The sequence below is a fragment of the Blennius ocellaris genome (genome assembly GCF_963422515.1).
Source record: "Blennius ocellaris genome assembly, chromosome: 13".
NCBI lineage: Eukaryota > Metazoa > Chordata > Actinopteri > Blenniiformes > Blenniidae > Blennius > Blennius ocellaris.
Genome location: NC_137662.1, coordinates 10450829 through 10595007, shown reverse-complemented (window position 1 = coordinate 10595007; position 144179 = coordinate 10450829). Strand labels below are relative to the sequence as shown.

The following is a 144179-nucleotide window of genomic DNA, read 5'->3' as shown; positions in this document are numbered from 1 at the left end:
TCTGATTACTGTGGGCTGTTGCTGCCTCGCGTAATGTTTGTAACAAACGAATGAGGGAATCTGTAATGAATAGCTCATTGTGTGATGGCCCCATGCTAAGTCAACAATGAGACACTGTGATCTCAGATATTGGTTTAGCATCTTGAGAAAATTACAGCAACTGCGCCTCGTTCACATCTTTACATTTTTGTCCTCTTTGTTCATGCACAAATGAGCAAAAAGCTTAAATAAACATTACATTTGCTGTTTAGTGGAACATCACACAAACTGTGAACTGACTTTAGCGATCTTAAAAATCCACTATATTGAAGTTAGATTTAAATATGGTGAGATTGGCTACACCAACACAATACTGTTGCACTGTTGTGATCGTAGGAGAACGATAATATGATGTGTAAACAAGGCTTCAGCTAACATAGCTCTACAAGACTGACCTCTTTTTTTCCCCATCTCCATTACATTCTGTTGACTTGTTTTGTTGTGGCGTCCGTGTTGCGCTGATCATTGTGTCATATTCCAAGGCATTTCAATCGGCTGGTGAGGAGCTCAGGCTGGCAGCTGTGCGGCGTAGAGAGTCGGGAATCGCAGCATTTTTGGCACTGTCAGAAAATTATTGCAGGTTGCATGACAACGGCTATTTACGAATCTCAATAAGATGAAAGATGAGCAATCACGAATACACTGCACCTTACGAACGCTGACCCTACGTGGTACAGTGAGTCTTGACCACACAGTCAGCCTGTGAGAATCTATTCTGTCTTTCCAACACTGTTTTCGTGTGACTGCTTCTATGCAAAAAATGCAAAATGCAAAACAATCGCAACACAACCAATGATTTACAGATTTCCATAGAAGTGAAATGGCGGACCATATCCACATTCTCAATTAAATTTGCTGCTGGGCTTTATTCATTGTGCGTCATTGGTGCAAAAACAAAGTCTTGCTATAGCGAACTTAATTAATTTATCTCCTGAAGGCACATGTGTTGTTTGTAGATTATGTATGTTTTTAGTCATGTTCATTCATTTGGCTGATAGCAGTTACCACCTCTGGATCAGTGGAAGGAGACGTTGTGTGGTCAGATTTACTGTCATCATACTTATTTGATAACAGTTAATCCAACTTGGTGGATCCCAGCTGCTAATGGCTGAAGGCAAGATACACACTGAACAGGAAGCAGTGGCAGCCGAGAGGTTAGAGAAGTGAACTTGGGATTGGAAGCTTGCAGATTTGAATCCCAAATCTAAATCACAGGGATCAGAGAGACTAACAGTCACAAGCTCACATTTATTAATCAGCAATTAATTCAAAATATATGTGTTTGGGCAATGAGTGGAAACCACGACACCCAAAACTTGAACTAAGATTGTGTCCCTTCACCACCAACACATCTGTAACAGCTTTGCCAGATATAGTCTTGCCGTCTCCTTCCATCCATCAGCGATGTGGTTCACTGCCTCGCTATAAGCAATTACCGTTCCAATTGGGCTTAATGACGCTGAGGGGGAAGCTGATCTGCAGCACAGGGAGCAGCTATGTGCTATTTATAAATCTTTTGAACAGACACCTGACGCTGCACCATAAAAGATGCAGAACTGCAATGAGAGCACCACAGTGCTGTTTGCCAGCCAGCGATTAGCTCAGGTGTTTCTCTTCCACACCGTGACCCACTTCTGTAGTTGGTGGACTCGGGCACACGTGCTGACAACAAACATGAAAACATCGTGTCTGGCTTTGTCTTCATCATCAAAGCTCCTTTTAGTCATGATTATTTTTGCCATGCGAGAGTATCCGACACTTCCAACATTTTCAATCCCTCCATTTTACAGTCCTGCTTGAATGGCACTCACCTAATTATTCTCCCGTTGAAGGATATTCCTTGTGTCAGGATGTGTCATCCATCTTCGTCTGTCACCGCTGACTCCAGCATGGTGGCACATGACAGCTTCAGCATGAGTATCCACACACTGATTGATATCTCCATTGGCACTACCATTCACGGGTAATGAAAATGAATGACGGCACGTGCTGAGCGTCCCTCAGACTCTCTACGCCACATTAACTGCAACCAGCAAGGTTTTTTTTTTTGCCAGAAGCACAACTGCACTCTCTCTTCACGCGTCTGTCCAACTGAATGCAGTTTGTCAGCAACAGTACTTTTAACATGACCACACTTGACATGACCATTGAAATACAAAAAAACAAAAAAACAAAAAAACAACCCAACACTGGCATACATACTTCAGCAAATAGATTTTATGGTGGGTGCTTGAATGAATGCTGGTTTTAAACAATGTTCTTGTCTTGACTGCTTAAAGGGTAAAACTGGAGAGTGAGAGGCGACGACTTCAACTCTCAGGTTTTTGTTTAGGTTCAACGTCATTTCATGGAATAAGATTAAAGTTGCTGTGGTCAATATTTCCAACATTCACTGTCTCTGAAATTCCTGTGTGCATGTGGACAGATGACATCATGGTGGTAAGCCTCTATGATTTTAGCTTTGTTTGGAACAGTCATCTGTTTTTGGTAAAACTGTCTCTTTGGCTTCACTGGTAGAAGAAGTGAATTCTTTAAATGAGCAGAAATGAAATTAAAAAAGTTTTTACCTCCCAAAAAACCTTGCATCTGAGTTGACGGTGCAACGTTACTTGTTACTTGGTTGGATTACTCCTCGTTAATAGTGGAGAAACTGCACTCTATCTGCAATGTTGCACAGAGTCCTTTCGGCTGTAATTTCCACTGAAAAGCAACAAGGTGAGCTTGTCAATGCTGAGGTGACAACAAATCACTCGCAATTTTTGGAGTGTCCACAGATAATATATTGGGGAACAATAATTTGTTCATCTAAGTATGGGGCGGGACACCTCATGGCCACCAAGTAATTTCAAACTTTGAAGGTAAGTGGCTTAAATCTTCACAGGGTGACTTGTCTCTCTCGCTCTCTCTCTCTCTCTCTCTCTCTCTCTCTCTCTGTGTGTGTGTGTGTGTGTGTGTGTGTGTGTGTGTGTGTGTGTGTGTGTGTGTGTGTGTGTGTGTGTGTGTGTGTGTGTGTGTGTGTGTGTGTGTGTGTGTGTGTGTGTGTGTGTGTGTGTGTTAAAATGCCTGGTACAAAAGAAAGAAATATTTAGACAAGTCAGGGTCACATTGTAGCATACATCTCTTTGAATTTCAGGAGTAAGTTGGGTTGTTCTGATAAAACCTATACATACTCAGTGAGAACATGCAAACCTGACTGAGATTTGAAATATCTGGCTGTGAGGAAACAGTGCTGGCTACTGTGTGGATAATTATATATCTGTCATTGATTAAAAAAATAATAATGAATGCAATAATAATAAGCACAAGAAAGAATTAGATGATCCAGAATTATGTGGTAATGATAAGGGATAAAGGGGATGAAGCTCAAATGTGAGTCGCAAATAAAGGCCTAGGATATTGGATAAACTGAGATTCTTACTTGACCATTTAAACTGAGACAGACCGCAGATTGGCTGATTTTCCAATATGTTCAGGGGACTGTTGCTTGTCTTTCACACTAGCAGTTCACAGGCTGCAGTTCTCCCTGCCAATTACTCATCGCATTTCACCCACCCACTTTATTTGGAATCAAATAGAAACCGGTTACCCTGCTGGGTTATTATTAGGCCAGTGTGTTTCAATCCAAATCCAGTCACATTGAGAAAGAGTGGCATGAGTTGCACGATTTGGAGGACCTATTCTGTGTGATACCACAGCGAAGACACCGTGGCATTTAGCCAGAGCGATGAGTGCCGCTCTGGAAGGCTTCTTACGGTGCGACTTGCTGGCTCACGCCCCAGCCATCAGCAGAGCGGGATCTGTATCTGATTGGTCGAAAAGACATTGAATGAATGGAAAAAGGAAGCAAGTGAATGTTTACAAATGCCACGCTGGTCCTGCCGTACTTGTAAAAGACAATATTACGGCGCTCTGGGAACATCTAGCCACCACGACTGAAAGATAATGGAAGATGACTTTTACAAATGTGAAGATGTGGCCTTTTCGGATTGAATTTCATCAAGTGGAGCCAGGGCAATGCTGATTGTCCATGTCACCAGGGCATGCCAAATGTATTTATTTTTCTATGTAGAGGCCAAATAGATGTGTGTGTAATCAAACCAAATATCTATAAGAGTGCTATTTAGAACAGGATGATTGAGCCTAAAGTAAAGCTCAAAGGTCTTTGTGGACGAACTGGAATGTGACCGTTTTATTAATGACCTCACTGCATTTGTTCTGACTACATAGAATAAAATTGTAGTATCTTAAATAATATATAAAAAAAACATGAACTTTTAAAATGTGAATACATGTAATCTATATAGCTCTGGTAATAAACCATTTGATTGGATTGTTTGAAGTAGAAGTTGTCAGTGGTGAGATAAGCCTGGTCGAATCAGTGCACATCACACTGTGGACTCCACTGTGAGACACCACAGTGAGATATCGCACCAAGGGCCAATTTGGAGTTCAGACATCCATGGACAGCCCACGGTGACATTCAGACAGTTTCAGAAATCGAATTAATGAGTTAGTTATTGGCTTTGTTCTGCTCAGCAGCTGATTTAAAGGGAGCCATCGACTAGGAACGGAAACCATTGTCAGTATGAAAATTCAAACATCGGATCTGATCATTAGATTTCTGTGTTTGCCAAACTTGGTGCTGGAAAATCACTGTGTTGCATGTTTGACATGTTGTCTTGCTCCAACACAACGGAGAGAAACTTTGAAGATGAACATTTTTTTAATTGAGTTCAGACGAGGACGTTTTGTTTCCGGAGTCCTTTACTCCACATCACACGGGACAAAACATGAGAAAGCAGTGTTTTTTTTTTTTAAACTGAGCAACAGACTTACTAATGCGTATGAAATAAACGTATTATTGTTAACTGATGTCAGGATCAATAAACACCAAATTCAAAATAGGTTGTTCTACATTTTACAAAGTATAGTAAGTCTTAATATACAGCCTGCAACAGCCACAGCTGGTACAATTATATACTTTAGATAATATAAAGTTGTCTTCATCACAACTGTTTCCCCCCCCCCCAATTTTTTTTTTTTAAATAAACGGTTTTATTTTACAAATTCTGCTTTCTCATTATGATATCTTTGATGAAAAATTACAGGTAGAACTTATCTTCATTTATTCATTTAAAAACATAAATAGTTCATAAGTAATTATTGATGTTTCTCATGAGCTGAGCTGTAACTTCACACTTTTTGCATTATTTCATTTCATTAAATCATAGTAATACAATCTGTGTGAAATTTCTATTTGAAAATGGGTTTCTAAAGCTGCTCCCCCATCCAGTCGTATGCATGTGTTGCATCCTGTGATGATAACAGCAACTAATGCACTGACCCCTTAACCTGTGTTATTGCTCACTATTGTGAGCAGCAAGACAAGCCAATGCCTCCGGACAGAGCAGCAGGAACCAACCTCCATGCAGCACAAGGGGAAAAAAAAAAAGTGTGTTCTTTCAGTGGAAGGACATGGCTGCACATTCGAGGGTTTTCTTTCTTTCTTTCTTCTTTTTTTTTTTTTTTTATTTAGCTGAGTGACTCACTTTCCATCTCATCTGGGGGATGGTCAGTCCGTTGAGTGTGATCAGAGGCTACTGCACCACAGTGAAATTAGTGTCAACATAAACAGGGACTTGATGCAGGAGAACGTGCTAAAATCTCTCTAAAGGCGATGAAACGTCGAGTCATTTAACTGACACAGAGGCTTGGTACGGTCTTTCCGCCTCCTCTTGTCAAGCTATTTAGCTTCCACAGATTGGTCTCGAGGCAAAAGCCTTGCTCCCCGTGACCTGTTAACACTACGGTCGGTTAATTTACCACTGGTGGCAATGGCAGTGCTTATAAATTGTTGGAGAGGTAGGCATGAAGAAAGCAGCCAATGTGATCTATGAGGTATCCCATTTCTGCTGGCAAGTCTGTGTTATAGTACAATCTTATCTGTATGTGACCCGTAAGGTAACGGGTTGAGTATTTATTGGAACAGTGACACAGATAAATGAATACAAACAATATATCACATCTCTTTGATATTAAGGACATTGTTTATATACATACATGAATGCACATTTGTCCACCACAACCATCATAAAAAGAAAATGAAAAAGTTCAAGTAAAGAAATTAAATTGGGACCTTAAAATGTAATTTTTCTACACAAACATCTGTACTTCGTATTGATTTTTTTTTCCACATTTGCAATAATCAGTTCAAATTCAGGTTCTCATTCTGAAAAATACATTGTAGTTACTGCTAATAGAGGATGATTCAACACAAAATGATTCAACACAAAAAGGGGGAATCCTGAGGACAAATGTCCAATGGCTTTTAAAAAAATGTGAACATGTTCACGTTTAAATGAATATGTGTGCTTAGAACTGTTTACAATATCCAATCAATCAGATGAAGTCCAGAAAAGAAAACCAGTGTGCCAGCTAAAAGTTGGCAGTATGAACAATCATATGTGTAAAAGCAATGACAATTACAAGCCTGTCTTTAAGAAACTACCAACCTCATTTCTTTTTTTCTTTTTAAAGAAAAGTATTTATTGTTTTTCATTTGCACACAAACATAGACAATTTAACAAATATAAACCCCTCCACTCCCACCCCAAGGCCAGAGGAAGAGAAAAAGAATAAAGACGAAAACATAAAGAAAAACAAAGGTAAGCTTCTTTCACTTAAATCTGTTTGATGTACTCAAATAGACTTATTGAGTACATCAATACATCAGTACATCACCTTGTACATTACAATGTACAAGGTGAAGAAAAATGTATGGTTTCATACAAAGCACAAGGCATAACACTTATAATCAGCCCACTAAATCCAGCTGGTCTTCCATATGATGTTATTGTATTATTAGTGAGGTACATTCTCAATAAATTCTACAATGGGCATCCAGGTTTGAATGAATTTAAGATCTTGTTTGCTACTGCTATATCTCGGATCGTAAAAAGCATCTCCTTGGTCTGGCGTTTAAACAAGGGAGGTCTCGTCGACTTCCACTACAGAAGGATTAGTCTCTGTTCCATCAATGTTAAAAAAATGACATTTGATTGTGAAGTTACAAATTATTTTTCTGGGGGCATTGATCCAAAAATGCCAATAACCAGATCAGGATGTACTGTGACCTCTTGTATACAGTATAGGATTTGGCGTATTATGGCTTACATAATTAAGTGATGAGTAGTTAAATTATCATCACATGCCGATGGGCAATCATATTTATTTTGGCCAATAACAACATTTGATTTGAATGTTGGTATTTACTCATGCATAAATATCAGCATCCTGTGAGTTCTGAACAAAAACGGTCAGAAACAACAGCTAACCATGAAGACACAATGGAGAAATAAACAGATGCTCCAGAGCAACGTCATAGTAGTTTTGAATTTCAAGAGTTTTTGCTTTAATCACACCACTACACGGACATGTCAGCTCACAAAGACAGCAACTAAAGACATTTTCTTTAAAAGTTTACCGGTAGTTAATTTTCTTAAGTTTTATAAGCACTCTATTACACTTTCAGTTAGTTATCTATAAGTTTAGTTTTTATTTTTATTTCATAATTTCTTATCATCTCTAGTTTTTGTTATTTTGTTAGCTGTCTGCGAACGCTTATAACCTTCCTTCAGAGGTGACAACAGCAGCTCCGAATGTGACACGAGCACCAGCACCAGCTCACCAGCTCTAGAGGTGAGACCAGTAACAGCATCCAGAGGTGAGACCAGTACCAGCTCCAGAGGCGGGACCAGTACCAGCTCCAGAGGTGAGACCAGTGACACAGTCAGGGGAGGCAGGTGAGGCACTGCCTTACCTGCCATCATGAAAAAAGAGACTCTAAATCCACAATAAGACACTTTCACTTTTAACTAGATGAAGATGTTTTGTTTTTTTTACATTCAGTGAAGGTGATTAAGCATTTCACAGAGTAAAAGTCTCACAATATGCACATTACTAATATGGGATCGATCAAAGTACATTTTCAACTCATAAACTAAATATAAAAGCATCCTTCAAAACCGCCATAAAATATATAATGCATCCTTAATAGTGTGTGTTAACATGGTCAAGACAAATTAAAGTGCTTCTTCCTCGGTTCTCCAACCTCTGAAACAAGATTTCAAATCAATATATTATCAACTAAATCATTTCTTTATTTTGAGTGCAAAACAATAGCTTTTTTTTTTCATACCTTTTCCCCTTGATTTTCATTTTCACCGGAAAACAAACTGCCTCGTCGGTGAAATAGTGGAATAAAGCTAACTCAATGTGTTTCGCACACTACTTCTGGTTCCACATAAAATAAACTTTTGGTTTGTTCCTAAATATAACTCACAATACATTTAAGCTTAAGATAAATAATGATCAGAAATTAATTAAAAAAATTGTTATTTAACTCCTATTTAGGTGGGTTACAAAACCTAACTGAGCAATCAAATAGAGAGCGAATCCCAACTGAATTAAGGTCTGTGGCCTCCCGGGGGAACAGCATGGACAAATCAGTCGACACTCATCTGGATACGAGGTCAATCAAGGTGCCCACGACACTCACAAAGCTGCCATAGAAAAAAACTGTACGGCTCTTGCAGCTGAAAATTGATGACTTGGTCAACTTTTTGGAAAAGCTTGGTCAACAAAAAACCTGAAAATAATCAACTTGCCGGAAAAGCGGAGAGTAACGCCCCCTTTAACGAATTTCTCTCAACGTTATTGACTTTGGTCGGCCTCCCTGCCAACTTCCCCACACTGGAGATTGAATGCACTCACTGAGCCCTGGCTTCAAGCAAGCCCCCGAGAAGCGTCTTGGTACGATTTCTACGTTTTTCCTCACAGAGAGTCGATGCTCAGAGCAGCCCCGAAGAATCCTCCTTATCCTCCATGGTGGCTCCCAACTTTGGTTCTCTCCTGACCTGCCAGCGGAGATCCTCCCAAGGCGACGTGAGTTTAAACACGTGAGGATGGAGATGGCTCGCCTTAACAAGTTCAGTGGATTTGCATACCTTAATGGATTTGCATACACGGCCTGCCTGTGGTGTCTTCCCAATGGACAGATTAGCCTTTTAGACATCCACAGGATAGGGGAGGGTAAATGCTGTGGTCCAGACTTTATATGGATTATTTTCATTTCGTCAATAGACAGGAGCTCAGGCTTAATTTTCCATATAACTGCTACCATCATGATTGATTTTCTCCCACTCTTTATCTGTCATTTACTCATTTTTCCGACTCTGCAGCTTTCATGTCTAGTTAAACTCATTACCTGGAATGTCCAGGAGTTAGTCCATGTGATTAAAATAATTTTTTTTTTAACTTATTTGAAAAAAACAATACTCTGATTGACTATGAGACTCTCTGGTAGGCAGAGACCATCTGGAGCTCCGGAGGGACTTTGCAGGCCAAGTTTCTTTCTCCTCTCATTCGCAGAATAAAAAAGGCACATCAATCCTCATAAATAATAATCTTCCTATCAGCATGAAAGAGCATGACGATATTTTTGCCTGTAATAATGACTTACCTCAATCTGCCTCCATGCCCAGAAATTATTACACTAAACAGAACTATTATGAAGTAGACCGGCTGTCCGCTGCTGTTTCTACGACGTTCCGGCAACTCCTGCGACACTTTTTTATATTCAGTGTGTGCATAAACCCACCAGGGCATCAGGACATAAATGTACGGCTTCACATTCATCAGTGAAAACAGCAAATCTGTAGGAAAAGTCAGTTAGGTGCTAATTTTATCCAGTCAAGAAACAGACTTTCACCACTTCCACAGCAAGATTTTTCTTCCTTTCGGGAGACATCAAAATCCTGCATCTAAAATATGAGACTGTTTGTATTTTAAATGATGAAATGTAACTCAGTTAGAAGGTGTTGTAATAACTGCAGGAATTATTTATAGTTATACAAAAGACCAAGACTCAAACAACAGAAAATTTGTGTAGTGTCATAAATTAACACATTTTCTGCATCACTAGCTGCCCGACTTCCTCATGTCATTGCAGAAAAGTACAAAAGTTCAATGTAATTAAATACATCTACTGAAATGCTTTCCTGGAGTACAAGCTCACGGTAGATGAATTTCGCTTGATGTTGGATGTTTTTCTGCCTGAAAGCTACTTCGCAGACTTCGAAGAAGAAAACCTGCCGTTACAGATTAAACAATCCAACCGGATGCATGATGAGATCTTTAATTTGTATTTCATGCACAAGTGTAAGATAATTCACAGCGGTCATATTGCTCATTCCTTGTTAATTGTGTTATCATTCAAGCGGTGTGGAGGTGTCAGTCTCTGCTCTACATAATTAAGATGGGCATTTCTCCCTACTTTCACAAATTTTACCACCCAGACTATTTATCAGATTAATTAGGGAAATAGCTGCCAGATTAATGAATTAGTAGCAGATTTTATTAGTTAGACCTTGGATTCATGTGAATATAACAATCAATTTCAGCGTGACATGAAACCTGTTCCAAAGAATTTTATTCTCGACAAGCCACTGTCCACACACGTGACTTCGCACTGTATAAAGTGATGGTGGAGTCTCACATTGTTGGGCTTGAAAGGCAACCATATTTGTCAGATGCAGACACCATTTGACAACCCAACATGCACTTCAGTTGAAGCATATTGATGCTCTGAGACTGTCACCATGAGGAGCAGGTATAGTGAGCTTTGCATTTTACGTTCAGGCCCATCTGTGTGTTTTCCGCTCTGCCAGCCGCAAGACAACAGCTCACAGCTGGTTCAGCCAAACAGCTTCATGTTTTCCTGCTGTGGATCTCGCTGAAGAGAACAGCAACGAGAGAAATGAACCGGAAAATATGTTATTTAAGAGATTTATAATACCACTATCTTGCTGGTGACAGTATGTTTACACCCGCAGTGGGCCTAAATATGTTTGCGTCTGCAATATGGCCCATTATGCTACAAGACCCCCATGTCTCAGTTCCGCTAGAAAGTGATGAAAAGAGTAGAAATGGAGAAGGGAAGTGTTGCCTGAGAGAGCCTGAAAGGAAGCAGGTGCAGGTGAGGAAAATGAAGCAGAGAGTGGTCGAGGGCAATTAAGAGGAAAAAAAATGGCTGACAGAGTTTATTTAGTTTCTTGGTGCCTCGTCAGTGTTTTTCTTGCTACTAGAGGTGCCCGGTCTTTTCAGTTTTTTGGGGGAGTTTTTTGCACGTGGGGGGGGGTTGATCGGACAACGATGGAGAAAGCAGATGGAGGATTAAAGCTGGCCTAATTGCCTCTGCCCGGATAACACACCCCCATCTGCTGAAAGGGAATCCTTGAGGCTTTCTTCTTCTCTGCACAAGCCGGAGCTCTGAAGCTTCTACTGTTGTCTAGAAATGACTGATAGGCCCAACTCTGACCTGTTCCTCTTTCAAATAATTTCAACCTCAGATTTGTTATCAGGGGCAGATTAATTAATAAAGGAGCACAAGACATACAAACTCAATAGAAATCTTTTAATATTTAATATTCATTTTACTGCCATGCAATGACTCAAGTTTGCTTTCGACCCAAGACATATGGGTGGAGCTGTTTCTTTTTTTTTTTTTGCAGAGGTAGCCTATAGGAAATCATATTCATATTATTCTGCATTTGTACTGTGTTGTTTTACCTACGTAATTAGAATTTCCAGATATCTGTATTGGACTTTATTTTTAGTGAGGAGTGCTTACTTTATCTGACTTAGTTTATCAACGCAGATGGACCAAATAATAAAACCTGGATTTTTTGCACTTCAGTGAAGAATCAGTTTCCAAAGTAATATTTTAAGTGCCTGTACTTTTACTAAAGTAAACAATGTGAGTGCTTTTTCCGAACAGTTTTTCTATGAAAAAGGCTTGTTTACCTGCAGCCTTGAAAACATGCTGAGACGTCAGAGTGGCAACAGATCCATTTTGTCACACCACATCAACGTATTAATTCACTGCTGCTTCAGCGACAGCCTCATTTCTTGACAGTGAGAAAAGATTGATCTCTTCTTTTCGGGACATTTGTAATGAGGCTCCTGTTCAATTTGGTCGAACAGCTCGCCTTTTCTTTTCTTTAAAAAAAAATAATAATCCTCTTCGCCTTATGTATTTACCATTGTGTCTGCAACATCGAGGCTTTCAATCTCTCTCTCAATTTCTCCAACGGTGCATAGATGTAAGTGTCTCGTATTAGAGAAATGTATTATCAAAAAACCCTTTGAGAAACATATGGTGCTCCAATTTTGTTACGGGTACCTCCTGCTCATGCTCCCGTATGGCGAGCTGCCTCAGGGTTTAAAAGAGGCGACGCTATTGTCCTGTGAAATTGCTGAAGGCGTAAAATTTAGAGGTGATTAGTGCTACAGAAGGAAAGGAGGGGATCGCGTGGTGTTTTGCCCTGTGGATATACAGGTTTCATGGGAAAACAGTCCCCAGGGAGGATTTGAAGCCACTTTTCATTCAGTTTGAAATAAAGGCAACTGTGGCAACAGGCAAGGCTGACAATTTGGTTGCCCTAAAGCAACCCGAGGAGCTAAATCAAAACACAAAGGCAGTTTTGTAAGATTTATTGAATCAAATTTAAAGGCCATTGATAACTTTACTATACCTTCAGTTTGGACAGTAGATTTTCTATAGAAGACAAGTTGTGAGCTCATAAACTGATGCACAATGGACCTTTTCACAAAAGGCCAAACCATAAAGAAGCACTTGGTTGTGGACGATGGCAGACGGCAGAGGAGGAGAGCATTGGAGCTGAAAGTGTTCCTCTGCAACTCACGTGTAGCCCTAGAGTCCTCCTGCTGCTGCATTTACCAGTGAGGCAGCACTTTGACAAAACTGCACAAAAAGCAAGCAGACACAAACTGACCCACATACAAGAAACGTTATTAACTGAGCAAACACGGCTATTCTCCATGAGGATGGATTTTAATCAAGTCGTGTCAAACTAATGAGCCTGGGTCCCTGCCACACTGATTGCATTTAAGTGCTGGGAATGACAGAAGTGAAAGCCCATTGGTGGAACATTTGAATAAAATGGATAACGTCCATTTATACGCCAATATAAAGTTAGTGGGAGGCGTCTTCAGTAAGAAGCTGCAAATTCAAGTTGTACTATTGTAATACATTTAACTACTTATCATTTATGCATGCTGATAAGACGTATATATATATATATATATATATATATATATATATATATATATATATATATATATTATCAGTGACATATCTTTATCGAGATCTGTTTTATTAATCTGAATTTATTTATAATTTATAATTATTGTGATTTCAATTCTAAAAGCAACATGATGGGTAAGACATCAGTGGAAATGTGGGTGACATCTTTGTTTTATATACTGCATCTGCTTAACTTCTACATCTGGTTGGTGACATGTCAGCATGCTGATGCTCGTTTATTAGTCTTATAATAAGTCAAACATGATGTATCTGATGATAAAACCTTTGCAACTACTCATCTCTGCGTGACATCGAGATGATGTGTTACAACCTATTACATTTGTTGGTTGTTCAGCCTCCGTGTTATAACTAAGAGCACCTGGCTCTCACATTTCACCAGCTATACTGGCCAATAATTGAACCATGACCATGTCCTTTGGACAAATATGGCCCCCAAGAGGCTTTTTTTGTTGGTTACTACACAGGCTGAACATGAACTGCCACAGGCTACTGTGTCATTCCCCTGCTAACTCCACCTCGTGACATTTGGATAACAAATTAGGCCCCCATCTGGTTTGCCAGCATGCCAGGGGACGGTGGTTCTCTCTTCAATGACGATCTATTGTTTATGGGATACGTGCAGTCCTATCAGCTCACGGCACTATTTTGAATAGCGAACAATGAACATTTGAACTTCTTGTCGTGGTAAATTTGCTCACTCAGTCGATGGTGTGAGATAAAAACTAGACTCATTATTACTGATAGCTCAGCTTAATGCCCTGAATCAGCACCGAGAAGAGGCTTGGTCAGACTCAGTGATTTTGGATTTTGATCTGCTTTGACAAAATGACACTAGCATCAGAGGGGTGGTGGGGTGGTATGGATGGAAGGGGGAGAAGGTGTGTGTGTGTGTGTGTGTGTGTGTGTGTGTGTGTGTGTGTGTGTGTGTGTGTGTGTGTGTGTGTGTGTGTGTGTGTGTGTGTGTGTGTGTGTGTGTGTGGGGTGTCTGGATGCCCAAGGTTATTCCTCACTGAGCTATGCGTGACATGGGCTAAATCTACAGTTTAGCTCAGGTGTTCTCCATGATAACACGCTGTGTTGGAAAAGTAAGTTCAAATGGGTTTGTCAATCTGGACTGTCACCACTATCCCCCGAGGATAAAACTTCACACAGCTAACAGAACACATCAGATATCAACTTCAGTTCAGACACACAAAATGCTTTATCCCACATAGAGCTGGGTGGGGGGGGGGGGGGGGGGGGTGGTGGTGCCTCTATGTTGGTAAGACTGGGTGTGTCCACCAGTGTCTGGCTTCACTGGAAGAGATTGTGGAGGGGGTCTGCTGGGGGGTTTCATAATAGTGGGGTTTCAAAGAAATTATGTTGAAAACCATTATTCCCAACTGTAATGAAATTTGCCGACGAATATGAATAAAAATTGTATAATATAATTATACAACTTCGCCAACTCAAATTCAATTAATGCATGAAGCTCAACAGCACAGTGTGACAGTTTTAAATCAATTGTAATGTTTGAAATCTTGAGAGGTTTATGCTGGCTAAACAATAGGTGATGCTCTAATTATAACCCACACAATACAGTTGCTTATATAGTTCTGTAATATATACCTAAGAAACTCATTAAAATCGAGTTTGCAAACCCATTCAAACATAAGCACTGAACTAACTGCATTGCACCGCAGGTTATTGCTCCTTAATATATATATCCTTGAAATAATTCATATTTCTGCATATTATATTTTATCATTTCGTGATCTGGGGACTGAGATGGAATATTACCGCTATCAACAAACCACAGAGTAGGACTGGTGGGCACACAGTCCACACACTGGAGCTCACTGCTGGGTATCAGACCAGAAGGGGTCACTCTGTCACCATCACTTTACTGTTACTGGCCTCTTTGTGTGGCCTCATTTGTCAACTGTCTACAAACAGTATGTTAAAAAAAAAAGAAGAAAAGGTGTTTAGGAGGGGGAGTGGCAAATATTTTGCATCCAGTTTTTAATTTCAGTTGCTGTCTGCGAAACAAGTTTCCTACCAATCTGTCAGGAAGTCACATGTGAATAAGTTTTGACTCAAAGACAGATGGAGAGCCAGAAATTCAAACATCTGTCCAGTTGTTTCACAAGACAAAAAGAAGCAGTGTGGTTTTATATTAATACAGGTGTCAAAAGCAAAACGGGACCACTGCCCCCCCCCCCGCCCCCACCCCCAAATCTATCTGTGATATCTCGCTGGCTCACACTAGCACACATGCATACATTGTCTGACAAGGACAATAGCACTCACTCACTCAGTGATATTCCAATCATTCCTCCTTCAATTGGTCTGCACGTGGCTGCACCTGCTCCAGCGTCCTCTCTTCTTTATCCTACCTGGGGGGAAGGTGAGCAGAGGGCTCTGATTTGTATTAATTTGCAGCCGATCCCTAGGGAGAGTAAAAGGGGGGTAAAAAATGAGAACGAGAAAGAGGAAAGGAGAGAAGGAAGTAGTGAACCATGTGCCTTTCTCCTCTCTCCTCACTCCTCACCCCTCACACCCTTCCCCCCTTCGACCATCACATCCTTTGCAGCTATAGAGAAACAGGAACCATCCAATCAATCCAGCTCCCCCCAAAGGCTTGTCCAATCAACCCAGGGTCTGACACAGAAATTAATCACTTGACCATCTCTAACAATTGATGGCACCAAGCCGTGCATGGACCTTTGGGAGGAAAAGCATGCGGAAAGACGCAAGTATGAGAGAGAAATCCCTCCCCCATAAAATCTACCCCAAAACACTGTCCTTTTTATTAAAAAAATGTCCACAGAATAGCAAACATGACAAGATAAATTCTGGTTTCATCACAAGCTAAGTCTCATTTTAAAAACTTTAATCCATATTTTACTAAGCTTGATGAAAATTACTGTTGCCAAATTGATATGCTGAGATCTGAAAAGGCAGCAACATTGTTTAACAAAGGGAGGAACAAAGAACATCAGAGACGTTTTAATCGTCAATGGTTTAGTCAGTTATTTGCAGGCAAAACAGAATATGAGAACAAATGTTGTTATTAGGAACCAGTGATAACTGAGCATACATGAGAAGTAATATCAAAGGGCCTGCAGGGGGCTTTGTCTCAACTCAAGCGAAGCTTCATAAGTGATGGCCAAATCCAAAACGGCACATTACACCCGAACTGGGAATAAACAAGATTTCTATTTTTAAGACTAGAAGCATCTGCTGTCATCCTGCTGATATTAGACAAAATATGGCTTTGTGTATCAAGACTAATAAAGCTCCCAGAAAGAGAAGACACTGAGCCCAGTGCATGCAGGCTCGTCGAACACAGTGCAGTTCTGTAAAAACACGTTGTTTCTTCTTCTTTGCATGATTGTTCATTGAGCATTGGCTTGGATTTGTCTGCTGTTCACTCTGTGTGTGCGAGGGGCTGTTGTAAAAACACTAATCAGGACATTGGAGCAGAAAACAGGTTCAATCAATAATCTACTTGTAGCACTCAGATCAAATGGTTTTTATATTGTGGTAAATAACATATCTTCCACACTCATTCATTTCTGTGAGGCAGCACAGGGAAATACCAACAAAAAAAGCATTTGAGTAAAGCAAAAAAAACAAAAAACAAAAAATCACATTGGTCATGTATCACGTGTGAGAAAAATATTATGAGAGTTAACAGAGGTTGAGCTAAGGAAGCCTCCAACAAGTTTATCTCACTAGGTAACCTACTAACCATAAACCATTTTGAAAAAACTGCCACAGAACTAACGGATGCATTCAAACCAATTTTAACAATAACCAAAATGCTGGGATATTACAAACCAAAAAAACTATAAGCAAAACTCCCCAATGTTTATTTTTGAACTAAATATCAAAGTCACAGTCTGCATGGTGGTGTAGTGATCAGCGCTCTCTCACAGTGAGAATATCTCCGCATGGTATAATTTCTCCCCTTGGATGGGTTCCTCGAACAGCCCAAAAAAACCAGGTGCTTGACGTTAATAGGTGACTCTAAAATTGTGAATGTGAGAGCTTTATCCGTATCTCTGGGTTTGCCTTGTGATGGACTGCCGACCTCTCTGGGAAGTACTCTGCTCGTTGCCACTGATGAGCTGGGATCATCTCCCCTCTCAGGACCCTGAATTGGATGAAGCACTAAAGCAGATGGATGGACATCAGTGTCACAGTAATCACCTTGATCATTCTTTTTTTGATACATAGCTTTGGTATTATCTTTAAGCTGAATGGTAACAATATCATGCTATTATAAAATATATTTTTATTATGATTGAGCTTTTACACTAGTTTGAGTAGGCCATTATCTACACCATCTACAACAGACATTGACATTTGATCATTATGAGGAAGGCTGTATTAATATCTTCACAATATGAACAAACCAAATTGTGACTTTGCACTGCTACCACAGGGATATATACAGTATATGCATGTATGTTTGTGTGAGTGTCATTAACACAGTAATTACAGAGTAATTTCAGTTTAGAACAAATGTTAAAACAACCTCCTGCTTCCCATCACCGGAAACCAGAGCAATCAACAATCTACTAATGTTAAGAATTGGTTCACGGTAACATAAAAAGTGGTTAGGGACTGTCAGTTTCCCATGTCTGGTCTAGACTTTTCTGTAGACTACAAATGTGTTTTTGTGAATTATTTCTGTATGAAGCTGAGTGCTTTGTTGTTTTTACAGGAATAGTGGCTTTTGGACAAATGTGTGTAAGCCCTCCTGAGAGGAACCATCCACTGGGGAGTTTGCCGAGAACTGGAAACCTTCAAGGGGTTTTAACTGTTTCAATTCAGAGGCTAAAGAAACGTCAATCAGCCACTGGCACAGTGAAGAGGCATCACTATTTGTACAGCCTAAAACAAATAGATTATAGAGATATTGTGATAGTCCAAGCACGATGGGGTTCTTCACCAAACTCAACCCAATTTTCAAGATATACCAAAAATATTTTTATTGAATGCCTGCAAAGGAAATAGATTCAGGTTAAGGGAATAGAATGCATCCTTTGGCCTTTACTTTTCAGGATTAAATATATAGATTGACCCAAGATCATGTACACAAACAGCACATGGTTGGTTTCTAGTAGTGTCTTTCTATTTTTTGCTAATATTCACTGAAAGACTTCACACTGTTTTTCAAATATAACTGAGTTGCCATTTTACCTCCATAAGATCTTCAAAGTGCCTTTGATCACAGTCTGCTCTTTCAAACTGGGAGACAGGGTGAAGGGTAGTGTTACTAACACAACACGGCCCTCCCCAACAAACACTGTCACACAAACACACAAGTCATCAATGACCATTCCATACATTATTGCAAAACCATGTGTTGCTCTGCTAAGGGGCGAGGGTAATTGTGCTTGGGGACAGTTTAAAGGGTAATTGCGCGCTGTGTGCGGGGTGTCTGCCGACAGCCCCCCAGGCACCACGGGGGGGGGGGGGGGGGGTTTAAGGGATTTGAGGCGGGGATGACTGATCAGAGCTTTGAGGCTCCTTCTGATCTCTTCCTCATCATCGACACACCCTGCTGGCATTTGACAGTGTGTGAGCCAGGATGTTGACCTGCTCCTAAATCTTCTCCGATGCTCTTTGTTGCATGGCAAGGAGAGGAACCTCCCGCGAGATCGTTTATCTAACAGCTGTCTTTCTCCTGTAACCGCAGCATCAGTTCAGCACAGGTGTGAAGCTGTTTGCTCTTCACATAACTCAGTTAGTGAGGACAGCGTGCTCAATGACATCGGCACCGGACTCAGATGAAGGCTGGATGGGACACGGCAGCTAAATCTGTCCTTGTGAGGGATTAGCCTTCCGACAGGGGGACTCAGTTACACCTTCTCAGCATCAACATGGAGGAAGATCCGGGTGGAGGTGTCCCTCGCCGTAATCCGGTGGCGTGCTGATGTTGTCCTGACCTACATGCATGCATAAGTCTGTGTCCTGCATTGGTTTCACTCTGACTGTGAAATGCATTTGCCCTTGGTCCTTCCTGACTGACAGTCTGATTATACCTGCCATCTTTGTGTGGGTGGACAGCAGTTATTTCGATGTGAGCGCATGTGAAATGACTGCCTTTCTCTCTGCTTTCTATGCCCCGCGTGGAACAAATTGGATTTGGGAAAAGTACATTTGCAAACATCTTTAAAGGTGGAGCAGGTGGGGATCATATTGAGGGAAGCTATTTATTCTTTTTTTAGTTTTGTTTGAAAAGATTGAACCATCATCACTTTGCCCAAACACAAACAGATAAAGCTTTGCACAAGCTTTTGGATATACAAATTGGGAGATTTTCAGCAGGGAGAGCTGCAATAGCCGTCATTTTTTTCCATTTATTTTTGGGGGTATTCAATTAGAATAGGTAAATATACTGCAGAGCACTTTATGATGAATAGGGAAGGTTGTCAGACACTGGTGATCCTTTCACCAGCTTTCAGCTCTCTGCAAAGGATAACAAAGATTTTCATCAGTCATCTCAACATTTTGAAGAGATGCGTAATGTTATTTCTTGCTTCTTTTCATTCAGGGTAACTAGTGGTGTACAAGTTACTAAAAAGGACAACACTTATTAGTCACTTATGGCAGGTAGTGGAGTAACTTTTCAAGTATTCTTAAATACATGCACTGGACTCCATCTCAGACAGACCCAATGATAACAGCTCTTCAACCTTTTCATCCAACATCTTCATGGAACCTTCAGATATGGCTACAACAGTATTACTTGTTTTAATAGTAGGCTACTCAGTTACTTGCCAAATGCCATGAGAGCAACATATTATTTCAAAATGAGTTGTTCTCAATGAAGGGGAGATTCCGCAGGGCAACGACTTAATGTCCACTGTCCATTTTTGGCACAAACTTTAAAGCATAAACCAACATTGAAAGCACCTGTTTGGAAGTGTTAACGAGGACGGGCCAGGTGCTAATTCTCTGACGTCTGACTTGACATGTTGGATTGCAGCTGACTCAGCAGCAGACCCTTCTGGACAGACACCCCCCATCATGAAGATAGAGAGGTAGATCTCATTATTGGACAATCTGTATTATTATTCTAATTGTGCTACCATGCAGTGTCTACACAATGATCTGGTGACTACTATGAAAATCATAAAAATTATGAAAATCTGTGGCATTAAGCAATGGATTCATCATTGTAACTTCATATAATGTGAACCATCTTGGATGTTGGTCATGAATTAGATTAAATCAGAGAACAATGTTGTGATTTTTGGATTCATGAATTTATATTGCAGAATCTTTTTTTTGTCATCACTACTTTGGGAGGTGAGAATGATAAAGGCCCAGGAATGCATTGTTAAATGGTTTAGTCCATATGGTCATAAGTGCATCCTTACTTTTTACTTTACTTTTTTTTTATTAATTTTTTTTAAATCAAACTTTGGTTAAACAACAAAAGCTGAATAAGTTTTTAATTGTATAGGTCTTGTTGCTCTAGTAGCCTGCTGGACACACACACACACACACACACACACACACACACACACACACACACACACACACACACACACACACACACACACACACACACACACACACACACACACACACACACACACACACACACACATAGATATATATATATAATCTTTAAATAATTGAACTTGATTTTTAAGGGGCATCTGTGCTTCAGGTGGAAGAGATAATTGACCAATCCCCCTTCAGATCCCCCGTCTTGGATACCGTGACGGATGTGTTTAATGATTGTGCCATCAAGTTTACCGTTTTGTGACTTAGTTTTGGAATATTCTATTTCTGTCCCATTATGTGTGCATCTTTATTCTTGTTCTCATCTTGTTGTTGTTCAATAACCAGTGGACATTCAAAGTGAAACAATGTTGCGGTTAATTTTACAAAACTTGAAGCCATGCAGCTGTTGTGCGAGGCTGCATTCGGGGGGCTGCAGGGCTTTGAGCTAAATGCTGACACCAGTATGCCAACATGCATACCAACCTCACAGTGCAAGATAAAGGAAAGGAATTGTTTGAGAGGTGAACATAGTATACTCAAGTCCAAAAATTACTTCTTGGAGCCTCATGGTGAGCAAGAAGAAAAGGTCACTCAATCCCTACATTCTGTAGGCTGTATCCTATGAAGGTCTGACACACAATTCTGGGACAATTCATTTTCCAGATGGACTACAGCATATACTGACTGACCGCTATTGCCATCCAATGAGCCACACCACTACAGTACCTAAAAATAAGTCATGCAAATGCTCTAAAGTGTTTTCTATTTCTGGTCCACGTGTAGACTTGGTTCTGCATCATTCTATGTCCATCTGGCCGTCGTTAGTTGCATCGAAACACGCACACGCACACAGAATCACTAGCCCCAAGCTTATTATGCAACCACTGACCCACTGTCCACTCCCAAACAAGCCTAGGAAGCAAATGTGCTTTTTGGTGCCACTGCTTGCAAAAAGCATCCGCATTCTGTCAGCCAGCATCTAAATCTGCTTGTGAGAAGGGACGCTCTCAATGTCGTTAAAACCTTTGGTGAAGAGACCGTGAGGAATTGTGATACACTTCACCACTACCTAACGTGACCCTGCACATACACAGATGAGATGAGATGAGATGAGATGTCTTGTAACCCCTGGTTATGGAGCAGATGTTACCCATGGGTAAAAACAGATACAACCTCAGTTGCAGGAATAATGCACTCCATCTGTTTTATCAAATAAATGTGAATGATACTAATGGAAGGTAGAGTGGTAACGAGAAACCCTGAGAGATGAGCTAACAATGTCAGTACTCTGTGACTTTGTTTGTTTGGAGTCACTGACATCTACCTGACATATTTCATGGCCATGTCTAACATGTAAAGAGCAACAAGCCGGCGAACAAATTTGATCTGTTTTCATTTTCTGTTTTAGGATGAAAGCTCTTTGTCAGCAGGCAAAAATACACACAGGTGGATGAATCAGGAGATGTCTGTCTGTTCAGGGCTTGCGACCTGCTTTGCCAATACACATGAACCTTTCTGACCTAAATACGAACTGACACAAAGGTGAGTGCACAGTACCTCTCGGTCTTCTTTGCCATTTGTGTCATCAGAAGTGACAAAGCAGAAACACAACAGACAAAAGTTTTTTGTTTTATTTTCCAAAAGTACATTCCTATGACTTTTGATCCACCAATTCCTGTGGTCCTTATTGATGTAAATATTCAAAGATGGATAAATTGGTATGTGCAGGCACAGTGGGACCTTGAGTCATTAGGGGGTTTTGGCAAAAATGATTGCCATCTGGAAATATATCATTACAGACAGATTATACAACCCAGAGTTCTTCACGCAGCTAATCCTGTTTTCACTATCCATTGTTCTTGCCTCTGCTGCTTTGTCTTTCTTTGCTGCTTTAAGAACACACAAGACCTCAGGTCGTTGTGTTTGTGCAGACCTCAGCTGATTTTCTGCTTCGCCTCAGGCATATTGAAGAACCAGGAGTGCAGGAGAAAGACACAAAGAAAGGGAGGGGAGGAAAGCAAAGTCATCCACCTAAAACTCTGGAGCTGGCTGAGAGCATGAATGTTTTCTTGTATCTGGTGTCCTTGAGTGGATGCTCGCTCCCACCCTTTTCTTCTCTGCCGTCTCTCCTGGGCTCTTTGTGTGGTTTTGGCTGTAGCGCAGCACTGTCTGTGATGCCTGATCACAACATGACAACGCAAAGCATCGACTGCTTTTTCCTACTGTCTTCATGAGTTACCCTCTCTGTTCTGGCCTCATTTAACTGGTCTTGTGCTGTGAGTGGGTGTGCACACTCTGCAGAAGTGGGTAGACTTGTTTACTGACCTATACTGCCTGTCATATCGAACCCTGAAATGGCTTAATTACTATCAGATTATGTCAAATGATTGTGCCCTAACCATGAAGAAGTTTTCTCTTTTCTGGGAGTGACATAAATCTTTTCAGCCTAGCCCACTAGAGATAATGATGCAGTCCTTTATAAGAAATCTTAAAATGACAGAGATGACATGTATTCACTGTTTTTCTCCATTACTTTGGCTCTATTCTCCAATGAAAACCTCAAAAACCTTTTGGTGAGCAGGTGACTTTGGCCCATGCTCTGATTGGCTGCAGATTTTGTACTCTCCCATTTTGGTTGTAAGCCACTCCATTTGGTTATAATTATCTTTTGTGTTCTGTAGTTGGATATCAAATTATTTTCTGACATTCTTACGACCATAAATACAGATCTGTAACTGTCACATGGCCTTCCCCTCTTTCTTCTCCTTGATGACATCTACTGTCACGATGGCATCTTCACGCAATTGCAGTTATCAGAGAAAATTCTATTATTTCTCTGTAAAGATATCCTCTCTCTAGACTACGGAAGAGTGTTAAAGCCACTGAAGACCCACCCGAAAAAAAAGTTTCAGACTCGTTAAATGCTGCATTACACGCACTCAAAATCATGGGTGTGGTCCACAACATTCAGAACAGCTTTTAACATGGCATCTTATCAAAAAGATATAAACATCTTGTACATCATTTATGTACACGGCTGTTGTCTTCCAAATATAAATAAACTATGGTAATATAAAATGGATCTGTTCTAGTTGCATTCACATGAGGTTTATTGTTCACCCTAAAATCATCAGAAATTTTGAATGTGAGTGTATGAGACTGTTTATTGCTCTGTTTGCCCTGTGATAGACTGACGACCTGTGCATCAATCCATTTTTACCTCGAATAAAAAGTTAAATGCTGAATTCAATTATAAAACAATGATTACTTCCAGGTTAGTAGTATCAGCATGTGATCTCAAGCAAAACAAGTCTAAAAATATCACCAAGTCATTTTTAATTAGTCATCAACTATAACTAAATAACACAAAGTGTCATTCGAGTCAATGAAAAATCCATAGTAAATATGCCTGTGTTGTGTGTGCATTTAAGTTTGGTCCCTAAAAACAACCTTGTGATTGCAATGTGTGCAGTGATGTAAGTTTCAGTAAAAAGCCACAATACCTGCAGGGTCTGGCAACTTTTCAAATTTCCCACAGTCAAGACTTGTCCAGCAGACTCTTACACATGAAAGTTGTCATGCGGACAACATTTCACAAGCCATCACATTGTGTCAAATCACATTATGATGTGCAGCAAAGTTGTTATTTTCAAACAAAAGGAACCACACAAGACCAGGCAAACCAATTAGCTAATGTTTGTCATCATTGCATGTAATTACATGAGTCAGTTTCAGTCCATAGCAAACATATTTCTCGCTCCTGGTGAACATTTTTTTCTAACCATTTCCCACTGTTTCCTTCCCATAAAATTACAATAGAATACTGCAAATTGCATTGCAATTGCCAGGGAAATTCTTCCTCTCAGTGCCAGTGACTCATCTCTCAGTCTTATAATTCCATGTATTTATTTGTCAATTATTCCTTCAAAATGACAAAAACTGCCTCCTGAAGATTTTATGCGTCATAATCTAATTTATTGTTCAAATTTGGTCAAATGTGGAACTATTCACTTTTTATCTTTAGCGGAATGCTTTTTTGTAGGGCCTTTCTACTTTGTCTTTTCTTTGTTTTGTTTTGTTGTTTTGTTTATTAAATATTTACACAAACGGTTAATTGATAATATTAACATTATTCTCTTTTAGCCTCCTCTCGCATCTTTAAAGGACCTTGCATTTTACCAGGTCATCAATCCAGTGAGATTTTGTTCTTAAAATTTCCCAGGAACTAATTATATCCATCTTTATTCCACCACTAGGTTTAAGCTAAATACACCCAAAAAAATGAGAGCGGAGAGAGAGAGAGAGAGAGAGAGAGAGAGAGAGAGAGAGAGAGAGAGAGAGAGAGAGAGAGAGAGAGAGAGAGGAGTTATCCAGTTAAAATGAGATCAGTTACACTGTAATGCAGCCTAATTCTCTTACCTTCACCATGCTTCAAATGTAACAAAGCCCCCATGAGAAACCTCAAGCAAACAGATAGGTAGAGATACTCTAATGTTAATCAGCCCAACAAAATTAAATCAGGATTAGCCAAAGCTGCAGAGCTTATACAGTAACATTTTTACTGAAGTATTTGGAGAAATGCCCAAATATGAGCAATCACATCGACACCCACCGCTCAGAAGTGACATTAAGCCCGCAGAAGAATTTGCTAATAGGTCTGCGTGGAAGGGCTCAGACTCAGTTGAAAAGCATCTGGCAAAGACCAAGAAGTCAAGACAACTCATGTAACCATGACCACAATTAATCAGCAGCAGGCTCCTACACAAAGACAATAAGCAGTTCATTAGAGTCACTGCTGAGCTGGTGGTTTGAAAAGGAAAACAGTCACACACCCAGTCGACGACAAGAGGCTTCTGTTTGTTCATGCAGCCCTACCAGCGATGGATAGATAGATTGTTAGAGAGACGATACATGCAGCAACAAAACATATCTAAGAGCTCAGGATTTATGAGCTCGCATTGTGAATGGCTGTGTTACGTCTTTTGATGCTGGTAGCAGGTGACCCTTCACCTTCCCGTCTCCACTTTGGAAAGACTTTCAGAAGCCCGAGGAGCTCCGCAGGCTGAGCTGTGGCTTCTGGAATTCACAGTATCGATTTCTGTGCCTCTGCTATCCAGATGTGCCTCTCCAAACATACAGAAAGACAAAAGGAACGAGACTGAGCAGCCACTCTTACTGTACAGTCTGGATGCTCGGCACAATTCACACCTCCGTCGCCGTGGAAACCCAGGATTGGCTGAGCCTGGAGGTGAGAACAAGCTTTACCAGCAGTGGAGAGCATACGTTTGCACTGTGGTGGAGAGCCAGGTAGACAAAAAGAGATCTTTTCTGTTTTGTCATGACAAAAAAACCCTCCCCAGCTGACAGCTCTCTCACACATGGGTGCAGTGTGAAAGTCCAACTAAAACAAGCATGAATAGTGTGGATCAGAAGATTATTTGCCTCTCAGCATGTTTGCTTTTAATGAGAGATGCCATTCACACCTTTCAATTGCTATTCATTTCTGCTATCGCTCACATCTCCTCCACACAATGCGCCGCCTTTGTGTGCTGAATTAGACCTATTGTACGCGCAAACTTTCAGCCGCCCATATCGTGATCTCTCATCACTTTGCCTTTATGCACACCGAGAAATTCATTTCAGCTCTTTTATTAAAGCACAAGCACACATTGCCATTACCTGCCCTTTATATAAAGCTGAGCAGAATAAATGAGTATTTAGGAGCACCATAAATATGTTAACACAATGCTGACACGTGGACAAACACAAGCTCTTCATTAGAAGCAGTCCAGCTTTGGAGCCACCAATTAATACTGATGTCATAATCAATACTGAAGACAAATACCTTGATACTAATTCCTGTATGATGACACACTAATAATATCTTTCTTTTTTCCCCCACATGAACTGGATTAAAATTTTGAAAGCCGAGCCCACACTACTAATGTGCATTTGTATTTTGGAAGCTTCTGGAACTTTGTGCGATGCCCGTGCAGGGAAGGCACCCAGGTCTGCTGTAGCGCCAGATGGTGGTTCATTAGATCTTGCGTGTTGTGTGTTTGGTGTGAAGCGTAGGAGGAGCAGGGCGGATGTTTGTTCCCATCAACAGCCAGACTCAAAGTCTGGCTTCATCCCTTTATAATGCCCCCATTCCTCGGAGTGCCAGAGCGTCTGGCGAGCAAAGTGATACTAGAGGGAAGTGTGATGGGAGGAGACGCTGCCTTTTGTTTTGTGCTTTCTTCAAGTCATTTTATGAGGAATTTATGTGCCTCTTTTAGCACCTCCTGTGTTTCAATCTCTGTCAGAGAGTGGGAGAAACACACACATGATAGCATTATAAATTACTAGTACAAGTAGGTGTGGAGATTCTATTATTGTGCTGCACTAGTGATTGTCATGGTGAATGAAATTATACACATAAGTCAAAAGCATAACTGCTCATTCCATCTGGACAACTCGTCCTCAAAACTGCAACCCCGGATAACTCGTCCATTTGATTCCCGACAACTCATCCACAACTATTTTCTTTCAGCATTACTGATTTGAAGGATTGGATGTCAAAGTACATTTGACACATTCGGAAGGATTATTAAGTATATGTGACACAAAAACAGATTCTACTGTCCGTGGATGAGTTGTCCTACAATCTTCCATCTTCAACCTTTTCCTATGAATTCAGGGTTCTAATTCACATTTCCAAAGCACCTGGTAATGCATTTATTTGAGGATTAGTCCACATGTGTATTAAACAGTGATGCCGGTAACGCGTTAATTAGTAAAGCCTTATTCTCATATGACCCATCTCATATGTTTTTACAGTAACGAGTAATCTATTTTCGTTACTATTTCCAAACCAGTAATCACAGGCCAACTCGCTCTAACGGTGTGTTCAGATAACACAAAATAATTGGAACCAACCAGTGCCATCAAAAAACCATAACATTGCAATAAGCTCCTCTTTTTAAATCAATCAATCAATCAATCAATCAATGAATCAATCAATCAATCAATCAATCAGTGAAAGACTTTCCAGGAGGGGGGCAAATGAAGTCACAAAGAGCAGGCAGTGCAAATAAATAAATAAATAAATAGTGCAACAACAGACTACAACTACCTCTCTGGGTATAAATACCAGTAATAGTCAAAATCGAGTTGCCCGTGGACGAGTTGTCTGAGCACCGTATTAAACAGAGGAAAACAAGCAACAGTGAATGTATTTAGTGGCAACTGTGGAGCAGTCTCACTGACAATGGAGAACTAATAACATTTTCAGATCAAGAAAGGAGTGGATCTTGGTTTTACATACAAACAGAAACAGAGATGACTATGATCCTCTGACAGCTGGAGAATCACGGCAAACAAATCTTAACTCATTTAAGTAGTTTTCCAATATGAGCATGGAAATGATGGACTGGCAAGCATTTGAAAAGTTCAAATCTTGGAATAAATTGAGGTGAGAAAATGTTCATTGTGGTTCACCACAGCGGTCGACGTGGGAGAGTGGCAGGGGTAGGAAATGGCAAACATAATTAAATGGAAAATCCTTCGCATTGAATCACTGAAAGGACCCATGAGATGGAATGCTGTTGACTCATTGCCTGTGTTTACAATTCAGCAGAGCTGACAGGAAGATGGTTGATTACAAATATTAAGATGAGTTATACGCACACGAACCGGCTGCAGGTAAATGACTTCACAAAATCAGCAAAACAATGTGTGTGGAAACAAAGATGATCTGAAAGTTTGGGAAACATAGTTAAGAAAAGACATTACAGTTTGGAGTGGGTTAGGATGCAGATCAACCCCAAAATGAAGTTGTCTTTCTGGTTTTAGAAATACTTGACTGTCAGTGTCTGACATTGTGGGTGGTGTGACAGAAACCTGACCTCACTCCTTGCAGATACTGCTGTGGTTTGAGCTCCTCCAGCTGCTCTTAGACACACTGGCCGCCACAAGATATGCACTTAACGTGGCTCTTTCTCCCCTCTTCGGTCCATTTACACTATCACATGGTACGCACATAGTGCATGATGATTAGAGACTGCATGAGAAAGGGCACAATTACAGCAACCACAAGCTGGAGAAAAGCAGGTGCGACCAGAAGGGGAAAGAAACACTTCTTTTCTATCTGAAAGTTCATGATACTCTGGTGCTTGATATTCAGCCATAATGCTTTTTTTTTTTTTTTTTTTCTTTCCCACAGAGAAATGAGGTAGAAGGGAGGCAGATGGGTACCTGGTATTGTTAATAATAAGCTGAGCATTAGGAGAATGAGAATAACAGAAATCCTGTCTCAGTTCCTGAGCCCCGAAGTCCTCTCTGTCCCATTCTTCTCTAATCCTCACATTCCCTCAAAAGCTCCAAGAACATCAAAGGATTGGCTTTGTGATTTTGGTTTTGTTCTAAAACAAATAATATTTTATATTACACCAGCTATCATGACGATAGAATTACGAACATAGAACATTTTTCGGAAATCTATTTAGTGTAGATTGAAATAGAACTTCAGGTGTTCTCTAATCTGCTTAAAGTGATAGTGCTAACATGTTTTTATTTAGTCAATCACATATTTTAGCTTGAATATATGCAGACATCTGATATTATCTGTGTGTACATGCAGCTGGAAATTAAGATGTTTCCAGTTGGGGTGCTCCATTTCCCAGTTTACAGTGTTCACATGATAACAACAAACAGGTTTTTATCACTGCTGTCAACGTGTTGAGTATTGGGAATTAATGCCCCAGATATACAAGTGAAATTAAGATGAACATAATTCTTGTCAGAAACCTTGTAACTGTCTCTTATAGCTCCCCCTCCTTTTCAGTAAGGAACTGCCAGCTTGTCACAATCAAATGCATCTTCCTACAGAGAAATGGGACTTTTTTTCCCTTTCCTTCTCACTCATGAATCACTATTGAAGTCACACCATATTGACATTGTGATGTGAAAATCACAAGTATGAACCATTTTCTTAAAATGATACACAAACAGTCCACACCGATGATTTTGGTCTGTTTGAATTATTCTGCCTTTATTAAAATTGTAAATTTTCAACAGCAAGCTTTCCAATGCATGCACTCCTGCGAAGAGGATGCAGTTTTTGGCATGCAGGTCATGCAGAGGTCTGATCTTGAAAGAAGCAGACTTTTAAACTCATATCACATAAATAGATTAGTTGATGTTAGCAATGTGTTGCAGGTATAACTTTGCACACGAGCAAGAAACCGGTGCCCCATTTGTAAAACCAATGGTCTGCGGCTGAGCATCCCTCACTGAGAAGACGGTCCGACGTTTGCATCCATTCAAAAGTCAGGAGCTCACCAAGAGTGTCAGGATTGTTTAGAAACCATAAATCTTTGCCCACAGTTTCTCTTTAACCTGTTCAGTCGTTACCAGGATATTTTAGTATCAATGTGTGGAATTTATTGCAAGCTGTTTACGAGTGTGTGTCACTTTTTCCTTAAAGCATCGTCTGCATGAGAGGAAGTAAAGTGGGATATGAATGAGATTCACTTAGCACTGTGTGACACTGAGGACATGAAGGTGGGTGGCATGGTAAAAGAAAGAACTATAGGAGGAAAAGACTGATAGAGAAGCGAGAATCTGTGGGACCACAGGGACCTGACACAATGAAAGCTGACTCACTCATCTTTGACGTATTGATCACCAGAGCTTTGTACTTTTGTTATTACACACATAAATTGCACAGGCAGCCCGGTGAGCACTTTGTCAAAGTGTTATGTCGCACTGGGGAACAAAGATAAATACATTGTAAGTGAGTAAGTAAGTAAATAACACTCAACAGCACATCTGAGGATTAGATCTCAGTGTTTGTTTTGGGACGATTAAAGGTCATTCATCACAAGATTGCTGCTTAATGCAAATGCATTCAGCTGCAATATGTTGTATATTATTGACTATATAAGCAATCAATACAACATAATGGCCAGAGTTCAGAGGGCAATGTTAATGTTCTCCACTCCTGTGTATAAAGCCAGACAATTCCTCACTCGTCATCTTGTTTTGCTGATGAAGTGTATATTACATGTTCACATAATTATGTTGTTCATAAGGGAAGGTGAATGTGTCGATACGATTAAAGCTCAATATTAACATGGTCCTGTGATGGACTGGTGACCTGTCCTCTGTGTGTCCTTGCTCAGCCGGGATGCAGTTAAAAATGATCGCATTGAACATCTTTTGTTGCCTCAAGGAGCCTGGATAGATATTATTGTAAAGGGAAGCTTTGCCAAGTAACCCAAGTCTAACAGATCACTCAGTAGAATGAAGTGTGGTAGAGAAGCTTTGTTTCCACATCACAAGCTAAGCTGTCAGTGCGCGAGGAAGAAGTCCATTTTTATTTGTACTCATTGAACCAATTAATGGACTGTTGGATAGCAATAATCAGTGTCTGCTTCATAGCCTTTATAGTCAACATTAAGTCATCCTTATAAACAGACTAATTAAAAAACCAGAATATCTTTTTTCATGCTTTATTAGCTGAGCATTTATTACTTCTGTTAAAATGCTGAATAAAAATGTATAAACGCCACCATCTGGCATGCGAAGCTGGAGACTAATACATCAGGTCCACAATAAAAGGAGATAATTGGAAGGATATAACTAATTCAGGTCAGATATTTTATGGGTAAGTGATCATAAGGTCAGCGTTGGTCATCCCAAGTAAATTTTTGTGGCTGTGAATCTTGACACTTCATTGGTCCAAATCTATTGAGTGAATGGGTGTGTTTAATTCATGTTTGTTCTGATGAAAATGAAACCCATCTGCAGTCACTGTATACTGCCTAGACCTATACAAATATATTTATGATACACATGTACAAACTTAATAAGTAGAGTTTACATATGGAACTGTGAATCTTGAAAATCAAAACAAAAATTCCACCTGTGTGGCATTTCAATCAGCACATATTGATGATATAGAAATTATGTATTGAAATCATCAGAATCTGTGCCCTGAATTATTGTCCATACTTTTTGTTGGTAAATATTAAAAATGAAAACGTGCAAACCGTTTTTTCGCTTCAGGTTTTGTCTGATCAAACTGATGGCATAGTGGCATAATGGTTAGCACTGTCATTTCACAACAAGAATATTCCTGATTGGAACCTGTTGACCCACAGAGCTCTTGTAGTTTGTGGAGTTTACATGCAAAGGTTGTCTCCTGATATGTTGGCTTCATTCCATATTTCAAAGAAATGTGGGGGACTGAATGAAAGTGTGCCTGTATATTTATGAAACTGTACTTGACAGACACACGTGCCCACATAGATCTGAGTGTGGTCAGTCTGCTATCCTCACCTAAACTGGGAACACACAGAACATCCATCTTCTGTGTATATTCCAACTTTGAATCCACTTTGAACGTTGCCTCAAAACCATCTCACAGTGGACTGACATTCATGGTCCATCCATCCATGCATCATCCCCACCACTTTGTCCTGTTCAGGTTTATGTGGTGCTGAAACCGTTTCACCCCTTTTGACAGGGTAAAATGTCCAGACTGGATCATAGACGGGTCACACCAGTCCATTAAAAGGCTAATACACAGGGATGGAAAGCTAAATACTCACATTCAAGTTTGATAGCCATTAAGTATATCTGGAGGAAATGTATGAGTGAATAAATTGGACACTTTGCAGACCAACTTTCAGGATCCTGAGAGGATAAAACCAAAAATAAATCACGTCCTCCATTTTCCTACCAAATATTTCCAGATCATGTACATTTAAATGAAAGTACTACATCATCCGTTGTCTTGTTTGTTCTCACATAATTATTGAATGTATAGAAAGAGATGGAAAAGAGCTTCATGTACCAGAAAGAAATGGCCTTCTACTATGACATTTATTATGCTCTTCACATCTGTTTCACTGTTTAAAATATAGACATCTGTTTTTTCAGAGAGAGATAACAACACTACATGAGGAGAGATGGAAAAAACAGAGTTGTATGAAACAGCCAGGAAGGCTGAAGGACAAGAAGTGAATGGTCTCATATGCTTGACCCAGTTTAAATAAAATGTATTCATAAGGCCTGGTATTGTTGCGTACGTATTGATTTCAAGTGATGAAAGTTTTTACCCAAAGAGGAGAGAAGCAGATTTTCAGCTTGCAAAGAAAAGATTAGGTCTGCTCCCAAAAATGGACGCACTGTGCATTTTACAGTGTGATGCAAGTCTGCCAGGTTGACGGTTAATGTGCTCTGGCATCACTCCTCCCTGCGCCAACCGTGCCAGGAAGAAGAGCTCAAACACATTTTGACCTTCAGCATCTCTGTATCTCTTTCTCTCCAACATTGATCTCCTTTCCAGTTAAGCTTTTATTGCTGATGATGGGTCAATGGGGGTTGTTTGTTATTCGGTACAATACGCCCCCACCCCCCCCCCCCACTTACCAATCACCCTCCAGACGTCAATATTCCCATGACCCTTCGGATCAGCCACCTAGACCCAGACAGACTAATGCAACTTTACATAATCAATGTTTGAAAAAAAAAAAAAAAAGTCAGTGAAGAGATGTGTGCTCTGATCTCCTCCTTACCACCACCCACTCACCGCCTTGCCCCATGCCATGAACCCCTCCTCCTCCAGGCCGGGGATGTTTGCACTTGGAAGCAGCCGATTGAGAATCAATAGCAGAGTTTGGCGTTGCTCGAAGGCTGAAAAGGACAACAGACAAGGACATCTTGGCAAATAAAGATAATTTGGCAGCCCCAGCTTATCTGTTTGTTCCTGTCTCTTTATCTAATTGGGCAATGGAACGAGGCGAGTAGAGAGCACAAGACATGAGCCCTGCTTTAACCCTCACACCTACACCACACAAGGTTTGTCCAGGTTTTCTTCTCAGCTGGATATGTGATGTGAGATTTTGAGCTATTCTTGCCAGGAATGACCTTTCAACGGAATGATTTCTCCCTCTCTCCCTCTTTCTCTCTCCCTCTCTCTCTCTCTCTCTCTCTCTCTCTCTCTCTCTCTCTCTCTCTCTCTCTCTCTCTCTCTCTCTCTCTCTCCTCTACCCTTTTGATTTCTACTGAGGATAGGCGGGCAGGACGGCAGGCAGGCAAGCAGCTTATAAGATGTCGTCCTTCACTGGGTTCAGCTAAGAGGGTGGTCACCTGTGACTTGACTGACAGATAGCGACGGCCCGGGGGACCCGGGAGGCAGATGGGAAGAGAGATGACTGTCTGCTGGTTTGGAGGATCTTCTGTTTTTTCCCCTCTTCTCCTCTCTTCTCTCTTTCCTTTTCTTTTGTGTTGTATGTGAGATGCGGCTCCCCAGTGAGTGAGAGGGGGGATTTCAAAGCGCCTGCAGAGGAGAGATGAGCTATCCAGATAAGCAGTCCAGGTGAGAGAGAGAGAGAGAGAGAGAGAGAGAGAGAGAGAGAGAGAGAGAGAGAGAGAGAGAGAAGGGAGAGAGCGAGCTAATCCTGCCGTTATACCTCACAGGCACACAACACAATTTAGTTTTGGCACGCCTGTTGAGGTTTTTATTTCTTTTCCACCATTCTAAGCTTAATCTTTGATCTGTGATCATTATAATCTTATGTAACTTTATGCCAAAAGTTGACAACATCATGGAAAGACATTCAACCAAGGATCAATCTGCTATTATGAATAATGCTTGGCCAGAATTTCAGATATTTATGAATAATTCTTTGCAATCCTACATCTGATTTTGAGCACAATAATCCACCAGCAACTACAAAAAAAAATAAAAAATCAATATATTGTTTCTGAGGAAATTGATAGCTGAAGCTGACACTGATACTTGATATGAGGCTGTGTGTATAGGCTGACCTACAAGACGCTGTCGATAAAGCCCCCTCCTCCCGCCAGCTGTGCTTTGGGCACACTGAACCCTTCTCTGGGTAACATGATCACTACCAGGGTGGCACTCACAGCAGGGGAGCATCTGCTGTGGGACTGTGGGGGCAGGACAACTGCGTCCCAGTCACATACTATTATGTGTGATGAGCAACAAATCCGTGAGACAGCAGATGACCGTCACTCCTGAATGGAGGAGAAACGCCAGCATTTATTGCTTAAATTGCTGACACGGACAGATATTAGAAATCAATGTGGTTTATGTAGCTGGAAGCTCTTACCATCTGTTAGGATGAGCTTGTCAACCTATTGAATTGGGTCTAACTTTACTGCTTGTCAGCATATTTTGCAAACCTAATGAAATTCCAACATGTATTATTGGATCGGCCCTCATCTATTGCCGACAGCTCCTCCTTCATTTCTCCCTCTGTTGTCATCCCAAGCTCTGCGGATATTTCTCCAGATTTCCCTGATGCCAAAGTCATTTGGCACCTCTCCCTCGTCGGTGGTCAAAGTCCACAGCACAGCCCAAACTCCTCCACCATCTGAAACAGGCTACACTTTTGCATTGTGCCAGCGTGAGCTTCCATCTGCTGTCCTGGCATTGCGGGCACACATGTAGATTAACTACCTTATCTCGCTGAATGCTGCACTCTGCCAAACCCGGAGCTCATCCTCTCACACCCACTCAAAGTGCACAGACACAACCAGTCTGAGCAGCTCTGGGGCTGAGGGACCTGATGGGGAGGTCAGGCCGAGATCAAGAGCCTCCCAGGAGAGTCAGGACACAATAACCTCCGGGTTCATTCATGAAGTGTTTATAAATGGATGGAGCCAGGTTCTTTTTCTAAAAAAAAAAAAAAAAAAAAAAATTAAAATCTCTCTGTAGCCTCAACCTTTGCTGAAGCAGAGGTGGAGCACAAATGGAAATAAATAAACATAAACAACACTTCAAATGTGGAAAAAGCAGCTGGCTCCATTGCAGGTAAAACCCAGAGGGGAAAGAATGCGAGCAAGCCAGAACAGCTCTACCCACAATCCAGTGCAGCTGCATAACCACCGGTCGCAGGAGAACAAGATGGATTGGACCACACTCCAGCAGCTGGGCTGGAGGTTTATGCAGGATGTAGCAAACAAACTTAATTGTTTTTTTTTTCCTCTCTGCACCCAAAAAAGGTTTATGATTAATTATTCAGCGAGTCTTTTGCCGTCCCAGCAGTGAAAGCAACATCTGTCATTTATTTAAAGCGCAGCAGCTCGCTGGGAATCAAGTCACAAACACATAATGGTTTCATGTTTCCACTCAAAAGTCTGAGCACACTTGCTGTTTACAAAATACGGGATGAAAAATCTGACAGAAAAGGTGGTTATTCTGATTTTCTTCTGCAACAGCACAGACATGCACCTTCCAAAATTTGCTTTTTGTCTCATATCTAAGCCTTGAGAGCAGGTATCAGGCACTGCTGAGCACTCTTTATACTCCGCTCCCACATCACAACACAAGTCACCTCAAGAAGCACCAATTCAGAGCCATACAGCTGAAAAGTTATTTTCAAAATTACTTTATTTTACCAAACGTGTACTGCTCTGTTTGTAAGTCACATCTCTGGCTTTGAAGAAATTTGAGAATTTATTGCAAAAATAACTGCCAAGGGATCTATCTTTTATACCAGTTCACACATTTTCGGGGCTTGGATGGATGGATGGGTGGTTGTGGTGGTGGTGGTGATGATTTTAACTGTGAGAGGAAACCAAAGACAACCATACATGCACAGGGAGGACATACAAACTTCATGCAGAAAGGTCCCAAGGCACAGTGTCATATATCTCAATGGTCAACTTCAGCATTATTTGTCCATGAAACAGAAGGTCGACTCTAAAATAAGCAAACATTTTCAAAAGGAACTACTATACAACAAGATATATGTTTGAGTAGACACAATTTCACACATTCTGGGTAAATAGGGTATATCATTAAGCAATTATGATTTAAAAAAAAAAACATAAACTCAGTTCCTCAGACATAAACCTAATTCAAAACAAGATGTTCTGAATAATCTCGTACCACATGGAACTTTTAATGTGATAGTTTACATAGGGTAGTCTCTACACTGTTCTCTTATCGACTTCGCTTTCTCTGAAAAAATAGTCAAATATTTTGACAAAAGCATATCAAGTGCCCTTGGACAGATGAGGACAAATCTAAAACCACTAAAGTCTTCAGCAAGCATGAATGTTGTGGTTGTGAGTGTTGTTTACCTCCACTGTTGACAAAACTGAGTGCAGATGGTCTCAGGCTGGCCAGAACACAGTGAAATGCATTTTTCTTCAGAAAAAGGTCTATCAGAACTCAATAACTCATACTGTATGTGAGTTAAGCTACAGCTGTCTATTAAGACATGCAAGATATTCCTGCATTAAATGAACTGTCTGGCATTTTGGAAATTGGCTCAGCAACTTTTCTGAACTTTAAGACAAGAAAACCTTTGAAGCCTCTCATGCCTGCACAAGAAACTTAAAGCTCGGCAGAAGATTGACATGTAGGCTGAAAACAGGGAAATCCTTTGCGACGGAAGGGTTAAGAACCCCAAAAAAAAACATCTGCCGACCAGCACATCCTGATGCCCTTCATACTCACATCTGACTGAAGGTAAACGTCGACAAACTGTAAGCCCTATCATGTTGAGCCCACTCTGCATGAATGGAAAATACAACAGGTTGGAATAAGAATGTAATGATGTGACGTTTTGATGTTTCACACAATGTAAAGCTTTTCTTTAGAGGCAAATCCCAGAAAATGTAAAGCCGTTCTATCATACGACTGAGCACTGGCGTACCCAGAGATGAAAGGAATACACAAAAGTTAGCACTACTGCTTAACTCTACTCAATTACAAATCTGTAATTACAAAATACTCTCAAAAACTACTCACAATATGAATTCCTTTTAAACTATTGGCTGACATTTGATCCAATTTACCTGTAAAAGATAAGTACGTTTCAAGCTCATATCTCAGACAGGCAATACAGTTTAATGAAATAACACGACATGTGGTTTGAAGAGTCATTCAAATTTTAGACACAATCAGTTTTGCATTTGAATTGATGCAATTAAAAATAGCAAAGCAGATTACATGATGTACATTTTACATGATAAGTAACCAAAATTACATTGTAACATTACATGCCTCAAAAATATACTACTCTATTCTCTTTTTCAATAATTATCATAACTAGATATTTTCGCCAGCAGACCAGAGAAAAGACATGAGTGTTTTCACAAGGTTGTATTTAAGTCAAACTAGTTGAGTTCTTTATTTTTTTTTGTCTGATTGCAGTGTGAAAGCAAAATTACAGTACGGAGCACAGAAAGCAGCTGTTCTGAGGACGGCTTGAAGAAGTGGTTTCAGAGCGGCTGCTGTCGGACTCTGGTGCAGCTTGAATATGTTGTGAAAGCAAAAGCAGCAATAGCACAAGTTTGAGCTGAAAAGGTGACTGCACCGATAACTGGAGACGACTCAGACACTCAGAATAGTGATGCGTGTGACGTGTTCAGTAAAAGCTTCATTTATTTTTCACCTCCCGTTTTCAAGCATTGGTGTATCAAATTCGGGGACACCAGAAACACCAGAGAACACAATTACTTATTTTTACAACCACATTTATTTGAAAAAACAAAAACAAAAAGCGACCAACGTCCCACCGGGAATGAGACTGCTTATGGAGAGAGACATTTTTAAAAGCATACAAACCAGCAAACTGTTAATCTAGCAGCATCCAAATGTTGGAATCTCCAAAGTTGTCATTTATATATTTAAATATATAGTGTTTTGCCCTGGCAAGCTACACACTTTACAACATACACAGAGCTTTATCTCTCCTTAGTGCAGAAAAAAATACCCTTAATAAAATAAACAACTTTAGGTTAAATAAGCTTAAATAATAGTGTTAAATACAAGACACTTCTGTGGCAGATATGTACAGAAATAAACACATTTGGCATTGTAAGTGTGGTTCACTGGCGCTAATGCTCTAGAAACCACTGCATAAGAACTCGTTTTGCTGTGATAAACTATACAGACGCGCAGACACACACACACGCACTCCCTCACTCATTCACACATGATTTTATATCAGTGAGCCACAGACAAGGCATGTGTTTATAAAAGAAAACTAAAAGCAAAAAGAAACAATCCATTTACAACCAAGAGTTTTAGGCACAGTCTCTTCCTGTTTTATAAATACATGTCAAATACCACTGCGTCTCCACAGGAACTCTTCACGTTTGTGCTAACTTCTTTTCACTTTTTTTTTTTTTTCCATTTTTCTTTTTTTAATTTTTAAAAACACAGTTTTGTTACTACCACTTTGTTATTGCTAAAACATGGGGACAGTGAATGGAAACTACCGACAAATGTGTGTAAGGAAAAGCACCTTTCAGACATCAAAGTTTACTGTCATGTGACCCGAACAATGTGATGCAGAAAAGAAAAAAACAGAAAATGTGTATTTAATTCAAAAGAAACGTAACAAAAAAAATTAAATAAAAAAATCACTTTTGTGACTTTGGAAACCAGAACTTTAGAGGACATTTAAAAGAAAACTGCAAAAAGGGGGTCTCAGTTGAGCTACATTCATTTCACCCCCAACCCCTCCTGCCGTGAGTTTCAAGACCGCCACATGTGGATTCCTCTTGGTGCAAGCAGACAGTAAGTACCACTTCATTATGCCCAGTACATTCCTCCCCTCCTCCCCACTCCCTCCCTCGTCCCGCCCCCCCTGCTCTCCCGTGTCCGTGAAGGCCGGTGCAGAAACAGCTGTGTGACAGTGTGTGCAGTATGATACAGTACAGCTGAGTATACAGTACAGTAGACTGACGCGACAAACGTAGGTAGATTATATGTTGACTACAGTAAATGAGCTTTACATTCCACTACTGTAAGAAGATCTCAGGGAGACAGGCGGAGCCGTCTCCCCCCCACCCCAGTCCAGAGTAACGGGAGGGGGGGGGGTGGCTGCCTTTCTTAATTCCTCTTCAGCGCCAGAGATGAGGTTTCCCAAAAGTCTCATTTGCCAACACAGAGCAACCTTTAACGTCAGAACCAGGCCTGCACTTCAGAGGACGACCCCCAAACTTCCAGATTCAGATCGGGGTTTCAAGTCGCTCACACAGGGCAGGACAGTCTCCTAAGCATTCAGCTAAAAAAAAAAAAAAAAAAAAAAAAAAAAGAATTATCTGTAGAAGTGTTGATTACTCTTGGGGTCCGGTAATGGTTTGTTTTATAGCCTGCGAATCATCTGGGAGTCTTAAGTAGGAGTTGAGTGTGTGCCCAGGAGGAGTGAAGGCCTTCTTGCTCTCTCTATGTGGGTCTCTCTCTTCCTCTTCCTCCCTCTCTCAGGGTTTCTTGTCGATAGTGTGAAAGAACCACTCTGTGAACTTCCTGAGCTGAGCTGCCGCCGTCTGGCTCTCCTCCTGCAGTCGCATGTTGTCCTGTCTCAGGTGTTGCACCTCCTCTTGCAACATCGCCTTATCCTCTTTCTCCTGAGAACACACACACACACACACACACACACACACACACACACACACACACACACACACACACACACACACACACACACACACACACACACACACACACACACACACACACACACACACACACACACACACACACACACACACACACACACACACACACACACACACACACACACACACACACACACACACACAAAATCAACGCTGGGGGAAAAAAATAAATGGATACAAAAGAAGCTGATAAAAGCACCCCTCCCTCCCATTACAAGAACATCCGTCTTTTCGTCAGCGAGGTTTAAATAGGAGGTATTAACGTGGCAAAGCAGGCTTTCCTCTTGTGCGGATAAAACTGCATTTCCTCCCTCCATTTTAGGCACATTAGTAGAGGTGGGGAAAATGCTGGGCCGGGACACAATAAGGAAAGGAAGCAGGATATTGAATTAAGTGGACGAGTTTGTATTACACAGACCTCTGGGCAATCATTACTCAATGGCTGTTCTTCTGAGCAGTGTGACACGGACACACACACACACACACACACACTGTTTGTATAATGTGCAGACGTGACAGAAAGCTTGTTTGAGACGCTGGCAGTTTATGTTCGCTGTGCTCACCTTTCTGAGGTCCTGCTGCAGCTGCCTGAGGATCACTTCCAACTGGTTGACCTTCCCGGTCAGGGTGGACGGGGCGCTGCTGTTGAGGTTACACGAGGGACAAAAAGTGTTGATTATGCTGAAGGAAAATAAAATCTAAGGCACTTAAGCCTTCAATTTAAAGACATGTTCTTCGGTCATCTCACAAAGTTGTACTGGGTGTTTGTGGGCTCCTTGTTAGCTATTGAATAATGTGCAAATGTAGTTGTGTGCGTCCAAATTCTATCTTTAGTGTTAAGTAGCAAATAGAAATAAATAGAATGTCATCTTCTCATCTTCTTTAAAATCCATGTACACTGACACCTTGATGTTTTACTGGTGCAAGGGTTGAAGAGGGGAATCTTTGCTGGAAAAAGGAACTCATCAACTTTGATTTATCATTATGGAGATCAGTACTGCGATTTCTAACTGTGGCCCAAATCAACACCAACTGTGTGACAGCTCACTCGTTTGAAGTGAAAACAAGTGAAAAACGTCATCTGCCGTTAGCTAAACTCACGTCAACATAATTTATTAGTCACAATGACGCAATGTGTGCAAATGTAAAATGGCCCGCTTTGGAGATACACGAGCAGACTCTACTGTTGTCGGATGTTAATAAATTTAATGCTAATGTATTTAATAAACAAAGAGCAAAAGAAAAAAAAGAAAAATTCTGATTAAAAAGCTAAAAATTACAAACACAATTTCAACTTCTTTGTTTTGTCAAGACTCTTGACTCCAACAAGCAGAGAACATGAACAATCCAAATCAGTAATGTGAAGTACGCACACTTAAAATAATGGGAACCCCCCCCCCCCCCCCCCCCCCCCCAGCCCCCCAAAAAACGAACAACAATGTACCATTGATTTAAAGGGGTCACTGGCACAAATGCTTTTTTGCCCCATTATCACAATGTGCCACTAATGCACCTGGCAGAAACTCATACAGAAACAATGTGGTCTAATCCAGGTCATGGGGGCATTGCCCTGCATGTTTCACATGTCTCTCAACACCATCTCACCTGAATGCAATAAGTGGCCCATTATCAGGCTTTTTCATGAGCTTAACAACGACACAGACATTGAAAACATCCAGGACATTGGCCTTCGGGAGTTTTGGAGAGCCCTTTTTCAAGCCTGCCACGCTTTTACATGGAAAGATAGGAGCCTAAAAATCACAGTTACACTGGTCTGACCCCACTAAAGTATTTTGCATTGCGCTTGGTGTGGCTTTGCAACGGGTGTAAAATGGAGCCAAGATGTTACTTGATGCAATCCTTTAATCACTAACCATCAAAATAAACTATACAGCACTACAGGCGGAGAAAAGGAGTGTAAACTTTCTAAAACCACATGAAGAGCATGTCAGGGCTTCTGATGTCATTCTGTACGTAACACTTTGATTCTGACTCAATGGATATTCTAGTCCTGCGAAGGGATTTTCTAAACATTATCTACAAGATTAGAAAAGACTGAAAATGACTATGTTCAAATCATTGATCACAATCTGTGTTAAATTCTAGCCCCACCATCAGTCATCTTCTGGAGATAGAGATTATCGATTTTATTAGACTTTCACGCAAACCCCTTCATCATGTGGAGGAATCCAAAGATTGACAGGTCCGCTGTGCCTAGAAACCGTTGCTAGGCTGGACAATCAGTGGGGCAGATTTAGAACACGGTCAATATTCGCTTGCGACTGGAGCATTGGTGCTTGTGAATTTGTTGGTAAAGCCTACTCTGCTCCCAGCGCCGCTCCTTCCGCCTCCGCCACTCGTCTGGTCAACTCTCTTGAGATCTGCAGAGCCTCGGCACGCTGCATGTCTGTCATGGTACAGAAAGACGCCACGCGCTGGTCTGGAGACAAAAGAAGTGACGTAACAAGTCATGATCTGCCTCTCATCGCAACAGAAAATGCCTGTCTCTGTACTAAGTTTACATGCAACAGAAATAATACATAAAAACACACTGACATGCATGCACACAGGTGAATTCATTCATGGTTTGTATGAATGAATGGCTGAAGTATAAATACTGCTGCAAAGGCACCAATGGTGGCTCTGACATCATGAGAGATCTATAACCAGACAATGAGGAACATTTCTAGTAAATGACAGATAAAGTCAGTCCTGTTGGTGATGCACCAGTTCCCTCACCCCTCAGAGCTGTGACAGCTGTTTGGCTCATAATGGAGTGCATCGCAGGGAGGTGTAAGACACCAGTCACGCTTGTTTTACCATATGAGGCCCTTAAGCCTCATCAAAGCCCCATGGAAAACCAAAACTTGGCATGTTATGCTTAGGGAGTGCTCCGTTTTAAAGCGCGGTGCTCTTTTCTCTACAAACTACTTTTGCTCAAACCCTTGGTCTGAGCCTGAAGATAGTAGAATCTGCATATTCATAGGAAAGATTAAGGAAACCCTTCCATTAATTTAGCCCAAAATGAAAGCTAATCCACTCCAAGACAAAAGCTGGTCATGCCCGGAGTCGGTTATTCAGACGAGGCAGGAAAGGGAGACCAGGCCATAATTTACATATGAATGAACATTCCCCTCATATTCGATGGCTGCATCAGAAAGATTAAAGACTTTGAGGAAAAAACAGAAAAGAGCACAGAAGAGCAGCATGTCACTTTCCCGTGACCTTGTGTCCAGATTTAGTGGACAAACAGCAGAAAAATCAAAGGAAAAACAGCTTACAGTGAGGACAGATCACAGCAGTCGCTCTGAGTGTACATGTTCGCTCCCTGTTTATTTAGAACCAAAGAAAAAATAAATCAACCCATTGGTGGCAAAGAGAACATTCAGTGATTGCACCAGAAGCCTTTTGTTGATGAAATTTACCAAAGATAGCTTTTAATTCCATCTGCTTCTACTTCTGAAAGTCAAGAGAGCACAGTCTCATTTTAATGTTTGTGTTTGTGTGGGTGTATGTGTGTGTGTGTGTGTGTGTGTGTGTGTGTGTGTGTGTGTGTGTGTGTGTGTGTGTGTGTGTGTGTGTGTGTGTGTGTGTGTGTGTGTGTGCGCGCACTTCAAGCTAATCCAAACCGTCCGTTTGCATCATGAAAATGAGCAGTCTCTGAGGATCCACAGGGCTAAGGGTATGAATGCTATAAATGCTTTACATCTCAGCCAGCCTCTTTCTACCCCTCCCCGTGGCTTTAAACAGAGCTGGTTAAACATACATGACGCTACGGCAGCCTGGAGTCACTTTCTGCTCGGCAACAGGGCACAAGTTTACCCAGCGTTTTCTGGGCCAGGAGGGCTGCCGTGACAACTGCCTTGCTGCTGCCAGTCAGACTCTGCATCATCTGCAGTGATTCCACTATGGTTAAACGATATGCTGCAGGCTATGTGGCAGGGAAATGTATCAAAGAAGAAACTCTGCGGTGAATACATTAATTATGACAAATGAATGGTCACATGCTACATTGCCTGCTCACTGGTCCGGGGTCACATGGAGTTCAATTTGGGGAAAAGAATTGCATGTTTTTGCATCCCTACGATAGATGGGAAACACGCTGGCATGACAGTGGTTGAAAAAGCACTTAAATCAGAAAAAGAATGAATAAATGATAATGTCGACCATGATATGGTTGAGATATGTTGATGCTAATCACCCAAAAAGCAGAGTGAAATAAAAACTTTCAGTTTTGACTGATGGGGTCCTCAGAAATCTATGTGAAAGCTTAAGTCTATCCCGATTGAACACCATAATCCATAAAATACTCTCTCTCAGGAAAAAAACAGGCCAAGAGAAGAATCTAAACCACCCCAAACCAAAAACCTGGCAACCCAATCGCACGAGGGACCACGGTGAAACATTCTTCCTTGGTGGCTTTATGGTGTGAAAATTGGCTCAATGTCTGTGCTGAGAAAGGAGTCCTTTTCTTCCATGTAATAGTACTTGATGGGAATCACAATAGAGGCCCAGAGCACAGGTGTCAAAAAAGAAGAATTCCCCAAAGCCACCTTCCTCCAACACTTTAGGATAGACCAGAAGAAATACACACACACAGCTCACACAAACCTACACATGCAAGTCAGCCAGCACTTGCAAGATCTACTGACGTACAACCACACACGCGGTAAGCAGTCGGGAGAGGCACAGGTAGTAAGGAGGGAGGGAAGGTGGGTTACACGAGGTGCCAGCAGCTTCAGCCAGGCTGGTTACCTTCGAATTCTCGTGCTGCATCGACCAGGTGAGACCAGTCCAGGCCCGAGGCAGTGTCTGGGAGGGGCATGAGGCCCGGGTCGCTGAACTTGGACCTGTCCGCCAAGGAACCGTCAGAGAACCAAAACTCATCTGCAGAGACAGGCACGCACTCCGATCAGTGTCTGGGCCTGGCCGCAGTCGAGGGGCAATGTTTGAGTCACCCATCAGTTTGAATCGAACAAAAGGGGGCTGGAGAAGAAATACAGTGGCGTCGAGGGGTGAAGGAACTGCTTTCATCATAATTACTGGCAAAGTTATTTGTCTAATTAAAACTCTAATAAATGCAACATTCAAATACACCTCTAGTTGTCTTCTTTCATGACTTATGAAGTCTTTTTTTCTGATTTCAAATCACAGCTGATCGTCTCAAGCTGAGAATTTGCAGCGCAATAAATCATCAATCACATTTTCGCTTCCCAACGCCATGCTTTGGCATATAGGACCTTGGAAAGTCTCGAGACAAATAATTCACTGAATTTTCAATTTATTGTTCACATAGGCTTGTTGAGAAATTATTTAAAGCAAGACAACTTGATAGTTTATAGCATCGACTGTACAAAAATATTTATAATGATCATGCGTACTCCGTAAAACTGAAACCCTGGAGGAACACGAGCCAGTGAAACAGATCAATAGTTTTCCTGAAGGTCGTTGCTTTTGTGGCGGGGTAGATTTGATCTATAATCATCATTGATAAAATGTTCACTACTCTGGTAAGTTACATGGTTTTATACATGATTCAATATGGTGGTTAAAAACATCTATTTTGTGTTTGTGCCTTTACTAGTGACTGGTAGATAAAGGGACGGGTTCAACGCAAGTTTAACGCAAACAATATCCCCATTGCGAGATGCCGTGATTTAAACGCAATAGATTTGGCTTCTTTTATATTGTGGGATGGAGGAAAGTGAAATGTCCCTCTTTCTATACAGTCTTAGGTCTATTAGCTGTCAAGCAACTCCAAATCGTCTTGAGATGCCTCTATCTGACAAATCCTCCTGCAGGTTGCAAACAATCACACTCTGCAAAGAAAAGTTTTGTATCTATGTGACAGCAGGATAAGCTCCAGTCACATTAAACCGCATTTTGTGCGTAGCACTCGCAAGGCGCTCGTCTCAGAGGCGATAAATGACTTGTCTAAGTGAATGTCTTCATGTTTCAATCAATATCTTCTTTCCCTCCCCTCTGTGCTTGCCACCCCTCCTCCCCCTCAGCCCTTGAAAGACAGCGAACGCAATAAACAAGCTCCCATTCTGCAGAGAGCCATTTAGAAAAGCATGAGAGGAGAAGTAGAGAAGAGACAAGAAAGAGAGCTTGAGGTGATGCTGACACTCTCCTTTCAATTTACCCAGCATCTTGGAGCTTGAGTGATTCACTGTTTACCAAATTGGGCTTTTTCAGTGAGGAAAAGAGAGAGCCAGTGTTCTCAACTATCCTTCAAAACAATCAGGAATCCATCAGGTTGACAGCCAGAGGAGGCTAAAGAGAAAAAAACATCTTTCCAAAAGCCATTTTCTATCTAATGACAGCAGCAGGAGACAGGTGAGGAACCGTATGGAAATGAGACTGGAAGGACAGAGAATTGGTGGCAGGCAAAAACTGATGAGTGAATGAAACATTATGTATGACAGACAATGTGGCACTTCTGATGGAAAAACAGGCATGTTAATGTCAAAGATCTTAAAGACCTGCAGCAGTGTTTTGCAGGACACATTTCACCTCTCATCGCTAATGCGTATTCAGTGGACGGTGGGAAGACGGTGGAGTGGGGAATACTAGCCAACAGTGACAGGTGTCTGCTTAATGCAGACGGAGAAGCAGGTCCCTCGCATGAGACACGCAGCCTCACCCGTTTCCAATTAGTTGGCTATATTAAGTAGCGTTGCTCGGGTGTGTACCAGTTGCGCTAATGATATTGGTAAGACAGGAGTGGCTCTTCAAACAAGTGTCTTATCCTGGCTCTTGTACGGTGCCAGAGAAGCGGAATGATAATCCAGAAGCAACACGCAGAGAAAGTATGCATTCTCATTCTGTCTCAACTCGGCATTTTGAAGTTCTGTTTGTTTCCTCTAAAAGCAGCTGAGGATTTTGCGTCTGTACTTACTCCGTAGGTTGGACGCGCCCTGATTGTGGACCATGCGAGGAGGCAGCGTGCTGTGGTAAGGTGGAGTGGTGCTGAACAGGATGTCATTAGGCATGGCTTGGTCCAGCATGGAGCTGTGCGAGCTTGCGTACGACGAACCTTTACGGTTACTACACACACTCTCGTCGGACAGGGTTCGATAGAGGGAGCGTCTCGGTGACAGACTGCCCACCACTGACACCTGAAAGAAGGAAAAACAATTTGTTAGCAGACAGGCACAACGATGAGACCGTCGGGAGATACGTGATCTCCGGGTTCCTGCCTAAGCCCCCTGGATGCACCTTTGCTGCGCTTTGCCTTTTCTCTGCACAGCAGCTTTACGCGAGCGGGCTGTTGGGTGGGTGAGCGAGAGACATCAGAGAGCGGTGTCGGGAATCAATTACAGTCTGCGCTCGCAGGAAAATGCAGATAGATTGAGCACAGCTGGAGAGTGTCTGGCAGAGTGAGGGAATAAGAGGGAACAAGGCTCATGAAGGTGGTGACAGAGGCCACTGTGCTGTGGCAGCACGTAGTCACTGAGCCTGATGTGAGGAACAGGACAAAGCAGAGCAGGCCAAGTGTGAGAGATGTGAAACTATATACCAGTGGGAGACACTCTTTTATCCCACCAAAGACAGAAAGTCAAGCAAAACAAAGATAGTACATGAAGCAAGTTATGCTCTTGATTCTGATCGTGAAAGGATGAACACAGGGGGGATCTCTGTGGGACGGCCAACATGGCTAAATGTTTGACACCGTGGACAACTTAGCCACACTAAGTTGTTTGTTCCCATATGAGGCAGATTTTATTTCAAATCCAACCCTTAAGACGAGCAATAACAGGGTATTATGTGATTATATACTGTAGATGATAATGAATCTTTTCTCTGTGATGCTCAACTACATTTAATAAAACCAGAAGCATCAGGTAAACTACAATAATAGACATGTAATTGTACGCCTCCACCAACCACCAAAGATCAAAGATAACATTCATTTCACCCCAGTGTCATATAATAACAGTGGCAAAGATGACCAATCCACAATAGGTATGTTTTCTTTTGAACAAATGGATTAAAAGATTATTACTAATTTCTAATAAGGAATGTATTTGTTTTATTTTGTTAAGATTGATCACCTTTTGAGATTTATTACTTTATTAAATACATTAATTACACAATTTTCTTTCTGACCTCAACATTGCCCATCTTGATGTGTGGCCACAATATATACATACTGTTTGTTTTACACAAAATTAAAACAAGTCTCCTATATTTTGAAATGAATATATGCGTGCCTACTCTTATAATATCCAAAAAGCAGATCCAATGATAAAATACTTTTGTATTTTATCATTGAAAAAATGTACACAGCAAATAAAAAAATTCAACTATAACTTTGGTTGTTGTAAACATGTCATGTTCATGATTTGATTCATTTGATTTTGTGAAACATTGTACAGTTGGGGGCTAAATATCACTTTTGGCTACATTTCATGTTTTAAGTCTTGCTCGTCTAAGTATTACTTCTTCATGTTGCACGAGTGTTTCCTGAAAAGTTCTTCCCAATATTAGGTCATAGTGACTTTACCAACCACCAAATACTATCAAATCATTCCTGTGTAAGAACAAATGTGGATGCTAAATTTGAACAATCAATAAGGTGACCTTTACATGACAAAATCTGCAACTATAAGGAAAGTGAATCGATTTTTCAAATTTAAAGAAAACATTTGATAGATATTGATTCAATTTGAAAATGGATGAAAACTAAAAAGAATAATGTCTTGGAGGCAAGAATCAATCAATTAAATTTAAATCATAAGAACCGTTTTCTGTCACATTATCATATAGATGCAAAAAAGAATGAATAGGATTCAGCAAGCATATAAAAAAGAGGGATGATGAGTAGTCATGCCTGCTGGTGAATTCATTTAATAAAGCATCTAAAGATTTGAACAAGCCGCTTCAAATGAAAGTGGTTGAAAAGCAGTTCGAGGTCAGGATGAATCATCACAAAAAGCTTGAAGGGCCTTGAAGAGCAGCCCGATCCTGAGGGGGGTGTCCTCTGTGCACAGTGAGACATTACACAGAATATCATTGCAGAGACACCAGTGTTTCATTACTGTGGGTAAAATTTTGACAGAAGATTTCTAGTTTAAACACAAAAAACCACAATAACCAACCCCATCCATCATTGTCCCATTTAGCTTACATAAATACAGCAGGAGTGACACAAAATGATATGCGGGGGCAGTTGGCCAGATGAGTAGAAGTCTGCCGTTGGCTTCGCAGCTGTAACCAACCCACTATAGTGGTATACCCGCAGGCCAACACCCAGCCATCTCCATTTCAAAGACAGATCCTCCACAGATCCCAGAGTGAGAATTTAACAAACATATAGTGTCTTTAAAGTGGAGATATATAGTCGAATTCAAAGCAACAAGCATACAGCCTTCACAGAACATCTCAAAGGCTTTGCCTTAACAAGGTTGTCTCTCATTGCAAGCTTTCCCACCCAACTTTACAAGATTAGACCCCATAAGATTTTCGCTCATCAAAACAAATTTGAACGGGATTTGCTACTCTCTTATATAAAGCAGAAATAGCACGGATTCAAAGCTCCAATAAATTGAGTCACGGCAAATGAAACCATCTCCAAAACTGGGTTTTATGTTTTTCAGAGAGCCATCTATTTATTCCATCTGCAGCATCAAACCAGCCTCTCTGCACACATCCTGGCACTGGTTAACTGAACCTGCTGTGCACATTACACGGAAAATAAGGTATTATTAAAAACCTGCAAGATTATCTGTGTTTCTAGCGTGCCTAAATCCACCTCAGCTGGCAGCAGTCACTGTCGAGTTGTGCTGTGAGGTCTTTGAATTCTTTTGTACAGTAGTGCGGCTGAGGCGGCGGTGACACATCCACCCCCATTTTTCCTGATTCTCTTTGCTTTTTTTTTTTTTTTTTTCCCTCTCACTGCCCATGTTTGAACAAAGCCAACAAGCAGCGTTGGAACCCGTTGAAGTGCCACTTGGGAGGATGTGTTGGACAACCACCTATTCAAAATGCTTTTTTTCTTTCCCACAGGAGGTTCAAAATGAGGAACATTGTGGGAGAATAAGCTGTGAACTGCCTTTCCTTTACGTCAACCACACAATGGCACGTCTTTCTGTGGAAGGGCGTCCTGGCTGACGCCGGCGGGGAAAATCTTTCTGCACCTGCTTAGTGACATGCGAAGAATGGCATCGGGTGACTACCGGAAGTGACACGCGTAAACCTGTACTGTACACGCTGTTCAATCACTGAGACGATCAACAAGTCAGACCATACCATACGAGTTAAGAATAAAGTGACGGTGGTTTCAGCACTGCCATGAATGCAATTTGATTCTATTGTGTGCCAGCTGATGATTGAAAACATGCAGTCCAAGCAAAGCTGCTCCCAGAAAAGTGCAGCATTTGTTTATCAGGATCATATGCGTATTGCTGGAGTGTCTGGCTCTTTGCCCTCAGTGAGACGTCCCCCTCCCAGACCTGCTTTTCAATGCACTATATCATCTCCTTCGATGAGAGAGGCAAGAGAGATTGCAACAACCAGCACTGTTTCCCCATCATTCTTTGTGAGAGAAAAACAGCAGTGGAATGATGGTGTATCAGTGCAAGGTGAGGCAGTTGCTTACAGTTATAGACACGCAAGAGGAAAGTGCAACGTTCTGGATTATTACAGCAATACATATAGAGGATATTGTGTAAAGACTGCAAAGACAAATGGGCTTTTGTAAATGCATTTCATTTCGTGTTTATAATTATGAGCCAAGTAATTGATTTTGCCATGTGTGTTTTTGCGTAGCAGGTTATTCCTTAACTGAAGCTACTATCTCACCTGGCAAGACAAACTCATGACTTGTAGTGAAAACACACATCAAGATGAATGTTGTATAAAACCAAAGCAAATCTGAAGGAGTTCATGTTAATCTTGCTCATCACTCAATCAAGTGTCACATGATGTTCATGTAATAAAATTACAAATTTGGTATTGTCTTGCAAAAGATGCAAATACATTCAGATGCCAAGCAAAAGAGAAGTGGAAGAAAAGGAATTGGGAATCTTCCAAGATGTCCAAAATTCCGCTTAACACACGTTTAAGGCCGTGTGACTGGCAAAGAAATTTACAAGAAAAAAACAAAAAAACAAAAACAAACACAATTTGGAAACTATTCAGCAAATTGTGTTTGTAATTTGATTTTAATTTGAGTCATTGGAGAGAGACTCCAACAAACTGCTGAAAACTGACCAAAAATAAGCTACTCTTAATGTCAAGTCAAAATGCAGATTGCATTATTTGTCATTGAGAATACATCTAAGATGCTGTAGACTCATAGTGCCCACAAATTTAAGTTGCATGATTATCAATTATGTATTACATTTACTTTTAAGATATCAAAATGAGAAACACAAAATGGTAAATTAAATGTGTTACAGAACAAATTGTTATTTTGCCACTACATGGAGTAAAGTGTGAATAAGTAAAGGGGAGACCCTCCCTTTATAACAATACACAAGCTTTATTCACATGCTCCACACACAACTCTGACAGTCAATAATCAAACCACCACATTTCAAAACTGTCATTTAATCGAACCACCTGCCACATTTTGATCACAAGTGCTTGCACAAACTTTAAAAGCACACGTGTTTTGAGCCAAAGAATAACAAATAGGGTCAGTTTTAAAAGGTTAACTATATTTTGACATTGGTCAGCCACCTTCATTTTTGGCAACTTTGCTGATATTTAGCCCCCCCCCCTTCCAAAAAAAAAAGAAAAGAAACAAAAACCTCTCAATACTGCAGTGACGTCACCTAACTGTACTCTATCAGATGATTTATACAAAACCCTCTGACCTTTCTCATCAAGTAGACTACATCACAGGCTCTGGCTGCCCTGGGCTTTTCATCAGAGGGACGAGGCATGCCTACGCCAGAGGACATGCCGGCCTTCTCTAGGGAAGTGGAGTGCATTTGTATTAGAACTGAGCAGCATCCAAATATAGCCCATTTGTCCATTTCTCCAGGGTCTCTTCCTGGTAGATAATGGATGGGGGGTGGTGCGGGAAACTCAAGATGCAATTAATAGAGTCTCCGGGACTCAGGAACATCAAACATCAATGTGCGCGCTGCGACTTCCTGCCTCTAATCCATGACATCCTGACTGAGCAAACTCAGACCCCTTCGTAAATTAAATTAACCAAACACTATGCCAGTCGACGTGGACTGAAAGAGTCTCGAGGAGTCGTATCAGCTGTGGTGAACGGCAGCAGTGCCAGCTGATAGACAGCAGATGTTTGTCTTGCTTTCCCAGCAAGTGGTTGTCTGCTCTGGTTCTTCCCCAGCAGGAGAAAATCACAAGCAAAAAGCCTCAGAATTTGCAGTCGATTCTCAGGATGCCATTCACTAATAGTTTTGGTCATTTACTTACAGTTTTAATGAGTTTTGATTTTCCTGTGTGGCATAAACACAACATCATAATCTCAGGCTCCCTCTGAATGTATGATGGCTTGTCATCAGATGATCAATGCAATGAGCACAGCTTGAATAACAGGACTGCAATGATTGATCAAAATGGATAAAACTGCATAATGTGGAATATTGCTGGGTTTTACCACAGTGTCTGAGCTGAATAAAAAGAAGTATGAATCCTATATCAATTTGTAGCATTGTGTAGTAAAATGTATTCCAAATACCAGTTTAAGAATACTTCTTATGGAAACATAACAGAAATAATAAGAATGTTTATTGTGTAAAATTAGATAAAACTACAAAATAGAATACAAATTTCTGACTATCAGCCTTAACAGACTTGCTTGTGGGATCATTGAATTCTCTGACAAATATTGCTTAGCTAAATTCCGGAAATTAATCAGTTAGCCATACAAAAAGGCCTCACCTTCCGATTTCTGTCCTCTCCCGGTGGGCTGTCAGGCAGCATCATTTTAACATATTCTTCTTTGGAAAGTCTCTGCAGTGATTTCCCGTCCCGCTCAGCAGCCTGAAGCCTGCAGGCAGCCTCGTGTGCGTACAGCTGCCTGTAGACAATACAGAGGGCACAGAGAAGCACAGTTCATACACAAGGGTCAAACGAACCGTTGGGCGAGCGAGGCCATCAGAGCGTTTGGGTTCAGAGGTAGCCCTGGCTACTTGGGAGTAACGTGGCAGCATCACAAAAAGGGTTTAGGTGGAGGATTTGTCTTCACGTTCTAACATCAGGTACCTCCACACTTCATGCGAGTCAGGTGAACGTGGGGTAACAGGGATGGAGAAGGAGCGAGGAAGAGGAAATATTTTCAGTGCCATCCTGTCCCACATCACTGTGCCAGCACAGCGATTGAAGGGATTGCACAGGATGCAGCCAAGCACCGTGAGAGGTAGAAAGGAAAAAAGAAACAAGGGTTTTTGGAGAGAAACAACATCGAGACACGAGTGTTAAAAACAGACGCAAGAGGAGTGTTCACACACAACAGTAGGAGACACGAGAGCTGTTAGATGGGCCTGGAGAAGGACTCACAAGAGGTTACATGTTTTGGCGGAGGTTGTCAGAGGTGGTTTGTCTGAGCACATTTAAATGATTTTGAGGGTGGCGAGTCTTTCAGTCGGTAAGGCACGGGCGCTGAGGATGTGACTGACCTGGCTGGTGAAGTCATGTGCCCACGAGACCTCTGCTTGAAGTGAGCAGCCCAAGCATGACACACTGAGTGCTGTTGGCAGGGTGTTAGACGGCCATGGGGAGATTTGCTAGATGATTAGATGATGGGACAGCATGGCTGTGATGGTTACCTTAGAGACACTATGGCTGAGAGTTGGAGTGTTTTAAGCTTCAGGCACCATAGTAACCAAGCCCCAAATACACAGACAGATACTGAAAATGTGTGATTGCCAGATGCCATTCTGACTAATTTAAGACATCTTCAAATTACAGGCAGTTGCTCCATTTTCAATAGAAAATCAGAGCATTTCACCAGGCTCTGATTGCTGAAGGCTTCATTATAAAACTGTAGGGAAATAGCGTTTCTGTCTCGACTTAGTGCTTGTCCAATTTGCTCTTACATGATCGATTCATAATTGCAGGAAGATTGGAACAACACTAATGCACTGACCTTTTCAGGTAAAGTTTGCTATATTGTGCAGCAGTGCCTATATTGTGTGTCATTTTTTTCTATTAAAGTGTGTCCTTGTGCAGCAGATCTCAAGTATAAGTGTGAAGAAAGAAGGCATGTTTTCATCTACCCGTTTTTAATATCAGACTTGCCAAAAGATTGAGGTGGAAAATGTAATGTTTTTTCAACTTGGCTGAGGTAGGAAGCTTTGCAACGTCCAAAAGGGGAAACAATAAAAAATTGATGGAAATGGATTTTCTCCTTTGATGCGCCGCAATGTAGCAATACCTTCCGCTTCTTCTACTGGAAACCCACAATAGATGCAATAGTGCATATAACCACAGCAGTAATGGTTTGGCGCCACGCATGTTTCTCCACTCTGCCACTATAAGTAACGACGAAAACACCACAGGGTACATGTTGCAGAAGATCTTGGGCAGAATGAATCGGGATCCGTGTGAAAGTGAAAGTCGCTAACGGATGTTCATTCATGAGGAGTCTTGACTTGAACAGCCAGCATTAATCAAATGATAGGGGGAAAAAAAACTATTTGCTATTTTCGCAACCATTTTTTGTCCTTTTTGTCATAACAGTCATATGCATTTATCATGAAACTACTTTTGCTCCAGTGTGACACCTGAATGTTTTCCTTTTCTTAAAGCACCGGCCCCTGTGTTGATGTTTTATAGTATTATTTCACTGCATGATGTCTCCAGTCACCTCAGCCCTATACTTGCAAATCAGCTTAAAATAGGCTCCCTGTCAGTTTAAGTCATTTTCATCAATCTAAGTTCTCTGCAAGAACTAATTTCTGTGATTATACAAGAGGTTTCAAAGAAGCATGGCTTTCATAACCGATATTTATATAATAGTGCGCAGGTTAATGTATAGTGCTGGACTTGTGTTTTCATGTCTCCAGTTTTTGGTTAAAGATCTCAACTGATGTGATCATAAATCTCAGCTACTGGTGCACAACGATCTGCCCTCCACTTACAGCATGTACCACATGGCAGCATGAGCAATAGACTTGCCATGAGAGAGGAGCGGGGTAAAGGTCTGGGGCAAAGGGGGGTGAGGGGTGGGGGTGAGGGGTGGGGGTGTGGGGGGGTTGTGGTGTGTGGAGGGAAGCAGGCTGGGTCAGATCAGGCTTGGCTTCAACTGTATACCTTGAACGCTCAGAGAGGATTTTGAGAAGAAAGGCTAACAAGCTCTCCGCTCCGCTGGAACACGAAGCAGAAGCCAGAGACAAAGAAAAAGAAAAAAGCTGAGGGTTAGAGGCATTGTTCCACATCTTGCATTACATACAGTGTGAGCAAATGAGAAAACTTTGGGGAAAGGGGGGAAAAGAAACTTCATTATGTTAGAACAATATCTGTGAGTATTATTAGGCCATTCATCATGAGGCACCGTTATGTAAGATGAAATAAAACGGCAGGAATATATAAACAAACAATAGGGAGGGTAAGTGAATTACGGAGCTTTTTCATAAGTCGGCAGAAGATGACTTCAGTGCATGCGATCAATCACACAGCTGTAAGTAGCAAAATTCCCAGCCTGAATGAAATTACTTGAGAGACAGGGTGGGGAGCGTCTTCCAGGGCAAATCTCATGTTTACTCCTCCAAAAACATACCCAAAGCTCGAGACAAGAAGCTCACCACACTCACACGATCACGTCTGTTTGACTTTCACTGTCAGAATCTTCTATTTTCCTCCAACACGGAATCTAATCATCAGATGGGTACAGTAGGTCATTGATGCTCATATAAAATGTAGAGAGATTACAAGCTCTCGACGTGGCTGAACGGCAGTGTGCATTCCTCATCTATAATTCTATAGACGAACGTGTGGCTGTTGTCCTTGGGCTGCATGTGTGACAGCAGTGTGCGGATCATTGCTTGGCTCCCAGCAGAGATGCTGATCTGGTGGAGTCTCAGCCTGCAAGTCCACAGGGACCCTGCTTCACAACAACGATCAATAACCACAAGTGACATGTGCCAAGTGTATTATGTCCGCGGCTTCATTGAGCTTATTTATTTTGTGGCTGTCGGCTTCAATCAAGGCCAGTTTATGCACTCTGGGTGGGCTGATTGGTAGGACAACAATGGGTCTTGGAGAAAAGAGCTCTGCAGCAAGAGGAATAGTGCTGACAGGAGCATGATTAAAAAGTGTGTCATCGAGCGAGTGTTGAATCAACAGTGAACCATGTGAATGGGAAGGAAACTCGAAACTTTTTCCGTTTTTCTGTGGTGTTGGGGACTTTTGTTGATGTCTCATATGTGGTCTGTCGACTTTTTTTTCTCTCACACACACTCACCCACACTCTGAAATGTTGGGAGGTCCCTCAGTGCTTTGGGCATCATCATCTTCATCATCATCATCATCTTCAGCTGCAGTCTTGGTGCCCATTGGGAGACTGCAACTGGACTGTGTGCGTGTTTGTCCGCAGGCCTCTGAGCTGGGCCCGGGCCCGGGTCCCGGCTGTGGACCCGGTCCCGAGCTGCTGGTCTGAGGGATGGTGTACACCTTGGACGAGTCAGCTGACATACAGTATCTGGCACCGCGGGCCAGGGGACTGCCAGAGTGATGTGAGCCACTAATCAAACAGCAAAAAATAAAGCATAATGTAACTCAAAAGTGAACACAAAATGGATGAATTAAAAAAAAAACTGACAAACACAAACGGGTAAAATCATAAAAGAAGTAAAATCAAGCATTTTTAAAACAATGAAAGAAATGACAACAGAGATGGCAGCAAAGGTTGTAGAAAGAAATATGTTATTTACAATGAAAATCTGTTTGAATCTGTATTTGCTTTAATGGAATGACTTGCTGTGTACTCCTGCTGGCTCACTTCAGGAGATGACTCAATTCCAGTCTATCATGTGACTTATGCTGCTGAACCTTGACCTTTCAATATTTAGTCAAATATCAACTGACAAACCACATTAAAGGGTCAGTGCCTTCAAATTGCAGAGAGGCGCTTTTTTCCAGACTTGGAGCTACACTGTATAAAAAAAAGAAAAAAAAGCGCGACACAATGAAATTATGCCCTGCATCATTTTTGCACTGTCGCTGTTTTGCAGAAAGACACAGGTTCCAGAACATTTTGGATTCAGAGCAATTTTGTCTAAAGTTTGTTCGTTGTACCAGTGTGGGTTTACCTCTGTTTCTCCGGCTTCACCCCTCAATCTAAATGCAATCTAATGCTTGGTAGACTAATTAGTCTGTTGTTTTGGCTTGGGTAAAGCACAGAAGATGAATAGATAACAGGGATTAAAATCATTTGTAACCTTGCCCTTAAACTGCATTAAGCAAGCTAATGATCTTACTTTAATGGTTCAGATTAATTTGAGCTGCTTAGATGAAAATAGTAAGAAGAACTTTGCAATAGGTGTATAATGACCAAACTTTTTAAGTGATCCCAAAATAATTCAAAGATGTCTGAGCTGAACACCTACTAAAACATGAATGAAAGCTAAGTTACATAAACATCATATAAAGTTGTTATTGTTGAGTTTTTAAAAATCTATTTTTGTTAAGGAAATGTTTTTAGGACTATTTCCCAATATTATTTGAACACAACTGACCTAGATATTTGAAGTGGACGCGCTTTAGCTTTATAACTGATTCAAGGAAAAATGAGCTCATGGAGGTCAAACCTTAAATCTTTTTTTTTTTTTTACAGTGCATGCACAGGCTCTAGATATCCATCGCGTGGACCTCTGCTGATTTATGGCGCTCCATGCATAAAACTGAAGTAAGTGCATGCCACAAGACATAAGGGGAACTGTTTCTAATTTTGTTATCTGGCTGAACTGACCATTAAAGTTGTAATCAAGCGATCAAAGGGATGCCTGAAGTAGGGTAAAGGAGATGTATATTTTCACAATTATTTTTGACAGTTTGTTAAAAAAAAAACAACCCCCACCAAAAGCTCTTTGAGTGCATTAAAGAACTCTGCCTGATTTAAAATGGTTTTCCAATATTTGCTCATGTGTGATATTTATTTCCGCTTGGTGAAAATGCTTAAGATTATTCAGTTCAAATACTGAGCAAGATGAATGAATCATTTGACTGTGATGTGAATGCATCACATGAATACTCCTGCCTGTTTCTTCTAACATTTTCCTTTGCAGTCTGCAGAGGAAGCCTGAAAATTCACATCTGCTGTAGCTTCTCATCATTTATCACTTCAGTATGAGTGGATAGTTTAAGTTTCATGTGTTCTTTGTGGTGAGCATCCATTTGTTAGCTCATCTGAATGGATTTCTGATTTGGGCAAACTGCACAGGCTCATAAAAGATGTCCGATTCAGGCCCAGGTGTCTTCTTGTTTGCTGGATAACTTTCACTAAATGTAAAATGTTCTCCTAAAACCTCCTGGGACATCAGATTTGGCTCTGGCTGAAGGTGCTACACAATCTTGTTTCCATATTCATGACCATCTGGGCCACACCCTGCAAAACGTGCTCCTGCTGCTTCACTGTTTGTTCAGATGACACTCCGGTGTCAAAGACCATTACACGAAAGGTGGGAAACGTCAGACTAGTCAAGGTGACGACATGGGCTCGTCTCCTCCTTTGTGACTGATATCCTGAAGTGGACAGTTGTGCCCCCCCCCCCCCCCCCCCCTCTCCCCCAACAGGTCAATGATCTGAACAGATTGCGGTAACATAATCCCGCACGACGTAAACAAATAGATACTCATTTTATTTCATAAAGACAGACTGTGAGTGGCTGCAGGGCCAATTCTCTTTGACACCCTTTTTCTCTCCCAGATGGGCCCCAGTCTGGTGAGGAAGACTTGGACGACAGTGTGATGAAGCCCCCCGTGTCGCTCCAGTCTGACAGCAGCCCCACCCCCCGGCTCCAGCACAGCTGGATAGGCCGGGCTGCAGGTCAGCAGTGAGGAAAGGCGACCGGGTGAAAAGGTCAGCGAGCAGCCAGCGACTTTTCTTTGTGCATGTTTGTTTATTTGTCAAATGGGATAGAGTGCAGGCTGAAGAGTTTGCCAATGATTGCGTGCGACTGTACATCCTCATCTGTGAATACAATGGATTTTGCTGTGAGCTATAAAAATGGGTGTGAATTACCTCAGCGGGCAAATCGTTGACCACGATAGAACAAAGCCTGGACTGGAAAAAGCAATTGCCAATAGACAAGAAAAATCACCAGTCGTTATGGTCCCAGAATAAAACCACATTAAAATCAGTTAGCAAATTCTCCAGCCTCCAGAACAGTTTCAGTGCACCTCGAAATGGATTATTCAAGTCTTTGAAACTTCACTGCAAAGATAAATACTATTTAAACAAAAGAAGCTCTCTTATTTTGATGGTAGATGTGATGAGATGGGAAGTAAACTTATAATCTATTCATCCAAAACCCTAAAAATCATAATTTTGCTTGAGATGTGATGATTTTGAAAGCGACAACCTATGATTTGTGTGCTCGTAGCAACAAATCTAAGTAACTTCAGCCCTTTTTCCTCCAATAGGTCGCAGATTATATCTTCACACAAGGCAACGTTTTTGTTTTCCCCACAAACAACAAAGAAGACACGAGTTTAGAAAGTGCCATTAAGAATAAAATCATAAAATCAAGTGTCGTTTGTACTGTACCTCGAATGTGACGAGATCTCACTCAGGTCTCCGATGCTGCCCTCTGTGGCATGACTGGACATAATGGCAGAAGCATATCCTTGTGGTATGTACAATTTCCCATGATCCTCCTCTGATGCACCATCCTCATGGTGCTCCGACACCCACGGGTGTCCCTGCTCCCCCGCCCGGCCCTGCAGGAGCACCCGGGCCCCTGGAGCCACGCAGGGATTAGTGTCTATGCCGCTGTCTGTGGACGCCCCTTTGATGTATGTGAGGCCCAGCATCTCGGGGTCCATCAAGTCTCCAGAGCCAAAGTGCTTATCGTCGCTGTTGCTGGAGGCGTTGCTTGAAAGAGTGTTGCTACTTGAGTGGCTTGAGTTTTTATCACCCGTCTGGCACGGAGCGAGAGAGGGAGAGGGAGAGAGAGAGAGAGAGAGAGAGAGAGAGAGAGAAGGGGGGGTGAAGGATAAGGAAATACCCGGTAAATCAAACGAGGTCAAACAGCAGCTGCAAATAATTCTTACGGTTGTTTTAACATGCTTGGCGTACCAGACGGGAAGGGGTTTACCCATCAAGCTACATCACATGTTCATGTGTCCCTGACTGAGGCGACAGCTTGTTTTCCCGAGGCCCATTATTCTGTCAGCTCGTCGACAGTAATACGGACAAGAAAATACACAAAGAATACGCCACACATGACGTATTTGGCTACTAATGTGAGAATCCAACACAATATGACTTCTTGTTGAGTTCAACGGGAATGAGTGACATTTTCATCACCTATTTTACCCCAGCTTGAATGAAACAGTCAGAGATGCTTGTAACTGAGCGAAGGAAAAAGTCAAGGTCAGGTCAAATTGACCTCAGTGTATCTACTGTGTGCATGAGCAGCACTAAAAATCAATTTATTGAATAGAAAAAACATTGCTCCGGTGAAGAGTGTCAACAGTATGCGTGATTTGAGAATATCAATTATAAATTAAAAAGGGCTGACCTGCCATACTTTCTTCAATAAAGTATGCTTAATGTTGCTAAATAATGCGTCTAAAATAACATTACAACAAATACAAACTGTGTATTCGGAACATATGGTGCCGGGAGAATGGTTTAAGTTTTTATCTACTGGTCGGAGTTCGTGGTGAAAGCACTGAAAGAAGTTTGTAGGCGTATCTGCAGGCCTCCAGCTTCAAAAAGGGAATGAAAAAAAGAGAGTGTTTTGGGGGCTTAAAAAAAGCTAAATGAGAGAGATTGAGGGAGAAAATGGAGAAATGAGAGGCTACAGCTCCTAATATATTCAACCTTCTAGGAAAATGTGTCCTAGAAAAGAGTGAGACAACCAGAAACGGAGATGAGATGAGACGCTGGTTAGCATGCTGATGAAGGAAAAGTGATAACTGCAAAGCGTGTCTGGAGGGGAAACATGAACGTCCCAGCTGAACAGCCCAATTCAACGGCTGATTGCAGCAAAGTCCAAAACAAGGGCAATTTGACCCCAGCGCCATTTGAAATGCCAATATGGGGTAAAGCAGGTCTGACAGTACAGGGCTGGATACAACAAAAACACTTTACTACACACAGCCTGTGTCAAACTTTATATATTCAGCAAGTTATTTGCTTCTATTGCATTTGAAGTAAAATGAGAGGAGCTGATGCATTTACCCTGGACAGCTTGTTAGGAGAGTCTTTTCCTCCTTCACGTTGCTTCAGGGGGTTCAGGATCTTGGTGGAGGGGATGTGCCATTTGGCCTCTGTGGAGCCATAAAGAAAGGTGGAGTGTAAAGAAGCAGCAGCGGCCGCAGCAGCAGCAGAGTAAACAGCTTGTTTCGTCACGTGCCTGTTCAGACATTGCCGTCTTGGGGCTAGTGACTTCCCGCATACTACCAGAGGGCCAAATTGTGACAAAGCACCACGACCACAGAATAATTGCTTGTCTCAAAATTGAAATCCACATGCATTAATTTAACATTTTTACACTTCAATGTAGTAATTACAGTATCTATAATTAAAACTGATATCTGGTTTAAATGTGGTTAAAATGACCCTCCATCAACGTTACCTGCAAAAATAATAATGAATTCATAGTAATTGCCTCATGGGATGCAAAGAATGTGGAGCTGACAGTAGTCTATGAACAAGTTGCCCTTATCTGTACAAGGCAATATAAACTCATGAGTCATGAGAAGATCAGACTCACCAGCAGACCTGGTCCTCTCCAGCGTGGGCTCTCTCTCCCTGTGGATCTCTCCATCTCCTCCCTGCATGTCCCCCACCCGCTCATGGAGAATAGGGGAGGGACACCTGGAGGATGAAAAGCGGAGCAAAAAGGGCCTGTCAATGATTGTCTGTCTATAGAACTTGGTCTGTGTCCCAGTCAGTGAAAAGGCTTCAATAGATTCTCCACAGATGTACAGCAATTAGCTCAAGATCATTAAAGGTCAAATCACTTGAGCTTATAATGGAATAAAGGAGCTGCCAGCCAACGCTGACAAGAGGCCTCCTTTTATTTGGTCCGGCACGCCATGCACTCTTTGCTCTCGAAAAAGGAGACAGAGCAGCAAATTGTTTTCAATGCAGGTCTTAATTAAGCCTTAAAGAGCGGGATAAAGGTTTGCAGCAGATGAGCAGAAGCCACAGTGGTGCGCGATCTTTAACAAAGGCTAACTGAAGATCCGACACCGTGTCTGCTGAACTGCAGCGATGCAGCTCCAACGGGGCTCGGCGCTCCTTCAAGAGTTCACTGCACTTTTGAGGCTTCTGACAGAAAGGCAGGGGTGGGAAGCTAAGCCTCTTGTCACGGCCTGTAACCACTTACAGACAGGACGTCGGGTTTCTAAAGCATTCTGCTCATGTATGAGATGCATGTTACTCCTGCACTGTCTGCAGGCTATGCAAACACCTGAAACTACAATGAAGACCAGTATCCTACAATGGGTTGTAAAGATTAAAAAAAAAGATAAAAATGGGGGGAAGAAATCCAAATCTGTGTCATCAACCTCATCTGATCATTCTTTAACAAAATGTTCTTTCCAGAATGGCAGCTTGTTTCAGTCAGCTTCATTCAGATTCATGATATAATAACTTCCTTTTATAGTTAAGTGCACATCTATTTATAATTCTTATGAACATGACTATAAAGGCATGCAACAAAAAGAAATACTGTAACCAACTTGGGATTTGTAACAGCTATAAAATATAAGTGCCCATTTAGGCACTTTTTGTTCTTCTGAAACAATTCTGGAAACCAAAGCTCTGCAATGAATGAATGAATGGAAACTAAACATGTTTTAAAAAATCACATATACGAAATGCATCATTCACCATCTTCCACTTTTTATGCTTTGGATGTAGTTATAGCAAGATCACTTGCTGCACAGAAAATAAAACACACACAAAAAATAAAACGTGACGCTGGGGCAAAAAGGGCTCTGATGATTTGGTCACATCACGCCGAAAAATTGCTGTCATTTCATAAAATTGCAACTTCTCAGAAATAGTGCCGGGACTGATTTTTTGCTGCCTTCATTACTGCAAAACCACACAATCCTGGAGGAACTACTCAGAGGCTATTTGAAAAAAACAAAAGGTAACAGTGCTGTGGACACGTACCCATCGTATCCAGGCTGCTGGGACCAGGTGCCGCTGCCGCAGGGCCCGGGATCGCTGGAGGAGGACTGGTTACTGGGAGAGCTGCGGTAGTGCTGGTCTCCCTTGTTACATGAGCTGACCTGGGGATTCTCCATATCCTGCATCATCCTGCAGAAATAAAGCACCACAATTTACAGTATTGCTCAGCACAATGCCACCAATGAACCGATTAAAAGCGTAAATGGCTAGTATGTCTTCAGGGTGACTTTAAAATGTGATGCTATTACTGGCTGTTGGGATTCATGTGGAAAAATCCCCCGTAAATTGGAAGTCTGTAACTGCTGCACGTGTAACATTATTTTCCGATGTCGATTACTTTATTCTTTGTTAATTTGTCCTGGTATATATGTACATTTGAAAAATACTCAATACTTTCTATTTAATCATGTTATGTTTTTTTTGTGTAAAAAGTGACATACCTTGTGTGTATCACATCTTCAATTGCTTGTTTTCTTTATCTGATAGTTAATAAGTAGACCCTTTCAGTTGACAGTGAATTGAAGCACAGTATCTTTACATTTTTGAAGCTTATTAAATATATTCATGTTCAGAGTTTTGGAAAAGATACATCTATTTGTAGATGGCTGTTACAAATTATTCATGGACCCTGCATAAAAAAACAAAACAAACAATATTCGTCTTGGTATTTCAAAGACCGAAACTCCCACAACTTGAAAAACGTTTCCCACCCCTGCCATTAATGACATGATCATTGGGTGTCGTGATGCATGTGAGCAGCATGGACCACAACCTCAATGGAAACTGTCAGTGAGTGAGAAAGTGTCTTGTTCAGCAAAGACAAACGACTGAAAAAAAGAGATTATTTATGGTAATAAGATGCAGTCAGTTATCCAGATGGTGAAGTCTTGTGTGTGTGTCGAGGTTCAAGGAGCTCCAATATGTGAGAGGAAGCTTGAGATTTCTGCTCTTGAAATTGTTTTTGCACATGTGGCTTTTAAATAAACTCTGTAGATTTACCTAATTTGACCATCATCTTAGCTCAGACTCTCCAAAATCTCTTCCCTGCCCTGACTTTATATCTTGAGAAACGAGATTTCTTTGCTTACTTTTGTCTGGCCAGGAAAAACTGGTGGACGACAGTCTGGAGTGAAAAATAAACACTTCATGCAAGTGACGTCTGCTGCCTGGAGGCTTTTCCTTTGTCCAGCACACCAGAGTAGGTTTAGATGACCGGTAGGAAATAAGACTGCAATAACACAGGCAGTATGGCTTTCACATTAAGTCCTTCGCCCTGTCTGGTTGGATAATTCATACATTGCATATCTGCTTAGTCTTTTTTGCTTACATGTTTGTTTCGCTAATGAATTCGGATTGAATCTAAGTTGATTTCCCAGCTGATAAAAGTATTGATTATTCGACGTTTAATTCCAAGTACAATAAGTCACATGCAAAAGCATGCAGAGATTGTGACAATGTGCGGACAAATCAAATATAAATAATCTCATACAGGGTGGCAAGTTCAGAACTTAAAGCAGGAACTTTCACTGAGGAGGCGAGAAATTTTGCGTCTGTCACCGGCTTTCTTTTTCTTGATCTCTAAGGGAAACTAAGTTGTCAGTAACTCAATCGTAGCACACATCCTCAAACGTACTGGCCACATCCCTACACTTCCTCCTTGGCTGAAGGATAAGTCTCCTCAGCAGAGTGCAGCCACTTTAATGTGAAACAGCAGCAGATGCTTTTCTTCTTCTCTCAACATATAAAGTTCTGAGGACATACCAAAAGCACTTTTTCTCAGCTCCAACTGCATGTTGTAGGTAGAGAGATTAGGGGGTCCGTCTCATTTGACTTCATGAAAAGTATCACATTCATGGTTTGAAATGTGGATTCAGCTACATGTGTGGATGAGATGGAGCCTTAGGTGCTTTATGTACCCTGTAAACCTCCATATTAAAAAAAAAAAAAGGGAAGATGAAGTACTTCATGACAACACCTGTCAGGCTCTTGTTAATTTGAATTTATAGTGGATATTTGAAGACACCATTAATACTACTACAATCTTTAGAGATTTAAGTGTATTTTTCCCCCCCGTTCTTTTCATGGTTCAGGTTCTTTACTCTCACACTGTTTAAGTGTCACAGCAAATTCAATGTGTGGAAATAAATGATCTAATTACCTATTTTTGTAAATTAGTCGAGCTACTCAAACAAATGACCAAATAATTTATGCTGATTTATTCCTGTAGGATGTGTGAGTGTATAATACTCTCCTTCTGTCTCCCTCTCTGCCTCTTAAATCTATGATTCCTTCATCCCCGTCCTCCTCTCTTGCTCCCTCTGGGGTGCTACATATCGTGGTCGAGGGAAGAGCTCTCTCTTTGTTTCTCCAGTAATTGGATGAGATGAGCCGAGCTGTGTCAGTGTCCCTATCACCTCCTCCTCGGCAAAGCCCAGGAAGAGAGAGAGGGGGGAGCGGCATTAGGAGGAGGACAGAGTAAGGAGGGTTCCTACTGCCAGGGACTCTGATTAGGCAGAGAGGGCAGCCATTATCCCAGTGTAGTCAGTACAGGCTATGCCACAGGAGGTGGGGGGGGGGGGGTAGTTGGTGTGGCACACTGGAAAGGTTATCATGACTGTAGGGGTTTCATTAGAATGAACAAATCACTGCTTTACATGGCTCAATGGAGATGTCCAAAAGAGACACAGCCCGGGACAGGAACAAAGTCTGAGAGTGGCTTTATCATCTGAAGTGAGATGAAAGCCAAGCCGTGAATTCATTTCACTAAAATGCTCCATTTATGTGCATGCAAATATCTGAGCACAAAAACAGCTCTCACAGTGTTACTGTCGCTCTTTTTTGTTCAATGACAAAGGCAGAGTTCAAAGGTTTCATCTCACAGGATTAGATTTTTTTTCATCAAAAGTCTTACACCAGGACCCAAAAAAATAGAAAAATTTAAAAAAAAATTAAAAAAAAGAAGCTCAAAAACCTTTTTAACCCAAAAGAAATAAGTGTTGAACTTAATTTTGTACCAAGAAGAGTGATCTAGTTTTATTTTATTGAGATTTTCAAATGGTCACAGCATTACATTGATCTGCCCTTTAATAAAGCGGTGTTAACACATTGTTGCCTTTTGACCTCGACTGGCACACGGCAGCCTGGCCATTTTTAATCAAGAAACAGGAACAGTGGAAAGGGTGAGACAGCTTACCTGGACCCATCTGGCAGCTTCCGATCAAAGGAGGTGCTTCTGGGAATAGCTGCCTGGTGTTGCTGGAGGATCTGCTGGCACTGCAGGCGATCCGGGCCCTGAGTGGGCGATCCGCGCGATAAGGGAGTGCCGGCAGCTGTGGGCACTCGATGCCATGTGGTGTTTCTCCTGAAGGGTGTCTTGTACTCACAGGGTGTGCCTTCGCTGTCCACCTTGTACTCCACCATTGGTATGCGGTAGAGCTCAGAGCAGCCCCTGATAGGAGACAATAAGGAAGGAAATAAAGGATAAACGGTTATATCTGGGAGTAGTTCCTAAAACCACGTGTCATCTGCTATTATGTGCCCAATGTTTTTGTGAAAAGTATCCATAATTACACCATGCAACACAGTCGATTAATCTTAGACCGGGGCATTCTCCTTTAATGGGATTATTACACAACGTACTTCAGAATAACATAAAGGCTAATTTATGAAAAAATAACAGGGAGAAGTTTAATTGCTTGAATTACATTCATTACTTTCTATGATTACACTGTTGCCTAAGAAATCCACAAAGCGCTATAGTGCAGTCATTAGTCATGTAACAGTCTGTCATTTTAGTGACTCCAGAAACAAAGGAGGAACAACTTAACAACAATTTTGTGTTGTTTTTCCACAAGATGTTTACTCTCGTGACCTTTGCTGAAATTAGAGACAGGTGAAGCTTTCACATTTTGAATTGCCATGACAACACAAAAACACATAAATGGGGTCAGAGATACTCAGCCTGTGGCAGACATCCAAATATAGTGTTCCCATTAGCATGTACACACTGCCAACAATAAGCACATACACAGGGACACACACGTTGGCATGTGCAGAGTGAGGGCTTATCAGCACAGCGGAGATACTCGGGAATAGTGGAAAACACTTTAAGGATTTTAATCCAGACGAAAATCTCAACTGGCCTCTGAGCCAGATGCGAGTTTTCCCTAAGTCACGCCAGACAGGAGGCTTTTTATCCACCATCTCCATCCCATTACTGCGAACAACACAGAAGATGCCCGGGTGGACAACGGCCGTGATGTCATTTTATGTAACATTAATCTTTAGGGCCGAGCACAGGCCTGGGGAGTATATTTCAATGGATGGGGGAGGGGGGTGATTATTATTGGTTGGTGGGTCAGGGTTAAACAGCCAGCGCACTCTGCTAGCTCTCCAAAAGCATCTCAACCGTGACCCTAATGATTACACTGCCCTCCCCCTCCAAAGTCCATTTTTCCGGGATCCACTGGAGAGTGGAGGGTTCTGTATACTTTGCTGTGGTCATACATGTATACACACAGCAAGGCTTGCGGAGGTTGTGCTGGCTGATTGTAAAAGCTGCGGTTGAAGAGGGCAAGTAATCCCTCTCTGAGAGACCCTTTCATCTAACTGGGCCATGGGAGGCTGGGTTGTTTACAGCTGGCCTCCCAGTAAAGCTGTGGGTGTCAGAAGAAGCAACGAGAAGATCATTCTTTGCTTCCCCGTGCTCCTCCTCCATCACTTCTCTCACATCTGGTCAATGTCAACACAAAGCTGGCCTCATTCATGAGGACGAGCTACATCCTTCACGTCTTAAAGTTTACATTATTTAATAATAACACCAGTTACTGCATGTATGTTGCATGCATCACTGGTTCCTGACATGTGGGACAGTGAGAGTAATGAGTGGGATTACAGCAACGGGGGACTGGAGCTGTCCATAAGTGAAAGATTCAGTCCTGTCAAGTGTCGATGCAGCAGGGGCACAAAAACCAAGAGGCTAGCAATGTAAAAGATAGATGCGTTATCCCATCACTTTCATTATGAAGTCTCCTGTCTCTCAATCACTTTTTGTTCAGGATGCAAACAAGGGTGTTAAATCCTCCAGGCTGCTGGTCAATTGTCTTTAAATGGGGCTGCTAAGTCACTCATTACCTTGATTAACTGTGTGTGTGTGTGTGTGTGTGTGTGTGTGTGTGTGTGTGTGTGTGTGTGTGTGTGTGTGTGTGTGTGTGTGTGTGTGTGGGTGTGGGTGTGGGTGTGTGTGTGTGTGTGTGTGTGTGTGTGTGTGTGTGTGTGTGTGCGTGTGTGTGGCTATGCTAGGTTGCCACACATCATTACTCACTGGATGGGCTAAGCCCAGCGAACAGCTTGTCAACACCAAAGGTCTCAGCCATCTCTTGCTGTGGTTTTGGACCAAATGGCCAAGAAGTGACAAGGTGAATATCTCTTATGAACTTAATATTGTCCGTCAGCACCGCTTACACGAGAGAGCGCTGGGAAACTCCATCATAAAGACCTGCTGTATGTGGAATGTGCTTTTTGTTTGTGATTGGAGGGACTCGGACTCACTGTATATAAATCTTGAAGAAAAAGCAGGAAGCGAGTGTTTGGGCAAGAGTTAAACCTGAGCTGCAGGCGAGTGGTGAAGGAGAGGCTGTCAGACAAACCCAGGCAGTCATGAGGAGACAAAGGCGTGAGAGCTTGGTGAGAAATAATGCTGTCTGTTTCCTCTTGATTCCACCAGGAACTGCTTCCAGCTTAAAGCGAGAGGCTATACAGTATATTATGCTACACATAAGTGTAAAGTAAAGACAAATCACTACAACTGAACGGGTGACCAAAAAAGGCAGCACTAGTTTATTTATGGGAGGAAATTATTTTAAAACAAAATAGCCACAACCTAGAGAGCCACCACTTATACAACTAACCCACAGTTTATACAAAAAAAAGGGAGTTTTGAGAGTTGAGCAAAGTTAGCCGGTTTATTGGAGGTGAACATCCGCTCCTTTCGCCATCAGCTCTTAAAGAATCACAATAGATCAGTGTGACAACAGGACCTTAGACCTCAGTCAGAGACCTGTCAGTCCAATGACAGGCCCAGCCGGTGAGAGACATGCTAATCCATTCCCACAGTCAGAGTCTCTGTCACAGCCAAGAGTCACAAAGGTTATGACCTCCACAAGCTCATTGCAGGCCACTGTCAAAGGGTTCATTAAAGGAGGTGAGCTGAGAATTGAATGGAGTTGCAAAAAATAAAAAAAGAGGGTTTCCAATCATTTCTTTGCAAACTCATCTAAAGAAAAGGATAAAAAAAAACAGCTCCAGTGAAGAATGAGAGAGGATTAAGCAGGGCAATTTGTGATGTACGTTGTCCAGGTTTTGGTTTAGAGCCGTTCCCTTTTTGATGGTGTTGGCATGGGATGTGAGAAATCCGGCTTTACTGCTGCCCAGATGAAAATCCCCAATGACAAGTCCGATGACACTTCAAAGGAAAGGTCACAAGTGGCCATCTGAATGTCCAAGGCAATAATCTTTATCAGCAGGGTTCTGGTGAAGGTTGGACCCACTTAAAATTCAGGCTACATATGCTTTTAAACATCAACTCTGTGATCCAAACATAAAATTAACAATATGGTACAAAAACCCCAAAAACAAAACAAAGCACAAAAGGCATGTAGTCCACAGGCACATTCCCTGAAAAAACTCCTTTCTGATTTTGTTTCTGTGTCTTGTTCTAATCATTCGTATGTGTCCATGCCACACTGATCCTTTTGTTTATTCTTACATCTCTGATGACTACATACCAAAACATACAATCATTGCCATGTTCTGTACATCACATCACATTCCTGTTTCAAGGAGGTAATCTTTTTCATGTTTTCCTCGTTAGTTTGATCCAAGGCTAACATGTTGAACTTGTTTAAAGCTTTTAGGAGTGATGATGGGAAAGCCTCTGGTATTGCACCGAGTTAAAACCACATCCTGCCCCCTGGGTAAATAAATACAGTTCAAGGTTCGGCTAATATCAGAGTTGCATCTCCTATGGCTTCAAACTGAGCAAGAAAAATGTCCAAACAGCTTGAGGAGGTTCATTATAAGACAATGCACTACAGTGGTATATATTTTATTTTTACTTGACATAATCGTAACAACAGGATGACAACATCAGTTCTCACTGAATGTGGAGGAATCACTAAATTAAGAAGTCTAAACAATATTGTGCCAATTTGAAGGGAGTACAGAATAAGCACACGCCTCCCAGTCCCTGCATGTGCTTATGAAAACATTTTTCCCTGTCATGGGGGCAGTGTGGAGCATACATTGTCTGCAGGTCATGAGACTCTTGTCCATTGTTGCTCGGCTCACCCCCATCTCTCTGGCCACAGGGGACTGACTGGGGCCATCAAGGCCCCCGTTGAATTCCTTTCCTTTGACATAATAGTGGAGAGCGTGGAGTGCGTATTGTTGACTGCAACACTTTACTGACTTGCAGCGGCGAAGAGAGTTGAGGGCACTTGAGATTCTTCACCTGACCTCTCACCTCTTGATTTGTTGGAGCCATGGGAGAGAAGTTCACAGGACCCCAGATGAAGTCTTACTATTCTCATGAGACAGTCATGAGAGCACGTATTTTGGTGAAACAGACATATCGCCCCTTAAAGACTCAAAAATACTGAGTAGTTTGGTTTTCTCCAGTGAAACCTACTTATCTACCAGATGCATCTGTTAGTAAATGAAATATATGGGTCAAGCTCTTTCCATCCTGCATGACACTACTTAATAAGAATACACTACATGTTATAATTCTCATGATGGGTTCCAACATGCATTTACTAAAGCAGTGACTTATTGGCTTTCCAGAGTCTCTTCTGAGACATCATGGCTGTCAGTCAATGTAAGCCAGAGGTCTTACACGAGCAAAGACATGATGTCAAAAGCCTCATCTACCAAATCCTCCATCCTGTAACAACAGCTCCAGGGAGATGGACACAATTTTGTCCAAATCAGTTCTGGAAGGCGTTTGTTTTGCCTACTTTCTGTTTCTCTGAACTGTGATAATGATTGTATCATCATATATCATCACCAATTGTGGTAAGAGGATTAGGAGTCGGTTCTGCCAGAGAGGCTGCTGTGTTGGATTCACAGATGAGGCACGTTAGCCGACCATCTGGGGGAGCAAATATGTTACTCCTCTGCTGCCAGACCAAAACACAAAGTTGAAGCACAGTGAAACACAAGCTTACGATGCAGTGTTTGTATATAAGATTCAACAGCTGTGCTTATGCGTGCTGTACGTTCATTCAGAAAATCTAGTAATGGTGTGATTGGCATAATGTACCAAAAAAAGCATATTAGACTAAACTTTCTATCATGGAAAAATCACTTAGCCATCAGGAATGTATAATTTATTGATAATTTTGCTTATGAATGGGCACAAATACACATTATTCAACATGATTGATTACTTTTTTTATCATTCGTTAACTTTTGATTGTAATTTATGTCAAAAACATAATGGGGGATGCTTTCCATGAATTCAGTATCTTTAAGTATTTTGCAGCCTGTAAAGCCATTGTACTGTGGCTATTTGCGACAAAGTGGAAACAACATTTGCTGGTACACAAATCTGTCAGCCTGAAGCCGAGGCAAAACAAAGATGTCGCCATGTCAATGAGTGTGAAAGGAAGACGGATATGATTTCACAGGACTGCCCATCTCGCACAGACAAAACAAGCAGATGTGCTTTGAGAACCAACATTTTACAGAGACCTTCATCTCCACCTTTCACAAAAGATTGTTTGAAATGTGCTGCTCTCTATTCATTATGGGAGCAACGGGCTCTCCCCGTGGGTGTGTGTCCTTAAAAAAAAAGGCAAACGCTCCCATTTTAATTATTGAGAACAACCATGTACGAGGCCTGGAAAAAAAAAAAAAAAAAAAAGCAATCTGAAAACGTGAGCTGTCAAACAATGGCAGTGAAAATCGAGCCATTAATCAAAGGGCTCCTCTCATTATCATTAGTGAGAAACGCTGACTGTCCGTGTCTGTGACTCTGCAGCCCTGCTGGAGCTTTCACTCACAACAAAGAGAGGCTCCTCTCCAGAGAAATCAGTGGAGAACAACATAAACCCTGTTGGAACACAAGCTGTATGTAAGCATTTCTTCATGCTAATCATGCCAAATGTGAGAGGAAATGTCAAGTTAATTTAGCCCAGCTGCATGGAAAATTGTCAAGACAAAACGTCTCTTTGGTTATGACTTTTTTGCATTTTTAAAGACACATGCTTCGGTCACATTAACCACGGCACAAGACAATTGAAGTCTGTTTGTGTTGTCAGCCGTTTTTGTCCGAGGGTGGTGTTAGAAGAGTTTTCAGAGAAAAACAAAGGACAAGTAAGCATTTACCTTCGGGGTGTGCCGTCTTCATGAGGCTGGATGATGACTACTTTGACGGTGATGGATGTGCGCAGCAGGTCGATCATCTGTTCATGTGTGAGAGTGGCTACAGCCACCTTGCAGATCTCCACCAGCCGGCTGCCCTGCCTCAGCCCCGCTTTCCACGCAAAGCCGAAGGGCTCCACGTCAGCCACGATACCCTCAAAGTTGACGTGGAAGCCGAGCTGGCCAAGGCTGTTCCGACGTAAAGTCATCTCCGATGTCTCGCAGCCTCTGGTGGTGATCTGGAAGCAGAATCACAATGGATTGGTTAATTAAGAAAGCAGATCAGCCGTGTCCCAATGTCACAATCCAAAGACAGAATTAATGGTGGTTTCCCAAAGTTAAAGTGTGTCAAAATGTGATTTCAGAAACACATGGGAGAGAGGAATGACTTAACATTTCTTAATAAGCCAATGGGTATTCCATACAAGGCAAATTTTATCACAGCATCTGAAGCGGACAAATAAGTCCTGTCCTTAGGCAGCAGAGCTCAAGGATATTTGTTTGGCCAGTTCAAAAAAAAAATCTTTCAAAATTGAAACTAATAAGAGGATACATCACAGAGCTAAATGAGCTGCCCACATGTACAAAAACACACACTGCACTCAAATATAAACCTGTCTCCGTGGGCAGAAACAACAGTAGCTCTGTGGTTGCTGCATAAGGAACTAATTGAGTCATGAGAAATAGACGTCTTTGGAGAGCTGAGTTTATTAGCTGGAGGTAATCACTTTGGATCCTGGCATTTGTACACAAATATGTAATTTGCATCCATCTGCAGCTAATAAACATATTTATTCCAATCCAGTATAAAAAACATGGTTCAGCTCAGGCTTTTCAAACACTTCTGCTCAGCAAGAAGACAGACAGAGACCTGACTCTCCACTTTTGGATTATTGATGGGCAGTTTCTACCCGTCAAGTTGTGTGTTTCAATCAAACTTCAGGTTGTTTCTTGTCCAATCTTGAGTCATGTGCTTGCATACAAATGAAGCTGCTCACTTGGCTCAGTTGTGGCTTGGAATAAACCTTCAATGCAATTCGGGTTCAAGTGAAGTTCAAGTGACCATTTTGCTTCAGCGGCAGTATTCCAGTAAAGGACGCACCACTGCCTGATTAAGTAGACGAGAAGAAAACATGAAACTGCAGCCAATTTGTGTGCATCTTAATGACCTGAAGCGACCAAGCTCATGCAGTTTCTCCACTAACTTCGCATAGTAGGGCTACATAAGTTCCTCTGTTTCTTCTGCCAACAACTGGAATAACACTCAAACTGCATCCAATGAGCTTTAATCACACATCAGATTAGTTTTGGTTCAGCTGTGGGTGACCACCTCCATTTGCTTCAGAGTGGCAGCTGGCTGCAGCGACACATTAACACAGACTATGGACTGTCAACACTCCACCAGATTCTCACACCAGCAGAAATCTGCGAGGGTGGAACCCAAGACAGCCCTGGTGCACCATCGTGTAATAACAGAGTGGTTTTAATAAGAGGCAGACTTTATTGTTCTGGGGAAGTACTCCTCCAGTTATTATCTCCATCTCCATCTGCAATAAAATAAACACTCAAATTCTATTCTCGTTTCAGAGGAAAACTTTACAGAGACAATAATGAAACAATCATTCTGCATAAAACATCAAGGGCAAAAGTAATTGGAAATCTTGTGTCCAAATGTTCTCGGGGTAAGGTCTGAAGGTAAATGGCATGTGTATGAGGAATACATTGGTCATGGTGTTCAGGACCGTAAATCAAATGGCCCTTAGTCAGAAATCCATTAGGCCTAAATAATAACTTTCTAAATGCTTTTATTAAGGCCATTTATTCAGTACAACCACAGAATTAACATGTACAGTTTTTCCTCCAAATGGTTAAAATCCACAATGGATCAATCTAACAGGGCAATCATTACCTCATAGACAGGATCCGTGGGGTGTTAAGTTATTCTGATAAAAAAATAGTGACACGAAGCCTGCTGGTGGGAACACGTTTGTCCTGCTGACTGAAGTGTTTCCACGCAGAACCAAATAATAGGCTCAAATAATCTGGTGACATACAACTCCCGACACAGCTCAAAGGAAACCAACATCATCAAGCTCAAAGCGGGTTGTGGAGCAGTGTTGCTGGCGCTGTTCCGCTGAGAGAGGTCTGACAGTCAGACACAGCTTTGCTGCTGATGGCACCGTCTGTGCAACAGACATGGAAAAACCCGTTTTTTCCTCAGGACTTTAGAAAACAGAAGCCCAGATTAGGTAATGTAGGTATACTGATTTCCTTTGGCCTGTGACTCTAATGGGAACCATTACCTGAATCTAAAGACAGGGGCTGTTCATGAAATAGAAAAAAAACATTCCCAATGTTTTTTCTCATCAGAGCTGCCAAGACTTCCTCCTGAGAATAGCTGTGGGCCTTTGTTCTGATATCTGATACCAAAAATATTACAGGGAAGCCAAATGCTGGAAGACAGACCCACTCATATCACAATCAGATACAGAATTAAGTTCCTTAAAAAAAGACACATGAGCTTTGCAGACAGTGTCTTATTTTGGTTTTCTTTCACATTTGGAAATTAAATTTAGACCTCAGGGGTCCTAGATGGGTAACCATTGTAATAGATAGAGTTAACTAGGTAGAGTGTTTAATTGGCATGTGTAGCATTAGAAAGACTTTCATGACTGCAACAACTCATAAACCTTGTATAGTGTCAGTATCAGTGTCCTATAACCCTAATCTGAATTAATCATACAAAAGATAAATGGATTGAAAAATACAATAATATTGACATTAGCAGCTTGGATTGTATAACGTAAAGCAAGGTATAAGATACTCTTCAAAAGCATTCTTATCATCACTTCTACTTCCTTTCCACCTTATGTGGCTCATCTATACAGTGCCGGTTTCTTTTATTCCGAGCCTTTCTGAGGCACTCCAGAACATAAAGAAACCCTACACAATGCAAAATGGAGGTGCTTGTTGGAGCTTTGTTCAGTGAACATAACAAAAAGCATATATGGCACCTGGATAAAAAGGACTTGTCTCGTAAGAGGCAGGCGTGTGGCTCAGCAGCACCCTGGAGGGCAGGATGTTCGTTATCACAAAGCTTTTAGCCGTGCTCTCACACTGGGCAAATACGTATGCTATAGCTGCTCACTCTGGCTTGCATTACATCCCAAGTCCTGCAGCCTATAAATCCTCCCAATGAAACATGATTCAAGCCAACCTCCGGGACATTTAGGAAAACACAGACACCTTAGGGAGAAAGTCTGCACGGTCAGCTCAAACCCATACGAGCCCCCTGCTGCCGTGCCGTCATCGTTGGTGTGAGCAAGGCTGAAAGAAAATATTTTCAATATTTACTCTGAGCTTCGCCTGTGAAATTCTGCTCACAAATTGCGCGGACAAGTGGACAGTAAATGCGAGGACAGATTAGCAAAGTGAATAAGCAAGTGATGTCCTTTGGCTAATCACAAATGCTAATATATCCTGCTCTGTCCTTTCTCGTGATGAGAAGAGACGACGCTAAATGACATCTGTGTCCTTTAAAGATTAACTATGGTAAATACGTCATCAGGTTCTGGGGATTTTGAGGTGGTTGGGATTTGCTGAAATATATTAGCCGTTCTGAGCGCAACTAAAAAGATGATAATGAAAATATCTATGCCTGCTGTAATCCTAAGCATTAGCACATTCTTGTGTAGTAGGAAATGAAGTACAGTTTTTCTTAAGGATGTCATGACTGTTGATGAGGCAGCCAAACAAAGACAATGTGGTTTAAATGTAGAAGAACCTGCCGTTCAAGTTACAATTAACTGAAACTGTATTGTGCGTTTACAAAACTCCCTTTATAAGGATGTTGTCTTTTTGTCTGTGTAAATATATTTTATTCAATCATGCATTTAGCTGAGATGTAGCCATTTCTGACCAGATAAATGTGCACTTTCAGAATGTAATTCATTCCATTTATTCTTTCCATAACATAAAATATAACATAGGAGGTAGTGTGTTGTTTTTCAACATTGTGATTTGCACTGAAGCCGCTGCACCTCTTTTACAGTTTTTTTTTTATGTTGTTAGAAGAATCAAACCAAAGCCCAGAGTTTACTGGGGTTTTTATTTTTTTTAGATCTAGCCCTTTAAGACTCATTTCTCTTCAGTAATGTGATGTGTCTCATGAATGGGTCCATGTTCACGCACGTTTTCAGCCCATTGTTGATTTTAACACAGCACACTAAATGCATCTAATCTCAGAAACCAGTTTGGCAAACAATCTGTTCATTCTTGTTTCATTTGATTGATAGATGACCGTTTATATGTTCTCAGAATACATTTCATTAAAATGAGACATTTTATGTTGTGTGAATATATGCAAATATAAATGCCATTATATATATATATATATATATATATATATACACACACACACACACACACACACACACACACACACACATATATACACACATAAAAAAAAATAGTGTCTCAATGTATATATCATGTAATTTTAAAGTACTGCTTCCCAAAAATCCCAAATTACTCGTATGCTGTACAAAGCATGAAAGTTTGTGTTGTGAAAAACAAACAAATAAACAAACAAACAAAAAACCCAGCGTTATGTAGAACAAAAAAGGGGAACACGCAATTGGATCACAGCTCCAAGGCCGGGGAACCAGACAGGCCATTATTTTGTGACTTCCAAGACACCTAGACCCACTTGGCCTTGAAAATCACACACTGTAACATCAGCGTTGTACAGATGGCCAAGGAACAATTACGAAATGGGGATGAGAGGGCTTGGACTCAGTGGGAAGCTCTCAATGGGAGCGAAGCAGTACGAGGCCAAGTGTCTGCTATTTTTGAGTTCCTCAGACCCAAAAACGTGTTTTCCACTTCTACTTTTAAAAACTGGGTTGGTGTCCTGCTTAAACTGCCCCCTTCTGTACCTGGACCGAGACATTCTCTGATTCAACAAAACAAGAATGGCCCCAAAACCCCGTTATGACTAATCTTTCACTCTCCTGAATCAACAGTCTGTGGCAGAGATTGGCCTCAGCTTGATGAACAGTTTTTTTTTTTTTTTTCACACGATATTTGCTGATGGTTTATCCTAATTCACTTCTGAAACTATGACCTATATGGCTCACTCTACTCATTTGCTGATTCTGTGCAATGAGCCAAAAAAAGCTATCAATAGGAGGTCTGTAATCCTCTTTAGACTCTGACAAGTCCGCTTTAGGGTTTCACGTTCAAGTAATGTTCCTGTCCATTGTGTGTACAATCCAAAAAGAACAAGGTGGTCCTGACGAGAAGTCGATAGAACATGTGTCATAGAATAAGCCATTCAATAAGTCAGACTCTTGCTATGTTCATGAAAAAAAAGAGGAGTGAAACACACCAGCGGAAGCTCAGTGTACAGTTGCGGCTCATAAGATCTGACAGGATAGATATAGGTTAAACAAGCAACAATTCTGCTGATCTAATGGTGAAAATAAAATAACAAGGTTTGTGGTGAGTCGTAAAGCTACAAAGGTAGGAGCAATATTTTGCAGAATGTACAGTTTCCCCACAGAGAGACCACAGCTATCTCAAAGTAAAATGTTACACTACACCATTTAACGTGAAGGCTGTGATTTACACTCGCATGCCAAGCACCACTTGAGTGAAACAGAGTTATAAGGGATTTACTGGGACATTTTGATGACAGACTTCGTGTTTCAGGAGAGTTACTCCTCAGGAAAGATGTATTACTGTACTCTGTATCATTGGCACTTTTAAATCCTGGCACTTGCACTGATAACGGGAGTTTTTATGGAAATCACACAAAAAAAATCAAGTGAAGTGGGTGTGTCTCAAAACCAGAATTTTAAACTTTGATATTATGAAATAGTAAGAAGAGAACACTTTCCTGTCAAAATCTGACAACTCTGTAAAGGCAAGAAGACCAAGCAACTCCAAAACTGCAGCTCACTTGTGAGGTGTTTCTAATCTGCGGTGGTCAGTATCAAAAAGTGATTCAACGGAGTTAAAACAGTGAAACAGTTCCAAGAGCATGAGCAACATGGGCTCAGTGATGCATAAAGAGTGTGAGACTGGCCTATGTGGTCCAATCAAACACATTTAAAATTTTGATATAATGGAATAACAATGCAGCTCTGGAAATACTCGAGAATGCAGTTTGGCACAGTTTGCTGTGTATTAAGCTACAGGTGAGTGAGGGTGCCCATACTGACCACCCGTCCACCACTGACACAATAATAGCATTAGATCAGGATCACTGCTACTCTAATGAAGCCTTGACTGCATGTTTAGCTGAAGGACATGGATTTTGGGGATTAAATTATATTCTTGATTGAATAATAAAAGAGACTTAAATTCAATAGACAATCTATGTCATTCTGTCTCTATGAGGCTGCTTCATCTAGTTTGATGTGTGTAGCTCCACCTTGAAAATGTTATTTGTCATTTCCCCCAAATTAGTTTTTCCGGTGTTTAGATTGTCAATAACACTGAATGTTTATTCTATACTAATACTGGTTGCATTTACAAAAACATAAATCTAATATGACCTTCATCCAGTCCTTTAGGCAGGACTTAAGGAAACTGTAAGCTATTTCAAGAACAGTTACCAAACAAAGCAACATGTCAGGACAAATGCAGCTTGATTGAAGCCTTGATTGTGTTTTGTTGTGCACTCAGCAGACCATGGCTGGACCATTTGAAGAGGATTCTTTGTTTTCGATAAAACGCTTTCTTGTGATCAGTATCTCGTTATTGCCTGTGTGTGTGTGTGTGTGTGTGTGGTAACCCTGGCTTCACCTTCTCCAGTTTACTATCACTGATATTCACTGTGTTTGAGGGTCTTACCTCCAGTCTTTGCACCATCTCTCGGATGTCCTCTCCACAGTTATCGTGGGCTGACAGCATTATGCATTCCCCACGCTCATAGAAGATCTTAATGCTCATGATCCCTGAGGTCCAACCAATGACATCACGACACGAGCAATTGAAGACCACGTTTTTTGATTCTTCCTCTATGAGCACGATGAACTCATTGGATATTCCCAGTAAGCAGTCCACGTCCGCCGACTGCCCAAAGTCCCGGGCCCGGACGCTCCAGGTGATGGCTCCCACGCTGAATAGATGCGCATCCTTCCTGGGCTTCACTTTTTCCTTCTTCTTTGCCCCGAGGGTGATGAAGCTGAATTTGACAGCCGAGTCTATAGTGGCAGTACTAACAAAGTTCTCAGCTAAGTCCTTCAAGTACTCCTGCCGCGTGCGAGTCGCCATGGCTCGGAACTTCTCCGACTTGTGTGCAGCGTTTTCTCCGTTGATGACCTTAGCGAGCAGGAAGTCCCTGAAAACTGCAGACTTTGGGAAAGTTACAGACTTGGGAATAGGGGGGCCAAATGGAGGTACATCTTTCGATCTGGACACCGCCACGCTGCAAAACACAATGTCGATAGTTCAAATGTATCAGTAACAGTAAAACAAAGCAAAACAAAAAAAACAACCTAAAACTATTGAACCATATTTATGACGAGCATTGGTGAAGTGCTTAAATGTTATGCTGCTCAGGGAAATTATTCCTCTTGAGATTTATCTTGATCTGTTCAACTGTAATATTAGCAAAAAAAACAACAATTCGACTTCAGAATCATTTGAAGCATAATTTCAAGGTATCTCTGAAGATAATAACTGTATCATCACTGTAGAGATCAAAAGAGCCTTTCAATTCCCACACATTACTATGGAGTCATGATGGAAACCGCAGAAAGCTCCTGGCAACCTATTATTACTCTTCTTTCAACTTAGGAGCTCTTAAATGTTCGTGAAGAGCCATTTGGCATAAAGACATTTATGCAAATCAAATCCAAAGATCAGCACATTCTCCTAATATCTAAATCATGCTGGATTTCATCTTGCCCTCCGTGAAGTGTGTTCATTTCTGGAGACTCAACACTACCTACATGTACATGTATTTTATTACCCTTTGCTTGCTTTTTCTAATCAACCAGAGCAAACAGTTTTGCAACACCCCCCATCCGTGCTGATTTCATTTACCTGTAGCAGACGTTATCGGTGCACGGGTTGTGGACTTTGACGATGACAAACACATGTTGAAAATGAGAGCGGATGCTTTTTGGAGTGAAAGGAAGGGCCCCGGGCTCCTGGAACACTATGGTGACGATATCATTCCCGATGTGTCTCTTCCGTAATAACTAGAATGAAAAAGGGGAAAATCTGATTAAATATAATAAGAATAAAAGAATGCAGTGTAAAGATTAAGAACAGAATCAGTGTGTGCAGGTTTGTCTGAAGGCCTCTGTAGTGTATAACAGTGCGAGAGGCATTAGAGAACTGTGGCATCTGAAGTTGCACCACTCCACCACTCTACTTGATTAGCATGCACAACGTTCTTGACAAAAATCATCACACTACGTATAAACTCTTTTTAAAAAGGAAAAATATAATTGCATGGTCCAATTCTGTATTTTTCATTGAAATAGATATTTCACACCAAATCCAGCATGTATAGTTGGACTGAGCAGACCTCTGTATGGTATGAGGCTGTCAGTGAGGGTTAGCAAGAGTTGGAAACAAGAAGTATTAGAGAGGACAAAGGTGAATTGAAAGAAGAAAAAAAGAAGAGTGGGCCAAGCTCTGCTCCGGCCTGCCTAAAGATTACCACAAGAGATTAAATTAAACTATCCCACTTCATGAAATACAATTGGAAAAGGAGAAAAGGAAAAAAAAAATTCCTTTTACTACTTCTACCTCTAATCCTGCCAATCACACACTTTAAGAGACTCTTGATAGATTAGCTCTCGGCTTCGCTTCACTGTAGATCCTGTCCTATTCCATTCCGTCACTCACCGAGTCCTTCAGTACATTCACTGTTCATGTCTCTACAGGGCTGCACCCATAGGTTTTATTACAGGTTTAAAAAGTACTTCCATATGAGTAGTGCAGAGACTCTGTAAACCTCTGTAATCTCAGCTTTATCGGGCCATCACTCACTAGTCCACCACTACATCTACTTAATTCCACTTGTTAGCGCAAAGCGGCACGGAGGCCCATCTAACACCACGCCAGGTCCAGCCCCTGGGGACACATTGATTAAAACCCTACTATGGGGTTCTGTCACCATGGCAATGCTCGTGCTTTCAACTGATAGGCCATTACCGTGGCAAAATTAGTCTCTAGGGAAGATTGGCAGGATTCGGGAGTGGAGATATCCTAAAAGGAAGCTGCTCAGGGACTTATTACATCCATTAGACGTAGACTCGCCACACAGAAGAGCAAACATGGTGGTCTGCGTCCGGGAATGGAGCATGGAGTTTACTGACCTGCTGTCGGTTGTTGGGCGTGTAGGGGAGCATAGTGGATACATGGAACATAAGCTCGTAGTCCTTATAGGTTGTGTAAAGAGAGTGCGTGCCTGTGGAGTCAGCTGTAAGAGAAGAAAGGGCGGTCAAGACATAATTACACAAGTGTGATACGAGTAAACAGAAAACAAAGATTAAAGATGCTTAAAGGCATCACAGACAATATTAGCACATCTCCAGTGTGAGTAAGAAGCGTGTGGGCTTGCATTGTGTGTTGGTTGTGCGTTAATGGCTCACTCTTGTTATCCAGCTGAGCTCGGTATTTGGTGAAGCCTTTGAGGCGCACCCTCTGGCCAAGCAGGTCCAGGAACTCCTCCAGTGCTGGCCCAGCGCTCTCATTGTTGTACATCTCCTCCTCCGTGCTCTGGCCCGCCTTGCAGTAAAGCACCCCCACCTTATGCTGAAAGCTTAGCTGGAACGAGGAGCATACACAGACACTCATGGGTAAGTATCATTTCCTGTCACTGATGTGCATCACACACACCACACTCATGCGCACGGTACATTATGCACTCAAAGCATGCGAGCGCCCACTTTCCATCATGTCACAGCAAATGTGGAGGCCGTCGTAACCCAACGAGGGGAGAGCTGAAATCCCCTTTTGTGAAGCCAGGCTGTGAACTCTCAAGACACTCTGAGCTCCACATAAATCAAGCCGAGCTATTAGCCGCTACTTAAGAGCAGCTGTGGAGCAACAAGGAAGAGAAATGCAGATACATTTGGTTTACAGCAAAATCATTCTTAAGCCTTTATTAAAAAAAGAAAACACCTCCTCCTTGAGTATTACTTTAATTTGCCAGGTAAGTGAAATAGTAAGAAGGGCTGAATGGCATCAGCTCCCCGTTCAAAACACTCTATAGTCAGTCTCTGTTCAGCAGAGGTGTTTCACTGCAAATATACTGTGTTGTTTAAAAAACGAGAGGCATTCATGTTCAAAAAACACCCAGCCAAATCTCACGGCTTTTCATCTCAAGCAATAATACAATCGAGAAGTGACAGGTCTCGCATGAAGTTGTCTCCTGAAGAGACAAGAGGAACTAAAACATCCGCAGTGATTCTTCTTGCCTTGTGAGAGAGAGAGAGAGAAAGAGAGAGAGCGAGAGAGAGGGAGAGAGAGCTCTCCCCACCGACATGAATCTTTTATGGCTGATCCCGGCCAGGAAAGAGAGTCAAAGGGGAAAGACATATACAGAAGAAATTGCCCCCCATTTTCAGCACCTGTTGCATGATAATCACCTTTATCTTGACCTGGGGTCAATGTGTTGGCTGCAGTGAGACCAAAAGGTTTCCCCGAATGTAAAAATCAAGCGATGCTTCATATAGCGGAACAAATTGGAATTGTCTTTTTCCTCTGTCACAGGTTATCAGTTCCTCGCGTGCCCCCTACACCGTTGTCATGGCGATTTCCCTCTATCAGAGCAGACTGCTCTCGCTCGAAAGCTCCAACAGTGGGGGGAAAAGAAAAAGCTATTACACCATCAAGCCCAGTGGAAATGGCAATGATGTGCAATGTACCTGTTTTTCATCCTTTGTTATATGGACTCACTTAACCTCCTGCTCCCTTCAACAGACTGGCCAATGGTGAGGACAATCACGGATGGACCTTTGGTGTGAATCTGTCTCTGCTTAAAAAGTGCAAAAGCTTCAGGACACATAACACAAGTACAGATTAGAGCCCCTCCTGAGGTGAAGCTTATTGTGTGGCCGCCTTTGATGTGTCTTTTTCTCGAGGCATCATCTTGTGATAAGGCGGAGCAGCCTGCTATTCAAGAGATCTTGCCAAAAAACTAAGCAAGGCATGGGCTTGTTTTGCCCTCCTGCATCTCTTTTTAATCAGTCTTCCTTTTTCTTTATCTCGCAAAAGCAGGAGGGTGTTAAAAAATATAGTCCCTCTATTTCTTAAAAAAAAAAAAAAAGGGAAGAAACTTAATGAGGGGAGAGTGGAACGAGGACAGTGTTTCCCCTGGAGAGCTCCGAGATGCACCTGGGGGATACAGCGGTGTCCTAACACAAGATATAATAGTCCTGTGGCATCTGTCTGCACTGCAGTGTCCTGATGCAGCAGAAATACAAAACAAGCCTTCCAAAATCTCCCCAGAATCATCATGCACCATCACACAGACATCTACTGCTCTGAGAAGTGAAAGTCCTGCAGCGCCATTATCTGAAAATGTCATGGCCGCTGCATACATTCACAGAGTTCCTCGGCTTTCAATATCCTGACAGGTGGATTGATTTACATAGTGAGAGAGGTGGGTTTCTGGCACTGCAATAACGGCCTCGGTAGGTGGTAGATTACTCTCTTGAACTTGTGGAACAAATTGCACTTAAGCCTGAATTATACTTCAGAGTTGAGCTGTGTCGCTGTGGGCATCAGTGGTGATTTATGAACCCGAGAAGGCCTTTCTTGTTGACTGTTTCGAAACAGCTGAAACAAAAACAGCTTTATTAGTTACTGAGCTGTGACCGGCTTTAATTCTTTGTGATGTTAGAAATGAAAACAGTGCAAGAAGATCCGCTTCACTGGTATGAAAAAAAAAAAAAGGCCACATTGTTTAAAGTTTGCCGTCGTCTCATAGTCATACTTTTCATGAGATGCTGCTTATAAAATTGATGACTGCATATTTTGAGAGACCCGTTCCAATCGTGATACATGCATAAATGTTTCCACATAAACATACCGTTTAGATAGGGGACTTAAAATACCAAGATCAAAGGAACATTTTCAAGATCACTGCAAAATAGGTGCTGACATTTTGAGGTTCTGATATTATTTTACATGTTTTCTCATTTGCCAGTTCAATTTTTTTGTACTCAGTTCTGTCAGGCTACATTCATTTATTCAGGCATGTGCCTGTTTTTGTAGATTCCCATCATCACAGCAACAAGACGTTTAAGAATGATGAACTTGACCTCCCCATAGCCTCAAAACGCAGGACTCAAATTTAAAAGACAATTTCCTGTGGCCAGATATTATACACTTGGCAGAAATTGTGAATTTGGCAGCCAGTTCATGGTTTCAGGTTCGCAGTGGAACTTTTAAATTATATCACATAAGCTGGGAGTTTCATGTTAATGCTTGTATCATCATTTTAAACATTTTCACACTTATCTGCTGCACTAAACCCAAACCTCCACCTTAGCTATTATCTGTTAATACCATCTAATTTATTATCAAGAATGCCAAATATAAGAGGGAAAAGACCATTCACGCAGCTGATAAACTGTTTCTGTTAGAGAAATCTGATTTTAGTACTTAGATCAAAACGTCTGATACAGACGAAATATCTATTATTTCTTAGAATAATGTGTCTTTTGTGATTTCTATCACCCAGAATCTGATAGACAGTCTAATGTTTTTACCAGTTCATCTGTACACAGCCGCTTCGCTGCAATCTACAATGTGATCTCAAATACATCCACATATGCTTTGCTCTCTTCTTACAGCCAGCTATTACAGAGCAGCCTGCAACCTTGCTTTCAGGGATATTTTCTCTGCTGAACTGATCAAGAGGATTTTGTGAAGGCCGTCTCTCTGCGACAAACTCGCACTACATGCTTTCTCTTCACTGCAAAAAGAAACCATTTAACAGACTGAGACACATGCTCAAAAAAAAAAAAAAAAAAAAAAAGGGTCAACATCTCTAGAGCAGAGGAGAAAAAAAATAGAAGATAAAGAAAATGATGTCCCCAAACAAACAAATGGAGGCACATGCGCTGCAGTGATCCTGTTCGATATTAGCTTCCCCACACAAACACATTACAGGGACGGTCAAAGTCCAGTTGGGTTAAACAGCAAATTAAGAGGTGCTTGACATATCAAACATTTGCATGGAAAGTGCAACACTAATGATTAAAACATAGAGAGTAAAAATAACACCGATGCCCAAATTCAAAAGTGGCTTTCACTGGGCACTTGGTTTGAGGTCTATGAGGAGAAGTGCCAGTTGGAAGAGCTTGAAGCTCCACTTAGCCTGGACTCTATTCGTATAAATGTAGTTTCTTACAAGGAAAAAAAAAAGCAATAAAATAATCTGTCATTTTTAGTCTCGCATTAAAGTTTGTATCTGCAGACAGGTTCTCATACCAAAGGCATGAACAACAACTTCTATCAGATTTGAAGGATTGCTTGGGAGGAGCTTCTTTAAAATGAGCACTGCATTGCTGTATTTGGACACACAGCACTTAACCTGCTTCAGAGAGGACAATAAACTGGTCGTGCTTATGCATGTAACAAAATCACAACATCCGAGAGGGACAATGCTGACACTTTATATTATAGGAGCCTTTTCTCTGTCAGCTGGAAGGATGGGTGCATGCTAATGACTGTAATTCAACTAATAAGCAGCCAATTCCCTGGCAGCATAACAGGCAGTGCACCACTGGTTAATCTTTCCACTCCCCGTTCATTCTTGTGGTTTCATTAGATGAGAAATTAAAGGCCATAAGATCACATGATAAATCTCTCTGACACCTGCGACTATTAAGAGCCCATATCACTATTAGCAATTTTATTCAAACAGCGATAATGCAAGATGACATTCTCCACTATCCACACAAAATACCAATACCTTACTAAGAGTAAGTTGTGCAAATGGCCAGCCTATCAGCAGAACAAATATTTCAAAAATGGCCATAAAGAATCTGGGATTTCCACTAACTCTATTTTGGGAGACTGTGCCATCTACCTATTAAAAGCAGCCCCTATGTAGGGCAGATGTTCTTGCTGTCTCAAGTTAATTTCTTCCCCAATTTCCTTTAATAATGTCAGACATGAATGTCAGACAAAGGTAATGCTCACATATAAAATCTGTTCTATATTTGTTCATTCTTATATGTTATTGTTTTCTATTAAATCTGCAGTGCAAGGAAGAGCTGTTGAATAATTTATCTTGACCCGGACACAATGATGTTAAATTGAATTCAATCACTGCTACCTGGAACTTATGACTTAAATATGGTATCAGTAGAAAAGTCTATGTAAGGTTATACAATGGGTGAATTCCTTCCTTACAGGAATAGTTTAACATTTGGGCAAAATACACATACCTACAAAACATTGCAGTAATAGCTGTTGATTCAATAGGAAACAACCTCAAACTAAGCATAAAATGCAGAGTTCAGTTTTCCAATTACCATAGCATGCTGGATCTTTTTTTGTTTCGTCTGTCAAAAAGTATGAGCAGCATTATTTTTCCCTTGAGGAGGTGGCTTTGAGCTGCACTACTTCTTGTCCATTATCATTGACTTTCTGGAGTGCAGGCCAGCAGCCCCTACGGTGTGACAACACTCTGAAGTGAGTCACTGTCCTGCGCATGACTCAAGTGGTAGCTCTAACACAGTGGCTTTTGTTTTTAAACCAAACACACACATTTCCCTAAAATGTTAAACTACTCCCTTGACGCATACGACTGACATCGAATCATTTGTACCACAGATTGCTCCAAACCTTGGCAAGAAATCATCATCAGCAGAGGTCTGTAACCGCACAGAGTAAAAGGGGACATCCTGATGCACTCACCCCTTGCTCATCAAGCTTGAGGAGCTGCTCAGGGACCTTGGGAGAGTTGAGGGCAAGCCTCAGACACTGGATATTTAGTTCAGGGATGACGTATTCCAGCACTTCTTTGAGCGGGAGGCCGCGGGCCGTCCCGTGCCTTGCCGTGGATGGGATGGCATCCTCAAGTATGGCTCCTCGGAGGGTGGTCAGCTGACAGGAGAGACAGATGGTAGTCTGTAGTGTGTCATATACACTTCCAGTTATACGTGTTGGGGTTATGTTTACGTATGCACTCACATGAGAACTTACTATTCGGGGCCATGGCTCTACTACGACTTCATTATGACTTTATTGGACAGCATTAGGAACTCACTTCTAAATAATTAAGACAGGCTAACAGCTCACTAGCTGTTAAGTGTTTTTTTTTCGTTTTTTTTTTACTATCAAAACCATTAGTGTGTCAGTAAAACAAACAGCTTTCAAACACCCACTCCATAACCCTGTGTTGTTGTTTGGAACATTAAAGACACATTTACACCCATAAATCCCTTTTCCATCTGTGCGGCCTGTGGACATGAGCATCCGCAGTCAATGGCAGTCCAACAGAGAGGCTTTCTGAAGGGCAGATTACTTAACAGACTTAGCGAGGCAAACAGAGGAAACAGTGGAACAGAGAGGCAGAGAGAGTACAGGGGCTAAATGATAAGAGTTCATGCAAATAGATGCCTTAGTGGTTTGGGAGTTAAAACGCTGTCTGCGTGCCGACTTGCAGGGCTACCATGACCCAGATACATTGTTCCATCGTGGGAGTGGCCCTTTAAACCAAGAACGGCACTGGATATCAGTGACATTTTCTTGCCTGACGCATCTGTTGTACCTGAATTATTCAGTGAATGAGACCAACTAGCATCAATCAAGGAGAGCTCTCACTTCCACCAGGGACACTAAGAGTACGCATCAGTTTGTGGATTAAATATGTGTGTTCGTTAGTGTGTGTGCGTGTGTGTATAGGCATTTGAGTGACTGAGGAAAGTCACACCAACTCGGAGAGATTGTATCGCCATTTGTATGATTGTCCAACTGAGCCGAATCACTGGACAAATTAGGGCGCTCAGAACAGATTTAGGAACAGAGAGTGGGGAGAAGCTGCCATTTAGTTTCAGGGATACTGAAGTATTCCTCAACACTTGTGCTGCTTGACTGAGTATTAAGATGAGTGACTTTAATGTGTCTGTATCAATGTAATATATGAGAAAAGTAAAAAAAAAAAAAAAAACATGTTCTCGAAGGACACAACTTTATTTGATAAGAGCAATGGCTCATGCAGGTTTCTCCCACCATGCATTAATAATATAAGAGAGGGAAAAGGAACACATTGATGTATTATAGTTACCTGGCTGGTTCTGAAGGTGACCCGATAGTTGTACTGCATTCCTTCTTTCTCCTTCCCATCGTCCAACCTCTCCCTGCGGACACTCACTGCCACTGGTCCCAGATTGTCATCAAACCCAAAATAATTCTGATGCTCTAGAGGAGGAACAATGAGTTTGAATTACTCACACAAGACAAGAATTGACTGCTTTAGAGACAGATTTTCACCTAAAATAACCTCGTAATCAAATCAATGATCAACAAGCTCTCTAACACTGTGTGGATTGATTGGAACTAAAATGTGACACAGATTAGAAAGACACGCATTGTATTTTGGATTACAACCTGGGAGCTATGGTTAATGTAGTGTAGACATAAAAAATACATGCCTGTGAATTTTAACCTGACCCAGATACTCCACACAGAACCATGTTTCTCGTGATAGAGACGCACGCAGAGCAACACATCATTGCAGACATGAATGAGTTCATGACTGGTTTGGAGAAATGTTACGTCAAAGTCACATTTTAATTAAAACAATTTTAAATTGGAATCCAAACAGACTCAACATGAATAATACTGAAGTTTAAAGCTACCAGATATCAAGTCAAATTATGATGTTGTTGTATGTGTCCTTTAAGATTGGATTTACCTTTGCCCCGATATATTACACTACTGCAAGTTTCTAGGCTATTTTATGACAGTAAAATAACACATCAGCCATGCTAAGGCTTTTGTTTTGATGTCACATTACTTTGCATAATAGTTGACTGTGTTGTGGAAGAAAATATCTGGTATGATTTTCCTGGCTGTACTCAAATACAGTACAAAGTAATGAATTTATATGAATCTTTAATCAAAAACCACTGACAAAAAAAAAATTGGATTGGGGGATCAATTGATGCAACAATTCAATCCGAACCAGGTTTTTACAAATGTTACAGGTTTGTCATCTCAGTACATTTAGCAACTTCATAAAAATCTGATGGGCAGATTCTCATTGCCGCACGTTCATTTACTGTCATCCTTTCTAGGCTGTTCACTATCATTGCCCATAGCCAGCTGGGATCAGCTCCAGCCCATGTGATCTCAAGATGGATAGGGTGGTATAGAAGATGTGTGGATGGATTTACAATGATAATAATTGTAAATATTATATTATTATATCAGTATCACATTGTGAAATTATTATTATGAAGTTCAAAACAAAGTTGAATGTTTTTTTTTCTCCTCATATAATTCTAGGTAAACTGTTTGGTTTTTTTTGGCAGGTTTGTGTTGTCAACACTATAGTGGTCACAAGCAGAGCAACCACAACCAATAGGATGTTGATGCTTGCACACGCACGCACGCACGTACACACGCGCACACACAGACTGATGCCTTGAGCAAACACACCCTGATCCAGGCTAAATCCGAGGAGAAAGACCTGGATTCAGCAGACAACAAAAAGAAAAACCTCAGCAGGGACACAAAGCACTGACATTCGCAAAGAGATTTTCTGCTGAAGTTTAGATAACGTATCCATGCCACGTCCTGCATGCAGCGTTCATTTGCAGGTTCTTGTCACTGTGGCATCAGCAATGGGGCAAAGCACGTATCAGCATGAATAATAAATTAAACTGTGGAGCCAAAGCAGGGTTAACTGTCGGAGGAATGCATGGCTTGTCAGGAACAGTGGACTGAGGGGAAATGCTCTGTGAGGCATAAGGTCAAATGTTGGCAGGAGGGCTGTCTTGCATCGGAGGCTACTAGGCATCCAAATACCATCAGGACAGTGAGCGAGACCATGTTGACTGTAGAGGAAAGCTTTTTGTCACCACATTTCTTTAACATGTCACTTGCACCCATCACATAACAGTGACAATTTGCCAAAGGTTCAAAAGAAGTGATGACTTTGACTGTCATGAAATGATGCCAAATTCTTCTCTTTCTGCCACTCCCCGCATTTAGCATTTTTAAAACTGTTAAGAATTCTATGAGACTGTTGAGCCACATCTGGTATTTAAGGCTGACCTGTATATAGCATGGTTTGGCCCTTTGGGGTGGTATCGTGTCCATTAGGATGACCGAGAGAGCAGCACTCCTGTTGCTAAGGGAAGTGGGGCTTTAGGCGATCAATGGGATCGATGCTCAGTCCAGGTTGATAAAAGCTTGCCTTAAAGTGGTGACACATGGTCACATCGGTGTGAGTGTGTTCATGGCATGACAGACTTGTCTCTCCAATAAAACACCTCATGAAAAAAGGGCAAGGGGTGCTGTATGTCCACATCCTGTGGGAGAGGCATCATCTGCAAAAGCTTAATGCCTGAATGAAAGTCTTGAGCAAGACTGGGGTTTTTAAGTAATAAAATGGCATGCATTGTCACAAAAACAGGATAACAACAGTATTTGTTTTTACTTAATTGCAAATGTTTTATATACACATAGCTTCTTTCTGTGCCTTTACCATTAATCAGAGTCTATATATGTTATGTTACAATAATAGGACAGCTCACTGTGTGTACTATTTCTTCTTTATATTATGTTGAAAGCCATAAATACCATTACTAAATATATACATTTAAATAAACACTATAAAACTATGGCCGTTTTAGAGTAAGTGGCGAACACAACTGCATTTGAGGTATATAACCATTAGTGTTTGTTCAAAAGGACATTTAAACTGAAAATAGGGTCATCCCACTTATATATTGACATATTTTATATAAATAATGGAAAAGTACCCATCAGACTATTTTTTAGCTTGCCTCTTTAGTTTTGCGATATGGAGGCTATAACTTTGTTATGACTTTGATACGATTAGATATTTCATAATTTTGATACTTCATGAGCATGTCAGACATTCTTATTTCTTTAATTTTGTTAATGCCTTTCTGATGCTCATGATGATATGATATCTATCATTTAAACATCATAGACTAAAAATGCTACCTGAAACCAAAAGGAGGGATGAAAGTTTTCAGTTAATTTCTAGCTTAGCAAATGTGCAACTGTAAATGAAAATGTAAATTTGAAACAGTAATCGGTCCTAGAAAATGTAAATTTTAAACATTAATCGGTTCTAGATTATATACAACAACAAGATTTTGTTTAAGAAAAAAATAGAAACTGGGTTCACAGAAATTAACATAAAATTCACAGGGAATCCAGTGTGGTCAGTCTCAATACTTTCCTGAAATCTCCCGATTTCATATAGAGTGATTCTGCAGGCAGAGCTTCACTCAGGAATATTTTTACACACACTATCTTTTTGAAGAGGTTCAGGCATCTCTGAGTGTGAACAGTGAAGCAGCTGTTTTCTGGGAGGGGGGTTCTGGCTTAAAAATTGGTAATTCAATCTGCTGAGAGCGGCAAGCACAGACAGTGAGAAAAACAGATACGTAGATTGCAGTGATGGGCTGGGGTCAGCATGGTATTTCCAGTGTCAGTCACAAAGGTGTTTTAATGAGGGGAGCTGGAGCCTTGGTGGAATTTTGCTTGCCCTAAAATTTCATACGAGGGGTCCTCACACTACTCGGGTCCCGGTGGGGAACAGCTGCAACACACCCTCTCGCTCACCTCTCTCTTCTCACATGACTAATCACAGTTCCTCCACAGGGTTCGGGATAATATCAGAAGGAGGACATGACCGCTCGTCTGCCGAGGAAGTGAAACACACACCCGCCCGCCCAACACAAGCCTGCTATTGTTCTGGAGCTTATTTCATGTGGACCTACAAAAATAACTGAACTGTGAAGATATTTGACCCTGTGCGCATAGGTTGTTTAATCTGGTGGGGTTGTTCTTTTGGATATTGTGTACTGTGGTGTTTAGAGGAAATGACTGGTTGGAAAAGTTTGATAATCCTTAACACTGAGTCAAACAAAGGCTATCATCTCTCCTGAAGAGTGTTAAGTGTACATGCACTTGAGTATGAGTATTTCTTACCTCTCCCATAGAAGTATTTATGGTAGTAGTAAGCTCCAAGGTCAATGTGCTCAATAATGTAGCGTTTGACCTTCTCTCTGTGGATTGGTTGGTTTTCCCGAGGCACCTCCAGTACAGAGACCCCTGCGTTGGTGCAGTGTGAACTTAGAGACGACTCAAAAGAGCAGCTCTCTGACAAACCGCTGTAGTTGGCACTGTTGGCTCTGGAGAGGGAGATCTTCCTCTCGCCCTCACCACCGATCTCATTTCGAAAGTGTGGACAGCTCAGCACTAAGCTGTTGCTCTTTCCATCCCCTTCGTCTGCATCCAGGTTCTCCTTGGGATTCAAGTCCTCCCTGCTGCCCAGTGGAGACTCAAATAGGGGGGGATTTCCACTGCCGCATCCTACTGCTCCACCTTCTGCCGCAGGTCCAGGCCCAGGCAAGACTCCAACTCCAGAGATTCCACTTGCTCCAGGCCCTGCTCCGGGCCCTGCTCCAGCGGAGGCGGCTGAAGCCCCAGTAGTAGTGTTCTTCCTCTGGCTCAGGTTAGCTCGGCTTGCAACCGCTTCACTAATGTTAAAAAGTACACTCTGAACATCGTAATGAGCAAAGCACTTCTGAAAGCTTAGTGGACGACGGTCATCTTCTAATGAAAGCCGCAAGGCATCGCTCTCGCTCTTAATGGTCCGCAGTTTTCTGAAAAGTGAGGTTTCAGACGACTCTGATTTGAGACGTCTCATGAAAGACTTCTCCCTTTCCCGGCTGTACAGGAGAGAGTTGTCTATATAATCATAACCTGGAATGTGCACGATCTCACCCCTGGCGATTTGTGCAGCAGTCTGTAGGCTCGGGGAGAGGGATGCATCACAGCGCAACAACTCTGGGAACCCCAGAGGTGGGATGCTACGATGGTCCAACGTGTCCACTCGATAGCCCCTCAGCATGGTGAAGAAGCCATCGCCACTCAAGCCCTGACGGTCAATGGAGGATGTGCTGCCATATTCACGGTGCAGTGAGGCTCCAGTGTTTGGGTTGACAGCATTCTGGTCCACTATGTCTTCAGAGTCAATGTCACTTATGGTTACATCACTGTTGCTGCGTTGCCGGATAGGGTGGAGACCCTTCAGCGGAGAGTGGCTAAGAAGGTCACTCAGTGTGTATTTGTCTGTGTAGTCCACCTCCAGACAGACCGCCTCGCCTTGCTCCAGTATTTCCACAGTATGTTCCTGCTGGCCATTCTGAAACACTGGTATCACACTCTGATAGTTCGGTGAAGGCCGCCCGTCCCATCCATCTTTCCTCGGTGGCCATTCTGTCACCCTGGCTCTGACACCCATTTTAGGCATGGCTGGATTACCATTTGTTTTTCCTGCACCATCAGGTTTCCCCTGCATGCTGGAGGCTGGTGGTCCCATGCTGCCATTCAAGGATTTGAGTTTCCTACTGAATAGCTCCTCTGACTGCATGGCTCTGGGGTATTCTTCTGGGCCTCCCACAATTCCCACAAGGTTTGATTTGCTATCTGTCAAAGGGCTCAAAATACTCATATCCTGCTGGCAGACTCCTTGAAGAGCAAACTTATGGGACCCTTCTTCATTACATCATGTGATCTGCTCACTGGCGAGCAGAGGAGGAGCCTCTTTCCTGAGTCAATGAAGCAGCCGCTGTCATATTTCACAGAAGGCTGGTGGCATGACAATCGACGTGCAGCATTTGGCTGTCAAGGGCAAGTGTCTGAGGAGCGCTGAGGCACAGCGGAGAGGAGTCTTTTCTCACAGCGTGCCGCCAATGCAGAACGACAGCTGGTGGAGTTGAATCTGTTGAACAAAAGCAAAAACACAGAAGAAAATGTTCAGCAAGCAGCAAGTGAATTTGAAAACTGTAACTCTGGCATTTAAAAAAAAAAAAATAGAGGAAAACCATTTGTATTAATTAAAATTACAATTTTAAATGTGGCACATTCAGTTCAGTTAAAATAATGACCATACTGCTGACCTTAATTGCCTGTATCCTGTTAACTTGTCATAAACTCCCACCATGGGGGATGATAGGATGTATTCATTTTGAAACTATGTAGAAAGGATCACCAAATATGGCTAATTTGGGTGTTTGGGAGGAGAGAGTGCCATTATGGGTTTATAACAAGAAAGATGTATATCTTCGTTAGTGCTTGTAGCCCATGCCTGACAGATGGTGGTGAAGCAAATTACAGCAACAAGAGGCAGATGTTCGGCTAAATGTTTGCATGTACCAATATCTGATCCAACCGCTCACGGCATCATCAAGCTTAGAAATTACACAGGAGGGGAAGTTTTGCACATTCAACCCTAATTTCACGTTGCCTTCATATTTGATGTACTTGGTTATCAGGAAATTAACAAAGACCTAATGAGGGAAATTGGCTATGGCAAATAGAAACAGATGTGTAATAATATAAGGGAGGATGAAATGGACATAAAGTAATGACACAACATTTCAAGGCATTTTGCAATGACACTATTACGAACAATGAAATCGAACACTGAAAACAAGTGCTCTATGAAATACGTGTTTGTTTCACAGGTTACATTTTTTTCATTTTTCTATGTTTAAAAAAATACGTTTTTAATACACGTCTCATTATTTCATTTGATTGAAATCAACCAGACTGAACCTTATTTTACTGACAAAGGCAACAGCCTCAGTCATCCATGTCGTAGAATATCCAATTACTGTCTCAACAATGAATACAGGTTTAAACCACATGCCCACCAATTAATATTTCAAATGTGTATATATCAGACTCCAAGATTCATCAGTTAAAACTGATGAAACCTTTTGGATGCATAGCAAAACATTTTTCAAAATCCAAGTAAATCTGGTTGAATATAAACCAAGATAACGAGACATGTTTGCGTTCCGTAAAGCCCAAAGACACAAGTGTTATTTAATTGGAGACTTCATATTGCCTGTAGGTGAGTACGTCTGTGTGCAACAATCTCTATGTGTTTGCCCTGGCAAGCTTTACAGTCTTTTCTCAACGGTAGCTTGGATAGGCTCCAGCCACTGCGATGGAATGAAGTGGGTATATCTGAAAGTAAATGAAGTCACTGTACAACTACAATAGCATGACACTTCAAATTTGATCTTGAAGAATCAGAATTTAAATGAAAATGCAACAAGACTGCAGTTGATTCCACTGTTCAAACATCAGAAAACAAACTTTGCCTTGTTCTGCTTGTTTGTGCACTGGATGGAAAAAATAAACAGACGAAAGGCTGCTGTCAGCAGTTTTCACCACCTGTAATCTGAAAAGAAGGAAATAAATAGCAAGAAAGTAATAGCGTAAAGTCATTGCTCTGTTTGTCCTTGAAAAGTAGCGTCATTTCCTCTTGGGTATTCTTGGAGTCAGATCTGAGATATATATATATAGTAAGATTGAATTGTATACCATAACTGAAAAACATAGAACCAAAAACAAATAGGCAACTAAAGAAAAGAAAGAAAACAAACAAAAAAGCTCCAGCAATGGATCTCATCCAATGCAGTAAGGTGTTTCATAGGTCCAGTGGGGGAAAGTGTCTGAGGTGATATTCTGGAATCATCTCCTCCAATCTGGACTTGTGCGTACAACATGGCACCACGCCACAGTGGAGCTGAGGAATCTTGACCTAAATGCTTTTTCTTGTTCTATAAGACTATTGCTGTGCCTTATATCTCCTAGCACTACAATTACAAGTAAGTAAGCCACGTGTATTCAATAGTGTGGCACTGAATTGCTAATATTTGTATCAGTAGAGCTTTTAAGCTCTGTTAAAGCGTCTTCCTTTGTAAGGTTTCACTGTGAACATAAGGTAGGTCTGGCCTTTGCCTTCGCTCTTAATACGGATGTTAAACATGATAGCGGCTGCCTCCAGACAACTGTTTACATTTCTGTCATTTTCTGCTAAGAAGGAGCATTAACTATTTTGGGCAGAAAATGTGGGCCACATCAAGAAAGGCTGCAAGCCAGGCTAGACCAAACACACTCGGGAGGAGTTGAAAACACTTTAATAATAAAGAATTCACTTCAGCATGGCCCAAATACAGGTCAAGGCATGCATGACCCAATTGTGTAGAAATATGGTAATGGACAGATCTCAGTTATATATAACTCCCCACAATCATCTCTTTCATTACGGGTTCATGTGGCTATGAACACAGCTTCATTAGCAAGCAGAAAAATGTAAGTAGTATCACTGTATTTAACACAAGGCTGAGAGGGGACAGTGACATATTGTATTGTGTCTTATGTCTGCATAATGTAATGAGAAGTACAGCTGTGGGAAATGTCTTTTGTCTGTTACCAGCGGTGAACAATGCATAATGGAGTGTGTGGCTGACTGGGAGAAAGTGAACAAAGGAACATATTTCATTATTACAGACAGTGTCTATGTTTGAAGAGCTTAAGATGGAGATACAGGTGTGAAGTTTAATATTTCTAAAGAAAGAAATGGATCCGACAAAAAGTGAATCTTCACTCACGAACACAAATTGACCAGAATATTGTTTGATCGCAAGACCACAGACATGCATTTGTGGTTGACTGGACAGTCGAAATGGACTGCTTGCATGAATGCGGGTATATATGACCGTCTGATTCTCTGTGTCCGGAGTCAGCCGGCTCCAGGTCCCTAAATTGTTCTTTGTTTCAGTGCTTCCTTCACTGAGACCAATGGCACACTTTCGTCAAGCGGAGGAGAGGAACGCAGGTGGAGGAGTCAAGTAAATCAGGATGTTATTCACAAAATATGGAAAGAGGGATTGTGTAATCAGCCACAGGCAAGGTCATACAGTGTATAGTGATCACTGATCAGACTGGCTAAATCCACACCCTCGTTTATGGTTATAAAGTTTGGGTCACGACCAAAAGAATTAGGTCACAGATACGAAAAGCCAAAATGAGATAAATTTACAGGGTGGCAGTTCTATCACAAAGGGAGAGGGAGTGAGGGAATCAGGGAGAGGCTTAAAGCTGTGACATTGCAGTGAAATAAGCCAGTTGAGGTAGTTTGCACATCTGATTAAGTTTGGCCCCTGGCCGCCCACAGGTCGAGACCCTGAGGTCGGTCTAAAACACACAGCAGATGAGCTCCACCAGTGGCGCTGGGAACAGACAGTAAGTATGGACATCTCCAGTCTCCATGTTGCCCCCGAAATTTAAACATGCAATGTTTGAACATTGTCCAAGCATGTTTGACATGCACACGCACAAGCCTTTAAATTTCAAGTAAATAGGGATTTGAACTGGGGCTGCATGATCTCTGGTGAAGATCTTGTTAAGTACTATAATTCATGATGAATACAAACATGCAGCTACATTACTGTATGTCAAAGTCTTTGAGCTATGGAATGTGCTCCTCCATATAATAGTAATCTATTTTATTATCTTTATTCAAAGCAGATGTAAGGGAGTCATTTTATTTTGTTTTTGTTTCCATACTTTGTGACCCCAACCACTTCCATCTGAGGAAAACATGCCTCAGATGAATGCATAATGCATGGAAACATGTTGTTCAGCCAGACTTATGTGCTATGTGTGCTGTGCATATTGATTTTGTAATGACAAATTTGCAATATATCATAAATTTTACTTTATTGTGATAAAGAGACTTAACATAAATATGGACATCACTATTGTGATCCAAGTTTAACCCTGCTTATTGGGAAAACTCTAAAATCTTTGTTGGGTTAAATTCAAGTCAGTTAACTTTTGTAAGATTCTCTGCTTCAGAGAAGAAATATCCATCTTCTTAAGACTCCTATAGGTAGGGCCATAGTAATTGAATAACTACACATCTCTTTTCTTGCTGCTGCGCATTCATATAAAGGTCTCTGGTCACCTCAGATTCTTCTCAGGTCTTACTTTGTTCCATGACAGAAAACAGAAGTGATGATGTGACTGCTGACCGACACCCAAATGCCAACTGTTTACTGAACGCCATCTATTCACACTCACAATCACAGTGAGTGACGGCAAAATGTGCCACCTGCACAAACAGCTTTATCAATGGTGACACCCCAAGAGAGGCTTTTACGGATGATTGAAAACAGGAAAAACAAAGAAGTTGACATACTGTACTCTCAACACGTGACAGCAGAAAAGCAGCTAATAAGGAAGACTGTTTATGTTATCACAAAAAATGAAATTTTAGACCAACTGCTAAGAATCAACCAAGTTGAAAAATGAAGTGCCTCATCAGTGCAAATATTTTCACCCTTAAAAGCACATTAAACTTAATTTTGTGTTCCACTTCTCAAAACTGCCTTCAATCATGGAGAGAATTCAGAGCGAAAACCAAAGAAACAGAGGGCTGGTCTGTTTATGTTCATTTGGTCCAGTCTCTAAGTGTTTGGGTTGCAACATGGGGTCAAGAAAGGGTGAGCTGGCCTTTATTTTCTGTTGAGGACAGTGGAGGAGGATAAACCAGTGAACAACACGGTGGTCTGTGTTTCTCTTTTCCCTTTCTACTTTCTCTGTGACAGTGATTAATGAACACAGTTGTGCCATGTTTCACTCCACGTTCACCCCTACAGCTCCACCAGCCAATGAGAGCACCACAAGCTACTTGGTCAGCACAATCTCACAAAAGTGACCTGAAGGAGGCAGTTTTCTGTCCTCGCTATTGTGTCTGTCTGTACAAGGGAGGCGGCAGATGGAGGGTGGGCGGTTTGCTTTGCGAGCAGCCCCTTTGCTAACTGGAGTAATGCATCGCCATTATGGGCGTTTAAGACAGGGCCTGGTAAAACAGAGGGGGGAAGGGAAGGAGAAGGCAAGATGTGAGAGAAAGAGAGGCCTAATTACAGTAATGAACTCATTTTCTGTCACTGATGTTGGGTAGTATGTCTTTCATCTGGGTTCATCCAGTGAGGAGTGGCCCAGCAGTTCTGCCAGGTCTTAAAATAATCCTCTGACTTTGTGGCCTGATTAAAGGCCTCGCAGTTATTAATATGCTGTCAGAAAAGTGAGCACGTTCTGTCCACCACCCTGAGATTAATACTGTTCTTCCACTAATGGGCAATGTCTCCAGAGAAAGACGCAAGGTATGATGTCAGTGAGCTCGGCAGGCTGCGTGACTGACTTCTACAAGTCCTACACGGCTGTCACTGTGACAAAGAGAGAAGTTCCTCTGTTCAAGACTCTTGAGTTGTCACGTTGCTGGTTTGTGACAGCACTGCAGGTGATCCAGATGTTGGTCACTTTGGATTCATCTCAGTATTACAGGCACAGTGAGCAACACCCTGCTCCTAATATGTTGTAGCAAATACTGCTAAAACTGAAATTTTGCCAATGAGATTTATGGAAATTCAATCATAATGCAAGGATTTTCCACAAAGCAGCGCTGCATACATTAACACTCTTTGTTGCCAGTTGCAAACACTCTTCATCCAAAGCAATATAAGACTTAATCCACGAAGAGCTGACAGTTTTTCTGGAAATTATGCACATGGTAAACACATTGAAAGCAAAACCTTGTCATTACCCCTTTAAACATGTTCCAAAGATCAACGACAGGTCTTTTGCAAGCTTAATTTGTCGCAACAAATAGGTTTTAGGCTGCATTTCCTCTCTGAAAGGCTCAATGTGTCACTTAACGACGTGATGAACTATCACAGATTTATTATATTCAGTGTTGCAGCTGCAGAAACACACCAAGATGCCAATTATTTCAACAAAATATCAGGATTTAGAAATCTGTAGACATAAAAGGCATAATTTGTGCACGAGTTTCTTCAAGTGTAGTCACTATATCTGGAAATATGGACATATACAGAGTTTAGACAGTAAATTGAAGAACAAGAACCCTGTGCAAGTTTCTAATTGAGATTGTAACTATTATAACTATAACTGGGAAAAGAGCCATTCCAAATATAGCCAATTAATTATTACCTGACTCAAAATGGTCATTTAGCCTTTTGTGACAATTTCCTGAGATCACAAACAGAAGCATATTGTCTGGCATGAACTCTGTTTTTTATGTTTTTAAGCATTTCTAAAATGTAGGTGATCCACACTCCTCGAATGCCAGTTGTGCAGACACACAATTGCTGCTGATGTTCTGCTGAATGTGCTAAACACAGGTAAATGGCACCAACAAGTGGCAGACACTCTCATCAAAGGATTTTTCTCACCATTTGGCTCAAAACCTCTCAAAACAACAAGAATATAGGGAAAGCATTAAAATATGTAATGTTATTCTACCAAACTATTTCAAAATATACAACCATTTCATATTTTTTGGGAAGCCGAATAACTTTCTGCAAAGCAACAAGGTTTTCACTATCATCATTGCCAGGCAGAAATTGGTCCCAACCATGCAGAAAGAATAGCCACATTGATTGAAAACAGATGGTGCCACATGGTAGTAAACCTATGATTTTTAATGTTATGGATCATGTCTGTACAATTTCCATTGTGTATATTATTTGGATTTGTATCAACTCAAAAAGTGGCTATTAAGAAAAGTCAATCTTTAGACCCAGTATGGGGTCAATTCCAGCCAATACACGTAGAGGCATCCTGAACATGGTGCCCTCATTACCCTAACACATCACTTCTCTAACATTTCACATTCCTCTAAAATAGCTGGTCCTCCACAGTGTCCGGAGTGTTGCACTTCAGGTCAACGTGTTTATTTAGCCTCCATCAAGCTGCTGGGCCACTCTTGAGCCCTGAGGTGAATGTGGTCCTGTCATGATGGGCAATTATGTTGAGTAAAAAAATTTGTGTAATTGAGTCACATTAATGAGTCTCTGTTCTCCAAAAGATGCAAGTGGTAGCTGGCTAAGAAGACTCGACCCCCAGAACTGAGGCCAAGCCATGAAGCTGCCATCATTCCCTCCTGCAGCCAAATTAGGGTGCAATGTAGGTTAGAGGCCAAGATGATTGCACCAATTTTCCAGCTCATGGACTTCATCATACAGTGACTCAGGCAGCATTACTATGTGGAACATTTTTGTCTTTTTTCCCCCCTTTTTGCTCTTTGTTACCTGCCTTCTGCTGTTTCATGTTGAGAAGCTGCAGCCAGTCAGACATTTGGAAGTGTCACAGTACATCCATCATTAACTGCAAGGATGGGAAAAAGTCAGAGCGGAAAGCAAACACACCTGAAGGCACGTTTCTTGTGCTTCAAAACGCACCATTTGATTCCTCAATGGGCTTCCAATGAAAACAAGGGATCGCATTCCATATCATCAGACACTCAAGTCTGATCAAACCCATACTGCATGCAGCGTTAGCATTTCAGCCTCTGTAGAGTTGATTTAAAACAACCTGGGACCTCTGTTTTCAATACAGCAGCCATTCCAACCTTGCCGTGAGGAGAGAGCTAGCCTGTGCAATAGTTTTTTGCGTTCAATTCATGACACGGGGATGTAGATGTGCAACCAGACACGGGCTTACTCTGATCTGATGAAAACACTTGTGTTTCTGCTTCACTGGAGCAGTTCTCTACCTTAACTGGGTTACTGCAAAGGAGAATGTGAGGTCAAGAAAAGAGGCGAAAGTGCTGGGGTGGGAAGGCGGAAGAAAAATAGGTTGGGAGGTTTGCCAAACCTCACTCAAAGAGATCGGTGCAATTAAACCACAGAACCAATTAATTGGCCAATGTTATCCTTGAGAGTTCATTACTACGGGCCTGGGAAAGCAGGCATGCCATCTTCCCCAAGTGCCTCCAAAACCAGCAAGGACACTTGTGAAAGGGTATTAAGACTGTGTGGGTGTGTGCACCTCGGCTCATGCTGGCTGGGACTATGAAAGTATGGACCAAAGAAAACCAAAATTCTCTATTCAGCGCCTTCCTCTTTTATCTGCTGCTCCCACAATTCAACCTCACAACAGGGAGGAATCTCCCACCATGACACTCAAATTAGTACTGATGCTAAAGCCTTGCCATTATTGGGCAGACCTTCCGCTTCCTGTATACAGCGATAACGCTGTATATATCTCAGCTACTAAGAACCAAATCATCGGACTCCACCCTCTCTTATTGTGTTTGGACCACCAACTGAACACCCTGATGTGCCAATATTGCCTGCAGGGAGCAATGCTGAGATTTTAATGGCCAGTGTGAATGAAGGGTCACACCCTCTGCAGGGGGTAAGGAAACCAATGAAATGAGGTCCAGCCAGCTGCCTTATCATGTGTGATATGTGGAAGCTTAAAGAAAACCGCATCCAGTCTGATTATTCTTTAAAAATAGTCACACGGAGGACAAATCAAATGACCATGAATGCTAACTATTTATTTTGGTTAAGTGGGATTGTGTAAGTACTATGCTATAGAACTAAGAATAATATTTAACCAGGGAGCAATTTCACAGTATCTCCCATTAGAGGGGATATAAGGAGGTGGCAGTCACTCGACAAACAGTCAAATAAATCCACCATTTGCCCACGGCTCCCCCTCTATGCCTCCATTTCCTTCTCATGTCTGTCATCCTGTCCCTGGATATACTGAATTTAGAATCAAATTTGGCATGTCTTCAAAGGCTATGAGTGTAACTGGAGGTTTGCCCTTTAATGCAACAAGGTACAATTTGCAAGTCAGTCAGATATGAAGCCAAAAATCCTTTCGGTGAAATTTAAAACGAAGGCAAGAACAGGCTGAATGTGATTTAGCAGCAGTTTGGGTGCTGCTTAAAACAACAAAAAGCATGTTTATTCTCTAAACTGACTACAAAGACAAAATGGAGAGATTAGCCTCAACAATAGAGGGGCACTGATAAGCAGGGAAACATGTTCCAGCGACTTTGATTATGTGCCAAAACATGTGACCCCTTTTTATTTAAAAGTCACCTCTATTTTTCAGTGTGAAAACAGAAATCTGTCACACTTAATAGGACAATACTAAAAATAAGTAACCTTGATGATATTCATTTTAGTATTAGAGAAAAGCTTTATTTGTGTTTTCTTGGATTTTAAATTTATACTGTGTTATTCATAAATGCAGTTTAATAACCCATCAATTGGGCAGTGACATAATGATGTGATGTCATGAGGTCATAATGCAATGAGCAAGTGATGCAGCAATGTTGTAATGTAGAGTAGTGAAGTGACTCGCTGATGGAGCAATGTGATGCTGCAAATGTAGTGACGTGGTAATACCATGATGTGATGTAGTGATGTGGGCACAGAGCAACGTGGGTACACAGCGGCGCGAGAAAGTGATGTTGTGATGCTTTGCAGCTGTGCACCACATCATCATCATCATCATCACACCCACACAACAAAGACACATCTAAATGTTCACAACACTGCCAACTTGTTACAAAGGCCATGAACAAAATTTGACAAACATGTCAACAAGTTCTGACTTGCCCGTGGTGGCAATTACACTGCTATCCACCCATCACATCCCTGCAGAACACATCATTTTTGTGTCAGATTTTACTAAAAAGGCTTCTACATTGTTTAACGCCAACACACCAACTCACCCCACAGTTGACAGTTATACGAACAAAGTCATTCTGAAGTAGCATGTTCCCCAGAAGGTATGTGATAACTGTGGAGTTCTGACACTCTCGGGTCAAAGAGGAATTACTAATCTCAAACAAGTTCAAGTTCTCTTTTGTAAGAGACCGAGCCAATGTATTAGTGGTGAGTCAAACATGCACATACAAATCTCATCTCATCTCATGACACAACAACGGGCAAGACAAGAGTAGAAGTGATTGAGGGGGCATCCTACCGAGAACACGTTTCACGTACACACACCGTTTTCAGCCAATAAACCACATGTGGCATTATTTTACTTTTATTTTTTTTTAAACAGTGGTCCCAGAGTGGACAAATTCTAAAACGCCAGCTTAGCTTTGAGGTTTGAATGAGCAAGACACACATTTGCAGAAAATGGTGTGTGATGTCGCCCAATAACCACTACAATCGCGGACTACTTGCTCCAGGTCGAGCTGCAGAAGCAACTGAGAAGGTGCACGAGCATAGACCTATATAACCAAGAGTTATATAGAAGTCTATGAGCAGAAGTCAACTTCTATACATTTATGTTCTCCGCATCTTCTGCGTTTTTGGTGCATCTGGTGAGTCACACCCCCCCTAAATGCCTGGCATATGTACTACTTGCTCAGGCAGCGTGTTGAGCTGTGTGGACAGTCATATTTGAGAACACCGGGGAGAAAAAAGGCGGTTTTGGCTCGTGTGGACAGGGCCTCAGTGAATACAAGAAACTTACAAAAGCCAGGATTGTGTGTGTATGTGTGTGTTTGTGAGTATGTTTAGGAGTGGCTCAAGAAAAGCATCTCCTACAGGAACAAGAGAGACAATTAGAGGCTTTTTTTGTTTATATCTCAGTGCACATGGACCCAAGTTGACCCAACAGCAGCAGAACAATCAGTAGAACAGATAAAAAGGAGGTCAGATGGGACAGAGTAAACATATATCCTCATCCCCCTGCTCTGTGCTGGGCCTAAGAATGCACTGTGTGAAATGCCCACGTTCATCGACACCCAGCCGGTGCCCCAGGTGCATAGATTCGAGACAAAAGTAGAAAGTGTCTGGGGGTATAACATCTGTCATAAAATGTTGGTTCAAAAAAGTCTCTTTAGTTTCTGTCTGCATTTTGATCCATACAAACATAGGGAAAAAAAACCATTTTGCAGCCATTTCAACTATGTAGAAAATCAGACGAGACGAGCGTCTCCACAAAAATGATACTACCTCAAACCACAATAATGCTTCTCGACTTCCACCGCAGCCTTTGAAAATCGAACAGCTTTCTGCAAATGTAGCACGGAGAACAGCTGGAACACAAGAGGCCACCGAGATATTCCACAAGCCGCAATTTCTGATATCTGCTCCTGTGGCTGCACCACTAACCCGAGGTCACTGCCCTCCAACAGTCGTCTCGCCACACATCATCTGTCAACAGTTATGCTCTCATGCATAAAATTAAACAAAAGATAGTTGTTTGCTTTTCTGAGGACTTTGCGGTTTGGACTGGTGGTTATTTCTAGTCTTAGCCTAATCATGAAGGCAGCTTACGTGAACACGAGCCTGTTTTCCCTACACCAACGCACCCCTAAGTCTGCTCCGCTTTGTGCTGGCTGCAGCTCCATCTGGAATGTGCTGGCCACAGCTGGGTCCAGAGCACAAGGGTCATCCATGATCTGACTCGGTTTCACTTGGTTCAGTGAACATTAAGTATTTACCCAACAGAAACTGCAACAAGCTAAATTCTTTTCATTTCCTGCACATATTTGAATCTCATAATATCTACCATATGGTCCTTTAGAGACAGAGAAAAAGCCTCTGCCAGACAAAAAAAGTGGTTTCAAATACTCCGATTGTGTGTGGAAGTGAAGTTGGGGGAACGAAGGAGTCAAGGTAAATCCAATTATGTGTATACTGATCCGCTCATCATGAATGCACAGATCTCTGAAAACATCACTTAGGTCTTTCAGAGTATTTGATTGCATTATGGAAAAAAAAAAGATGGATGTATTTTGAGGACTGAACAGCAGAATTTAGGCTTCTAAAGCTATCATGAAGTGAGGATTTGAACACTCCATACTCAAACATCAACAACAGTAACCTACTTTCAAAGATCAAATGGTCAGTTGCATCAAAGGTGGCATTTCTTTCATCAAGTCATTTCAAAGATTTAGCTATAATGTTTTTCCAATTGAAACACCAGGCGATGGATTAGGATGACAACCACTGATAAAATTAAATTACCGCTGCAGCTCTGGAATGACGACTCTTACGTGCCAAGATTTACATAATAACCAACAGCAATCCATCAAGTGAAAGCTTAACCGCAGTCACAGTACTAATGGGAGCGTCAAATAATTACATTGACAAGGTGTGGAGCTGAGCTATGCGCCAAATGTCTGAAAATAAAAGAGCCCCTGTTCTATAGTTGGACCGAAGCTCATAAAAAGAAAAAGAAAAAAAAAGAAATAAAGCATAATAATAGTGGTTCTTGCTGTGTGCAGTACAGGAGAGAGGCAGGCCTTCTCTCAGTTTCTCTGAAAATGGGAGTCTCCTGCCCTGTTGCCCTGCCAGCTGGCTATCTGCCCAGCGCCTGCCAGGCAGCACACTGCCATTGTCCTTTCGTTGTTTCAGGGTGATCTGTGAATTAAAATAGACAGGACAACAGCTTCTCCATGTTTATTCACGTGGGAACAAAAAAGCTAGAACCGCAGTGAACAGACCAGCACAATTTACCAAGTTAAAAAAAAGTGTAAGTGATGTTGTAAACTTGGATGAAACAGAGTCTCCATACTGATACAACATTCATGAACACCGAATAATATGACTAATGGAAGATGGCATTATCAGAAATGGGACAAGCAGTGGTATCACGAAGCACTTAGCAGAATGTCAGTTAACATTACGTAACAAACTAGCATTAGTATCACACCCAAGACGCGCATGAACAGTTTGAGATGTCCCTCCCCGACTTGATTCAGGCCTCATAAGCTGAAGCTCCTGAATGTTCCCAACAGAAGGAGACCATGTTTGTTCTTGGCCGCTCTGGTGGAGCCCCATGAACACAGAGCGCTGTGCTGTGGCCTTTCTCCAAAAGGAGCCATCTGTCCACCCCAAAACTGGGCCTAACCACACCGGTCTCCCTGCTATGTGGAGACAGAAAGGGATGTACAGGGTTGATGTGGCTCAGCAGGCCTCCAGTATAAACCACCACCTATTTCCATCAGCACCCCCCCCCCCCCCCACTTCACAGCAGCCTGCTGTTTCCCAGCTAGCACCATCCCAATGACAGGCTGTCGGCGGAGTGCACTGTCAGGGAGGAGATGGGGAGAAGGGCGCAAACAACTAACGGAAGGAAAATTGTTAAAAGAGTTGCGAGGAGTTGAGATCGAAAGTTGTAGGAACATCCGTGCCTCTGCTCCTCTGCAACGGAGGTCAGTCAGAGTCCATGCCGTCACTGTATCACCAAGAAATGGCCCAGTGAAAGAGGAAAGGAGATAAGCTGCGTGACACCGCTAAGATTAAAAATCAACACACTGACACAAACACATTAGTTGAGAATCGAGAGTTAGACATTCTGACCCTGTGTCTACGTAAATACTGAGACTTCCTCCTCTCCTGCGCACTGCGGCTTTTTATTTTCAAAGTCTGTTTTCCACACTCGGGCCGATGTTCCTGACAGAGATCTGAAAATAAAGATAAATTGGACTTGTGAGCAGCAGCTGCAACACTCCACAGCTGACACAGAGCAAGGTTTAGTCAACCGGATGATGAGCAAGGAATATATCTGCAGGGAGTACGGGAGTAGGCAGAGGTACACGGATGAATCACGAGTTTATTCACCTCAAAGAAACTTTGTGTTTCCTCTGCACAGAAGACATACTCCCAAATTAGCCATCTAGTACACGCCATGAGCAAGACTCCTCAAACAGAGCAATGTCTGAAAACAAACTGTTTGTTCCTTTGTGTGGAGCTTACTCAGCAAATAAAAGCAAGTCAAATCAAGGTCAATGTGCATTATTTAACCTTTACACCCTCTCCAAAGGCCATTACACAAGGAATCAACATTAAATATCAACAGTCGCCTGCCTTACCTGATTAAGGGAGCCCCTTTTTGTCAAAGCCATTAATCCTAAGAGCAGTCCCGTGAGCCACTGTAGTAATGAGCCCACTGTGGAGTTGCGATCCAAGTGCATTAAATCCATCAGCCACTTGTTGAGCACAAGCCACCCAAAACCACATAAAGGAATGAGATATCCACCACACTTCCCAGCAAAAATGCCTGAAAACAAACAACAGCACCACAACTCTTCCTCCCGATACTTCCTCCAACAACCAGGTTTGGGAAAAAATAGTAGAGGAAACTACCGACAAGTCCAGCAACCATCCGGGAGTCAATTTAGTGAAATGCATACAGCTGCCCCTTAATGCTCGTAACGTTTCCCCTGTGACAAAGCCACCAACAGCTGAATGAGACTGCGACATTAGCATATGTAAGGGAAAGTAGGTGGCTGTGTTGGGTGGGAGGGTGTTGTGGGATGGGTGGCAATGCCGGGGGTTGGTGGTGTTGGTGGTTGAGGAAGGGGGAGGGGGTAGACCATGACATTCAAAGCTTCTTTGGCTGACAGGAAGGATAAGAAATAAAGAGGGGGGGAAAGCTATTGTTCTCAGGAAAAGATCCCCAGGTCAAGCCAGTGACCTTCCAAGTTCTGAGTGATGCCTCGACATTTGGATCGGCGGGAGATGGAGGAATCCTCTAATCTTCTCCCTGTCCAATGAACTACAGCTCGGTACAAAGGTCTGTCTGACCAGCAAGCATGACCACCTTAAACACACTGAGATAAGGAGGGTGAGACCCGGCCGTTGAGGGAACTTGCCTATTTTTCAAAACAGATTATCCCTTTATGCACATGCCATATGCTACTGTATATAATGTATATTTTTACCTTCAGCACAGACTGGCGCTCCAGACAAGAGAGCAGCGGGGGAGAAAGTTGCAGCAGTCCTGAGAGCAGCGAAAAAAAAGTGTACGAGAAAAGGTCTCTGCAGGGTACTGTTCAGAGATATAAGTTTTAATGATCCACAAAAGACATTCGGCCAAAGAAGAACTGACAAATCCTGACGGATGTGCTGCCTCACATCTAATAAAAACTGTACTTGAACACACAACAGCTGACAGCGAGATGACCACTGTGTGCTCTGTGCCTGCCCTTCAAGAGATCAGTAATCTATTAAAAAGCAGCAAACAGCACAGGGAAATTTAACTTCGAAAAGAAAACGTCAGGCAGCATCAGTCATCGTTTGATCGGTAGCTGTTTAGCTCAGTTGGGTGTTTTGGAGCTACTAAAGAAGACTTGCAAGGCTTTAGGGATGAAATCTGGGTGAGGAAACAATAAAAGTTTTGAAGAGCCTCCACATAAGCTTACAGAAACAAACGTTTAGTTAATGTGGAGACGCTGCCTAATGGTGCATTCTATGCGAGTGTACTTGTGCTTGTGATAGCAAGAGTTATGCGTGTTATGCAAAGCTGTTATTTGTGAGGAAGTCAGGCTTCCTTGAACACATAAAAGCTAAAAAAAGAACAGCCTTTTGTGGTAACCACGTTTTGATTATACTTTTTGGCTGCTGTGTAATGCTGTATAACTGAGTTACAGGGCGCTTAATTGGAAAGATGCGAAAACAGTGTCACTCCAACCGCTTCCTGATGACTGCTTTGCTGTTCTTCTGGTATGAGGTAGGATGCTGTTAATAGCAGGAAATGACAGACTTTAATCAAGCTGAATGAATGGCAGCAAGTGTAGCTCTTTGTGCCACAGTCTGCTTTGATCCAGCCTCTGCAGGCAGGTTCTCAGCTTTGATTTGAGCTGAGGGGAAGGAAAATAGTTTTATTTGAAGAGTGGGAAGCCCCAGGAGGTAACACTTAAGATTTCTTGTCACTGCATCCCAGCAAACAGACAAACTATTCATCAGCCTACACATATGTGCAGCAGGGGCCTGTGGAGAAATACGCCATCCCACAAACACCGCTCGTTTGCACGTGGACAACCGTGCATGTTGGGTAATTTACATACCAAAGGCAGTCATTACACAAACGGATACACATGCAGGTCGACCTACATTCACAAACACTCAAACATCTTGGACAGCTTACATTTATATTACTGCATTAAAAGTTTTAAATCTTTTGATGACATTTTATTTTGCTCCGAATTTGTAGTTTAGATTAAAAAAAATTTTGTGATTAATAACATATTGGTTTAAGAGTTACCAAAAAACTGTTTTCATGTACCTGGAAAAATAATAACAAAGCTTTGCAGAAAGACAACACTTATGTGATTAGAATGGTACTCATTGCCAGTAAAAAGGCTACAACTAACAAGGAGCAATGGTTTGAAATCATGCAGGACATTTGTTCAATGTAAAAGTTGCCGGACCAATTAAAACTCAAGGGGTCATATACTGTATTTGACAAGAACTGGAGGAAATGGAGCACCTACAGGGGAAATGATTCCAGCAAATACATTGAAAGGACTAATTCAAATAACTTTTTATTTGTACTTTTATTGATTTTATGATGCATAGATTGGTTGCCACTTTTTAATCTCATTGTACCGGTGACAATGACAATAAAGTTTCTATTCTATTATATTCTATCTGAGAAAGAAAGCCACACATATTGGAGATACCCCGTTGTGTTTTTGTTAATCACTGATTGTCAACAGAAATTTTAAATATAAATACAAGTTTGTTTGTTTTTTTAAAGGAAATAGTTCAGCTGTAAAGATTGGAAATTGTCTTTGCTCAGTGAAGTAGATATATTTTAACACATTCCTATTAAAGTACTGTCTTATTTTCAAACTTATGGCAACTGTACATCATTTCTGAAATATCTATCGTTTTCATTAAAACTCAACAGACCTGTTTAAGTCTTCAAGGGTTGAGAGAAAATAAAATGTTCAGACCATTGGGAATGCAGGGAAAAGCTGCCAAAAGCACAAACTTAAGTCTAATCAAAACAAATGACATTCTTAGCTTAGTGTTACATTGCACAAACTTAGTGTCTTTGTTGTGCAGCCGGTTTGTTCTCAGAAACAATCTTGAGTGACGCTGGTTTAGTTAGGGAAGTTATAACAAAACACAAAGTCTCCATGTGGAAGCCTCACTGTGTGAAAAAGATAATGTAATAACAAATGGTAAATATGTCTGAAGGAAGGCATTTATTAATCCGCGTTCACCAAGATTGAGCTTTTTCACATGAGGGTGTGACACCAGACAGGAATGTGTCGTATTGGCTGTCCAGTATTTTTAGTCCTGCTGATAACGATGTGCTGTGGTGAGACAAGCTTTCCTTTAGTTATGCAGAGCGGGACAGGAGCTGTTAGGGGAAATGACCTGCTCCTCCTGCAGAGAGGAAGGCAGAAATAGCAGCTGGCAGGCAACAGGCAGACACAGCATCTCTGAATGGCACTTCTCACTACCCATCCCACCCTCCTGTCTTCCCCCTCTTTCTCCACCTTCTCTCCTCCTCCTCTCCTCCTCCCAGTTTGTTCTGAATCTGTTGTCTGAATTCATCAGAGAGCAGGAGGCTGCACTGCCTCCACTACCCATCCGTGCACTCCATCTCTCTGACAGAGAAGAGTGAAAGAGAAGGGGGTAGTGGGGACACGAGGTGAGGGGGTGGAGAGTAAACAGTGGCTTTGCATCCTTCCATGTTGTTGCTAGGCAACTTTTTCTGCATATGACAGCCTTGAGTGACATCAGCCCACCCTCCCGAACAAAGATGGAAAGTAGAGGCAGGCAAAGGGAGAGTGGAGCAGAGAGCAGCATCGACACGAGTGTTGATTTGGTGAATCCAGGGAGAGGCACACTGTTGCTTCAGGCAGCTTGAGGAAATACCAACAACAAAAGCAGCAAACACACAAACATAAAACAGACAAATCAATAGTCTATGAAGGCAGAGAGGGACTGAGATCATCCGAGTTGTGCAAGAGGATATCATGCATGTATGTTGGCTCCCAAATGGCTGTAGGATCATCGGATGAATCTGACATGTTTGAGTCAGACACAAGGCAAGACTTGTGAACATTTGTACTTTTGCTTCATTTTTCGAAATATTCCGGCATTTTGGTTTATCAAAGAACACTTGGGTATAAAAAGTCATAAAGAGCAATGAGCTCCGAGTGTACTATTGAATGTTGGAAGTAACCTGCACTGCTCAAGGACACTTCAACACATGGAAAGATGGGAAAATGAAACTGCAACATTCAGATTTAAAAAAAAAAAATGTTTTAAGCATTTTAATTGAGTGGTATCATTTAGGGGGTAGTGGTTAGTGCTTCTGCCTCATAGCAAGAATACAGCGGGTTCAAATACCTGCCGGGTCTTTCTGTGTGGAGTTTGCATGTTCTACGGGGTTTCTTCTGGGTACTGCCATTTCCTTCCATAGTCCAAAAACACGAATGTGAGCTTAATTATTGCCCCTAGGCGTACATGTGAGTCTGTGTGGTTGTTTGTCTATTTGTGTTTGTCCCGTGATGGACTGGTAACCTGTCCAGGGTGTATCCTGCCATCTTCCATAGTTAGCCTGGCTTGACCCTGCACAGGATAAACTGGTATAGAAGATGGATAGGTTGCATCATTGAGCCAATTTTGCCGTTTTCAGTCTTCATGCCTGTGACCTCACTGAGAAGAATGATACCCCAAATTTAGCAGGAAATACGAATTTTCTATAGCCCATAGTCAGAAATAAGTGACAGTGAAGCGTTCCCCATTTCAAAAAAAGGTACAATCGTAAAAGGTTGAGACTCACCGGTTGAAAAATATACTACCTTTGTAAATATTCAGCCATTGTTTCAAGCAGAGGTATCTCTGCTTAAACCAGGCAGAGCAAACTTATCATCTGTTGCTGTAATTGCACTGCAGCACAAACCAGTAGATTAATTTTTGAACACTATAACATTGCCAGTGGCATGTGGATGATCTCTTATCTGACTCCTGTTTATAGTTTGCAGTTCTGCACATGCCCTTTCATTGCCTGTGAGCATATGATTAGCATCTGCAAGACGCTCCCAAGGCAGAGCAGCAGCGTTATCACCACAAACTCCAAACTATACTTTGGCAAATGTTTGGCAAACACCAACAGTTCCGGCTAAGCACATTTAGTGTGCAGCACAGATGACGCGTTTCATCCATAGGGCCCATAATAATGGTTTTTGGTGATTGCAGGGCTAAAATTAGCATGTGCATAATAATCATCAGCCAGAGAGCTGGTTTTCATTGAAAGTTTGGCAAGGGAGTTGTGTGCTCGATGCCAGATCAGGGGTGCTGCACCTTGAATGTGTGCAGAAAAAGGCAGTGTTCAAAAAGCAAAGAATAATTTGACATTGGAAACCATATTGTTAACAGTGGAATGGGCAAAATTACCAGTGTTTTTATATGTCAGATGTGTGCAGCACAGCTGGCTGCAGAAGTGGAAAATACCATTCCAAAAAATGCTTGAGCAAGAGTTAAATCCATGCTGTGGTATTGAAATCAAGTTTTACTACATTTACACAAAGGGCGAGATAATGCATTTTGAGGTAATCAAAATACAAAAATAACAAATAGTTTTTTTCAAAACCTCGTGAAGTCTATGGCCATCTGTAGCAAATATCCAGGAGCGCAACTTCTTTCTGTAATTAATGAAGTTCTCCAAAGGGAACAGTCTGATTAAGTGAAAAGTCATCCGATTCTCCACAGGCAGTGTTTTTGAGTGCTTGGAGAGAAGCGGCTCTGATAGAATTCCTGAGAAATCGCCGGCCCTGGTCTGTCATGCAGCTGGCATCTCTTTCATGGAATCACTTTCAAAGCTCTTCCTCTACAAGTGGCATCAAAAACATCTGTTCCCAGGGCAGCCACCCACATGAGAAATTGCCCAGTGCTTGGCAGGACGGCCTGCAGATGTAGGCAACAACCGACATGTAAATGTGCATGTAAAACCCCAGACAGCCACATAGTGACAGCTAAGACAACAGTATGCCAAGAATCACAAAGGGATGAGGAAAGGAAAGGAGAAAAGACAAATAGAGAGAGGGACTGGAAAATAATGACTATACTGAAAGATAAAAGTAACCAGGAAAAAAAGAAAAAGAAAATGGGACTCAAATAAGACGAGATGATAGATTGTAGTGGAACAAAAGCACAATAAGTAGTCATCCTAAGGTGGCATACAGTGGTAGCAGACCAATTTGACCTTCATCCTTTTCAAAGGAAGAGGCTTGGTAATGTCCCATGATGTAGCGGTATCACAGCTACAGTATTTTAAGGCTGCCATGTCTGGGGTGGATGAGATGCACTTTGCTAGTGCTCAGAGAAGTGTAAAACACAGTGCATCATTAAGGGAAGTGTGTTTAAGTACTGTCCAAAGCCCTGTGAAGAGGCTGCTTGCTGAGGGAGAGTGGATAGAGGGAGGCAATGGGAAATGGTCCGAGTTATTTCCATTCCCTCAGCCCGTTTATGGAAAACATTATGGGACCAAGGTTCAGTTCTCACGGAGGAGGAAAAGAATCGTGAAGGGAGCGAGTGAGAGGGGGGCATTAGAAAGCAAAGGAACAAGGGATTGCAGAAATGCTGTTTTTAGCTGTTTTCTCTGGAAAAGACCTTGCTCTGTGTGTCCTTCATTGTGTGCTATTCCCTCAGGCAAAGGCCACAAAAGCCCCTATTTATCTATCCTGAGCATCTAGCCTTATTGAGAAAAGGGTCTGAAAAGCAAGCAGCCATCACATGCGCCAGAGTGACATGGCTTTTCCCTTGTTAACACTTCAGTATTCCACCGAGAGTGCACCCCCAACACCATCTAAACCACAGTGAGGGATTAGTCCTGCCGACAAACGAGGTGGAAAAAAAAAGAAGTAGTACGTCTGTTCTATATATTTGCATTTCTTTGGTCGAGATCACAATGCACCACTTGACTCGCTGGAAAGCGAACATTCTCAGTCAGGCATGAGAAACCCACCCCATCAATGAGGCCTTTTTCCACCCTTTGGTTTCTTTAACCCGGGGAACAGCACATCACACGGAGCAGCCTGCACAAGACGCAATCTGTCAACGCTGAGGCAGAGACGGCCACTTCATTCACGATGCACTCTCATCAGTTTCTAGTTACTCAGTGTTCTTGGGAGTAGAAAGGGGACCAAGTGCAATTTTAGGACACTGCAATGTGCGCCATTCAGCAATCTGTGGCTCTAATTGCAGAGTGAGAGGAATTTTCTACATCTCTTGCATTGAGGCACAACAGCTGCAGCTGGCATGGCATTTGGTGGGAGTGTTTAAAGGAGGTGTGGCAACTAAAAGGGTGTCAAGGACCAACCTCCCACTAAGTACCACCCACACACCTTTGCATAGAGACAGAGACAAAAAAAGAAACTTTGACAAAAATATGTCTTCAATGTCCATTTACAATTATGCTTTTGGTCCTAATGCAGCATCATAACCTCCTTCGCTCACTGCCACTCATCAGCACATCCTTGATCTCACTGATATATAGAGTAGTCAGCTGCCACAACAACAACAACAACAACAAAAAACGTACTCCAGCATCTGCCTACACACATCTCATTCCTCCAGTCAACAGGCCATCATTAACCCCCACTAAATATCTGTATTTATATGCACTCATACCACGCACGAACCATAGAACGGTGTCGATAGTAAGTGATTAATGCTTTTCCCCCCATGCTTTTACATCTTGTTCCCATTCTTGTTCCCACCTCGATACACCACAATCTTACCATCCCCCTTCTTGAATACTAAATGAAGAGAAGTGTCCAGGGAGATGAGCACAGACGAATTCATTCCTTCCCTCCAGGAGCGGAGTGCACTGATCCGACTTGACGTGCAGGCCCCTGCTGATCGAGCGACCTTTGACATTCAGAACTGATCGAGGCCAACGATCTGATGAGGTGCTCTCATGAAGGAGGGGAGCGGGCTGCACAAAGAAACGGTGGAGGACGGACAAAAGGCAAACACCCCGACGGTCAAAAAACGTCTGCTTCACACTGCAGCTTCTCCACTGGTGAATGTACTTAACAGTCTTTTGACATTAATATTTACGTGATTCAGAATGACATACAAAAGAGTTGGTGTTAAATCTAACATACTTCAACCTTACACAAACGTGGTTTAGGCAAAGGATTCAACATGCGCACAGGAAGGCGTCTGCTCAAAATCACAGCAATAGCCAAACTTTACAAAGGCATCCACCATACGCACAGATTTCCTTATTCTTCACTTTGCTTATCTCACAACTGCAGCAGGCTTGAAAGAATGTCACCAAGATGGCAGCATTTGGAGAAAGCACCAGGAACTGGCAAGGGTATAACTTGCACCAACCCAGTGGGAAAAGAGGGAAATCTTGCTTTTATTCTAGATTGTTAATGTTTTATCCAGCAGGGTTTGATAAGAGGAATGACTCCCAAAGGCTGTTGCTATAAATACAATCTCAGTCAACTCTCCCGGTTAATAGGAGACACAGTAAGTCCTATAGCACTTTATTGTAGTTTGTGGGAGAGCGGCTGTGCCTGACCTTGAAATGTTTTAATTCTTTGTATGATTATGATCCCTGAGAATCTACAGACAGTTACACCATTCAAACTTTAATCAATAGAAAGTGCAGCCCAGCAGAACACTCATCTAGAGAAGCTTGCAAGCAACATGCTCATCCGAGTACTTCTGCTGGAAGTTTCAGCATCTAGCACAAAATACCAACCAACATAAGGCCATATTGTTTATTTTGAAAAGCAACAACAAAAGCATTTCAGTGAACAGCCAATAGCAAGAGATTTCCAGACAACTTAAGCCATGGTTCAATGGTCCATCTTTAGTAATTACTCTTTAACTGACTTTTGAACCTTTAATTGTCATGATTTATGTTGAAACAGCTGCTTTTAAACATGCTCCATTCACACCACTGATTTGTGAAACTCTGCATTCAGGAACTATTTCATGAAATACTATCAGCGGCAATTAAATAGCAACTCACACTGTGTGGAACACGTGTGGGATGAACCGTATGGACCATGCATCAACAGAAATTCATTACACAATAGTACTATCTGGGCTATGGGCATATTGTGTATTCTACAGAGCAGAACTAAAACACAACTATGACCAGGAATAGTGCTGGAACAATTCATGAAGTCAATAAACAATGCATTATGGACTGTTGAGTCTGTGCGTGGAAAATGCAATGGTCCCCTTAGAGACCTCGAACTCTGACTGCGTTTTAGTGAAAATTAGGAAAATAACAGGAAACAATTAAACCGACAGTCATTTCTCTTCGCGCTGCCCTCGAAAATGTCAAATGTCACCAGTAGAGAATGTCTGAAGTCAGAATGTGATTATTGGTCATTATACAAAGAGAAATTAAACTTCAATAGCCTTCCTATCAATTAAAATCGAAATTAAAAAAGGAATATTTTGTGGTTAGTAGTTCATATTGCACAAAGAAGGTCCTTTAGGGTGTCAACAAGGTTTGAGGCTGTGCGGTGCAATCAGATGAAAAGCAATACAGAGAAATAAAACATTAATTTCCTTTTACTGGCAATCCAAAAGCCATTCATGTTAGGAGCATATCCCAGGGTGAAAAGGAGAGCAAACTCTCAACATGTTACCAATCCATCAAAGGTCTAAAAATACTTTATCAATCCCAGAGAGAAATTTTGACAATTGCAGTCACAGAAACTGGGCAAATCTGTGGATAGTATGGTGGACCCAGAGAAAATCCTTTCATGCAAAGAGAAAATGTGCCACACAGAATATCTCCCACTGGAAATGAAGCTTCATTCCAGTGCTAATCCACCTTTCTGGGACGAAACTAAAGTAACTATATTATTCTATTAATTATCTATCAACATGCCGGCAGTTCACTCTGACCTTTGGTGTTTGTGTGCTCCTCCTTAGATAAAGATTATGTGGAGATGGATGACAACAGTATAATTATACAGCTGCTCCTGCGGTCAGATACGCTGCACCTGGCTGCATCTCCAACAGTTGTGTGCTTACTGCGTTTTGGCAACGGCCCATGCAGCTCAGCGCTGAACTGTATGTGGCCCTACAGGTCTGTTTACATTTCAGAGAGGTTCCAAAAGCTCACAGTAAACATGGCCCGGGGAAGGTAAGCACTGGGTGAGTGAAGCTGCTGGGCATTGTTGAGAGTTACATACACAGCGATCTCTCATTGGGATCCTAACACGTCGTCTGGAGCACTGTTTGGCTGATTGCGTTACGCAACCTCCTCTTGCTTCCCCTTCTTTTAAGGAAGTAAACCCTTATAAAGGCGAGCATTCAGCATTTCCCCACGAGTTCTGGATCCCACAGCATGCAGCCCCCTGTGGCTAACCTCCAACCATCTACAGCAGCTTTCAATACACTTTGCCGAAGGGGAGGAGGGAAAACAGTTGATCCCCTCCACACTGACAGTGCGATTGCAGAATCTAAAGAAAAGAAAAAAAGGAAGAAAAAAAAAACAGGCCACTGTCACTCCAGATCATTATCTGCTGTCAACAGCCCTTGCAAATCATATAAAAGGAAGGCTAGTCAAAATGATGCCACAAAGAAAAGGCAAGAAAGAAAAAACAAGTAAGATGGAATATACTACTCTAGCTTTGAATTAGCTCTGCTTGGCTGGGCTGGTGCTCCTTAAACACATCATCCTGCTGCTGTAGCCCCGAGTACATGGAAAGGCCAGGCTGACTGCCAGATCTGCACAGTTCAGCTCCTTTCTGCTCCAGCCTTCCCTCCTCCTTTGAGTAAAAGGGTTTCCCATACACACCAGTAACTCCAGTATCTCAGCCTTGTCTAAAATAGCCACAGACTACGATGCCTCTGCTAATAGCAAGTTACAAGAATGGGCCAAGGGCAACATCGTGTAGAGACATTTTTGTGCTTCAGTTAGTGGGAAGAAAAGCAACATCGCAATGTCCCGGTTTAATCGTGTGCATAATTCAAGCACACAAATTGAACTGAACTACATGAGAGGAAATATCTACACTTCCAATATATTGTGGGCAGTAAGATTTCAATTCTAAAAAGACTGGGGCAGATGTGTGAAATGGAAATACAACAGTATGTAGTAATACAATTCTCATTAAACTCATAGCCCATACACACCAGTTGGGACAGTGTGTTAAAAGTATGTAAAAGTATGACCGTTACAAACTTTGAACACTCCCATAAAGTTGAATAAATCAAGATTTCTGCTCATATTACACATGCTTACGGTGGCCACCGGGACTTCAGGCCGGCTGAGATCATAAGTAAACTTCATCATCATGTCACATAATTTGTCTTATGAACTTGTCAAAATCACACTATTTTGGTAAAACAGATGTTAACTTGTTTCAGCCAGAAGAGGAATAATAACCAAATGAATATCTAGACATTTCAAAATAGGCTTGGTGGAAAAAGGTTGAACCCAATATTTTGTTGTTTTTCTCCTGTTGTCAGATGAAAATACACATTTGAAACAATACACCAGTCACAACTTCATGGACAATATAGAGAGGCCAAACCGTTCTCATTGGGGGATTGCCACACTAACTGACCTCATTATCATCTGATTTATGGACCGGAGGAAACACAAACAAGAATAACAACCTCTTCCTAATATGTCTCATCAGCAGTTCACAATGACACACCGCAGACCATGACTTGACTTTTCAATTTGTCTCATGTCAGTGGGCTGGCAAACATGAAAGGAACCAACAGAAAAACAGATAGTTTCTCACAATTGATAAAGAGGAAGTTCCTTCCTGTAAAACATCAGATATCAAAAAATGTTGTACATTCCAGTCTGTGACCAAAACACTGCAGGACAGCACAAAACAATCTCACACTAAAAGCACAAATGACTGTAAACACACACTCCGTGTTTCTGTTCTGCTTAGACTTGAGCTTCAGGTCGACAGTGTGACACTCACTGACAAAACCCTGCTGCTACTACTGAAGTCTGACCTAAAATATGCGCAACAACAGTGTTAAAGTGCTGCAGTGTGCTGGTGAGGTTAACTGAAGGATACTCGCCCCAGCAGCAACGCCTCAGCAGTTCTCACACACACACACACACACACACACACACACACACACACACACACACACACACACACACACACACACACACACACACACACACACACACACACACACACACACACACACACACACACACACACACACACACACACACACACACAGAGTCTCACAGAGTCTCACAAACATGCTAATGCCGAGCACTTTATGGCACATCTGTCACAGCTTTGCTCCATTTGAGTTGTTAATTACAATCAACCTCCATCAGAACCAAGTGAGTGTACATTTAAAGGAGCTCATCCGATGGCTGCTCCTCGGCTCGCCTTGGATCGACGCGACTCTCAAGGGCGCAGATGTTTGCGTAGGGCCATACGTGCCTTACTGGCCTACATTTGAAGACCACAAGACCAGTTAAATGTTTACCTTCGAGGTGCAAAATGACTAATGTACCATAGCATATGAATATTTTATTGTATTATGTGGAAAAATATGCACAAATGAGCCACAAATTCCAGCTACCCATTCATTCTATGAAACTACTGAATTGGTATTCATTTATCATTCTCATCAGATCGACCAAGATGTATTTGTCCATATAATCTTTTTGCTATTAACATTTTATATCTCTTTTTGTAGCCAATGACTTCCAGTTCACAACATATTGATCCACACATTTGCAAGGACCTCTCGTCCAACCTGTCAATGTGCAATTTTACAACAAGATGGATGAATCGTGGCTTTAGAGGACAGCTCTTCCTGTCATGAGGATCTGGTGTTTGTGGCTTTTTAACAGACTCTGCTAAAGCTTCTTCCCTCAAACCATTGGGACTGTGAGCACCATTGAGACCAAGCTTCCTCTTCTTGGGGCAGAACAGACACATTTCTGTATACTTTTTTCCCTCTTGTATGACACATGTATTCATAGGGCTTTGAAGACTACACTGCAATGACTTTCTTGTTTTCTTAATATATTGTTCTTTATTGTCATTTTTGAGGTTATGTCTTGCCCAGTTTGAATCCCAGATACAACCAGAAAAGCAGCCAGCTTGAAAACTTGCCAAAGCTACAGTTCAAGCTGCTATGACTTGGAGTACTGTAAGAGAGAGCAGTCAAACAGACACAATTTATCTTTTTCCAAGCTGATTGATGACTTTTTTTTTTCTGCAATCCATTCAATTACTTCCTTTTATTAAATCATATCTTGCGTAGAATGACATCGCTCCTCCATCAATAACCATCAGATATACTATGGATACTTATAAACCTTTCATAATCTTGAAAAGATAATCCCTACAGAGGTCATGATGGCATGCAGTCTGGACTGTGGCTGTATCATCCGCTCCAAGTCCTTGCCTATCTATCAGACAGACCCTTTCTTTTTCGCTACAGTAGGACAGAGGTATGCACAGCGGCATTAAACCAAATCCCTGCTTATCTCCCATTGAAGGCCGGCCTCAGCTATAGAGGTCAGTTGTTTCGAGTGTCTGGGCCTGCTGAGGGGAACACAGACAGAGTTAACCCCATGGGTCACTGCTGGTCCTTGGATTCAGTGGCCATCGGGTTAATGACTGGCCACCACTCATTCTCTTCATTGTGGCCCAATGACAGACATGTAGACAAAACATGCAGGGAGGGTCAGCAACTTTCGGTGGCCTTTTCTCCAACATTCCTGATATGGACACTAATGAGTCCCCAAGGGAACAGAGGGTGCAGACATAATTCATTTTGGCAAGACACATTTTCCTATATGCCTGACTCATCCAAATCCATAATGCATGAACATGATGTTTTTTGGAGTCATATTGTTAAATTATTGGCTTGGTGAACAGAGACCTCTCCCCCTTAGCTCACGGTTCTTACGAGGAGTGTTTTTGACTGCCGTCCACTGGGAAAATTATGTGAAGACAGCAAAACATGCCTATAAATAAAAATCACTACATGGAAAACCAATGAGGTAAATAATAATGAATAGACTAAGAGCAACATGTATTCAATCCAATGAGAATCAGCCATGTTAAAGGGCTGACTTCAAAATGCATTGGTATCTTGAAAACAAGTAGGACTAGAGATCAAATTCTGGTCAGTTTAGCTCACGAAACACACAAAGATTGTACTCACAAATATAAAAACACAAATGTTTCAGTTCTCAATGACTTCCCTAAATAAAACACAATTTAATATTGTGTCTGGCATGTGAAGGATTAACAAATTCCACCAAGATGAAACGCTACCTAATAGCTACACATGAGTGTCAGCATTATATCTGTAAACCACTGCCCTACTGTAAAGATCATATGTCTTACCATCTGTCATGTATAGAGGATGGAAGGAGCTTAGTTTAAAAAAACAAAACATGCAGTGTTTGAAAAGGTCACGTTCAACATTAGGGCTGGAGCTGGTCTTCACTGGTCATATGATGAATGATGTTTTCATGACCGGCAACACATTAGTATCATGCAGTATTCTGCTCCAATATGCTGCTGCTTACTGACAGTCTGCACTACGACAAAGGACCAAAAAAACAGCTGGAATAAAGCTATAAAGTAAAGCTCATATCATTGATTGCTCCAGCTGAGGTTATCAGTTGCCTAATCTGTTCCATTAACGGTCTTGCTATGCATGAGCAGGCACTGATAGCAAAGTCAGTCATCTGAGGGCTCCAATCTTTTGACTCCACTCTGTCCCCACATCCCACCTCGTCAGCCGTCCTTCTCAAGCTCGGTGATGCATCTCCCGAGTTTGACAGGGTCCTCACCAGCATCGCCACCACTAGAACTGTGCCATTGTACCATCTGCTTTATCCAGCAGCAGCTTCCCCTCGAGCCACGGAGTGCCGCTTTTTCACTCACATTTGGCTGGCATGACAGCAAACTGCTGGATAAGTGGCGCAGAGATGTGAAGAGGCTGAAGAGGGGAACAGATACAACATGAACAAGACATGAGGGTTGGTTCCGATGTAGCAGCTGGTTCAGATATTCCCTGAGCAAGGACTAATATCATTATTGTAGACTTGGAAAACAAAAGGGGAAACGATATTTTAAAAAGCCTCACACTTAATCAAAGAGGTCCTATTACAGTACCTTTATATTTTATTCTTTACATTCTGAACCTCCACTAAAGTAGTGGTTCAGGAAAAAAAGACCCATTTGACCCCAGCCGCATTGACCTGCCGGCTGCTGCTGTGCCTAGAGGTATTAAACATATTAAAAATGTCTGACATAATATCAGGTTATAAACACTTTCTCCAGTTTTAGTTCAAAGAAGCATGAACATGTGGCCAACCTCATTATTTTCCTCTTTGGCGACCATGAACAATCAACTTTGCAATATTAAGCAATAGAAACTATTGAAACGGCAAAGATTGAGAATGAAAATACTTTCAAGTACAATGCAACGTTTGATTAATCTGCTTTGAGATGGCAGTATTATTTCTGACATCGTCTGTCACTAATCTGCCGCAACAACTATAAAGCTCGAACACATCAGTGGGGTCAAATTCACCACTGATATAGCCACTAGACACAAATAAACAAGTATGCAAGATGCAAATGAGAGAACCAATCCATATACACAACCAGGAAACAGACCACAGGCCAAAACATCTCATTACTGCAGATCACATGTAGCGTGAAAACATACTAGATACTAGAAAGAGCTGTTGGCATTTCCCTGTGTTCTCCTGACATGTGTGTTGACATACCCCGAGCCTAAGCAATCTGTTAAACACGTTAAGCACGTCTCACTGAATACACGCTTTGTCATATTATCAACAGCGCAGACAACAGACAAAAAGGAGAAATGACCTGAAGAAACCCAACGGCAGTGTCCTGTCAGTGCCTTGTTTCAACTTTCGCCAGAATATCAAGAGCAGGTACCTTGTTGCAGTGTGAGGTCGTTCATCTCTGGATCTCCCACAATATTACCGGTACATATTTTAAATTCCAGACTGAAAAAGGAAGCTACTTTCATTCCACTCTGTCTGCTCGTACAGTATGAACATTACTTCATAAGCTGCACACGTATATCGCACAAACAAACCCCGAGTGGAGGAAGGGGGCATAAATCTGTCAAAACAAAACAAAAAAAAATCATTCTAATGACCTCATCTGTGCTTTCCCTGACAGTGACGAGTTGGCTTAAATCCCTCCATAAATCCAGACTGCAATCAAAACAAAAGCTGGACAAAAAAGACGCCTCTCACAACAGGAGCGGGCAGCATGTGATCTCCTGTCTGCTGGTTGGTTGGTTTTGAAGCAGCAGGATTTGGTCGGGGAGGCCTATTGTGATTCCTGGCTAGCCAGACAGCCAGCCGGTCAGCTGGCACACATCAGACGGGGTTTCCAAAGCCTCGTCACATGCATAGGATGTGGGATCTGCTGGAAGTGGATGTGTTACATGGTTTGGGCATGCTTCTGTGGTAAAATAGGGAAAAATAAATCACCCTTAAAAAACGTGGTCTGAACCCAAAACCTTAAGAACCCCCCCGCCCCCCCCAGTTTTCTGGTGTTCTCCAAATCATGACAAGTCAGCACACCAGTGGCAAAGCACCGTGGGAATGGGGGAAAACAAGGGGAAAGATCACAAGACCAGCCAGTGCGGGGTGCAGTGGTGTGAGTGCTGTAACAAGAAGAAACTGTTAAGTAACTCTTGTGTTATGGTAATATCTTCAGAGAAAATTCATGAGAAACGGACCAAAGATGTCAGCTGAAATGCGAGTCGGGCGTCTCCGAGCCAACGAGGTTGGAAGACATGCTAAAGAGCTCTGTAATGATGATAAGTGGATATGGCCTGCAGGCATGTCACAGGAAGCAGCTTCTTCACCAAAACCTGACAGGTGCCTTATTGTTCAGCTGAGCATGCATTGTGCACCCAACTTTATTTTGAAAGACACATCTACCCGGCTCAATTACCCATTGTCAGGTAAGTCATGCTGAAGGCACTGCTAGAAATAGATGAGAACGCACTTCTTCTCCAGGGCCCCTGTGTGCACTTTGTTCATGATAACATACAACAGCTCTCTATTCCGATCAAGATTAAAAGACTTATGTTGGTATTATCAATCTCATGGCTGATAAGTAGGCTTCCTTGGAAGAGTTTGCACCACATGGGGAGATGGATGATGTGCCTAGTCAGTCTCACGTATATACATTACAATAGCTTTCGTTTAATCCTACTAACAAATCAGGAAAAAAAAAACACATTTTCCTTTACAATGTAACTGAAATCCCAAGTATTTTGTACAGAGGCATAAAAAGGAAATGCATGAATTCAAAGTCATTAAAAATGGGTTCACCAATAGAAATATGCGGCTCTTCCTATCATTGTGAAGCAGAATTCACCAAGCGTTGGATTGTTCACCCACTAATAGGGAACGTGAGCTGGGATTAGACCGTCGTGAGACAGGTTAGTTTTACCCTACTGATGATGTGTTGTTGCAATAGTAATTCAAAGGAGAAAATGAGCAGAATAATGACCTTGTTTGTGTTTTTATGTTGTTGTTTTTTTTGCTTTTGTGGACAATAATAGCAAATCTTTCACACATCACTACAGATGTCTTTATGCTCATTTGGACTTGTGGTCAATTAATAAATTGGCTGCCTGATGTGCAGATCTGTGGCAGATGGAGGTGAGCCCAGTATTTTTTTGTGTGTCAAAGGAAAAAATGTTGACTGTTATAGCAGTCAATGAACAAACTTCAGGCATCTTAAAACACTCATTTGCCCATTCAGATCAGCACCACCTCATGAATAAAAGAGATCATCCCCAAACATAAAAACTTGTGAAAAATGATGGTGTCTTAATGATTCTAACATTGCGAGTGCACAGAAATGGGTACACTTAACCTGCTCTGATGGGAGTTGTAAAGCTAAAAGGAAATGGATCCAGAGAAGTGAAAATTAAGCAATGAAAACTTACATTTACCCTCAACAGCACCTAATTGGGTCTTGCAGCAGTGGATAGGGCCTATTTATTTCCCTTTATTGGGAGCTTAGTTACTGTAGGGGCTAAACTTCCGGCAGGAAGGCAGCAGAGGATATGGCGCTGGAGGACAAACATTATTTGACTTGCTCTTTCAGGGGAAAACACAGCACAGTGCATGTTGAATGAGTCTGTATGCACTGTGTACAAGCAGACAGATAATATTTATGGAGAACCCAAACAACTGTGATGTTAGGGGAAGCTGCTCTTTGTCTGAACACACTAACAAGCTCCTGCTAAAGCAAAGACAAAAAAAGCAAAGATAGGCAAAGTAAATATAACACAACAACAGATCCCTCACATAAATAAAAACAAACATCACCATAAAACCCATGAATAGAAAAAAAAAAAAAACATAAAATGTGCCCTGTGAGAATATAGTTTTACCTAAAGTGGGCATGTGAAGGCTTTAGACAGTGTTGCCTCTATCGCCCCCTGTCGATTACATAAGAGCACTTCAACTAAGCAAATTCATTCAAGAATATTTCTATACGAACGCAGTTCAGTTGCCCCCCAGTGCGCCCGAGCACATCACTGGAGAAATCTAACAATACCAGCAAGATCTGTCTGTAAAAAAATATCTGATTTACAAATGTGGAAGTTAATTTATTCTGGTTTTAATTAAGTGTGTGCGAGAGTCTCACATGGTCTGTGTCATATAAACAACCAGAATCCAGGTTTAAAGTGAGCGGCACCTCAACTCGCAGCACTTTATGTATAGACACAGATATGAGCTATAGATATCCCCCAAGCTGAAACATCATATCCCCGTGCTATTTTACGTTCAACGCTAAAATTACACGAGCTCCGGGCGCCCGAGAACAACTTTACCCTTTTTGTGTCCACGCTTGTCCGTCAGTGCGCTCGCGCTGCGCGTCGCTGCGCGGAGTGTGTCTGTACTCCCAGACACACTTTCTACTTTGTTAATCGGTTCAGAGAATGAGAGAACCCACCTTCTAATCCGAGCGATGGCCCGTTCCGGTTGTCAGCGGCGTTAATTATCCATAAAGAAAGGAAGGAGGAGGGGAAGCAGCCAGCTGAAGCCGAAGCGGTCGCTCTCACATCTTCCACTCTCGGTCTCAGCCTCCAGACTGAAGTAGAGACGGACCAGAGGATCTCCTCCATCCAGCACCTCTCTGTGATGATGACAACACGCAGCGAGAGAAGCTCCGCCCTCCGCAGACTGCTGGAAACTCACATTCAACCAGCTCTGCTCACACAGATCATCACACACGGACTGGAAGAGGCTCACCGAAGGACTGTAATACTGTCTCTGTCAATAATGAGCTTGTCATTTAAACTTTGACCTCTGGCCTGCACGACTTTCACCTCGAGACTATTTTGGGTGTGTAAACACTGTAAGCCCTACAGTGGCACCATCTGGTGAACTGAAGGAAAGTTGTCCTACTAAACTAACTAATTGTTATCCTTAAACCTGCACACCCTCACTTTTAAACAAACAAACAAACAAAAAATCATTTTTGAAGTTGATTCTTTTTGCCCTTGTGCTGATTCGGATTATCACTGTCTAACTACAGTGGTACTCAACTTTAAAGATATGTTTTGTGTTGCTGGTAGGAAGATAAAGTCTTTTTGCTTAAAATAACAATAGAATAACATTAATATATTTCAGAATTCTTATCAGACTTGCACAATCAGCCCTATCTGAACAATCAAACAACAATACATTTTAATATTATGTTGACACTGTAAACTTGTTTTATGCACTGCTGCCAGGACACACCTGTAAACGAGAATATTAATCTCTATGTGGTTCTCCTCACTATGGCCAGTGAAACAATAACTTGATAGTGCAGAGTTCATATATCAGTAGTTCTCTGGAAGATTTTGCCAATTACACATTCAACTTTAAAATACAATCACAAGCGGGCACTCGGTAGAGCGCAAACTTTCACCAATGCCACATTTGTTTGCAGAACCAAGTTTGCGTCACAAGCATCAGCTCATATCGACGCTAACTGTCAGATAACATCATCACTGTGTACAACACTGAGCAGGGCATGGCAACAGACGCTGATCTCCCTTGTCCCATGTGATCTCCTCCATGAGGTGCTTCTCCCATCAACTTTGTATGAGACATTTTTTTCACAGTTTTTTTGAGATTTATTTGGAAATGCTGAGCCATTAACGTCCCAAAATCGAATAGATTGGTCCTTGGATGATGACAAACCATATCTCAAGATTTCATGCAATTTGGGTTAATATTTTTTGCAAAGAAGTTGTTATAATTGATACACACAAACCAATAAATAAATAAAAGCAGACAAAACCATATCCTTCCCCAAATGTTCATTGGCCAAGGTAAAAATGACTTTACAAGCCCAAGAGACCAGTCTCAAGGACTAAAACGTTGCAATTGCTTCAACAAACCACTATCATTTCTGCATTCAGAAACCTATTCCGTTTATTTCCGTTAGTTACAGTGCAAACATTTAAATGTATTCATTCAGTTTATTGCGCTTAAAAATTCATGCTCATGATGTTTTTTTATGTTTTGTTTTGCTTTGTTTTTTTTGTTTTTTTTAACAATTTCTGTAGCCAAAATGTGCATAGGCTGTAGCCAAGGCTTTTTTTTTTTTTTGCCAATCATTCATACAACAACAGTAACGTGGGAATTTGTACGTATGCTTGGAGAAGCTCATTTGATCAGTGGTAAGAACGAAACAGAAACATAAGATAATGAGCAAATAAAAACCCTGACACCTCGATTTAAGATAACCACACCTATAAAGCATTGCATCACGCTTGCTTCGGTTTTCTTCAATTTACGGAAGAGAAGAGAAGAGAAGAGAAGAGAAGAGAAGAGGGGTTATGAACTACATTTCCCAGGTATCCTCGGGGCACAGTATGACGCACTATGCTCGCGCCAGCCGCTTGTTTCCATGGAGCCGGGGGAAGCTCAAAGCTCCATTCAGGATTAGGAAAAATCTTGTTTGTTAACCATCTTCGTGGCCAAACAGCTTTCGGGATGTCGGCACAACAAAACAAGGATAATCCCGAGACTCTTTTCTCGTTCGAGCTTCTGGTGGAATTGATCCGACTTGACAGACGTTGTGAAGTTTCCGACGAGCTGGCTGTCGCAGTCCGACTGTTGGATTTTCCAACGCTGATCATTTATCAGCCTCAGCAGAGTGTTAAAAGATCTCAACGGGATGATGGAGAATACACTTTTAATAAAGGCAAGTGCTGCTTCTTCAAAATGAACCTGCACTTGCTGCACATCCATCTAACCAGCACTCCTCTCTATGCCATGGTGTTGGATGTAAAACTGGAGATGCCCACATTAGTGGGCTCCTCTCTGATATCACTGGCTAAAGCCGTGGACAGCATCAGGCAGGATACTTCTAATCCCTCCTCTCACACAGAGAGGGAACTTGTTTCTGTATGCAGCCTCACGGGGGAGAAGATTGGATCGATATCCCTGAGTTATAGGCTGTTATGTATGGGAGCAAGTTTATTGACTCATATCAAAGAGAGAGGGAGCCTCACCAGCACTCAGGTGCCTGAAAGACGCGGAGCACAGGAGCTTGTTGAGGAGGGAAACAAATCTACAAAGTCATTACTTCTTGATTGTGAAGTTACATGTCCACCAACAGCAGACACGCCTGGCTTTTGCACAAACATCCAAAGCAACAGAGGAGAAAACGTAAAGGTCTTGTCAAACCAGAATGATGGACATGATGGCCATGCAGCTGCTGAACATTTCCGCCGTAAAAAACGATCACAAAACCTCACAGATGACACCTTCGAGGAGGAAATGAACATATTCTGTCCTCCACACATGTACTACACTAATTCTGCAGAGGAAGAGGGCAGAAAGCAAGCAGTGGATTACAAGTTACTGAATCAATACCCTGGAGTATTTACAGTTGATGAGTCCTGTTCTGATGATGAGGTTGATGAATATGAAATGCCCCAGAAAATCCAGCCAGAAGCATGCGAGCTGACTCCGAACGCCCTTGCGGAGGCATTACGAAAGCTGCCTGTACTGAATGCACTTGTCGTTGAACTGTCACAGCTTAATGTCCACAACACACATCATCCCAGGCCTGGCTCTACAGAACCTGCTGCTGGACACGAAAACGCGCCACAACAAGCCGTACATGAAAGAAAACATGGTACTACACCCGAATTAAAACACTTCCGTTCCCCGAGAAACTGCTCTCCACCTGTAAAGCAGTCTGCAAAAATGAGAAACAAACAGAAAGAAACTTTGAAAGAGAGTAAAAGCAGCAGTAAATCTCCCAGAAAGCAGCTTGTGTTTGGAAAAACTAAAACATTCAATCTGAGGCTGAAGTGCATTTCTCCTCTCAAAGCGAAGCATCGTGAATGTGAAAAGATGCTACAGGATGAAACACAGCCAACTGTGGCCAAAGGGAGGGTGAAGTCAAGTCACAAAACTGTGAAGTCCAGCAAAGCAAAAACAGGCTCCAGCCTGAATGAAAACGATGAGACAGTGATTCAAAGTGTCACGGTGGATTCAGCGCCGCAGGGATCAGACACACATAAGGAGAAAAGCTGGCAAGGAAAAGTTCAAGGTAATGACAGAGATGTTCTGAGGATGTCAGACAAGCCTCCCCTCTCTGAGCGAGAATTGAAATGTATTCACATCCCCAGTGTGGATAGTGACAAGGTTCCCCAAAGCAAAGACACGAAGCAGCATCACAGTGAATCAGATCAATCCCAGCCAGAGTCTGACAGGAAGAGAGAGAGAGTTGAATATGCGGCAAGTTGCAGACGCAGCAGTACACGGTCCTCCTTCTCAAACTCCAGCAGGAACAGGAAAGAGGCGGTTGACCATGCCAATGATTATAACAGTCTGACGTCCACCCACGCCTCCTCTCCTGACCCACTTAGTAGTCCAGAGACCTGCAGGGCCCAAACTCCCAAATCTCCCATTCACTCGGATGTCTGCAGCTCTGACTTGGGATCGGAAGGTGTCCGGAAGAGAGCGGCCGTCCTCCCTGTGCCCGTCAAAGACTACGGCTCTCCGCAGAGTGCCCTAAGGGATACCTTCGTCGTTCGCCCTCGACTCCACATGTCGGCCCTCAGCTTCTCTTCCTCCTCCTCCTCCTCCTCCTCTGATGATGATCACAGCCACTGGTCAGGTTCTTCACCCGGGGGTCAAAGTGGCAAGTCAGCAGAGAGCAGAGGCCCGGTTCGAGAATTGTCTGCAGAATCAATATCCTCCTTTGAAGCTCAGGCAGCAAAGGAACTGGAGGATGAAGTTGGATCGCTGGATTTCAGAAACGAATATCAACACATCTCCCAGCTCGTGGTAGGAAAACTCCCCGGGTACACCATGTGAAGACAAAAATAACATTAGACCTGTTTCCGCTGCCTGATTGATTCTGATGAGGTACTGACATGAACACTCAGTAAAGTTCATTGTTTCATATCATTGGACGACGAAAAATTCATCAGCTTCATCGCAAGCTGGAATAACTCCTCGGTTATTTCCTTCAGATGCCACTTTCTACAGTTTCTGTAGATTTTTTTTTTTAGCTGTTTCATTCACTTTTATTCAGCTGAGGTTTCTTTTATCATGTGGTGTAACATAAGACACCATGTTAAATTCCAATAAAGGAAAGTGAAAGAGTGTGATTGTTATTCTTTCACTGTCACACTGCACTGTTATAAGGAATTTAACTGAAGTTCATTTATTATTCTGTCTTAATGAATTATACATTTCTGCATGATTTGTAGTACCCCAATATTTACCCCTCTTTGACTACACGCACATATTGAAATAATTAAATATTTTTGTGTAAATTTAATAGATTGCCAGTCTAACTCAAGGTTGCAGAGGGCTGGGACTGATCCCAGCTGATTTTGGAGGAAAGCAGGTTACATTCTTGTCAACAGTCCATCACCGAGGCAACGCAGAGAGACAGACAGTTGCGAACACAGACGTCGAGGCCTATGGGAAATTTATAGTCACCAATTAGCCTCAAAATAATTTTTTTTGGCTGAAACCCAACCCAGACTCAAACCAGAGACATTCTTACTATGTGAGAAAGTTATCCACGACTTCACTCTGTGCTCCTACCATTAAAATAAACATTATTAATTTGTAGTCATGTTCCGGTTTCAAATAAACTTTAGTATCCCTGAGGGAGAATTCATTGTACAGCCAGCAGTAAAGCGTACATAAAAGAAAACACCATTCGTACAATACACACACTGACACATCTGTCTTTGAGCAGGCCAATGGAAGTTGGAATAAAAGAGCCGTTGTGTCTGTTGGATTTGCATGTAGGTAGACTGAAGCGACGAAGTGCAACAGAACTGAAAACAGAGAATGGCTGTCTTCAGTCAAGATTGCCTGAGGTTTTCTTCAACGTTCTCATTTTGTATAAGTCACTGAGGTTGTTGCATATGTATTGTGCTTTTAAATTGACAATCCAGTCTGTTTCTTTTCTGTGTCAGTTACTTGTCCCAACAGACAAAGAAAAAAGTGATAAGAGATTTAAGAAAACATTCTCATAAAAGATCGAGCGTCGTTAAAATTCCTCAGTTTACAGTTGTGTCTCTCTGTCACAAAGTGCATCAACATGATACTGATAGGACAGTTTCTTCTTGTTGTTGGTGCCAAGGTATTTACAACTTTGCACCACCTTTAAAATCTGCTTATTGAAGATTACATGCACAGGCTTACTTCATTTGTTTTGTCTTTGGCACATTTATACTAAGGAAGGACTCCACCAAATGAAAAACTCTTAAATAGGATCATGACCTTCAATTAAAAGCAGCAGAATAACTTTGTTGTCAGAAAATTTTATAATATGGTGATTTTTAAAATGACCCTGACAGGTATGGGTTTATAAAATAAATGAAAGAACAGAGTGGACAAAGCCTTGAGGGGAACTGGTAGATTAGTAACCGACAGTTATTAAAATACCAGCAAATTATACCAGAGTCAATGTTAAAAATGGTATTTAAAAAGCTAAAGTGTGTGGCTGGATACATTTAAAAGTGGAGTACAAAAGACTTTGTGCCTTCCAGATGAGTGGAGATGAAATTCAAAACAATGCCTACAGCATTGCCCACACCTCTGTTAGTGCTGTAAACAAACTGGGAGAGATCCAATATTGCAGGACTCGCAACCAAAGGTCTTCTTTAATAGTTTTCTGAAATGACTCCATGACGAGGGAGGTGAGTGCGACGGGTCTGAAGTCATTAAGAAATGTTGGAGCTTTATTTTTTTTGGCTCATGCACAATGATCAAATCTTTCCAAAGATGTTGAACAAACGTGGAGGTGAAGAGTCATTAAAACTACAACAAATAATATCTGCCAGCTGTTCCGAGGTTTTTTAAGAGTCCAGCCTGTGATTCCAATTGGACCGGGGCTTTTCCTGACTTTCACACTCCTGAAAAGACTACAGACTGTGTTGCAGGTTTGGCTGCATATTTCATAAAACCAACTTCCTTGAAATGAAGTTTGTCTCTTAGCAATGTAAGATAAGGCACACAACTGTTTTTACAGTGCAATTTTTCCATCACATGTTTTTTGTGTTGTTGTTTTTTTCTTTTCTTTTTGAGTCATAGTCAAAAGTCCACAGACTGGTTATCATCGCCTCGGTCCTGCTTTCATGTTGACAGATGGAAAAGACAGTTGGCTTGTGTTAGTATATGGACTGTGGTCACACATTAGCAAGTGTTTGTCCGGCGTTATCACGATGACCACAGACACTTTAACCATCTAGTAGGGTCATTGACACCCAAAGCCTCACCCTAAAATCTGCCCCAGAGACAGTAATGGCACATTTATATGTATTTAAAGTATTATTTTATGCATCTCATTTACACTTTCATAACATTAACTAATGAGGCAGGAATACAATGAATCTGTTGTAAATTCTTGCATGAATGTTATTTGTGACTCTAATTTAACTAGTTCTTTCATTCAGTCGGAAAATTTACAAACACACAGTTATTACAAGGCTATAAAAACAGTATTAATGACACTTTTTGGACCATACAACAGATATTATGACTCGAATAAAACCTAAGAGTAGATTGTTGATTAAATTTAAAAAAGTGCTTATTTCCTTGATATCATATTGTTGAAAATAAAATAAATAGACTGATATGATAATAAATGATCCATTTACACGTTTCTGCAGTGAATGACAAGCGCTGAAGCGAACGCCTCACTGCGCACGCGCTGTTTTAATGTGTACGGAAGTGCTGCAGCAGCATGTGGAAACTGGGGCCACTGGATGGCTGAACGGCTTCAACGTGAGATGTTTAAACACGTTTTCCTGACAGGACCTCCAGGTATCTGCAAACACCGTTTGGCCGCAGTGCTGCTGGGGGTAAAGTGGCTGTAAATCCACCACCGTAGGTCAGCTGTCTTCTCATTAAGTCCCCGTCAGGAGGCAGCAAACGTTGACTTGATGAAACTCAGCTTGTCGAAATATAGTTTAGCTTTTTTTTTCGTGCATGTATGACGTTTAGATAATCTCTAGACAATGAAAATAGTAATTTGTCCAAACGAATGATTAGATCATATTCGTGCTCCTGTAAAACGTCTTACAGTCATTTTGTATTACTGTCCTACAATTTAGTGCATTATGTTCAACAAAAGTTGCAAGAAATCCCTCCAATTTGTCTATTGGTACTTGGTTTATTGGCTCTTAAAATGTTGAGCCAGCAAGGAGTAAGATGAGCTTGTTTTTAAAGACAAAGGGACAAAACATCACCGTTTCTCAGCAAAAGTGTCATGTTTTATTATTTACACACATTTTGAAAATCGTACATGAGCAATATAGTTTTCAATGTGTCACAAAGTATTTTGTAAAATATCTTCTGGCTGCCATTAACTTATATTTTATAAGAAACCAATAAATGAGAAGGTTATATACCATATATGATCTCTTACCCAATAAGGAGGCTAAAGAAAGACATTGGCTTCCACATTGCATTAATTCTCACACATTCCTGCAGCACTTTAATTCTCTTGGGTTTCAAATGATAACATTGCAGTGTTGAACAGTGTTTGTTTGGATTGTGCCTTCAGGTGTGGGGAAAACCACACTGGTCCAGAAGACCTGTGAGGCTTTGGTGTCATCGGGTGTGGGAGTCGATGGCTTCTACACAGAGGAGGTCAGAGAGGGAGGCAGGAGAGTGGGCTTTGATGTGGTCACCATGAGAGGAGAGAGGGGCCACCTGTCCAGAATCAGGTGACTGGGATGTTGTTATCTTACCCAAATCACACTCTCCTTTGTTATCACTTCGTTTTTTTTGCTCACTTCACTTTTACTTGCAGAGACAGCACCGGTGCGTCTCAGGGCAGACGGGAGTACACGGTGGGCCAGTATGTGGTCGACCTGCCTTCATTTGAGAATCTGGCTCTCCCCCTCTTTAGAAACGTAAGACAGCCGGCACGTCTCCTTTAAACTCACCATCATCAATAGATCACAGTACACACACACACACACAAAAAAAACAACTCCTTTTTTCTTCCCACTTACAGATCATCAGACCTTTTGATTTTCTCAGAATTGATGGAATAATTGGAAGCCTGCACACGCATAAATTCCACAGTGACATTTTTAGTGTTGGTGGTGCCGTCTGGCTGTCACTGACCGTGATTAATCCGACATGTAAAGTGAGCCCCGGGTGACGCCTACACATGCGCTGCATGGGAAGGTGTTGGTGCCTCGGCGGCACGTATTCTGCTTTCATCCCACTTTAAGTGTCTCTGTAATCACTGCGGGGTCATTAAGAACATGCAACATGCAAACGCTGGATGTCATGCAACCAGTTCGTGAGAGCAGCGAACATGATGAATCAACATGATGCGGATTCACCCAGAATGTCTAGCAAACCATTGTTGCGACTATCATGCAAAAATTACAATTATGTTTTGTTTTGGGTTTTTTCACATCAGCTTTTCTTGGATCTATCAAAATTGCTAAAAAGAAAGCTATTTTGTAGAACTGATCTTTTTTCAACATTCACACATCAGATGGTTATTTTCAATAAACAAACCAATACCAAATACCCAAATCCTTTTACTCGTGAAGGATAACAGCTTCCAGAGTGTGCTCCTGCATGCACAGACTTGCTTCATGCCTCCGTCTTCTGCTTCCAGGTGGGCTCAGGGGACCGGGGCAGCATGAAGGTGTTTGTCATTGATGAGATCGGCAAAATGGAGCTCTTCAGCCAGTCGTTCATCAGGGCTGTGAGGAAGACTTTAGATGATGCTCCCTGCACAATATTAGGAACCATCCCCATCCTCAAGGGTAAACCACTGGGCCTGGTTGAAGAAGTGCGGGGCAGGAGAGACGTCAAGGTCTTCACAGTAAGTACAGACGGTGTCACACTGGAAATATTTAGGTCAGTTTCGGCGCTGTAGGTCACACAATAGCTAAAGGACAGTGTTTACACTCTACACTTGGTCTTAGAGGCCAGTCAGTCTGCTCACCAATGCAGAAGGGCTATGCCCGGCTTTATCCCCTTCCTATAGCAGGATTAACTCTAAATCATGCGTGACTGACTGAACAACAAAGGGTGGTCTCAAATGTCAAGATAATTTATCACAGAAGACTCAGTTATGGATATTGTCATGCAAAACGATCTCTCTCTCTCTCTCTCTCTCTTTTTCTGTGCTGCAGTAATTCTATTGAATATTCATTTATGTGGCAGTTTTCCAAGAGCATAAGATCAATAGTTTCTCTGAAAAACACAGTGGATTAAAGATTAGGTGTTAACAACGTGCGGTTTGATAATCTCAGGATGGACGCGATATTATGAGAGGTTTATCATGGCATTGTTTCACTTCAGAATCTTTGTATCTTTTATATAATCTTCACATGTCCCTCATTTGTTTTTGTTTTTTTCCACTTAGGTATCAAAAGAGAACAGAGATGTTCTTCAACAAGACATCCAAGCCACACTACAGGAATGTTTCAAGCTCCAAACCTAAAATAAAGGAAACTCTCAGTTTATGTTTTTTTTTTTTTTTTTTTGCTGACACATTTTATACGTGTCAGCACATACACACACTATTGAATGGATGTACATGCAGACTCGGGGCATCCCCAAGAGTCACTGTGTCACATGCATGTATGTATGTATGTACACAATTCCTTTTTTTTTTTCCTCATACAGCATTAAAATGGATTGCGCCACTGAATAATTGATTGTGAGATGGAACACAGTGGGGGAATTATTCAGTCCGTGTGTAAAATACCTCCTTATACTCTCCAAGTCAAAAGTGGTTGTGGCCTCAGAATGGCTTTTTGTGTTCAGCCATATCTCATGCCTCACACGCCCACAGGCGTTCCTCCTGTGTTAGCGCAGATGATCAATTTGTTCTCCAGGATAAGTGGCGCTTTTGTTTTGGATGAAGAGACAACAGGGCCTGTTGATTCAGTCACTTTTTGCTCTGTGAGTCTGCCCTATGTTTGTCTTGTCAACCTGAGGCTGTGCTCATTAAAAATCAATCAATATTTAACAGTGCAACAATCCTGTCATGGTTTATTCATCCCTTGGTATTCAGCAAAAAAGAAAAAGAATTTTGGATTATTGGAGCCAAATTGCTTTGGTCTGCCATTTATTACTAATATTTAAACATAAAATTATTTCCTGATTAGCCTGCATGTTGTTATCATTTTATCTGCACAAATAAATATGTTTCACTCTCTGTTTCAGGGATATTGCACTTCATCCTAAGACATAATGGACCGTCTATCTTTGTGTAGTCAGATTACAGTGGAGGATAAATATTATCATTCGATACAGGCTTGTTGACATGTCGGGATGCTTTTATGAAGGATTTACTTTGATGGCTACAAAGAGGATTCTGAAGCTGTAGAGGAAGGCATGTTGTCACACTCGAGGAAATGTTAAGCTTTCTGTGACTCTAGAAAGGAAGCCACCGCCTTTATTCCTTCTGCCTTTACACCAAAATAATCTGTACAATGAATGAGTAAGGAATGAGGTGAAGTTTGTTTTCCTGGATCGAAGAAGCTCAGTTCAGCTCAGACACAGTAGACTCACTCCAACTGGATTTTCGCTGCCTCTGTGTGAAGCCCAAAGTCTGGCAGTTGCATCAAGGTTTTTTTTTAATAGAAACCTTCTGGCAAATATATTTGTTTCAGCACCAAAGTGTCTTCAGGTCGTTTCAAAGTGAAAAATAACACGGAAGGAGTTTTTAAAAATGTTTTTTATTCAAGCTTGTTTTTAATGTTGCTTGTATAACTGATGCAACCTGTCAGCCCGGCTGCAGAAAGAGCTGCCAGCTGTGATCTGCGTCAGACATGCTGCTGCGCCAGCATCTGCTTCAAGCTCTCGACTGACGTACCGCTGGATCAACTGGCACCGGCAGCCACCGAATCAGCTTCAAGGTCATCGCAGAAACACTCGTATTTTTCAACTAATATAGAAATATGCCAGTGCAGGGTTGTCGTAAGCACCGACTAAACTAGCAATTAGGGTTGATGAGTGTGGTTCATGGTGGGGCAAGCCAAGCAGCTCTGCTGTGGGAGCTGGCTCTCCCTGTTGGAAGGTGATCCTCGGCGCCCTGCAGCAGGGTGGCAGATGGGTTATGTAACACTGACCAAGGCCATGCCAGCTTGGCCAAAGGAAGTGTGTGTGTGTGTGTGCGCGTGTGTGTGTGTGTGTGTGTGTGTGTGTGTGTGTGCATGCGCATGATGTAATTAGAAACCATATTGTCCATACTGTCACACTATGGCCACATCATTTTCAGCCAGCGAAGACTGTGGGTCAGCTCAGCTGTAAAATCTGATTACTATCGTCTCGAAGACGTTCACAAGTCAGACGACTCTTCGCACTATTCAACCATACAACAAAGACTTTTTAAACGTGTGTGTGGTTTTTCACCATTTTGTTTCGCACACCCCTGATCACGTCCAAGAACATTACAGTGAAACCAAACGCTGTCGGACGCAAAAGCAGGAATTAGCCAGGTCTTCTCTAGATTTCATAAAGTGTCTTATTATGGATTTCTTTGACATGTACAAATCCTGTGATAATTTCAGGCTGGAATAAGATTTAGTGTCCTACAACTGACATCTCCCAAATAGGCTCTGAAAGCCAGATTGTGAACCACTGGTTTAAATAATCATTTATGTGTTGCACAAAAAAGCGCAGTGTGTACAGAAGATCAATGGCTAAAGGTTTTGTTGCGGTAAAGCAAGAGATATGGTTATTTGTCGTAGGCGTTGAAAGAGGCTCACTCTCCCCTCATCTTTGTATTGATTTTGTGTGCTTTTGTGGCCATTTCAATGTCATCTCATCCCTCCTTGTTAGTCGCTGTATTGCATTTGTGCTTCTTGTTGTGATTTTGTGTGTTTTTGTAATTTTTCTTTGTTTGTTTCTGTGTCCATAGATGGTATTATTTAATTAAATTCTAGCTATTACTTCTATGTAGTCGTCCTTTCTTCAAAGCCAGTTTGTGGTGTCCTTGGTCATTTTTCTGTGTTATTCATTGTTTCTATGTTGTACATTTTCCGGGTTTATGTTGTTGTGTGTAATGTCTTCTTGCAGGTACAGTATGTTTTTTTGTCATCATGTTTTAGTTGGCTTTTTTTTTTAGTTCTCCTGGTTATTCAGCATATATTTAGCAAACATTTTCCATATTTTTTAGGCAGTTTTTTAATCTCTGCAGTTGTTTTATGCCTTTGTTGTAATTTGGTATTGGTACACCATCACAAATACTTTACATGATATATTATAGAATATGGAAAAACAAACTCTAACCTTTAAATTTATGATGCTGGAAAAAAGTGAAGAATATGTAGATCAAATATGGCGACATTGTTTGAGTAAGTCATTTTCCAATCCCGAAGATTACGGTTTGATTCCCAGTCTCAGTCAAGTGTTTTGTTGGACAGGGAGCCCCAAATTGCTCACAGTGGAAAATGGCCTAACGGTATAAAGCTCTTTGAGACTGCTGCAAGGTTCAAACTGTGCTATCTATATGAGTCTACCCATTTGCCTGAGTTCATGCTCTGGACAAAAACGAATCTTTTCCCTTTTATGCATAAAAAGAAACACACACTTTATTCAAAAATCCGTCTCCATTTTGTCACTGTATGGTCAAGATAGTCTTCTTAACAGGCGGGTTCATTTATACAGAACTATTGTGAAACTGTAACAATTGGATATACCATCAGGGGACTTGAATGCATTGATGCGTCCCCAGCATGGGGAGCGTTGCGTAGAAGACCTTATAGAATAGTTTGAATGAATTAATATCCATATCACAGAGATGCATGTGTACCGTATCTGCGGGACAGATGTCTCTGTGGTACCATGCACCCTTTATCCCTCTACACAAGGAGCTTACCAACAATTCAGGACAAAAGGGAGTTTGCTGGTGGATGGGAGAGGTGATGGGCAGTGGGTGTTGGGGAGCTGCAGTCAGGATGAGGAAAATTCTCTCCAGCTATTGCACTTTGTGGTACCAGTGCTGGGATACATATTGACAGCTGTAGGGGAGGAGGGTGCATGATTTATTGTCTGAAAAAGCTGTTGGCCAAATAGGGCCCAGCAGATCTGATAAATATCTGACATGTTGTTCAAAGAGCTTGTGGGATGTACACAACAGCATGCTACAGCTCTCCCACAGCCAGACTTCAAGTGCACCATTATTTCCCCAAGTTCGCCGTGTGATTTATTGTAAAAATGTGCCGCTAAAGCTTCTTAGCATCTGTGATGTCAGATTTCTCAGTGCCAAAGCCTGCACATGGTAAGTACTTAGCAATACTCACCCTAAATCTTACCCACTTACATGAGCGCCCACTTCATTTTTCACCAATAGGCTTTTGTGTGGCCCCCAGAGTATGACAGACCAGACACTGTGATTTCAGAGATATTCCCAAGAAAGCTATAATTGGGCTTTAATTCACCTTATTGTAAAAAAAGAAAAAAAAAAGTCTGGCTGCTCGCTCATTAACAAGCAAAATGATCACATAGTAAAAGCCAGAAATCCATCCTCTGTGTGTGTGTGTGTGTGTGTGTGTGTGTGTGTGTGTGTGTGTGTGTGTGTGTGTGTGTGTGTGTGTGTGTGTGTGTGTGTGTGTGTGTGTGTGTGTGTGTGTGTGTGTGTGTGTGTGTGTGTGTGTGTGTGTGTGTTAGCAGTGGACTGTCCAGTTAACTGTTACAAATATAGAGAGAGCTGAGGAGGTACTTGTGTCAAGGCAGATCCTCATTACCTGCTTTTCTGCTGTGTTTGCCACATGTACCTTGTCTGTGTTGCGGTGGCTAAGACTGAGAGCTCATGTACCTCAACCTCTTCTGTAAAAGTGAGAAATCCAAGCCACAACACTCCATACCAGTTACAAATCCTGGAGTCAGGCCACTAAGCACCTCTGGGTTCTGCAAATCTTCACAGGTGGACAGTTCATGTCAACTGGGATCCAAAGGCTGTGGAAATTAAGCTATTTGATCTCGGTTCTTAACCACTATCCCACCCTGCTGTCCACCACAGATACTTCCCGAGCCTCTCTTCCCATTACATCACTTTCATAGGCTCCCCAGTGCCACTGCAGGCAGTGAGTGTTGAGTTTCAAAGCCTATGTTGGAACCACTAGCACACAGTAGTCCCCCTGCAAGCTTATCCTTTGAGCATGTGAGATTAAATCCCAATGACAAAATGTAAAATAAGAGAAACAAAGTTATTCTGGTATCTCAGCAATGCAGAAACCTGACTTTGTTGTATATAAAATGACTCAACATGCATTTGTTCTCAAGAAATAGAATCGAAAAAGAATATTGAAAAGTCTATACATTTATTGTTGACATTGGTGTGTTTTGGCTGCGTCCTTCCAGGGTTGTTACAGCAGTTGGGTTTGAAAGGCCTTGCTCAAGGGCAGTGGTGACCCATACGCGGAGAGACTCAAACCAAACCAATCTGTGATTACAAGTTTAGTGCCTTTAACGCCCCTTCCTTCCTATTGTAGCAAAACAACATACCATATGTTTAAATTGGGGTATGTTTGAAAAATATGAGCCAAATTCGACACCAGCAACACATTTGAAAAAAAGCAGCAGCAGCAGGGGCATGTTTACCACTGTGTCGCTTTGCTGGTTGACAGATCTGAACGACAGCCAATCCTCTGAAAAATGTGATGCTCTGAAATATACAAATAGTGTTTGGTATTCATGTGGCCTCGTAATCATGATTTTGGGTAAAACAGTGCCTGTTGAGTGTTGCAAAGCGTTTTTGTTTATATCTGTCTTCATCTATAATGAGTCTGTTTCTTACATTTTTAATAGTACAACTTTTCCAGTCTGTTGCCCTCATCCTCACTGTAGAGATGTGGCTCTGGGCTTAAATTCAAAATGGGCATATGCTTTTCAAATCCAAACAAGTCTCTTATTGTTAAACGTGTGATGTTCTACTTTTGTCCTATTTGCAATTAAATAAAAACCTCATCTCATCTGTGCATCAATTCAATCTCTTTGTTTACATGATGTCCCCATTTTTCTGGTATTTTAATAGCATGATGGGGCTTTAATTGAAATGATGTTAATGGGTCAACTGCAATGCTGAAGAGAAAACAGTCATTCCCCGTGGAAATCCATAATGTGTAAAGAGTCATGCATCATCTTTCCAGAGGCAACATGGGTCATTTTCCATTAGCAGGCGGGGAGGGGTCAGAGCCCGAGGATATCTTTCTCCTGTTACACTGCCCTGATGGGTTCTTCTGATCTCTGTGAAGGACTGTAGAAACCCCGGTGAGTCACAAGCTGCTTCAAAACACAGCATGGACGTCATCTCACCTATGGGAGGAAGTGTCATGTAGTGCGTTTTCACTGGACTGGCGTGGGTGGGAGGTGAACGTAGCAAAGTGTGGAGAAGTGTGGTGACGTGTTTAATGGCACACGTATCCATTGCCTTGCTGTTTGATCCCATGCTCGGGGAGGAACAGCCTTCAGAGTGTGGCGACGCACAAAGCAGAGCGAGTGCATCACTCAGTATCTGTAAAGTCTTCGACTCCCCCCCGAAGCTGTGAAGGCAGCCGCAGGAGCTGTCAGCAGATGATTTGGAGGTCAGAGGCCACAGAGAGGACACAAAGAAGGGGGCCATGGTGATCAATCGATTGACTGGTTCTGTATCCCCGAGGGCCACAAAGGATGTGGCTGTCATTCCAAAAACACTAAAGTGTTTTTATTATTGGGTGGGGGTGGGGATGGGGGGGGGGGGGGGGGGGGGGGTATGTGTGTCATGTGTGCACAAAACCACATTGTGAATTTACTAGTCACATCCAGAACGCCTCTGTGGCTCATTAACTCTTCTAATAACATATACAGTATATGTATATATTTATATGCATCCATGCAGTGGCACATAAACATGATTTATTTGTTGATCTTTTGTGTAAAAGCTGAACGAATGTGAATTGTGTTTTACAGTGTGCCGTGAGAGGTTGAGTCATGCAGCTTTCAGCTCTACAGACTTGCAGTAATGATTCACAGATAGCTGACCTGCCATGATTAATGCCTCAGCTGGATCCTTTTGACAAATTAGTACCACAAGTGTGGAAATGTTCAAAATATTTCTATTCCCTACGCTACTGTGGTTGCTTTTCTATATGTGTGTGGATACCATGATTA

At 41.7% G+C, this 144179-nt stretch overlaps 3 protein-coding genes across 3 annotated transcripts; 2 read left to right on the top strand and 1 right to left on the bottom strand.

The window, feature by feature from the left end:
- Positions 1-39408: 39408 nt before the first annotated feature.
- On the bottom strand, positions 39409-127634 carry LOC308138853 (signal-induced proliferation-associated 1-like protein 2). The gene is made up of 22 exons (XM_080508128.1): positions 127519-127634; positions 93075-94872; positions 89167-89300; positions 87795-87983; positions 82511-82685; positions 82235-82338; positions 80949-81106; positions 79752-80328; positions 72858-73132; positions 66664-66918; positions 63453-63599; positions 62041-62144; positions 61506-61594; positions 59865-60238; positions 56562-56840; positions 55412-55465; positions 53039-53177; positions 47073-47292; positions 44927-45058; positions 42494-42611; positions 40735-40813; positions 39409-40120 (listed from the first exon to the last, which is right to left on the bottom strand). Exons 2-22 carry the CDS (start codon positions 94600-94602, stop codon positions 39974-39976), a joined length of 5277 nt encoding a protein of 1758 aa, XP_080364254.1. The 5' UTR covers positions 94603-94872; positions 127519-127634; the 3' UTR covers positions 39409-39973.
- Positions 127635-129554: 1920 nt separating this feature from the next.
- On the top strand, positions 129555-131894 carry map10 (microtubule associated protein 10; the record flags this gene model as incomplete). Its single annotated transcript, XM_080507402.1, has 1 exon — positions 129555-131894. One exon carries the CDS (start codon positions 129555-129557, stop codon positions 131892-131894), a length of 2340 nt encoding a protein of 779 aa, XP_080363528.1.
- A 2891-nt stretch (positions 131895-134785) lies between these two features.
- Positions 134786-138008, top strand: ntpcr (nucleoside-triphosphatase, cancer-related). The gene is made up of 5 exons (XM_080508066.1): positions 134786-134867; positions 135610-135772; positions 135859-135961; positions 136687-136896; positions 137443-138008. The coding sequence occupies exons 1-5, from the start codon at positions 134810-134812 to the stop codon at positions 137518-137520; spliced, it is 612 nt and encodes a 203-aa protein (XP_080364192.1). The 5' UTR covers positions 134786-134809; the 3' UTR covers positions 137521-138008.
- The last annotated feature ends 6171 nt before the right edge of the window (positions 138009-144179 follow it).

Coding starts and splice junctions, on each gene's coding strand:
- ntpcr (XM_080508066.1), top strand. CDS start 134,810: ATGGCTGAACGGCTTCAACGTGAGATGTTTAAACACGTTTTCCTGACA. Junction 135,962..136,686: donor CTCTCCCCCTCTTTAGAAAC/GTAAGACAGCCG, acceptor TTCTGCTTCCAG/GTGGGCTCAGGGGACCGGGG. Junction 136,897..137,442: donor GAGACGTCAAGGTCTTCACA/GTAAGTACAGAC, acceptor TTTTCCACTTAG/GTATCAAAAGAGAACAGAGA.
- LOC308138853 (XM_080508128.1), bottom strand. CDS start 94,602: ATGAGTATTTTGAGCCCTTTGACAGATAGCAAATCAAACCTTGTGGGA. Junction 81,107..82,234: donor CGCCCAACAACCGACAGCAG/GTCAGTAAACTC, acceptor TTTTCATTCTAG/TTATTACGGAAGAGACACAT. Junction 42,612..44,926: donor TGCAGCACGAGAATTCGAAG/GTAACCAGCCTG, acceptor TTTTGTCTCCAG/ACCAGCGCGTGGCGTCTTTC.